The sequence below is a fragment of the Heterocephalus glaber genome, unplaced genomic scaffold, assembly GCF_053883595.1.
Source record: "Heterocephalus glaber isolate CG9 unplaced genomic scaffold, H.glaber_assembly_v1.0 deba00001737, whole genome shotgun sequence".
Taxonomy (NCBI): domain Eukaryota; kingdom Metazoa; phylum Chordata; class Mammalia; order Rodentia; family Bathyergidae; genus Heterocephalus; species Heterocephalus glaber.
Genome location: NW_028258445.1, coordinates 1,339,695 through 1,483,873, shown reverse-complemented (window position 1 = coordinate 1,483,873; position 144,179 = coordinate 1,339,695). Strand labels below are relative to the sequence as shown.

The 144,179-nt window shown below is 38.5% G+C and overlaps 1 protein-coding gene across 5 annotated transcripts; it reads left to right on the top strand.

Moving 5' to 3' along the window:
• The first annotated feature begins 60,427 nt into the window (after nt 1-60,427).
• Glrb (glycine receptor beta) lies at nt 60,428-143,386 on the top strand. Of its 5 annotated transcripts, none has more exons than XM_004868544.4 (10): nt 60,428-60,570; nt 61,540-61,690; nt 97,719-97,825; nt 99,445-99,512; nt 116,837-117,066; nt 117,168-117,250; nt 118,792-118,932; nt 123,994-124,146; nt 129,672-129,964; nt 141,177-143,386. In XM_004868544.4, the coding sequence occupies exons 2-10, from the start codon at nt 61,569-61,571 to the stop codon at nt 141,471-141,473; spliced, it is 1,494 nt and encodes a 497-aa protein (XP_004868601.1). In that variant the 5' UTR covers nt 60,428-60,570; nt 61,540-61,568; the 3' UTR covers nt 141,474-143,386. The 5 variants fall into 5 exon arrangements, with proteins under 5 accessions (XP_004868601.1, XP_021103114.1, XP_004868602.1 ...); XM_021247455.2 differs by having other exon boundaries at nt 60,436-60,570; nt 61,540-61,703; XM_004868545.4 differs by having other exon boundaries at nt 60,463-60,570; nt 61,540-61,828.
• The last annotated feature ends 793 nt before the right edge of the window (nt 143,387-144,179 follow it).

Below are 144,179 nucleotides of genomic sequence, written 5' to 3'. Positions count from 1 at the left end.
AATCAGTCTAAAGTCAGTGGTGGTCTAAAGGACTTTACTCCAGGGCAAAGTATCCTGTGAAATATATAACATAACTGAAATTAAGGCAGGTCTGATGAATATGAAGCAAATGTTGATTATGCCTACTGAAATATTGTCTCGGGTCCCCAGGCCACACTGAAGTGTGGTACTATATTTCAGATTTTCCAGGGAAGACCAGAAATCCCCAGCATTTGTCAAACATTTCACAGGCTATTAGATAACTCACAGTTCAAACATTGTACTTAATTCCTTTCCATGATGCCACATCCCTGGGAATCTGGGTTTTCAGCAGTTTCCCAATTCAAAGCAAATAGCACATGAAAGCAAGTGTGGAATGGAAATGAGATGAGGTTGTCTAAGTTCACACCAAGGCATGAGAAGTTGCAGTTTCAACTGGTACACACATACCATGACTCTGTCATTGTACTTATTAAGGAATAAAATACAAATGTTATGTTTAAAATTGGGTTATTTTTATATGGTTGTGAGTTATTAGGACAGGAGTATTATTAAAGTGGCCTTACAACTTAATAAAAAAACCATTAGAGGGACGCCATACCAAGGTCTCGCAGAACAGGCCAAATCAGCCTGTGCCCCAGCAGCAATCCACTGGACACCCCCACTCCCGCTCTTCTGTCCTCTTCTCTGTACAGCCACCTGGTTCCACACTACAAAGATTCAGAGGACACCAGACCACCAGACCACTGTACTGGGTAAGTTGGAGTCATCTTCACCTCCCATCAGGACCAGGACTATCTTCAGGGGAAGGGCAGCTGGAATCTGCAATACAACTCTGCAGAGTTCAACCCTACAGGAGGACAGGGAGCTCAACTTGGGACTTGCAGCCAGAAATCTGCCTGAATCTCACGGGTCTGTGACTGGCTTGCTGAGACTCATTGACTTATATCTCCACACTGCTACCCACGTTGTCTACTGTGACGGCAGAGACATACCCTGAAAGAGGCCCTTCATATTCATTGTTATTTTTTATTCCCAAAATTAGTATTATTAGTTTATTTTTTTCTCTTTTCTTTTCTTTTGCTCCTCTTATCTTTAATTTTGTTTCCTACTCTTTACAAATATTTGTTTTTCTTTTTTTTCTTTTCTTTTCTTCTTTCTTTTCTCTTTCCTTTCTGTCTTACACTCACTCTCTTGCTCTCCCACATTGTTCATTTTCCCTTTTTGTCCCTGTTTTGGTCCTCATTCGGAGTTCTTCTTTATTTTCCTAGTATTCTCTTTTTCCTTCTCACCTGTGTCCTCTGACCACACTGCTAACCTTCCCCATATCCTTCTTCCCATCTGTCCCTCCCTCCCAAACCCCTTCTAACTCCCCATCCCGAAGGGTAAAGTTGTTATATTGAAGAGTTTATTCACTATATGTTGGGTTGGTCCTCGATCTTGATTTAATTCACACAGCTAAAGGTGACAGATTAATAACTACCACAAAATGACATTTTCAAAGATGTACTTGATGCAATGGTGTTGCTTATTGTATCACTTGGGCTAAGGTGTTTTCATTGATCTAGTCAATGAACCTTCCTAGCATAAGGAAAGTGAGATAGCCTTAGAGTCATTAGAGACTCAAAACTTAAGACCAGCTATATCTGGAAGACACCTCTGAGAAGCAATCATTCCATAAGGGTTCTAACTACAAGCAACAAAGATACCTACAATAAGCAATTTCTAACTATCAACCCAGGAGTTAGACCAAGGATAGTACCAAACACAAAAATGAGAAGACATTTAAGCAAGGCACAAACTCAGACTTCCAACACAACAAATGGTAAATCCTGGGGGAAATGAGATGGAAAAGTCCCATAAACAACCACCTGGATACCCTGAACTGATAGCACAGGAAGTAACAAAACAGATGAATGAGGCTCTAGAAAAATTCAAAGCAGAAATAATCTCCCAGAGATCAACAGAGATGGTGAGCAGAGTGAAAGACATGATTAGAGGATCTAGAACAGAAACAGATAAAAAAATACATTAGCTCAGAAACATGCTGGAAGCCATGAATACCCAGCATAAGAAAGAAATGGCAACCATGACTGCTCAACATAAGAAAGAAATGGAATCCATGAAACAGATTCAAACAGATATTCAGGAGATCAAAAACTCCATTGAAAGTATCCACAGCAGATTAAGGGAATGTGAAGATAGAATATCAGATATAGAAGACAGGATCATGGTTAGAGACCATGAAAATAGAGATTTCTTAAAAATAGTAAGGGACCATGAAAAAACAATACAACAACTGCTAGACAATGCAAAGAAGAATAACATAAGACTGATAGGTGTCCATGAAAAAACAGGAGAAAGCACAATTGACATAAAAAAACTGTTCACAGAATTAATAGTGAAAAACTTTCCAGACAGAGGTAGAGAATTGGACAGACAGATAAGTGAGGCATATAGAACTCCAACTAGCCATGATCAAAAAAAAAATCTACATCTAGAGATATAATAGTCAAGATCCCAGAAACCCACAGTAAAACAAAATCCTACAAGCAATTAGAGAAAAGAAACAAATCACCTACAAAGGAAAGCCCATCAGAATCACAGCAGACTTCTCCACACAAACCCTCAAATCAAGGAGAGCCTGGAGTGTAGTATTTCAAGCCCTAAAAGAAAATAACTTCCAACCTAGACTGTTGTATCTTGCACAATTATCTTTCAAAATTGATGGGGAAATTAGATACTTCTATAACAAAGAACACTTGAGAAATTTCATGAGCACCAAACCAGCACTATAAGCAATTCTAAACAATATCCTAGAAAAAAGCAATGAAGGTCACAACTCCATGAGGCCCAATAGAGGGAAGCCACCAGGCAAGGTAAGACACTAATAGGAAAGGGGGAAAAAATAAGAAATAAAAGAGCCAACAAAAGTAAAACATCATGACAAAGATAAATCAATATCTATCAATTGTAACCGTCAATGTTAATGGCCTCAAGTCACCAATCAAAAGAAATAGACTGATGGAATGGATTAAAAAGGAAAATGCAATAATATGCTGTATAAAAGAAACACACCTAACTCAAAAAGAAACTCATAGACTGAAAGTAAAAGGATGAGAAACAGTTCTCCACGCCACAGGAACCCAGAAGAAAGCAGGGGTAGCAATCTAATTTGTAGACAAAGATTTCAAACCAAAACTAATTAAGAGAGACAAAGATGGTCACTACATCCTTGTGAAGGGAACAATCCAAGAGGAAGAGATGACAATCCTAAATATATATGCACCAAATACGAATGCCCCCAACTATACAAAACAAATATTAATAGACATGGAAAACCAAATAAATACTAACACAATTGTAGTGGGGGACCTCAATACCCCACTATCACAAGTAGACAGATCATCTGGACAAAAAGTTAACAAGGAAATTCTAGAACTGAACCAAGTGATTGAACAAATGGACTTAATAGATGTTTACAGAGTGTTCCACCCCACAAAATCAGAATACACATTTTTTTCAGCTGCACACAGGTCATTCTCCAGAACAGACCACATGCTAGCTCATAGGACATGTGTAAGTAAATGTAAAAGAACTGAAGTTATACCCCGTATATTATCAGACCATAGTGCAACAAAATTGGAGATCAATAACATAAGAAACCACAAAACCCCAACAAACACATGGAAATGAATAACAACCTCTTGAACAACCAATGGGTCACAGAAGTAATTAAAGAAGAAATTAAACAGTTTCTACAAGTAAATGAAAATGCCAGTACAACATAGAGGAATCTATGGGACACAATGAAAGCAGTTCTACCTGGGAAATTCATAGCAGTGAATGCCCATATTAGGAAAACAGAGAAAACTCAGATAAATAACCTAATGCAGAACCTCAAGCTCCTAGAAAAAGAAGAGCTTAACGAATCCAAAGCTCGTACAAGAGAGGAAATTATAAAGATCAGGACAGAAATCAATGCAATGGAGACTACGAGAATAACACAAAAAAATCAATGAATCAAAGAGTTGGTTTTTTGAAAGAATAAATAAAATCGATAAACTTTAGCCAAAAGGAAAGAAAAGGCACAAATACATGCAATTAAGAATGAAAATAGTGAAGTCACAACAGATCCATCAGAAATCCAGAGGATCATCAATACCTACTTCAAGAACCTCTACTCCAATAAAATGGAAAACACAGAAGAAATGGGCAGATTCCTAGATAACATATGAATTCTCAAAGTTAAATGAAGAAGATATAGAAATTCTAAACATCCCAATTACAATGAGTGAAATTGAAAATGTAATAAAATATTTACCAACAAAGAAAAGCCCAGGTCTGGATGGCTTCACTGCTGAATTTTGCAAGATATTTAAAGAAGAACTAACACCATTACTCTTTAAACTCATCAAGGAAATTGAAAGGGAAGCAATACTTCCAAATTCATTGCTGGAAGCAAGTGTTACTTTGATTCCAAAACCAGGAAAGACCCAACCCCAAAAGAGAACTACAGGCCAATCTCCCTAATGAACATAGATACAAAAATCCTCAACGCGATACTGGCAAACAGAATACAGAGGGTCATCAAGAAGATCATACACCCTGACCAAGTCAGATTTATCCCAGGGATGCAAGGATGGTTCAACATTCGTCAATCAATAAATGTAATACACTATATTAACAGAGCCAAGGACAAAAACCATATGATCATCTCAATAGATGCAGAAAAAGCAATTGACAAAATACAGCACCAATTCATGATAAAAACCCCACAGAAAATTGGAATAGAAGGTCTTTATCTCAACCTGATTAAGGCTATCTATGAAAAACCAACAGCCGACATCATACTAAATGGTCAAAAACTGAAAACTTTCATGCTAACATTAGAAACAAGACAAGGGTGACCACTATCACCACTTCTGTTCAATATAGTTCTGGAACCATTAGCCACAGCAATTAGAAAAGAGAAAGAAATAAAAGGAATAACCATAGGAAAAGAAGAAGTTAAACTGTCATTATTTGCTGACAATATGATACTTTACATAGAAGACCCAAAAACTCCACCAGAAGACTTCTGGACTTAATTGACAGATTCAGTAAAGTAGCTAGATACAAGGTCAATACTCAAAAAACAATAGCCTTCTTGTACACAAATAACAGACTCACTGAGAGAGCAATTAGGGAAACAATTCCTTTTACTATAGCATCCAAAAAATGAAATATCTAGGAATCAGTCTAACAAAGGAAGCAAAATATCTCTACACTGAAAACTACAGCTCTATGCAAAAAGAGATCGAAGAGGATACAAGAAAATGGAAAGACATTCCTTGCTCCTGGGTAGGCAGAACCAATATATTGAAAATGGCCATACTTTCAAAACTACTATATAGATTCAATGCAATGCCAATTGAAATTCCAACAATATACAATATACTTCACAGAACTAGAGAAAACAATCCAAAAATTCATTTGGAACCAGAGGAGACCTAGAATAGCTAAAGCAATTCTAGGCAACAGAGACATAGCTGGGGGTATCACAATCTCCAACTTGAAACTATACTACAAAGCTACTGTGATAAAAATCAGCATGATACTGGCAAAGGAACAGACCTGAGGATCAGTAGAATAGATTAGAAGATGCAGAAACAACTCCAGACAAGCTCAGCCACCTCATCTTTGACAAAGGAGCCAACCACCATCATTGGAGGAAAGATAGCTTATTTAATAAATGGTGTTGGAAAAACTGGATTTCAACCTGCCAAAGATTAAAACTAGACCCATACCTATCACCATGCCCTAAACTAAGACTGAAGTGGATTAAAGATCTAAATATTAAGACAGAAACACTAAACTTGCTGGAAGATAAGTTAGGTAGAACTCTTGAAGACATTGGCATAGGAAAAGACTTCATCAACAAACCTCAGCAGCATGGGAACTAGCAGAAAGATCAACAATTGGGATCTCATCTTATTAAAAATCTTCTGCACTGCAAAAGAAACCACCATCAGAGCTAACAGACAACCTACAATATGGGAAAAAATTTTTAGCAGCTGTACCTCAGACAAAGGACTGCTATCGAGACTATATAAAGAATTGAAAAAAATCAGACCCCCCAAATTCAAAATCCCAATTCAAAAATGGGCATCTGAAATGAACAGACATTTCTCAGACAAAGAAGTAAAAGCAGCAAACAAATATATGAAAAATTGTTCAACATCACTCGTTATTTGAGAGAGGCAGATGAAAACAACACTGAGATCCCACCTCACCCCAGAAAGAATGGCTGCTATCAAGAAATCAACCAATAACAAATGCTGGTGGGGGTGTGGGGAGAAAGGAACCCTTCTCCATTGTTGGTGGAAGTGTAGACTGGTGCAACCACTGTGGAAATAGGTATGGAGATACCTCAAAGAGCTAGTACTAGAGGTCCCATTTGACCCAGCTATTCCCCTGCTGGGTATCTTCCCAAAAGAATTAAAAGAATCATACCACAGCGATATATGTGCACCCATGTTCATAGCGGCAAAGTTTGTAAAAGCTAAAGCTTGGAAGCAGCCCAAGTGCCCATCAACTGGAAACTGGATAAATAAAATGTGGTTTTTTAATATAAAATGTAGTACTACTCAGCCATAAAGAGCGAAAAACTAGAATCACTTATAGCTAAATGGATGCATATTGAGGCCACACTCTTAAGTGAAATAAATAGGACACACGTGTAAATACCAAATAGTTTCTCTAGTGTGAGAAGCTGATAGTGTAAACAAGGGTTAAAGCGATTAAAATGAATAATTGATAATTTGAAATAGGAAAAAGGTCTAAAGATGAAGGAGTGAAGAGAGGGGAAGGGGAAAGGAAAAGAGGGAAAGGAAAAACTATGAGAAAAGGAAAAACTATGAGAAAAGAAAAAACAATGGAAATGAAATCAATGTAAATAGGGAAGGACAGAGTGGGTGAAGGGCGCACAGGTAATGGGGAAAAAAGTAAGAACCAAGATACATCATGTGCAGGTAGAAACACCCAATGATAAATGCAAATGAATTGTATACCTAAAGTGTACCAATAAAAGAACTAAAAAAAAAACTATTAGTTTTTTTTCTCCATTGAGCATCATGAAAAAAACCTGTAAAATAGCAAAGGCTGTGTGCTGAGAAAATTTGGAGCCTCTGGTGTGGACAGAACAGAGACTGAAGATGTTCCACGTGTACCTGAATTATCCTAGTGGCAGAAGTAATTCTTGTTGTGAATATGCGACTGCTCTATTCTTTCTAATGTCAATAAATGATGGATTTATGTAAGTAACGTCTTCCAGTTACTACTTCCTCCTCACCAAGCATCTTGCTTTGTCTATGTCACCTTCCTTTGGAACATGTTTGCTCTAGTCTGAAAATATGGCTGCTTGGGACATTTAGCAGCTGTACTATTAGTTATAAATCAATAAACAAGTACTTTTGTTACAGTTATATTTCTCTCAGAACTTTTCATACACAGGAGAATGGGCCTCTCGAAGGATACAAGAGCCTCATAAATTAACACAGCGACATCTGATTATACATCAGCCTCAAGTCCCTCCTGAGAGCCCACAGGTGGTGAGATGACAGGAGTTCTGAGTCTGGAAAGCAGACAGTCAAATTCCGGCCCATAGCATTTTAGTGGTGTACTATGATGCTACTCTGTGAGGCTGGCCTGCTTCAGAGACTACCCTTCTCACTTCTTTCCATTTTAGTAAAATCTTGAGCAAGACTGCACATCAAAGCAGTGCCCCGCCATGGACTTGGTGTCTGACCTTGTACTAACTATTTCTCTTTACTTCAGATTTCTAAATCTAGCAAATGGTGGTCACAACAACTAGAGGGTAGCTGGGAGAATTGAATGAAATAATTCATTTAAGTTCTTAGAACATGTCTGACACATCTAAACCCTAAGATCAAGGACTGAGCTGTGGCCTATCAAATGCAAGAGAGATGGAAAGGGAAATATTTGGAAAATCCCCAATGGGATTCCTGTCTCCTTCTCACCCCTGCAGACCAGGAAAACTAGTGCTCCAGAACATGCAGCTGTCACACAGCAGTGCCAATATCCCCGTGGCTCTCTTTATAACTTGAAGAGGTAAAACCACTCACCGACTTTTCTGGGATATACACCGTGCCCAAGAAATAAACATTGAGTGTTAAGTCCCTACAATTTCTGCATCTCTGTTGATCGTACATTCTAGCTTCTACCAATAGAGTTCGTGTAAACGGCTTCCGTGCACCTACTGCTGGATGACAAGTTAACATTTAGAATGTGAGTTACATTTAGAAGTATATTTATGACTACTAGCTAAAAAAACTTAAAGCAAAGCACATACTCGTTCTGACTAAGACTGTCTAGTCCTGTTGGAGACCAACATTGATCTGGGCTCTGGTCACTTGTGAATTCTGCTGGCCTGACATCTGGTGGCCTCTTCACAAGTCTGTAGTTAACATTGGCAGTCACTTGGGCTTTTAACCTGGATGTCTACACGTGACTCCTCAGGAGTAAGCGTCTAAAAGTAAACAATGTTGAGAGCCAAGAACCAAGCTGTAGCCTCGCCTTGAAAGTCCCACAACATTCTAATGCATTCTGCTGTTCAAAAACAAAAAAAATCACCAATCACCAAGTCAAGATTGAATGGAAATCAGGAGCCTCTTCAATCTCCAGGCCCCTGTCATCAACAGAGTCATCCAAGTATCTGTAGAAGAAGCCAGAGGATTCACAAATTTAATCCTTTTCAATTCAGAAAATGTCTTAAGATGCAAAGCCACATGAAGAATGTATGTGACAACTTTCTTAGACTGAGTTATGTACAACAAAAAGGCTAAATGAAACAAAGATTAAATGGGAACTCGCTCTTCAAAGGGAAGGTTACAAGATGTTTTACATCTGTCACCGGTGGTCTTTATCTCATCACACCCCATAACACACACTTCCTCTCACGTGGCACTCGTGTTAATGTTCTCCAGAGCAGCAGCTCTGCTGTGTTGTACTGCAAGTCTATGCTAGCACTTCCTTCCCAGAGTGAGCCCACTGTGCATGTCCACGATCATGCTTGGATGAATTCATGAATGATGTGCCTACATCTGAATAATTTCCAGTGTCTTCCATGGTGTCAAGATTTTAGATGCTCGATTAATCTATTTTGAATAAAAGTCGGAGGTACTCTCACACATATATAAACATATATATACACACACCTTATATGAGTTTAAACTTTTAGACTAAGCTTTCCAAATTACTTGTAAAATGTAAATATATGGTTTTTTTCCATGTAAGTAAAAAAGATTTTCATTGGAGGCAGAAAATCAGTGGAAATTCCAGAATACCTTTTACTTGTACTTACTGATATAAATAAAAAGAATGATAAATACATTCTTTTGCCCAAAATCTATATGGGCTTGACCTTATGGTGCTGACACAAATGCATCAGGACTGAAGCAACATGCACACCGGCAAAGACGGTCTGCTAAAAGTTGTTTTTCCAGTGCAACCTAAAGAAGAGGAAAAGCAAAGGAGGGCTATAATAAATATTATTGAGAATGTGGGGAATTTTTCCCAGTTTACTTTTTTTGGTAAATAAGTTGGTTTGTTCTTCTGCCTTTGCACCAGTTTAAAACTCACAGGATGTGAAATAGAATTGCTAGGTTTATGTTGCTACCTTAAATGCAAATGAAACGAAGATCCAGACTTGTCATTTATAGCATTAAAATTATTTCCCCTTCCTTGTCTCCTTCCATGACAGAGGCCACTATATAATGAGCAGAAGGAACTTAAGCCTTCTCCAATGAACTTAAGTCTGGGTCTTCTATAAATCACTGAAAAAAAGAAAAGAAAAAGCAACATTCCTTCCCCTTGAATTAATCACATATTTAATTCAATGGTTTGTTGTAAATCTCTCATTCAAAATCCTGAAGACATTAATATCTAAAGCATTCTTTAAAATTCTGTTCAGTAGAGAAAAAATCTGTTTGAAATGAGCATATATAACAAAGCACAGGCAAAAAATGTTTTAAATTTAAAATAATTTAAAAAACAAAAATTGAGTTTGTAAGGTGAGATGTTAAAAGTTGTCTATTCAATACATACTTCAACACTGTTCTACTGCTATTCATGAATTTTATTGTGAAATTCCCTGGCTTCAAGTGTAGTAGTTTAAAGTTTTTCCTGGATCTGTAGGAAAAAATCAGGTATCTATCTTTAGTATTTTACAAATTGTTCTTTACTATCATGTTTTTCCCTCTTGTGTATTTACATGTATAATTCCTTAGAATTTAAGTGTAAATTACAGCTATGAATTTTTCCACTTTTTTTTTTTTGGTTTTTTGAAATAGGACCTCTCATATAGTTTAGACTGGGCTTGAAATTATTATGTAGCTCAGGCTGGCCTTGAACTCACAGCAATCCTCCTGCCGCATCCTTCTGAGTGCTGAGATTGCAGATATGTGTTACCACACCAGGCCAAAAGAAAATTTACTGCTCATTACTCAATATTTAAAATAGTTCAATGTATTAGAATTAAAGGAAGCATACCACTTCTTTTTTTACTATTCAGTAAAAATAGACTTTCAAAAGTTAAGCACAAGGATAATGTAAAGTTTACAGAATGAGGGGAACACAAGTGATTCTAGTACAAAGTAAAACACTTCTGACAGTAGTTTAAACAATGAATTTAAATATTTGACTCTGGAAGGCATTGATTATAAAATTGTATTAACCTAAAATACTAATCTACTTCTAAAACTGTTCTGTGTGAGTCATATTTCAAAGTGTCTTAAACGATCTGATTGCACGCTCCCAGACCAGAGGTAGGGGCTTCTGGGCTACGGTTCCACTACTCCCAGCACAGAGGAAGTGAGCCATGCAGGTGCCAACAACAACCCCCCTCCATCAAAACCGTAAGATTGTAAACACGTCTCAAAACCACACTTCCAGATCACCTACAGCAACCCCAAAGGGAAAGGAGATGGAACACTCTGATACTCAACCACCTGTACTCCCTGAACTGGCAACAAAAGAAGATCTGGAAAAGATGAAATCAGAAATAATTTCTCAGATAAGAGCAGAGATTGTGCCCATAGTATAAGACAGGGTTAATGAATCTACAGAAGACACAGACAAAAGCAAAGCAAAAAGCAAAAACCAAAAGTCACCAAAAGCAAAGTCATCAAGTTGGAGCACAAGGACCTGAGTTCGATCCCTGGTACAAAAAAAAAAAAATTAAAAAAAAAAAATAATGAGAAACTAAAAATAAAAAATTAAAAAATTAAAAAAAAACAGAAAATCTGCGCAGTAGAATGAACCAATGTGAGGATAGAATTTCACATATAGAAGATAAGATTGCAATTAGTGAGGAGGAAAAGAAATATTGCTTTAAAATTGTAAGGGAACATGAGAAATCAATCCAGCAGCTGCTAGATGATGCAAAGAAGAGTAACATAAGACTGATTGGAGTCAATGAAGAAAGAGGAGAGAGTGCAGATGACATAAAAAAACTGTTCACAGAAGTTATGGCAGAAAACTTCCCAAGGAGGGGAAAAGAACTTGACATACAGATAAGTGAGGCATATAGGACTCCAGCTAGCCTTAATAAAAAAAAATATACACATAGGCATATAATAGTTGGGATTGCAGAAATCCAACAGAAGAATAAAATTCTACAAGCAGTGAGAGAAAAGAAACAAATCACATACAATGGAAAGCCCATCAGAATCACAGCAGACTTCTCAATGCAATCCCTCAAGGCAAGAAGAGCTTGGAGTGATGTATTTCAAGCCCTAAAGGAAAACAGCCTCCAACCCAGATTGATGTAACCTGCAAAACTATCTTTCAAAATTGATGGAGAAATAAGATACTTTCATGATAAAGAGCACCTCAGGAACTTCATGAATACCAAACCATCACTCCAAAAAATTTTAGACAATACCCTAGGAAAAGACAATGAGAATCACAACCCCAGGAAACCCAGCAGAATGAATCCATTGGGCGTGACAAATTAAATACAAAGGGGGAGAATCCAACAAAAAGAAAAAGTCATGACAAGGCTTTTAAAACTTTTGACTTCATCTCCCTAATGAGTGTATAATTCAATCTTATTATTGTACTGATTAGTATTTTTCTGATTCTAGAATTGCACACCATTCCTTGTGCCATACTGGCTATTTATCATCTTCTTATGTCTACATTTTCATTGGGTTGTCTATGAATGAGCTCTCAGAATTCTTTATATATTCTGGTCATAGGTTGTATGCATTGTAAATATGGTCTGTTTAAGGACTACTTTTCATTTTAATGCTGTCATTTAAAATTCTAAATTTTGATGGAATCTCATTTATCAGTTTTTTTCTTTTATACATCATGCTTTTTGTATCCTAGGTAGTTCTTGCATACCCTGAATTCATAAATATTTTCCCTTATAATTTCTTCTTAAAGTTTTATACTTTTAGGCTTTCTTATTTAGGTTCATAGATCCCTTCAAGTTATTTTCATGTATGGAAAAAAAGGGTTGAGGTTAATTGTTTATATACGGATACCAGGTGTTCTAGTGCCGTTTGCTGAAGACACTGTCTCTTCCTTGGCTCTTGAATTGAGTTTATATTCTATAAAATGCTAATGTTAAATAATCTTTCAAAACTCAGTGGACCGTATATGTGTGGTTCTATTTCTAGATTCTCTGTTTTATTCCAATGATCTATATGTCTTTCCTTACCCCAACACTGCCTTGATTACTGTAGCTTTAGAAGAAGTCTTAAAATTGGGTGGTAAACGTCTTCCAACACTGTTTTTGTTTTTGTGTTTGGCTTTTCTGGGTCCTTTGTACTCCTACATAACTTTTAAATTTCAATATCCAGTTCTTCATTTATAGCAAGTATACACAGACCTGAATTTTTATATATACCTTGTGCTTTCTAATCCTGCTAAATTCAAGTGCAGGTTCTAGGGGCTCCTAGAGATTTCTTGGTATTTTCTCTGTAGATGATCATTTCATCTACATATAGGGATTTTGGTTCTGCTGTGCCAGTCCTATCCTAGTTGTGTCATTTTATTGCCAGACTATTTTGGTTTAGACCTATGTTTCAAAGTCTGATGGACGGATGAAGAGTGGGCATATATGCCCTTGTTCCCTGCTTTGGGGATAAAGCATTATATTGTCTCCATTCATAGAAGGAGTTTTTGTTGGAAGTATGGAGTACATGTCTTTGATCTGTTGGGAGGGTTCTGTTCTACTTCTAGTCTCCTGATGGCTTTTGCCATGAACGGCTGTAGAATTTGGTCCAGTGCTCTTTCTCCAACTAGTGACAGGATCATATGGCTTTCTCCTTTCCTCTGTTAAAATGATGACTTTTGGGGGTGGATCTTCCAATGCTGAACCAACACTGCCATCTCTATGATAAAGCCACTTTCTACATACTGCCAGATCTGACTTCTAATAGTTTCTTTTGTTAAACAAATTTCTATCTATGTTCATACTTTTTTCTTCTATTTTCTTTGTCCAGTTTTAGGATTAGCACAATGTTGATTTCCTAAAATGGGGGGAGAAGTGTTCCTTCTTTTTTCTGCTTTAGATATTTGATATAATTTGTCAGTTAAAATGTTTATGAGCCTGCTGTTGTCATATGGGTGGGTTTTCAAGCTAGGAATATGCTTTCTTTGATGGGTGCTATTCAAGTTTTATGTTTCCTCCAGAGTTGGTTTTATTAATTTGTCTTCTAAGTTACTTCTTAGAAGTTGTCAAATTTATTTCAGAGAAGATTTTTGTAATGTGCTTTCTATATGCTTTTAAATTCTGTAAAATCTGTAGTAATGTCTCCTAGATCTTAATATTGTAATTTTAAAAATGTATAACTGATGTTGTGTAGCAGGAAGAGGAAGTCTGGAGGAGCAGGGGAATTGGGAGGAGTAGGGGAGGGGAGGGGGAAGGGAGGGAATGTGGGAGGAGGAAGGAAATGGAAGCAGGGTCTTTGCAGGTGGGGAGGGGTGGAGGGGGTGGGGGGAGGGCAAGGGAATGGGAAAAAGAAAAATAAAAAAAAATTTAAAAAAAGAATAATATTCAGTGTTACTACAGTTCTTGTTGCATGCAGCACTAGATTCTGTGCTGTTTAGATTCCTCAAGCTTCTGCTCTCCACAGCACTATTATGTCAAGGTTCTAAGGTGAAATACAGAATAGGAGCAGGTATTTGTCAGAGCAATTCAGGGCATAACCCCAAAGTGTCTCAAAGCTCTATTTAATTTGACTACGACAACTAACCCAGGCATAAAATCTCAAGAGGATATGAATAGCCACCAAGAGCCACATTTTGAAATAACTCAACCACAAGCTGAACCAAAGACACAAGAGTAGAATTTCTTACACTTGCCTTTAGTAGATCATGCATGTAATTGATAAATGTGCAACAGATTTTTTGCTATGTCATATGCCCCGGTTTGTAAGCCTAGTTTGCTGATATTGAATCTTACTTAATTTATTCTAGAATCTTGGAAATTAGCTGAAAATTACCAATGTTTTCAGCTGCATACCTTACCACAGATCGTAATTAATATTGAACTTACAGTAGAAGCATAAATACGAATGTTGATTTAGAAGTATACATTTTTCAACCTTTTTTTCCCTTTTAGCTGGTGCTAATTACAATGTGTACCAAAGCACACATGCATAATCATGTGCTATGCACAATCATAACTATCAATGAATTAAATGGGTATTAGAAAGCTCTGAATATTCAATTTAATGTTTGGGTTTAAAGTGTTACAGATTAGGGAAAATCTTACATTATATTCTGAGGATGTACTCACTGTGACCATGTGCAAATCAGCAAATCAGAAGAGGAGATTGTAGTATCAGTCCTTGTTTATTCAAAAAGTTGATAAATGACATCCTTTAGAATTATCAGGCAAAACACTAACATCGTGGAATGCATTCATTCTTTCGCTTATTTTTCTCAACTACAGCCAGCCTCTGGTGCTGATCATTTTTGTTGGCTCATTAATTGAATTTTCCTTTGTTCAATAAAATCCCCAAATACCAATGCTGAGTTGCCAGGAATAAGAACCCTGATGATAGAAACAGCGCCAGAGAAGCCATTGCTATTCTTGGCCACAGACACTTCCAGTCCGAACAATAGCTGTTTTCTTCATAGCTTTCACCGATGTCATTTTGTGAGCAGGAATTTAGCGAGGTCCACAAATGAATGGAAAGGCCTGCAAAATATGTTGCAGACCTCTCTTGAAGGTAGGCAGGAAATTTGGAATAATTGTCAGAGCAGAGAGTTATAAAGAGATGTCTAGGTCAAAGGACAAAATGAAACTGCTGAAGTGTGCTTTAAAATGCGGTATGATTCACTCAGCAGCTTGGCCAGGGCCCTCCAGCTGACTTCGAATCTGTTTCTACTTGAGGCATCTATCAGTGGTAAGAAATTCTTCTCTCAATTAATGATAACTATTTAAATCAAAAATTTTACAGAGTGAAAGTATCCAGAGGGAAACTCACTTCTAGAGTTTGATGGATTTGATAGAGAAGTGGAGAGGACACAGGTAATCCTCCTTCCTTCCCTTTCCGGCTTCTCCATCAAAACTTGAGAGGGAGGCAACACACCCAAAAGAAAACCTAATCCAGATCTAAACCAAAAAAAGGGGAGTGGATTCAGAGTTACAAGAATTTTGCTGAAAACTGCCCAAGACCTAGGGAAAGTCCCCAAGTGTCCCATTCTGTCTTTCTCTCTGGAGTCCCGAGGGTGAGGACAGCCTCCTGACACATGCTTTCACTCTTCCACATCTAAACCTTTCTCCTGCTTCTCTGCTTCTTCTTTTCACTCCTTAGCATTCCATTTGTTATGTGAACCCAGACAATTCATCTTAGACGTTTTGCTTTGCTTTGCATCACCGTCATTGCTTTTAGCAATCAAATGTACAAATAAAACAGCCATTATTGATGATTGATATTCATGGTGACAGGTGTGGAGGGACCAGAAAGACAGGCTATAGTCTCAATATGTCAACTTTCTAGACTAAAATTTGTTACTTCAGGCTTCTACAATAGATCAAATTAGAATAAGTTTCTTATTTTTCTGTCTGACTAAAATGGCAAAATAATTTATGGTCTTTGTTTTTAATTCACTATGACATGTTTCCTTCTATATGGTAAATTCCTTCTAAATGGATAAATGTGGACTGAAACCAATTTCACACTATGAGGTAAAAATAATAAGCCTAAAAGCCAGGTGTAGGGATGCCTGTTTATAAATCCCAGCATGATAGGAGGCTGGAACAGGAGGATCCCAAGTAGGAACCCAGCTTGGGCTAGTTAGTGACTTAGCCATACCCTGTTTCAAAATGAAAAATATAAAAAAGGGCTGGGGCCATAGTTCAGTGTGAGGGTCTTACATCCAATCCCTAGTACACAAAACATGAAGACTGGTTAAAAAATCGTTTATAAAGTGAAAGTTATCCGAATGAAATGGCTAAGGATACTAATAAGTTATGCACATTACAAATTGTGAAGTATGATAGAAGCTTCGTGTTTTGTTTTGGTTTTTTTCATTCCAGGGATTGAACTCAGATCCTTCCGCTTGCGAGGCAAGCGGCAGAACCACTGAGCTAAATCCCCAGTCCCCCGTGTGTTATTTTGATTTCACATCCTCCTATGTGCAATGCTAGCCAAATCTTTAACTTTACCATAACCTTTACTATTAAAAGAACTGATACTACAAATACAAATTGGAGCCCCTTTTCTATAAAATAATCTTGAGGTCAAAAGAAACAAATATAGAATGTAAATAAGCTAAAGTTTATGATAAACAGATAGAACAGGACAGCACTCTTTCTGGTGGAATAAACAAGCATTAAGAGGATGGGGTGATATTTCTAAAGCCAACCTGAAACTGTTAATTTTTTGTCAGCAAGGCCACTAATTTACACATCTCACAAGTGACCCTTTCCATTACAAAAGGCACACAGATCTTGCAGATGGACAGTCTGTCCTGGATCATTGTCCGGTGTGGTCTAGGAGAGGAGCCTAAGCCCACAGTGTGTGCCCACCACTGCCTGCTCACCACAGTGACTACCAAAGCGTACGAGCTGATTCACAGCCAGAGGCAAACGTTAGCTTATGTAGAATTATAATAAAATTGACTATATTAAAATAAAAGGTAGGAAACTCTCCACTTTTAATCACTTCACCACATTTCATTATGATCCATTTTTGAGGTAATTTCGGTGTGTTGCATTTGCACATTAGAAAGACTAGAATTTGGTAATCCCTGAATACATCTTTCCCCAATTCCAGATTCAAGTCATGGATGTGTGTATGTCATGAATAGGGGGAGTATTTTATGGAAATTGGCACACACACTGAATCACGGATGCTTTTCTCCCAGAGAGCCAGTTACTAAACATTTATGAGCCTGTCTCCAGCTCCAAGTCACGTCTCCATAGCTGCTGCAGAGAACACAACAGCAGTGATCTAGGTGGAATAAATCCCACTCCCCCATTCCCAAAGTCATTGTGTTTTTATGCTCTTTGGTTATAAAGAAACAATATTGAAATATTATGTTCCCTAAGGTCACAGATAGGAAGATGCCCTCTCATGAGAGGCCAGCCCTGAGCGCTGAAAGGGCAGAGACCCTGGCATCTGAAGGACAGCTATGCCCTTGCTCCTCACCTCTGGCTCAGGTTTACCCCACACAGGGGGATGGATGGGTCCACGGCTCAGGCAGGGGAAGTGTGTTTCCTCCCCTCCTGCTGGAAGTCCCAGTCTCAAGCCAGCAGCTGAGCATCTTGATGGGTTGAGGGAGATCTTACTGTTTGCTAAGTACACCGAGTTACCAAAAAAATGCCAGACTTAGCTCTACCATTGACGTATGGTGTGGCTATGTTGGAAGTTCACACTATTTGAACACCTTCTGCCCTCTCCTCTTTTTGTTTCTTCAGAGGCAAAGTGAGGAACCCCTGCTTTTGTAAAGAAATCAAACTGTATGGAGAGAGTTGTCCCCTAAGACGGGTGTATTTATGACACTTTCTGAGAGACTGAGGCTATATATTTTGTTGGTGATTTGAGGATTTGTCAAATCAGCCGACTCAGGGTCAGGTACAGTTTGCCATGACGCTTCACTTCAACCAGTGTTTCAATTTTCTTTTTTACATTATTAGTCCTCCAAAGAGAAAAAAATTAAATACAATCTTCCTGAGAGGGCTAAATATTAACGATTCACATTTTGTCAAGTAAGGTTGAGCTATGGAGAGTCAGAAATCACTGTAATATCTCACCCTTATTTTTGCTCCTCAGGAACCAATTTTCATCTTCTTGGGGGGCAGAGTCTTCTTCCCTTTCGAGAGTGTAGATCTTACACTAGCAGGACTTTGATTTAATCAAAACTTATGTTTCATGCTTCATGCTTACCTCAAGTCTCCCTTTCCTCAGATTAGAAGATAGGTCTATTATTAGAGAAAAGCTCCATCGTGCACAGGCATCACACACATATTGAAGTAGCTCTTTTCAAGTCTCAGACTCTAAATGAGATGTGTAGCAGTATTGTATTTCCTCTTAGTCTTGAGGGGCAGTTTCAATCAGAGTCCCTGGGCACAGATGGCAACTTACATTCCAATTAATTTAACCAAAATAAAAACTGAGTCTCAGCAGTCACAGGTGGAAGCTCAATGGCCAGCTGAGCCTTGCGCCCCGTGATGGCAGGCAGGGCCCCTGAAGACTTCTGCTGCTGTGGAAGGTGCCCCTGCGCACCATTATTCTGGAGCCTCACTGCTCGCGGTGTGGTCCATTTTCCCTCAATGCCAGCATGGCGTGGAGTTCTCTAGAGAAGAAGCTTGACAGGCTCTGCCCTCTCCTCCTGAATCCTAATCCCCGCTGTTCACAGGCACCCAGGGCTTCACGGGAGGATGCCACCTACCAGCACCTCACGCGCAGAGGCTGCCGGGCCACTGAGAGGTAGCTTTTTCACTAAATCCCCTGTCAATGTGTAGCATAAGTATGCGCCTATGCTTTGAGATATAAACTACTAGAGACCAATACCACGTCTGAACTTTTGTTTTTATTCAATGCCAGAAAAATTAAGTCTTTATAAATTTATTTTAATAGTAATGATATATTTGCAATTTTTGAAGTTGTCTTGTATAATTAAACAAGTTAATCATTTTCTATAATTGTTTTAACATAAACATTTTTCAAACTCTGCAAGCTCACTTATCTTGTTGGGACTCTCAACAAAACGAAGATGTGCGTAAAGAAAATCAAGCAAAGTGCTGATCACCATATGGTACTACTTTTTGCATCATGAAAATACTCTCACAAAGGCAGCTTTCTGGATGGATACAACTAGATATCCACATTTGCAACAAAGTATAATTAGGTAACCCAATTTTAAAAGAAAAAAATAATAATCATTATCTACCATCACACATACGAACCCAAAGATATTTAATATTATTTATAAAATCCTAAAAAACAAATTAGCTTCTGTCATAGTTACTTTTCTCATTGCTGAGACAAAATACCCAACATTCACATGTTAAAGGAAGAAAGGTTTACTTTGGCTCACAGTTTGTAGAGGTTTTAGTCTATAGTGAGTTGGCTCCAAGGCAGGGAAGCAAGGCAGAGGAGAAACAGTTCATGGTAGACAGGCAGGAGGCAGTGAAGTAGCAAGCAACAGCAGCAAGCCCACCTTCCCTTTCCAGGTTATAAACTTATTGATGGGTGCCACCTATACCTAGGATGTGTGGTCCATTATCCACACCCAGAACCAGGCTAATTCCAATCAATGGACTAATTCAGTACCACACATCCTTAATCACAGTATTACAACACCCTAGATCCAGCCATCTCTGAAAAGCCCCACCTATGAGTGCATGAGGCTTTGGGGGACATCCAGATACAATCCACAACAGCTTCCAAAGTTACAAAGGTACTCACTGTAGAAACTTTTGAAACTAAGAAAATCTTGCTTCAAATATGTGTGTGTATAGTATATATGCATACATATGATAACTTATGGCATTCCATTAATAGTTAATTGCTTCTAGGGCAATGCAAATCATTAAAAACATGTCAAGTATCAAAGTTATTGTTGTGAGTTCTCTGAGCAAGATCATTTAACTACGGTTATGTTATGCTGTTCTGCATGTCTCTTCTTGGGGGAAGTGCTCATTTCTTCAAAAAAGCCAAGATTCTAGGATGACTATATCTTGTAAAGAAGTAAGGGTTTAGTTCAGGCTTGGAAGATAATTAGAAAGGTCCATAAATGGGCTGGTCCTGAATTCCAACCCTTGAGATAAACCAGGGATCCAAATAAAATAAGATAATCTGGCTCAACTTTTACAAGACTGTGCCAAAATTTCATCTTCAACTGTTTTAAAATAACAATATACTTTGTGGTGGCCAAAGAGAAAATAATCACATTACTTTCTGATGAAGACTATGGTGCATGTCTTTCTCTCAAATGAAATTAATTTTATTTTTCTCCTGGCTCAGCTTCTTCCACTCAAGGATAACAATTTATAAATCTAGTTATTGAAGAAATTTTTCAAAGTGAAATAAAATTTTCAAGCTTTTAAATTTCTGTGCTCTCATAAAGATCTTTCCCCTCACTCACCCCAGCAGAGGCCTTTTTCTTCTTGCTATATTCCATACCGTTTTTCAAATTTCAAAGGTAGGTAGATTGTTAATGAATAAATGTGGAAGAAACACAAACTCCTCAACTGACTCTCAAATATCCGGGTCCACTAACCTTTTACCACTTGAGACTTATTAATTTATTGAAATTCATGCTGTCTCCAAACATCAGTTAAGTTGCAGGGTTCAGAAGTAATTTTCATACACAATCTATATAGGCATTCTCTTATCAGATTGCTTCCCTCCAGCTGAGGCAGGTGGGAGGAATTCTGAGGTCTGTCATGGGAATGAAAGGGATGGGACAGTGTTAAACCTGGAGCACCATCTAAGGACAGCAGGCTTGACGACCCTGAAGTCCCCCAAAATGACCTCATCTTGAGCCTGACAATAGACAGAGAAGGTCAGGGATCAGAATCTAATTTTACCTATGACCCATTTGTCCTGGCTTCTGGCTGTGCTGGAGTTCTCTCTCTCTCTCTCTCTCTCTCTCTCTCTCTCTCTCTCTCTCTCTCTCTCACTCTCTCTTTCCTTTTCTCTTTTTCCCTTTCTGGTACTGGGCATTGAACCCTTGTTCTCACACATAAGTAACTGCTCTACCAATGAGCTATCCCCCCCAGAACTTTCTAAGCTGATCAAGAACCAGTATTAAAGACTGAAGTTTAGAGAATTCAAGAACAAACTTAATTAATTCAAATGCTACACCAAGTGAAGTATAGAAAGCAACAAAGATTTCCCATATACAATCAAAATATTCAAATAGCCACTCAAGTTTTTTCTATTGTGGATATTCATGAGGAAATACTTTTCAGTCTGAATTATGTGCTGGATTTTTTTTTAAGAAGCCATTTGCTGTCACATAGTTCATAGCTGGGGTAATAGTTGGATTACAATTTACATATTTTATATAATTTTAATATACAAGTTTCTTAGTTTTTCTAAAATTACAGAGAGGACAAAGGCATAGAGAATAACATAACTCAACAAACACGGAAAACAGAACTGATTGTGATATAAATTCTAATAGAAAATAAAGTTGCCTATAAAATAAGTTATTCATAAGGGAACATTTGTAGGAATTATAAGAATTCACTTGCATAAAAATTAACAGTCAAAAGATTAACTTAGGAGTATGTAGAAAAATTCCTGCCTATAAAATCTTGCTTTAAAGAAATCACAGCCTTTTCTATACCTTTAAATTATAATGTGTTAATATGATGAGAATACCCTTCCATAAAAGATTAATAACAACACTGTAAAAACAGGAATATTTTGTGTTTTCAGAATCATATATATTATTTGCAACTGAATAGATAATTATGTGCATTTATTCTATAGTCCAATACATTGTAGTTACTAAACCCTCCAGGAATCATTATAAAGTAGATGTGATGTAGGAAGTACTTTAAATCATTTCTAATTAAATGACCACAATACTAATGGCTTATGTCAAGATTTTTAAAGGTCTTATAATTCTAGACAACTAATACTTGGCTAGCCAACATTATATTTCTTGGATTTAAAAACTACATCCTAGGAAATACAATAAAATTTTAATTTCTATATTCTCTCACAACTCTAGATACCTGATTTGGTTGCACAATTTAGTGATACAGTGAATTGCATAAATTCCATTTTACATGTAAACTATGACATTTTAAGGACAAATACTCAAAAACAGGAGGAATAATTTCAATATAATTATTTAAATTATATTTTGAATAAGTATTATTTAAATACACCTCATTGTATACATATTTTGTATAAAAACATTTTTCTTTTAAAATTTTAACTGATACATAAAAACAGAAAAAAACAATTATTTCTTTCTGGTGAAAACATTCAAAATCCTTCCAGCTGTTTTGAAATATGCAGTGAATTATTTTTATCAATAGTTAGTCTATGTGCAATGACACACTAAAACTTCTTATGTCCTTTTAGCTATAACTTAGTACCCATTGAGCTGCATTTCTCTATCTCTTCCTCTCTGTATAAATATTTTTAAATATAGTACTTTATGCAAAGGTACATGCATTATGGTAATGAACCATTTAGAAGTTTTCAAGGATAATTTAATCAGATCTACTTCTGTTTTGCATGCTAATTTCATGTATATTTTGCTAAATGTTTTCCTTTTTTTGTATAATGAGCGCAACTCCTTTCCGCCATCTCTGCTTTCCCTCCTTAACCATTAACTTGGTCACACACTGGCTTCAGAGCCTGCCTCTGGTGAGAGATATGCTATTTCTCATGAGTGGTTATTTTTAGGGAATTTTATTCCACAGAAGGTAGATATTAAGTCTTTTAATTTTCTTTCTTTCTGAAATGGTAGAAAAATTTGAATTTAAGAGCAAATCTTTCGGAACAACGAAGTAGAACCAATGCTAAGTCTCCCTGGAGGTCTGCCCCCAGGCAGAAACCAGGGGAAGGTGATGGGAAAGCAGCCAAATTGCAGAGTTGCTGGTCTTTAAGGAGCACAGAGCTGAAAGAGAGATTTGGAGCTCGGTGAGAAAGGGTAGAAACTGGCATTCTCAGAAAGCAGTGATCGACAGTGTTCACTGAATGTATTATTTGAATGCAACTATCAGTTCATTTAAGTCTCATTGCAAATATTTGTGACAAATTATTCAATACTAATAAAACCTTTCTTTGCTCTAAAGCTACAAATTTTTGATTTTTAAATTCATAGTCTTATAACTCCTCTTTGTTATTTAAAGTTAATTGTTTAATTAAAGTCCTTGAATTGGAACATTCTGAGGTTATTCTGTATAAAAGAAAAAAACCCTTAGATTTTTGCACACAACTAATTTTTAATCTAGTTTTGATCACTGATTAATTTGGGATATATCTATTGATAATTGCCTGAATCTCACTTTATTTATTGTAGGTTTTATTTGATCATTTTAAATTTCATTTTAAGGATCATGAATTGGAGAGTATTTGATTCAGTAAATTAATGACTACAATCATTGTAGGAGAACAGTCATATGAATTTTATTTTCTCAATGGTGTAAAATGCTATAAAAATTACATGGCTTCAAGGTAAAATAATGATGCACTGAAGGATATGAATGAATATTTGATCAACCATTTATTTCCAGATATGTAAGCTGCTTTAGTATAAAAATCTAAAAGAAAACTCTTTAGTAATAGCACAGTGTTGAAAGACATTTTTATAAAACTGGGTTTTTGTTTTGTACAAAATTGTTGCATTATTGCTAAAGCAGAATATATGATTAATTTTTTCCTAGAATCGAAGGACATTGTGAATTATCTCAGTAGTTATTTTCTTCATAAATGTTATGATATGGTTGGGAAAACATGGAGTAGTTATTTTAAATTGAAACTACTGAATAATCCATGTAACATACAATATAAAAAGGGGTTGAGATGTGGAATGATTTGACATTTGGAAATCTTGCCATTGTTGTTGAATGTTAAAATAAGAATCAAAGTGATTTTAGCAAAATTATTGGTGGTTGAATCAAAGAAATACTTATTAGAGGAATAAAAATTTGGAAGGAAAGAAATAAAAGGAATAAGGATAGAAAAAAGAAGTTAAATTATCATTATTTGTGGATGACATGATACTCTACACAGAAGACCCCAAAACTCCACCAAAGATGTCTAGATTTAATAAACAAATTCAGTAGCATAGTTGGATACAAAGTTAACACTCAAAATTCAGTAGCTGTCCTATACCCACATAACAAACTCACTGAGAGAGAAATTAGGGAAACCACACCTTTTACCACAGCATCAAAAAAAATAAAACCTAGAAATTAATCTAATGAAGGAAGTAAGAGACCTTTACATGGAAAACTACCACCTCTGAAGGAGATCGAAGAGGATATCAGAAAATGGGAAAATATCCTATATTCTTGGATAGAAAGAACTAATATAGTGAAAATGGTCATATTTCCAAAATTGTTATGCAGATATAATGCAATCCTAATCAAAACACCAATAGCATATCTCACAGAATTGAGAAAACAATCCTAAAATTCATTTGGAACCAGAAGAGACATATAATAGCAAAAACAATTCTGGAAAACAAAGGCAAGGCAGAAGGCATCATAATCAATCCTCAGCTTGAAATTATACTGCAAAGCTACTGTGATAAAAACAGCATGGTACCAGTTAAAAAAAAAAAAGCCCAGGGATCATTGGAATGATTGGAAGATTCAGAAATGACTCCAAACATACTTAGCCACCTTATCTTTGAAAAAGGAGCCAAACACCTTCACTGGGAGAAAGATAGCCTCTTTAATGAATAGTGGTGGAAAAATTGGGTTTCTATATGCTGAAGATTAAAATTAGACCCATATCTTTCACCATGCACTAAACTAAAATCTAATGGATCAAAGTTCTAAATATTAAAACAGAAACATTAAATCTGCTGGAAGATAGAATAAGTAAAAGTCTTGAAGATATTGGTGTAGGCAGACTTTACGAAAAAAAAAATCCCCTGATCACACAGGAACTACTGTAAAGAATCAACAACTGGGATGTCATCTTATTAAATAGCTTTTGCATAGCAAAAGAAATCACTAACAGAGCAAAGAGACAACTCATAATGTGGGTAAAAAATTTTGCTCGTTGTTCCTCAGGTTTAGGCAAATCCTATCTTAAATATATAAAGAACTCAAAAAAAACAGACCTCCTCAAATTTACCCAATCTAAAAATGGGCATCTGAAATGAACAGACACTTCTCAGATGAAGAAGTAGAAACAGCACTCTGAAAATAAATATAAATAAATAAATATATGGAGAAATGTTCATCATTACTGGTCATTTGAGTGATGCAAATTAAAACAACTCTGAGATTTCATCTAACTCTAGAAAGAATGGCTGTTTTCAAGAAATTAACCAATAACAAACTCTGGAGAGGCTGTAAGAAAAAGGAACCCTTCACTGTTGGTGGGAGTGTAGACTGGTGCAAAGACTTTGGAAATCAGTGTGGAGATTCCTCACAAAACTAAAACTAGAGGTTCCATTTGACCCAGTTATTCCCCTTCTTGGTATCTTCCTGAAAGAACTAAAAGCATCATACCACAGTGATATATGCATTCCCATGTTTCTAGCAGCACAGTTTTTAATAGCTAAATCTTGAAGATGACCCAAATGCCCATCAACCAAAGAATGTATAAAGAAGATGTGGATTTTTTTATACAATAGATTACTACTCTGCCATAAAGAAGGATGAGGTTCAGACAGTTATAGCTAAATGAATGGACCTTGAGACCATACTCTTAAGTGGGATAAATCAGACACATATGTTTAAATGTCACATTATTTCTCTGTTGTAAGAAACCAAAAGTGGAAATAAAGACCAAAATGTGTAATAGATATTGAGAAATGGGAAGAAAATGTTCACATAAGAAAGGGAACTAGGGAGAGAAAGGGGAAAGGAAAGAAGGCACAAGGAAAAAAAGAGAATAGAGGGGAAAAATGGAAACAAAGCTTTTGTAAATAAGGAAAGGGAGAGGGGTTGAAGGGGTGTAATGGGAAAAAAAGCAGCAAGATATATTATATACAGGGACAAATTCCCTATGAGGAATGTGATGTATATATAAAATGTGCCATAAATGTTTTGCTTCAAAAAAAATCAGCTGTACCCAGGGCTGGAGGCTCTCTGGGCCCCACCCCCAGCCCCAGGGGAGCCCAGCAGTGTTCACAGGCCTCCATGCGCCTTAGCAAAACCATCAGAGCCCTTGTGAGGAAATAAAATTGGAAGGAACCACTATACAAACACAGAAATGCAAAAGCTGAAGTCTCGATGCTCACCCCAAGACACTGTGATTCTGGAATTTATTACAAGAAATTATTCATGGAGCATTTGGAAGTAATCTTTCTGCTATATTATGCATTCATGAGCTATTTTGCGGGGATATTGTGGCTACTTTTGGTCACTAGACTTTTAAAAAGATGTAGACAAATGAAAATATCAGGGAAAAGGGAGGAAAGTGAATAAATGTCTATACCCGAGGACAGCTTTAGAGAATGATGCCGTTTACAATATAGAAGAATAGGCTATGAAACTCTGACTGTTGAAACTAAATACATGAAGTGCTTTCCAAAGACCATAACTAACATTTTTTCTGCATGCTAGTGTTACTTAGAATATAAAGAAGTTTAACAAAAGAACATCTTATTGCATATATACCCCCCAAATTAAGCTTGTATTTGTTTTTTCTGTTCTTTGACTTGGTGATAGAAATGCTGGAAGTTACTTAGGTAATCTTAAGGGAGATACATCTTCCTTGAGATCTGGATACAGATTGCTGTGCCTTTCCAGGCAAACCAAGCATCTTCCTGGTCTTGGAAAGGGGCAGGCAAGCATCTTCCATGTTTTGGGTGGCCTTTGACCCAGGATATTGAGTCCAAGCATCTTCTCCAGGTAAGTAGGTGAACTGGAAGAAGAGGTCATACATAGAGTCTTCTGAGTTGTTATAAAAGTTATAAAAGGAAGACAACTAAACCTCTAAGCTTGCAGACACAGCCCTTAGAGCTGTAACGCTATTGCTGGGAATACTCTGAAATAGTGTCGCAGATCCTAAGGGATGGTGAAAATGGCCAAGCAAAACAAGAACATAGCAGAGCTGGGCATTGGGATGCGGGCGGTGCAGAAGCTGCTGCTCCCTACTCCTGATCTCTCGGGGACCAGCACCTCCCGACCGGAAGTCTGGCTGCCAGCAGAGACACCACGTGGTCAGGAGAGGCAAGGGCAGCAGGAGGTGGAAGCTGCCGGAGAACTGGACTTTCCTTCTAATACGGACATTTGGGGCTGAACTGGAGATGTGACTGCAGTCACAACCTAAGTTGGAAAAGGATTTACGCATAGGAGCACATGTATCAAAAGAACATAATTATTTACAAAGTACTCATAGAGCCATTCACAGTATGCCCAGATGAGATCACATTGTCCTGTGCTCAACTCTGAATCACCAGGGACCTCTGCATAGAACACATCAATGTTCAAATTTTGTCTATCAGCGTGCCTCCCCATGGGGAGTATTAATTCCAAAAGTCCAGACAGCACAACACCTCCTGTGAGAGTCATTGTGCGCCAGGCTGCCTTGCTCACAGGGGGACACAACATGCACTTAGTCCATCACTCAATTACCCAGGTCTGAACATCATTCCTTAATAGCTTAAAAGTTAAAGTCATGGACACCACTACCACGCCCCCACCCCCCGCTCCTCTGTACAGCCACCTGGTTCCAAACTACAAAGACGCAGAGGACACCGGACCACCAGACCAATATACTGGGTCCCACTGCTCCCGGCCCAGAGGTAGGGGCTTCTGAGCTGCTGTCCTACTGTTCTGGGTCCAGAGGAAGGGGCTTCCCAGCCACCATCACTCCCTCTGCTCCTAGCCCAGAGCAAAGGGCTTTTGGGCCACCTACTGTCCCATTGCTCCTGGCCCAGAGGAAGGGGCTTCTGGGCCACAATCCCTCCCACCACTTCTGGACCAGAGGTAGGGGCTTCTGAGCCACCATCCCACTGCTCCTGGTCCAGAGGAAGGGGCTTCCCAGCCACCATCCCTCCTACTGCTCCCAGCCAAGAGAAAAGGGCTTTTGGGCCACCATCCCTACCGCTGCTCCTAGCCCCTGTCCCACCTCTCCCATCTCAGAGGAAGTAATCCGCATGGGCACCAACAGCACACCCCTGCCCCCCCAGTTGAAATGAGAAAACATTTAAATAAGTCTCAAAACCAGACTTCCAGATCACTTACAGCAACCCCAAAGGGAAATGAGATGGAACACTGACACTCAACCACCTGGACCCACTGAACAGGCAAAAAAGGGGATCAGGAAAAAATGAAATCAGAAATAATTTCTCATATAACAGGAGGAATTGTGATCCTAGTGCAAGACATGATTAATAAATCTAGAGAGGAGCTGAGGAACATGATGGAATCCCAACATAGGAAACAAATGGAATCCATAAAACAGATGCAAATAGATTTCCAGGAGATGAAAAACTGCATTGAAAGTCTACACAGCAGAATGAGCCAACATGAGGACAGAATTTCAGATATAAAAGATAAGATTGTAATTAATGACAAGGAAAAGAAAAATTGCTTCAAAATTATAAGAGAACATGAGAAATCAATCCAGCAGCTGCTAGATGTTGCAAAGAAGAATAACATAAGACTCATTGGAGTCAATGAAGAAACAGGAGAGAGTACAGATGACATAAAAAAACTGTTCACAGAAGTAATGGCAGAAAACTTCCCAAGCAGGGGAAAAGAGCTTGACATACAGATAAGTGAGGCATATAGGACTCCAAATAACCTTGATCAAAAAAAATCTACACATAGGCATATAATTGTTAAGATTCCAGAAATTCAACAGAAGAACAAAGATCTACAAGCAGTTAGAGAAAAGAAACAAATCACATACAAAGGAAAGCCCATCAGAATCACAAGACTTCTCAATACAAACCATCAAGGCAAGAAGAGCTTGAAGTGACATATTTCAAGCCCTAAAAGAAAACAGCCTCTAGGGCCGGGGGTTTAGCTCAGTGGTTCCGGTGCCTGCCTCACAAGTGCAAGGTCCCAAATTCAATCCCCAGTACCAAAAAAACCCCCCAAAACAAAGAAACAAACAAAAGAAACAAAAGGAAACAGCCTCCAACCCAGATTGATGGACCCTGCAAAACTATCTTTCAAAATGGATGGAGAAATAAGATACTTTCATGACAAAGAGCACCTTAGGACCTTCGTGAATACCAAACCAGCACTCCAAACAATTTTACACAATATCCTAGGAACAGACATTGAGGATCATAACCCCAGGAAGCAAAGCAGAATGAACCCGTCTGGCATGACAAGAAATTAATTGTAAAGGGAGAGAACCCAACAAAAACAAAAAGTCATGGCAATGACAAGTCAATATGTTTCAGTTATAACCATCAAAGTTAATGGTCTCAATTCACCAATCAAAGTAAATAGACTGGCAGAATGGGTCAAGAAGCAAAATCCAACAATACGCTGCATACAAGAAACACACTTAATTCAAAAGGAAACTCATAGACTGAAAGTTAAAGGGTGGAAAACAATAGTCTATGTAACAGGAACCCCCAAAAAACCAGGAATAGCTATCCTCTTTGCAGACCAAGTAGATTTCAAATCAGCACTGATTAAGAGAGACAAAGAAGGACATTACACCCTTGTAAAGGGAACAATCCAAGAGGAAGAGATGACAATCATAAATATCTATGCACCAAATACTAGTGTGCCCAACTATATAAAACAAATACCAATGGACATGAAAAGTCATATATGCACTAATACAATTGTAGTGGGGGACCTCAACACTCCACTGTCACAAATAGATAGATCAACTAGACTAAAAATAAGTAATGAAATACTAGAACTCAATCGAACTCTTGAACAAATGAACTTAACAGAGGTTTTCAGAGTCTTCCACCCCACAAAATCAGAATACATATTCTTCTCAGCTGCACATGGGTCATTCTCCAAAATAGACCACATACTCACACATAGAACATGTTTAAGTAAGTGCAAAGGAATTGAAGTTATCCCCTGTATATTATCAGACCATAGTGGGATGAAATTGGAGATCCATAGCAAAAGAAACTCAAAAAATTTCATAAACATGTGGAAATTGAACAATACACTTCTGAATAACCAAAGGGTCACAGAGGAAATGAAAGAAGAAATCAGACAGTTCCTTCAATTAAAATGACAATGACAATACAACATATTGAAATCTATGGGACACAATGAAAGCAGTCTTATGAGGGAAATTCATAGCAGTGAATACACATATTAGGAAAATAGAATGAGCCCAATTACACAAATTGATGCTGAACCTCAAGCTTGTACAAAAAGAAGAACAGGACAACGCCTGAGCTCATACAAGGGAGGAAATTATAAAGATCAAAGGAGAAATCATTGCAATGGAGACTAAGAGAAAGATACAAAAAATCAATGAAGCCAAGAGTTGGTTCTTCAAAAAAATCAACAAAATTGACAAACCTGTAGCCAACCTTATCAGAAAAAGGAAAGAAAAGGCCCAAATCCATGCACTTAGGAATGAAAAGGGTGAAATTTCAACAGACCCAGCAGAAATCCAGAGGATCATCAATACCTACTTCCAGAACCTATATGCCAATAAGATGGAAAACACAGAAGAAATGGACAGATTCCTAGATACATATGAATTACCAAAGTTGAACAAAGAGGACCTAAAAATTCTAAACAACCCAATATCAACCAATGAAATTGAAAATGTAATTAAAAACTTATCAACTAAGAAAAGCCCAGGCCCTGATGGCTTCACTGCTGAATTCTACAAGACATTTAGAGAGGAACTGCTGCCACTACTGTTTAAACTCTTCAATGAAATTCAAAAGGAAGCAATACTCCCAAATTCATTCCTGGAAGCAAGTATCACCTTGATCCCCAAAGCAGAGAAAGACCCAACTGAAAATGAGAACTATAGGTCAATCTCACTAATGAACATAGACACAAAAATCCTTAATAAGATACTGGCAAACAGAATGCAGAAGATTATCCAGGAGTTCATACACCCTGATCAAGTGGGATTCATCCCAGAGATGCAGGGCTGTTTCAACATATGTAAATCAATCAATGTAATACACTATATCCATAGAGCTAAGGACAAAAATCATATGATTATCTCCATAGATGCAGAAAAAGCATTTGACAAAATCCAACATGCATTTATGATAAAAGCCCTACAAAAAATTGGAATAGATGGTCTCTACCTCAAACTGACAAAAGCCATCTATGAAAAACCAACGGCCAATATCATACTAAATGGTGAAAAACTGAAATCCTTCACATTAAAATCAGGAACAAGACAAGGATGTCCACTATCACCACTCTTGTTTAATATAGTTCTGGAAACATTAGCCACGGCAATAAGACAAGAGAAAGAAATAAAAGAATAAAGATAGGAAATGAAGAAGTCAAATTGTCATTATTTGCAGATGACATGATACTCTATATAGAAGGCCCCAAGAACTCCACCAAAAATCTTCTAGACTTAATAACCAAATTCAGTCAAGTAGCTGATTACAAGGTCAACACAGAAAAATCAGTAGCTTTCCTCTACATGAATGACAGACTCACTGAGAGAGAAATAGGGCAAATAATTCCTTTCACAATAGCATCCAAAAAACTGAAATACATAGGAATCAACCTAACAAAAGAAATCAAAGACCTCTTCTCTGAAAACTATAGCACTCTGAAAAGAGAGATTGAAGATGATATCAGAAAATGGACAGACATCTCCTGCTTCTGGGTAGGAAGGATTAATATAGTGAAAATGGTCATACTTCCAAAACTGCTATATAGATTTAATGCCACTCCAATAGAGATCCCAGCAGCATACTTCATGGACCTTGTGAAAATAATCCAAAAATTCATTTGGAACAAGAAGAGACCCAGAATAGCAAAAACAATTCTTGGTAACAGAGACATGGCAGAGGGTATCACAATCCCGAACTTGAAACTATACTACAAAGCTACTGTTATAAAAACAGCATGGTACTGGCAAAGAAACAGACCTCAGGACCAGTGGAACAGAATAGAAGATGCAGATACAACACCAGACACATTCAGCCATCTCATCTTTGATAAAGGAGCCAAACACCCTCACTGGAGGAAAGATAGCCTCTTTAATAAATGGTGCCATAAAAATTGGGTTTCAATTTGCAAAAGATTAAAACTAGACCTATATCTCTTGCCATGCACTAAACTAAAATCAAAATGGATTAAAGATCTAAATATTAAAATAGAAACGCTGAACCAGTTGGAACAGAGGTTAGGTAGAACTCTTGAAGACATTGGTGTAGGAAAAGATTTTATGAACAAAACCTCAGTTGGCCGTGAGTAGCTCAAACAATCAACAAGTGGGATCTCTTCTTATTAAAAAGCTTCTGCACAACAAGAGAAACCACCAGCAGTGTGAAGAGACAACCCACAATGTGGGAAAATATCTCCACCTGCTTTTCCTCAGACAAAGGTCTACTATCTCGAATCTATAAAGAACTTCAAAAGATCAGACCTCCCAAATTTAAAGACCCAATCCAAAAATGGGCATCTGAAATGAACAGACATTTCTCAGACAAAGAAGTAGAAATAGCAAATAAATACATGAAAAAATGTTCAATGTCACTGGCCATTCGAGAGATGCAAATAAAAACAATGCTTGAGTTTCCACCTCACTCCAGAAAGAATGGCTGCTATCATGAAATCAACCAATAACAAATGCTGGTGGGGCTGTGGGGAAAGAGGAACCCTGCTGCACTGCTGGTGGGAGTGTAGACTGGTGCAACCACTGTGGAAATCAATATGGAGATACCTCAAAGAACTAGGTCTGGAAGTCCCATTTGACCCAGCTATTCCACTGCTGGGGATCTTCCCCAAAGAACTAAAAGAATCATACCACAGTGATATATGTGCACCCATGTTCATAGCAGCAAAGTTTGTGATGGCTAAAACTTGGAACAGCCCAAATGCCCATCAACTGGTGACTGGATAAAGAAAATGTGTTTTTTTTATAAAATGGAGTACTACTGAGCCATAAAAAATGAGAAATTAGACACATTTATAGCTAAGTGGATGCACATTGAGGCAATACTCTTAACTGAAATAAATAGGACACACATGTATAAATACTGAATAGTTTCTCTGGTGTGAGAAACTGAAAGGGTAAATAAGGACTAAAATGTATAATAGGTAATGTGAAATAGGAAGAAAAAGGGCAAAGGGGAAGGAAGTGTGAGGGGTAGGGGAAAGGATAGAAGGGAATGGGATTAATATGAGAAAATGGAAAAATCGAAACAAAATCTTTGTACATAGGGAGGAATGGAGGCATTGAAGGGAGGGCTGGGCAAGGGTGAAAAATAAGAACTAAGAGAGAATATGTAAAGGTGCAAATTTCCAATGATGAATGTCATTATATTGTATACCTAAAATGTACCAATGATTAGAATGAATAATCGATAATGCAAAATAGGAAGAAAAGGTCCAATGGGGTAGGGGTAGTGGGAGGGGCAAGGGAAAGGAAAGAAAGGAAAGGAAAAATGATGAGAAATGGAAAAACTGGGAACAAAGTCTTTGTAAAAAGGGAAGGGTGGAGGGGGTGAAGGGAGGGCTAGGAATGGGGAAAAAATAAGAACCAAGATGCATTATGTGAAGGTACAATTCCCAATGAGAAATGTAATTGTGTTGTATACCTACAATGTACCAATAAAAGAATTTAACATAAAAAAAGAAAAAAATAGTTAAAGTCTTATTGAGGCCATCCTCTTAAGTGAAATAAATAGGACCCCCATGTAAATATTGAAGTTTCTCTAGTGTGAGAAACCGAAAGTGTAAATAAGGATTAAAACAATTAAAATGAATAATTGATAATTTGAAATAGGAAGAAAAGATCCAAAGAGGTAGGGGAAGTGAGAGGAGAAGAGGAAAGGAAAGAAGGGAAAGGAAAAATGCTGAGAAATGGAAAAAATGGAAATAAAGTCTTTGTAAATAGGGAAGGGTGGAGGGGGTGAAGGGAGGGCTAGGAATGGGGAAAAAATAAGAACCAAGATACGTCATGTACAGGTACAAGCTCCCAATGATAAATGTAAATGTATTGTATACTAAAATGTACCAATAAAAGAATTTAAGCCAAAAAAAATATCATAGTCATTTGGAAACCTTCTCACAATGAAAATGATAGGCCCAGATAGCATCACCGAGGTATCTTTCCAAAGATTTAAAGAATAGCTCTAAATAAGAAATTACAACAATCAGACCTGAATTCTTCCAGGAAATATAAAACAATAAGAAAAGTTCTGAGTTGTTTTCATACATAAACATTTGAATATAGACTCCCAACCCTAGATTGAATGTAGATTCCAACCAAAGACATAAAAGAAAGGAAAATTTAAGAACACCCATAGAAATAGATGCAGGCACTCTTAATAAAATATTATAATCTTGGATTCAGTATGTGTTTATATGGACAGGTTCACCAACATCAGCTGAAATTCTGTTATATGCAAAGTTAGTTTAATGTTGAAAAATGAGTGAAAGTAATTGATCACATTAAGGAAAAAAGGAAATGTAAGAGGAAAATGGCACACTTACTCTAATAATTTATAAAAATGATTTGACAAAGTCCAACATTCGCCCATCATAAAAATGCCAAGAATACTAGGGATAGAAGGGAAAGATAGTTATCTATCACTAATGAGATTTTTAGATATCTTTAATACAACAAAAAAGCTAGAAAAAAAATTTATACAATCTTGAAATAATGAAAACGTTCTCTTGAAATTTATAAATAAGCAATGATGCTCACTGTCAGTATTTTATTCAACATTTTACTGAGCATCCAGTCAATAAAATTAGACAAGGAGGGCCGGGGATTTAGCTCAGTGGTGCTGCTGACTGCCTCACAATTTCAGGGTCCCAAGTTCGATCCCTGGTACTACACACACAAAAAAAAAGAAGGAAAAAAGGACTAATAATTCTAAAGAAAAATAAATAATACTTTATTTATGGATCTAATAATTTGAAAATATAGAGAACTTATAGTTAGAATCAATAGACAAATTTATCAGGTTTATTGGATGTATGCTCAATGGACAAACATTGCTTAGCAACAAAACAAAAATAACAAAGGTAAAATGGAGAAAATGATATTATATTAGAATCAACAAGCAACAAATACATAGGACTAAATCTACCAAAAGCTTATATACTAGAAATTAGAATCCTTATTATGACTATTAGAAAGTATAACAATTTTCTACAAAGAATGCATAAATTTATTGCAATCATAGTCCAAATTGTAGAATCTCTAACTTTTTCAATAAAACATTGATAAACCTGGTCTAAAATGCATACAGAAAAGACCAACAATAACAAAGGCACCATTAAAGAAGAAAAACACTGCTTGCCCCTTATGAAATATTATAAATCTACCGTGATTAAACCAATGGAATATTTGTACCAGGACAGCACAGCTGAGCAGTTGAACAGAATAGAAGGCTTAAAATGTCCCCAGAATATCATCATCTGATTATCTCTCACAGAAGAACTATTCTCTCAGCTGCTAGAAATGCTGGTTGAGGATAGTTTTCAACTATCCTCCCTAGCAGTTGTCTTGGCTGAAGAACATTGACTCTTTCCAGATCACACTTACTTTTGGGCTTTGTCTGCTTCCAGCACAGGAGTGACAAGATCCAGGGCCCTCCTCAATGCAGGACAACTCTGAAGTCCAGGCCTCTCCATGGAATCCAAAGAAGCATTGTTGGGGTTGCATTTCAGCTCAGTTTCTTCCTCTGCTGCATCCTGTTTCCTTTCTAGCCCTTCCACAGTTGTGGAACCTGAAGATCACTCTTCAGTCAAAGTCAGCCAGCCAGTCTCCATCTCACCATCAGGTTTATTGGAGAGCTCAGTGGCAGCAGTTAGTGCCAGAAGTGTTCCAGAAGCGGCAGCTAAGGTGTGATTTCAGAGCTGGCTTGTCTGGCTCTCTGGCTGGAGGATGACAGCCGAGAGGACTTCAAGTCAACCATGTAGTAGTCACAGTGGCAGCTGCTGGGCCAGATGAGGGCTTTTGCTAGACTAAAGTAACAGGTGCGTGCATATGACCATTGATTTAATTGATACCTTCTTTCCTGCTTTCAAAAGAGGATCATAAAGAATTTGTATTTACTTGGAATAGGAAGGACATTAATAAACATTTGTGGTTTTGTCCTGCAACTGTTAACTCTATTGCGTTGTGTCATGATACAGTTTGAAGTGACTTGAATGTCTAGATATCCCACAGAACATGACACTTCTTCACCGCCTTGATCTCACTGCCCTCACTGGACTGGATCAGCAAGAATGACAAGTGCACTGGAGACCTTGACAAGACCCAAGTGTTGCAAAGTGTGGGAAAGAAGAGCCACCAAAATCAGGGCATGCATCACATCATCACTAACATTTTAGGGCTCCAGTTGTCCTTTACTCTTCAAACTGAAAGGTTATATTCTATATCTCCTACCACACAGAAAGAGGAAAAATCTGAGGCAGATCAGTTTGTGCTGAGGAGGCACCAAGTGTCATATGTGGAAATACTTCTCTGACTTACATCACATAACACACAGGTGTGTTTTGCCTTTGAGTAGGACCCACAGGAGAAAGGGGCTCTGCAGGGGCCCTGTGGTGTTCAGGCCAACTCTGTTACTTATCCCCATGCGTGCTGATGTATCAGTAGTGGAAGATACTGTGAGGAGTTTCTATGGAATATCTGGAAGGGAGAATCCTAGCACAGAGCCTCAAAGTAAAGGCTCAAGGTTGTGTCAAATTCAGCAGATAATTACTTGTCTTTTGGAAGGGTTTCTGGTCTGTTACTATGGTCTAGGGAATGACTGAATCTAAGAAGTGACTATATGGCCAGAATTGCTCATTATACTGGAGCTCCATTACATCTACTATGTAATGGGTCACAATTTAGCAATAATCCACTGCTGTCATGTAAAGAGGTCAGATGACAGCAATGCTCCCTTGAAAGCATTGGCACACCTTGGTGACCAAGCCTGAGCAACATGAAGGCTCAGGCTGATATCGCTCAGGTCACCTGCTCTCCCCCAGGGAACAGGAGATCCATTGTAATAGACAAGGGGAAAAGACTCCAAGCTCTATTCCAGGTTTGGTCAGTGTGACATGAGAGAAAATCTTCCTGATGAGCAGAAGTTTGGCCAAGTACCTGGTCTTCAACTTTATCTAAAAAGAGAAATGGCTTTGAATTAGAAATACAGCAGAACTTTGGGTGGCAAGTAACATGCTCTGTGAGTGTTCTGCAAGGTGCACAAACATTTCTAATACATTTTAACTTGAAAAACGAGCAATGTCTTGCAATACGAGTGGTACCTGACACTGAATGTCACATGATCACGACTGAGCTAATGGTCCTCCCCCCTGCAGGATTATGGGTGATCATCTCCCAACAAAAGGAGGTTGTGGAGGACATCATGTCTCCAGAGGAGGAGGAGAAAAGCGTGAAGGAATCCTTTACTTCAAATGAGATTAGGGAGATGTGTACAATGTGAGAAACAACACAAAATTTTGTAGAAAAGCATAACCTGAATGAGACTGTAGCAGTGCAATATAATTTAACTGCAATGCAGTGTTATAGTTCCATGAAATCCTCAAAAGGAGACAAAGCAAGTGTCACTGGATAGGTTCCTTGTTAAAGCAGCATGAAAAGAAAAAGATTCCATTGAGCCAATAGACAGCAGTGATTCTGCAGTGAGAGTGCAAGTCATCCCACACAATAACGCTCCTCTCTCGTGTCCTTCTCACCAGCCACAAAGGTTTTCAAAGGCAAGTGTAGATTAATTTACTTTTCTTTATATTTTGTATTTTCTTTATTATTTTGTTTTATATTACAGTATATAATCATTTTTATATGAGTATTTTTTGGTTGTGAAACAAATCATCTGAGTTTCCATTATTTCTTATGGGGAAATTTAATTTGATATACAAGTGCTTTCAATTAGAAGCATGGTTCTGGAATGAATTTTGCTCACAAACCAAAGATTTTGCAATGTTTAGCCATTTTTATAGTTTGTTTTGTTACAAGTAATTGACACCTTCACTTTTGAATTAGCAAAAATAAAGAAATTTATCTATACTTGTGTACTAGAAGAGCTCTATAGTTATTATTTTGTATCTGGTCAAGCTAAAGCAGTCTAATAAATAATGCTCTATTTACTGACAACACAATATTAAATAGCCTGCTAAACTGTGAAAATGAAGAGGCCTCTTTCTTTTTTTTGAAGAGGAACCAGAGAATAAAGAGGATTATTTCTTGAAGTATGTTTCTGTCTACTTGTCAATGTCAATAAAATGAAATATGTTGCTTCAAAAACAATAGAAATGATATTGTTTACTGAGTTTTGTTCTTATGTGAGCAGTCTAGTTTCTTTTGACCTTATTACATTTTGGTTGGCCTGCTTCCCCCTTTTATGCTTTCTTTATTTTCGACATCAATTCTCATTTGGAGTTACACTTTTTTTTTAAAGCAACATTAAGTGTGCAGCATGAAAGCAATGGAATTGCAGTAAATGTCATCCACTGCAAATTTTAAAACATACTCTTTTGCTAGCCTAATAAAGCCATTATTTCTTTTAACTGTTTCATCAGTTACACTGTGGATGGTTTGGCATCTGGTTGAGACATCCTGTCTTGGTTTTCAAATGGAAACAATTAATTCAATCAGTGGCAGATATTTTCTCTAGGAATTATACTAACCAAAATGGAATGGAAATAAATGAAAAATTCTTTCTGGGAGTTCTTGTATTTCTTTTGCTAATTGGCCAAAACAAACATGAAAATTAAAAAGAAACTATAACTTTCTGAGGGGCATGGAGTAAGATTTTTTTGACATGCTTGTTTTCCCAAATATATAGTCTATATATATTTTCCTAAGTATACATTCTATATCTGAAAAGAGATAGTAAATACGTTGTCCTTTTGACATTTAAATATATAATTTACCTGGATATTTCCTAAAATCCATGGTCAGACATTTAGATCAAATAGCTAGTGTCTCTGACTTCGTTGTAGATTTCTTCTCAAATTAGGTAGATGAAATCTAATTTATCTGTTTTATTACTGAGGATTGCATCCAGGTAGCTCTGAGCTGCCTTGTAAGCACAAGGTCCTGAGTTCCATCCCCTGTATTGAAAAATAAATTAAAAAATAAATAAAATAAAATAAAAATTGTAATCCCAGAAGTGTCTCAGTCAGTTGCCCAGGCTGGCTATGAACATGCAACCCTCCTGCCTCAGCCCCCCATCTAGCTGGGATTACAGGCATGCGTCACTGCACCTAAAGGAAATAATCTCTGATTCCTTAATCATTTGGAAAAGATTTCCTACAGATGCTGCAATTTCTTCTCTTGATCCCAATACAGATGTCTGTGTTTAAAAACACCTTCCTTTTGCTCTGCAATCAAGTTTCTGGGGACTCAAAGATTCTCAGTTACACTGCTATGATTTGGATCTGAAGTGTTCCCTGAAGGTCCTATGTTAAGGTCAACATCCCATGACCTTATTGGAAGATGGTGGGGTCTATTTGAAGAAAATAATTGGGGGCCTTTGTTTCCCAGACATGCTGAGGTTCTTGGGCCACATGTTTCTGCCATGATGTCCTGTGCTGACACAACCAAAGTAACAGGCCAGTGACCACCGACTGAACCTCTGAAACTGTGAACCAAAATGAACCTTTTCTCTTTCTATGTTGTTTATCTCAGGTACTTTGTCACAGTAATGGAAAGCTGAATAATACATGCAGTCACATCAGTAGAGGTAGAAGTTTCCTGAAATAATTTCTGTTAGAGCAACTATTCCTGTCATCACCTTATTATTTTGTTATTTATGTTAAGTACAAGCTTATTTAACAAATAACATCAATATAGATTCAGTTGTCAGTTGAGGGGAAACAAATTGTGTGGTACTTAAGTTTTGTATAAGATTTACTGATGGAGATATTTCAGTTTTTAAAGTATTCCATAAAAAATCTCTTAAATCAGCTGTGCAGTTATTTTTTTAAAATAGCAAAAAGGAACTGATACAGTACATTATTGAAATAACCATGGCATGTTATTTAAGAATAACAATGTCATTTTTAGATTTATTCTCAGTGAAAATTAATTATATGATTTGCTTAATCTTCTTTAATGAAATTCTTTAATATTTGGAAATAATTCAAAATTAACATGTCCTTTTGTTAATCATACTTTTTTTTTGGTATTGGGGATTGAACTTGGGTCCTTGCATTTGCTCAGCAGGCAGTGAAACCACTGAGCTAACTCCCTGGCCCTTGTTAATCATACTTTTTAATGGTAAATCTACTTATGCTTCATCTTCTTAAAATTCTTTAAAGACTCTCATAGTCTTCAGAGTACAGGGGTACAGTGAAAATAAACTCATTAGCATGTATTCTTCACTACTTAACTATCTGGGCTTATCTTTTCATACTTTCTGTCCCACAATACATTCAAACGGATGATGTCTGGAATACCTATTTGACTTGTGTTTGATTCAAGTGTTCATGAGCATCATGGTCTATATATTCAGAATGAAAATCTCTGTACCCAGAGGCCTTTGATTGTGCTCATTCCTAATTGTGTTGCAAAGTTTATGCCAGCAATTTCCCCTGAGAAACCTTTCTTGGGTGCTGTATATGGGGCTGAGCAGCCCCACAGCATTTGGACCCCTTGAACTATGCTGCTTTAACAATACCTGATGTTTCCCTCTCCTACTTTGTAACACTTAACTGTACAATCCATTTCTTACTAGTGTTTATATTACCATCACCTATATAATGTTAGAGCCATATTAGATATCCAAAAACCATTTTCATTAAAAGAAATTTAAATTTAAACCAGCTATACGGTATTTCTTTAATCTTAATTAGTAATTTTCTCACATTAAAAATGCTGTTCTTGATGTATTATTTTAACCTTCTATTATTTCTACCTTTATACCTTTTCAATAACTAGACCTTAGGCTTTATCAATTTATTAAAAAAAGGCTGAGAAACTGAGTTGAATTTATTGGAACTAATAAATAAGATAAATGCAATACTCAGCAGGGCCTTTTGGCCTTGATTCTCAATGTAGAGCTGGCTGAAAGCTCCCAACAGTATCCGTGTTACAGCCTGAACATTGATCTGCCCACAAAGTCTCAGAATATGAGCAAAATGAAGGCAAATGTCCTAGCAGAACATAACACACATGGTTCTTAGTTCAACTGACAATGGAGTCCTTGTACCCTACTGAAGTCTCCTGGGCCTCTTGGCTTTCTCTTTCTGAATATCTATCAGGATTCTGGTCTTCTGAGCTCTGGTAAAATTTTTTCAACAAGCTCAGCAAACAGCACTCTTGGGCTTCTCTATCCAGAATTCCCAAACACTTCCTGTGAACCAGTGGTCATGTATAGTCAAGATAATGACCACCTATCTGAGGTGTCAGCAGAGCTTGAGCATTACTTCCCAACTGCAAAGGTCCCTCAGAGTGGGAAGAATTGGATCCAGTACTCATTTTTTAATAAGTCAGGTGAATCAACTTTGCTACCAGAGTATCAACTGTTTGAGATCACAAATAATGGTGGCCTGAAAAGTTTGCATGATTCAATTCCAAATCTTTAGATCTTCTGAATTCAAGTCAAGGTGGAATATCCTGAGATTGCCACAAAAGCACTGAAAAACTGGCTTTTCTTTCCAACACACTCTTTCTTTGAGGCTCATTTTTGTCAGTGACAGCAACCAAAACAAGGTCGTGGAATAGCCTGGACACAGGTGCCACGCTTCAGGTGCTACTGTCTGCAGTGGTCCCTAGGTGGCATTGTCTATTGCGGGAAAACAAGCTCAGGGACCCCATCGGTTCTGCATTGTGGAGAGTTGTGTAATTATCTCACAGATCACACTACTAATACTAATAAAGTGCCTAATGAATGTTATATGTGTGAATCACCACACCCCACCCAGCCCATGCAAAAATTGTTTTCCAGGAAAGCAGCACCAGTGCCACAAATGGTTGAGAAGTGCTGCATTTAGAATGGGTTAAGTTAAAATGGGAGCACTGGGCCGGGGTCCTCATCCAGGGCAACTGGTGTGCAGATAAGAAGAAAGTGAGATTGGGGGGGGGTGCACACAGTGAAAAGCATGTGAAGGGGGAGTAGGAGGACAGCCAACTGCTGGCCAAAGATAGGGCCTCAGGGGGCCCAATCTTGTCAGCATCTTGCTCCTTGACCTCCAGTCTCTAAAACTCTGAGAAAGTGAATTTCTCTTGTGTAAATCATCTGTACTATGAATTTTGTCACAGCAGCTGTAGCACCCTAATAACACAGCGTGGGCCTCGGGTAGGTGCTTTTCAATCCATAGATAGATACCCTAACATTCTTCTTCAGATACCTAAGGAAGCTATCCACGTCAAAAGGGGGAAAGGAAGTCCTAATAAAAAGTGAGCGGCACACATGTAGATGGACCCAGAGCTGCAAGGTCAGAATGTTTATAAACCCTCCTTTATTTTTTAAAATTTAAAATTAATGGCAGGTCACTTATTTTGTCAATTTATCCCTATCATCTTGGCATATCATAGCTCAGTCTAAAAAAATACCCAGGAAGTTTATTTAAAAAGATAGCATTGAGCTGCCATTGTAGGGATAGAGACCGTGGCCAGGGGGAGATGAGAGATCCCCCTACTTGAAGGAGTGTTAGGTGGGTGGCAGAACAGACTTAACCACCCGTGAGGAGCTGACAGCCTGTGGTCACACTTCCTCTTTATGCTGTACCCTGCAAAGCTTGGTTTGCTAAGATCAAGGAAAAAAACCAGAAACTTGACCCTAAGGTGTGAAAGCCCCCATGACCTTCCCTAGTAAGGAGCTATATCAACCAATTAGCCAATCAAGTAGGGGCGCCCTCAGCCCAGAGACAGGGTAGTTCCCCGACCATTATAAAACCAACCCCTTAAGCCCCTCTTCAACAGTGGTTCCGTTTCGGGCAACCCTTGCTGTCTCACTGAGAGCAGACATCTGTACTCTTGCGTGCTTGCTGAATAAAACTACAACTTTGCTTCGACGCTTTCTCTATTTGATTCTTCCACAAACTTCTGCACCCTCTGAGAGTCAGGCCCCGGACTGCAGGGAATCTCCACCCGTCCCCGCCTGCAGCGCCATTGTGTGGCAGGAGCAGTGCTAAATGCAGAGGCTCTAGTGAACTCTAAATTATAACCTCTCTCAGAAACACCACATCTCCGTAGAAAGAGGTAAACAAGTAAACAAGCAAGCAAGACGGCTGCAGATGGTGAGAAGAGACCAAACAGCTCAGTGAAATGGAAAATGACATAGGGTACTGATTTAGACCAGGAAGCAGGAAATGCTCAGAAAATCTTCTAGGTAAAGGCAAAAAGTGAGATTCTAGCTGTCAGAAAAACTGATAAAAGGGCCAGGAATTTAGCTCAGGGGTGCTGCTACCTGCCTCACACGCACAAGGTCCTGAGTTCAATCCCAGGTACCAAAAACAAACAAACAAACAAACAAACAGAAAAATGATAAACAGAGATTCCTCATAAAATTCACAACTGGAAAAATTGACAGGAAAAGGCAGGAAGAAGAGAGCGGGCAATGGGCTGAAACTGGTTGGTGTTACATGATGGGAGACTGGGAAGATAATGGTGCTTTTTATAGAAATAATAAAGTAGAGGGGTTTGGAATAGAGAAGGTTGGAAAGATCTAGAAGGATTATATACTCCTATTTTGGGACCCTTGCAAGATCTGCCAGTAGGCAAGTATAGGCTGGGGCAGAACAAGGTTTTTATTTTTAGATTTTGGAAAGCCTTGTGTTATGGCTATGTCTACAAGTCCTCCACAAAGCCTCATGTGGTCTTAGGTGGGGCGTTTTCAGAGCTGGCTGGACCTAGAGTGTGTGATTGATTCTTGGTGCAGTGCTAGGCCCAGGCAGAAGGGTACTGGATTAAGGGTATGAGTGCTACCTTCCCTGAGTAGTTTGAATGAGATAAAAACAAAGACTTCTCTTGTTGCTTTTGCTTTCTTGGCAGCCATGAGCTGTTGCCCCTCTGCCATGTGCCACCCTGCCTTGGAGCCAGCCGATTATGGACTGAAACCTCTACAAACTGTGAGCTAAATAAGCCTTTCCCCCTTTAACTTCGAGTGTCAGGTATTTTGTCTCAGCAACGAGAGAAATGTAATTAAGATACCTTGTTATATTGAATGATACTCCTTCAAGAGCAAGTGTGAAATGAAGGTACAGGGAGTGAGAGCACTGACGCCTAAATCAGAAAGTGGTAAGATTGAAAATACAGGGCTAGAATTTGATCTTGGACAGGAAAAGAAACAGAGAATAAATATCTTGATTGAGTAGGAATAGACAAGAAGAGTCCATATCAGAAGGTTTATTGAATTGACATCAGAGGATTTATATTCTTATGGCTTCTACTTTCTCATCTGTTGAGACTGAGTAGGAAGAGGGACTTTGGAGATCTGCGGAGATTGTAGAATGTGTATAAATTGACTATGGAAAACACGAGTGAACATGATAAGACTCCTGGACCTATGAAAGGCTCATCTATACAAATGCCATTTGAATTATTATGTAAAGTAATTAATTCATTGACTCCATTTTGGAGAAAAGAGGAATTCGGTTTCACTCAGGGTTGGAGTTTTGCCAAAGCAATATAATAGAAGAATGATGGGTTAGAGAGGATTCTTTGAATTGCCTCAACACAGTTGATATTCTCTTCATGTCATTGAACTGAACTGAAACAAAACAAAACTCACAAGCTAAAGCCAGCTCCCCAGTTGTTTCTCTTTTCAGCTGTCCACACCACAGTGCTTGATCCTGCCATCCCTGTCCTGCGACTTCCCCTCATGCACCCTGGCACGGCTAATCATCACTGTCCTGGGGATGTTGCCCCACACCTCTCTTAGACATTCTTTGCCCTTCCTCTGCACCCCAAGACTCTGCCAACCTCCGGCTGGCATTATTCTCTGAAGACTATTGCAACCTCTTCCACGTTCCTCTCGCTCCTTGTCCTGTGGCTCCAGTCACCATCTCCAAGTGGCTCTTCATGTGACTATCCTACAAAAACAGATCTAGTTATCTCTTTTGAAGATCCTTCACTGCTTTATTATAACCTATGAAATGGATGTCACTGTAAATGAGAACCTTCATGATACAGTCCCTGGCAATTCCATCACCTTCTTTTACTTTATTCACTCTTTCTTTATTCCAATTGCTAATTCTTTATATTCGAGCAAAATACTTTTTAGAGAAATATGGATTTGATTATATTCAAATCTTCACACATGTTTTACTACTTATTAGAGCTTCCTTTTCTCGCTTGGTAAATCTGGCACATTAATTTTATAATACCCAACTCAAAAATTATCTCAATGAGAAATGGCAAATCCTCCTCTCCCTCCCCTAAGCTAATTAATGACACATTCCTTGGGCTCAGGAAGCCGTGAATACTTCATATGTGAGTCTTACATTGTAACTATTATTATTAAAGTTAGTTGTATCTCTTAGTACTACCCTACTAGAGAGTGAAGTATTTAAGAAAGGGGACAGTATTGTGCTTGATTCATCTTAGCATACATAGATGGTCATGACATTTGGTGGTATGGCCCCAAGTACTACCATCTCCTCTAGTTCATTGGTAGTGAAATCACTCTTTTCCGTTATTAAGGGTCAAGTTGTGAAATTTCTCCTCTTTTTCTTGTACCAAGTTCTCCTTTACTCACTGCTAAGAGTGCATGTTGCCAGCAAGTTGGCAAATTGTTTCAGGCATCAGATCTACCACTTGATGGAAGTTAGTTTTGTTTGCTTCTTTCTAGTTGATTATCCACTTATTTTACCATTTGTACTCATTTAAGGCTAAATATGGACCCCATTCATATTATTTGCAATTGTTTTATATCTATCTTTTCATCAGAACCAAAAAGTGACTTAGGTAAAGTATATCGTTTTGTACTTTCTCATAGTATCCATATAACTTATTGCTCATTAAATAGCGGTTTATTTTTTTCTCCAGAATATCTACAGGGTTGGGGCATTTCTATTTCCTTCCATATCCAGCATTTAACCTAGTCCTTCACCTTTACTGTGATATCTGTTAGAAGGATGGCTAGGCTTTCTACCATCAGTCTCTTATTTTACCTCATATTCTACTCAAATATAAGTGAAAAATATTGTTTTCACTACCCCTTTAACATACCAGGAACCTCTTACACTTTTTTCCACAAAGGAGCCTTTTCTAAATTATATTGTTTGGACTCCTAAGTTTATGGATTATTTATATATGCAACCTAAAAATAGTTTCTTGGTCAAACACATTTTCAAAACCCTGGGTATCACAGTCTGCCTGAGCTTCTGTAAAAATACCATATACTGAGTGACTTAAACAATAAACTTTTATTTCTCACAGTTGTGGAGGCTAGAAGCCCCATGATCAAGCTGTCAGCAGATCTGGGGCCCTTGCTAGTTCACAGCTGCAGTTGTGTTGCTGTGTTCTCTTGTGGAGGGCAGAGAACTCTCCAGGGATCCCTTCACACGGGCACGGGCCCCTGTGCATTAGGATCCACTTATCAGGTCTAACTGTTGCCCAAAGCCTCTATTTTCTGCTACCATCTTCCTGGGGATTAGGGTTTCAAAATAGCAAGTTTAGAGACAAAAATATTCAACCCATTGCACTGGGTGAAACAATGTTGAAAAGTTTCTGGTTTATGACATAAAAATCAATAAGCCAAAACATTTTCTAAATCTTACAAAGAAAATATAATAGGCATTTTACTTTTTGTTTTCCCCTCTGAAGCATCCTGACAACTAATAGTGGATGGAACATATTTTAGGAAGTGCTCATTGAATTTAATCTTAATATTTTACTCTAATCCCATTTTTTCTAACCCAAAATAATGTTTTCTTGACTCTTCTTCTGGCACCTTTGCCAAAACCAGCCTGAGAACTGAAGCTTAACTCTGCCCTTGCTCTGTCTGATGACGTTGTTACCTTTTGGCCAGTGTTCTCCTTCTGCACCAGTACAGCATGTAAGTTCTGTCCACAAAGCTTATGAAATCAGGTTAGAGAACAAGGCAAGTGAGCACATGCCTGTGATTCCAGCTACTCGGAAGGCTGAAGCAGGAAGATCATAGGTTTGAAACCAGCCTGGGCAATTTAGAAAGACCCTCTCTCAAAATGAAATTTAACAGGAAGAAGTCAGAAAGATCACAAGGTCAAGCCCAGCCTGGGAAATTTAGCAAGACCTTGTCTCAGTATAAAAAATGGGCTAGGGATGTTGCTCAGTGTGAAGATCTAGGGCTCAATCCCCAGTATTGAAAAAAAGAAACAAATAAATAATTTTAGTGAAATATAATCATCTTAAAAATCCCCAGCAAGCTTAAGTAGTTGCTCATGAGGATATTACAAGAGCACGCTTGGTAAGCCTAATCTTAAAGTCTTATTTTAAAACACTTACACTTTCTTAAATATCATGAATACCTTCAGCTGACTTTTAACATATTGGTAGGATTGTTGTGCATTCACTTGCTTATTTCTAAAAAAATCACTATTGTGCTAGTTCTTACTGATTCCTTCTCATGCCACATATATAAATTACACATGCCAGTTTGCTGATGGACTAATAGGGAGCAACTGCAACAATGGCAGATTTGGTTAGAGCTTTCAGTTGATCTTTCTTGATGTTAGGAAACCTTGAGGAATAAATTATAATATGATAATATTTCTTTAATATTAATTGTGTATTTGGGTCTTGAAAGCAGGAGGTAGTAACAATAAAATCAAGATTGACATCGGTGGCACATTTTAAAAGTTAGATTTCAGGAGTGCTTATCCCACTGAAGTCGCATGACCACTGTGGAGCACAGAACAAGAAGCTGTGCTCTCAGGAACATCTGAGATCCTGGCTGGTGGGAGACACCATGACCCCTTCCTGTGCTGAAGGGATCTCTCAGCTTGCTGGAAGAGGTAACTATCACTTTGCTCCATGTGCTAAGAGGTGCTTTTAGAAGAGATTCTGTCTGACTTGAGTTACCAGCCATCTGCTCCTGCCACAATAACCTTCAGCATTGCTTCAAAAATGCACTTCATAAGCTGTCATTACTCACTAGAAAAGAACACACACATCACTCCCTGAAACTGATCTGAAGAGGAGGTGAACCTTCTGGGTTGACATATTGTAACCTCCAGCTATGAAGAGGTGAGCTGCAAGGGCACCAGCAGCACACATTCCCTCCCACACCCCCAGTGAAATGAGAAGACACATAAACAAGTCTCAAAACCAGACGTCCAGATCACCTAAAGAAACCTCAAAGGAAAACGAGATGGAACAATACAATATTCAAACATGTAGATTCCCTGAACTGGCAACAAAAGAGGATCTGGAAAAAATGAAATCAGAACTATTTTCTCAGGTACCAGCAGAGATTGTGCCAGACATGATTAATAAAGCTAGAGAGGACACAGATGAAAAATAGACAGGCTGAGGAACATGATGGAATCCCAACATAGGAAACAAATGGAATACATAAAAGAGATGCAAACAGATTTCCAGGAGATTAAAAACTCCATTGAAAGTCTGCACAGCACAATGAGCCAGAGTGAGGACAGAATTTCAGATATAGAAGACAAGATTGGAATTAGTGACCAGGAAAATAAAAATTGCTTTAAAATTGTAAGGGAACATGAGAAATCAATCCAGCAGCTGCGAGACGATGCAAAGAAGAATGACATAAGACTGATCGGAGTCAATGAAGAAACAAGAGAGAGTGCAGATGACATAAAAAAACTGTTCAGAGAAGGAATGGCAGAAAACTTCCCAAGCAGGGGAAAAGAACTTGGCATACAGATAAGGGAGGCATATAGGACTCCAACTAGGCTTGATAAAAAAAAATCTACACATAGGCATATAATAGTTAAGATTCCAGAAAACCTCAAAATTCTACAAGCACTTAGAGAAAAGAAACAAATCACATACAAAGGAAAGCCCATCAGAATCACAGCAGACTTTCCAATGCAAACCCTCAAGGCAAGAAGAGCTTGGAGTGATGAATTCCAAGCCCTAAAGGAAAAGAGCCTCCAACCCAGATTGATGTACCCTGCAAAACTATCTTTCAAAATTGATGGAGAAATAAGATACTTTTATGACAAAGAGCACTGCAGGAGTTTCATGAATACCAAACCAGCAATCCAAAAATTTTAGACAATATCCTAGGAAAACACAATGAGAGTTACAATCTCAGGAAGCCCAGCAAAATGAATCCATTGGGCACAACAACAAATTAAATGCAAAGGGAGAGAATCGAACAAAAAGAAAAAGTCATGACAATGATAAGTCAACATGTATCAGTTGTAACCATCAATGTTAATGGTCTCAATTCACCAATCAAAAGAAATAGACTGGCAGAATGGATCAAGAAGCAAGATCCAACAATATGCTGCATACAAAAAACACACTTGATTCTGAAAGAAACTCATAGACTGAAAGTTGAAGGGTGAGAAACAATACTCCCATGAGACAGGAACCCCCCAAAAAGCAGGAGTAGCTATCCTCTTTGCAGATCAAGTGGATTTCAAACCAACACTGATTAAGAGAGAAAAAGAAGAACACCACATACTCTTAAAGGGAACAATCCAAGAGAAAGTGATAACAATCATAAATATATATGTAGCAAACACTAGTTCACCCAACTATAGAAAACAAATACTAACGGACATGAAACTTCAAATAAGCACTAATATAATAGTAGTGAGGGACCTCAATACCCCACTGACACAAATAGATCAACTAGACAAAAAATAAGCAATGAAGTACTAGAACTCAATCAAACTCTCAAACAAATGAACTTAACAGATGTTTATAGAGTGTTCCACCCTGCAAAATCAGAATACACATTCTTTTCAGCTGCACATGGGTCATTCTCCAAAATAGACCACATACTCACTCAGAGAACATATTTAAGTAAGTGGAAAGGAATTGAAGTTATCCCTTGTACATTATCAGACCATAGTGCAATGAAATTGGAGATCAATAGCAAAAGAAACTGCAAAAATTTCATAAAAACATGGGAATTCTACAACACACTTCTGAATAACCAATGGGTCACAGAGGAAATTAAAGAAGAAATCAGACACTTCCTACAATTAAATGACAAGGACAATACAATATATTGGAATCTATGGGACACAATGAAAGCTGACTTATAAGGGAAATTCAGAGCAGTGAATACTCATATTAGGAATGCAGAGCAAGCCCAATTAAACAACCTGATGCTGAACCTCAAGCTTCTAGAAAAAGAAGAGCAGGACAAATCCAAAGCTCATACAAGGGAGGAAATTATAAAGATTAGAGCAGAAATCAATGGAATAGAGACTAAAAGAATGATACAATCAATGAAGACAAGAGTTGCTTCTTCTAAGGAATAAACAAAATTGACAAACCTGTAGCCAACCTTATCAGAAAAAGGAGAGAAAAGGCTCAAATCCATGCAATTAGGAATGAAAAGGATGAAATCAAAACAGACCCAGCAGAAATCCAGAGGATCATCAATACTTACTTCTAGAACCTATATGCCAATGAGATGGAAAACACAGAAGATATGGACAGATTCCTAGATATGTATGAATTACCAAAGTTGAACGAAGAAGACCTAAAGATACTAAACAACCCAATATCAATCAATGAAATTGAAAATGTAATTAAAAACTTATCAACTAAGAAAAGCCCAGGCCCTGATGGCTTCACTGCTGAATTATACAAGACATTTAGAGAGGAGCTACTGCCACTACTGCTTAAACTCTTCAATGAAATTGAAAGGGAAGCAATACTCCCAAATTCATTCCTGGATGCAAGCATCACCTTGATCCCCAAAGCAGAGAAGGACCCAATCAAAAAAGAAACTTATAGGCCAATCTCAAAAATGAACATAGATGCAAAAATCCTTAACAAGATATTGGCAAATAGAATGCAGAAGATCATCAGGGAGATCATACACCCTGACCAATTGGGATTCATCCCAGGAATGCAGGGATGGCTCAACATACGCAAATTAATCAATGTAATACACTATATCAATAGAGCCAAGGACAAAAACCATATGATTATCTCAATAGATGCAGAAAAAGCATTTGACAAAATGCAACATGCATTTGTGATAGAAACCTTACAAAAATTGGCATAGACGGTCTCTACTTCAATCTGACAAAAGCCATCTATGAAAAACCAACAGCCAAAATGATACTAAATAGTCAAAAACTGAAATCCTTCACACTAAAATCAGGAACAAGACAAGGATTTCCAGGGTCATCATTCCTGTTCAACATAGTTTTGGAAACATTAGCCACAGCAATTAGATAAGAAAAAGAAATAAAAGGAATAAAAATAGGAAATGAAGAAGTCAAATTGTCATTATTTGCAGGTGACATGATACTCTACATAGAAGATCCCAAGAACTCCACCAAAAGTCTTCTAGATTTAATAACCATATAGAGTAAAGAAGCTGGATACAAGTTCAGCACACAAAAATCAATAGCTTTCCTGTACACAAATGACAGACTCACTGAGATAGAAATAGGGCAAATAATTCCTTTCACAATAGCATCCAAGAAACTGAAATACCTAGGAATCAACCTAACAAAAGAAATCAAAGACCCCTTTTCTGAAACCTATAGCACTCTGAAAAGAGAGATTGAAGATGTTATCAGAAAATGGAAAGACATCCCGTGGTCCTGGGTAGGAAGGATCAAAATAGTGAAAATGGCCGTTCTTCCAAAACTGGTATATAGAGTCAATGCAATCCCAATTGAAATCCCAGCAGCATACTTCATGGACCTTCAGAAAACAATCCAAAAATTCATTTGGAATAAGAAGAGACCCAGAATAACAAGACCAATTCTAGGTAAGAGAGTCATGGTAGGGGATGTTACAACTCTCAACTTGAAACTATACTACAAAGCTACTGTGATAAAAACAGCAAGGTACTGGCAAAGAAACAGACCTGATGACCAGTGGAACAGATTAGAAGATGCCGAAACAACTCCAGACAAATTCAGCCACCTCATCTTTGACAAAGGAGCCAAACACCCTGGAGGAAAGATAGCCTCTTTAATAAATGGTGCTGGAAAAATTGGGTTTCAACTTGTCAAAGATTAAAACTAGGCCTATATCTCTCACCATGCACTAATCTAAAATCAAAATGGATTAAAGATCTAAATATTAAAACAAATGCTGAACCAGCTGGAACAGAGGTTACATGAGACTCTTGAAGATATTGGTGTAGGAAAAGATTGTATGAACAAAACCTCAGTTGGCCGTGAACTAGCACAAACAATCAACAAGTGGGATCTCTTCTTATTAAAAAGCTTCTGCACAGCAAGAGAAACCACCAGCAGTGTGAAGAGACAACCCACAATGTGGGAAAAAATCTTCACCTGCTCTTCCTCAGACAAAGGTCTACTATCTTGGATCTATAAAGAACTTAAAAACATCAGACCTCCCAAATTTAAAGACTCAATCCAAAAATGGGCATCTGAAATGAACAGACATTTCTCAGATGAAGAAGTAGAAATAACAAATAAATATATGAAGAAATGTTCAAAATAACTCATCATTTGAGAGATGCAAATGAAAACAAAGCTGAGATTCCACCTCACCCCAGAAAGAATGGCTGCTATCATGAAATCAACCAATAACAAATGCTGGCGGGGCTGTGGGGAAGGAGGAACCCTGCTCCACTGCTGGTGGGAGTGTAGACTGGTGCAACCACTGTAGAAATCAGTATGGAGATACCTCAAAGAACTAGGACTGGAAGTCCCATTTGACCCAGCGATTCCCCTGCTGTGGATCTTCCCCAAAGAATTAAAAGAATCATACCACAGTGATATATGTGCACCAATGTTCATAGCAGCACAGTTTGTAATAGCTAAAGCTTGGAAACAGCCCAAATGCCCATCAACTGGAGACTGGACAAAGAAAATGTGTTTTTTTCTAAAATGGAGTACTACTCAGCCATAAAAAATGAGAAATTAGAGACATTTATAGCTAAATGGATGCACATTGAGGTGATACTCTTAAGTGTAATAAATTGAACACACATGTGTAAATACCGAATAGATTCTCTAGTGTGAGAAACTGAAAGTGTAAATAAGGACTAAGAGGTATGATAGATAATGTGAAATAGGAAGAAAAGGTGCAAAGGGGGAGGGGAAGTGGGAGGGGTAGGGGAAAGGAAAGAAGGGAATGGAATCAGTATGAGAAAATGAAAAAATAGTAACAAATTCTTTGTAAATAGGGAGGGATGGAGGTGTTGAAGGGAGGGCAGGGAAAGGGGAAAAAACAAGAACCAAGACAGATTATGTAAAGGTGCAAATCTGCAAGGATGAATGGCATTATATTGTACACTTAATATGTACCAATAAAATTAATTTTTTAAAAAAGCAACTTATCTGAGAATGATAATCACTTAGTGATATCTATCTGGATGCAAAAAGTTTTGGCTATAATCTAGGATTTTGATATAATTATCATTGTATTAACCTTCACAACCCTGAATAATTTATATGTTTATTTGTTTCTAAGGGACATTCTTGAAACAGTATAATGTGTTTTCACAGGTGTGTTTTCCTCTCTTTTTTCTAAGGACTTCCGACATGTATCTAATTTTCTAAATGCTGTATCATATCATGTGGGCACTACTGCAGTGAAAATTTGACAAAGTGTTGCAATTTTTGTTTGTAATTGGGGTGAAACCCAGGGCCTTACTCATGCTAGACAAGAGTGTACCCTCAAGGTGCACCCAGCCCTGAGCCCTGGAATGTACCCGAAGTCCATAACATCTGGCCACAGATGAGTTCCACGCGGATGGGCAGATGTTAAGGCGAGGGCTCAACAGCTCTGAACTGTGCCCTCAATTCAGCGAGACAGAGTGCAGTGTGCACATTCACACGTAAGATCTCAGTCACATTTCATATTCCTTGATTTTACCAGACCATCACAATGAATACAGTGTTCAGGTCCAATATTTGTGTCACTCTCATGTCTTAGTTACTTTTCTCTTGTTGCTAAGATAAAATACCCGGCACCCAAAGTTAAAGGAGCAAAGGTTTGTTTGGCTCATAGTTCGTAGAGTTTTCAGACCATAATTGACTAGCTCCAAGGCAGGGTGGCTTCACAGAAGAGAAACAGTTTATGGCAGCCTGAAGGCAGCAAAGCAACAAGGGACCTTAACAATATCTTTCTGTCCCTTTTTCTTATACAGACTTCTTAGGATGAGGAGGATTCATGCCATTAATCCCAGTGCCCTTGGGTCTGGCACTGCACCATGAATCAGTCACATGCTCTAGATCCAGCCACCTCTGAAAAAGTATGTGGCTTTGGGGGGAGATCTAAACACAAGTCCTAACACCTAGATTTCATAAGATGTTACTGCACATACTTTTTGCAGTCACAAACAAATTTTTATTTTTTTATTGTTATTTCTTTGGTACTGGGGATCAAATTTGGGTCCTTGAGCTTATGAGGCAGGTGGCAGAACCACTGAGCTAAATCCTCAGCCCCACAAACAAAATATTTTGATGACCCAGTTTCCAGAATAAGGCATTCTTGGATACAGATATCTCTGACTAATAAGCTAGTAAAGTGACTTTGGAAAGTTATATTGTAACAAGAGTAGAATTGACCCCACAAATTTGTCAAGGAAATAATAACTTCAAAGTATCTTGCATAGTATTGAAAATGATGCACTATATACACCCTCAATTAATAATGATAATCATTCGTAGTTTTGTTTTTTAATTATTCTTTTTTCGAACAGAAAAACATTTAAGTAAAAAAATTCACCTCTTAGCTAATCTTTAAGGCCAACCTGGAGTTGGAAGACTCTGGTCTAGAACAAAAACAGCCCATTTGGATCGCTTTTCTCATCACAGCCAGAATTCCCTATAAGCATGTCAATGTCTAACAAAATCTACTTCCTCTCTCCTATGTGCAACTGGAACCGGAGGTTTTTGTTTGTTTGAGGTGTCAGGATTCAATTTCAGGCCTCACACATTCTAAGCACTGAGTAACATCCCAGCCCCAGGAGCCCAGGGCCTTAATATTGTGACAGGACATCAAACGTGAAGGAATCCTATGCCCCTTCTCTTTCAATTCTATTACCCAGGATAAGTTAATTTCCCTTTCTGAAACACAGTTATATATGTGAATAATTTGCAAATAAATCTTGAAGTTCTAAAAGCATAGCATGAAATATGTTTCTTGTAATTTGTCAGGAATTAATAAAATGTGCGGTTTTTTTAAAAAGTTAAAAAAATAATGACTTTATTAGAGAACACTTCTGAGCCAAGAAAACATATGAAAGTGATCATGAGTTAGCGAATTCTTTTTATTATTTTAATAAGAGTGCGTGTTAGATTTCTGTCACTATGAAAGTGTCCCTAAGGTAATGAACTTGTAAAGAGGAGAGATTTATTTTAGGCAATGGTTTGAAAGGTCTCAGCCCATGGCTGCTTGCCCCGGCCTCTAAGTGGACCATGGCAAGGAGCAGCTGGCAGAGGAGGTCTCAGGAGACGAAGAGACCCTTCCTTCTCTCTGCTGAGACAAAATGCCCCACCCCCAAAAGTTAAAGGGGAAAGGTTTATTTAGCTCACAGTTTGTAGAGGTTTCTGTCCGTAATCAGCTAAGGCAGGGTGGCATAGCAGAGGGGCGCTGCAGAGGAGAAACAGTTCATAGTGGGCAGAAGGAAGTGTTGTAGTCAGGGTTTTGGCAAGGGAATACATTAAATAAAGGACACAAAATTTATAGGAGTATTTTATGATAATTACCCAAAAAGTCAAGTGCAAAGGAGTGCAAGAGATTAACCACACACTAGAGGCCCAAAGGATCCAGGTGAGGGCCTGGATCCCAGCAATGTCCCACACAAGTCCAGCTGAAGCCCCAGAGCCCACGGCAATGTCTCATGCTTGTTTGTATGGAGAGTCTGCACCCGGAAGGCCTGAAGGCCAGTGGTGGGAGCCAGAAAATCTACGCCAGTGGGGTGAAGGATTTGTACCACTGAGCTGAGGGATCCACACTGGAGCCAGGAAGTGATGCGCACGGTGAAGATCAGAGCTCCCCTGATGAGAACAGCAGCCATTCCCAGGGACAATGAGGCCTGAGCTCCTCCTCCGACAAGAACAGCCTAGTCTGCATCAGGAAAACCATGCGCAGCATGATTCTCTTAGAGAATCAACAGCCCATGCTCTTCCCTGCCAGTTATGTTTTTATAGCTATTGGCAACAATGCTCAGGTGGATCCTCCATGTCCAGACCGTGCTGATTCAGTTCAGCTGGGTGTTACAAGTTGACCATTATTTAATCCACTACAGGCAGCAAAAGCAACAAGGGACCTTAATAGTATCCTTCTGTCTCTTATTTTATCCAGACTACTTAAGGCAGGTAGTACTCACTCCCGGTAATCCTAGTGCCCTTGATCCTAGCACTGAACCATGAATTGATCTCAGCACCACACACCCTAGATCCAGCCACCTCTGAAAAAGCCACCTATGACCACACGAGGCTTTGGGGGCTCATCTAGACATAAGTCATGACCAAGAGAGACAGAGGGACTAGTCCACATCTCAATTTCCTTCAACGGCACAGTCCTACAACCAAACTTTAGTATGTCTCACCTCCTTGGGGTTCCTCCACCTCCCTGTGGTCCCAGGCTGGGGACTGAGCTTTCTCCCATGAGGACATTCTAGATCCAGAGTCTAGCAAGTTCTGACTCATCAACATCTTTAATGTCAATTCTTGCTGTTTTTTAAATTTATGAATAGTGCTCAGAAGATGCTGAATAACCAACCCATTTTTTCATCATCTTTGTGTAATCCTCTCTTTATCTATATTTATACTTTCATTATCTATTTTGAAAAAAGTTAAAGGTGATGAATTGGAGAAACCATCAGAAACAGGTGGATATGTGTTATGGCTTGCGTCTAGATGTCCCCCAAAGCCTCATACAGTCATAGGTGGGGCTTTTCAGAGGTGGCTGGATCTAGAGTGTGTGGTGCTGGGATCAAGACTGTGATTACTAAATCAGTCCACGGATTGGTTTGGCATACTTCTGAGTAAGATTAAGGGTGTCCCACCCTGGGTGTGAGGGATGCAGCCTGGATAAAATATAAGGCAAAGAAAGAGGGTTACTGGGGTCACTTGTTGCTTGCCACTTGCTGATTGCTGCTTTTGCTGCCTTCTGCTTGCCATGAACTGTTTCCCCTCTGCCATGTGCCATCTTGCCATGGACTCAGCCGATTATGTGCTGAAACCTCTACAAACTGTGAGCCAAGTAAACCTTTCCTCTTTTATCTTTGGGTGTCAGGTAGTTTGTCTCAGCAATGTGAAATGTAACTAAGAAAACATGTCTTCATTGCAAATATCTGCTTATACTGGCAAATGGACTGAAGTTTTCATAAAAATCTCATGAATATTACAATTCAGGCTATCATTAGAGATAAATAAGATTCATATAAAAGAAAGATAACACTATTCTTTAAGGCTATTTGGGCAGTGACGAGGGCAGAAAGTAGTTACATCATATAAAAAATGATTTATAGGAAAACATCTCTCTTCTTCCAGTGTTTGACTTCCTGAACCAACACACAATATTTAGATCTGCTTTTAGGATTTATGGCCAAGTGAAATAAAATTAATGTATAACGGGCTATGTCTGGGTACTTGGAAAGTAGGATTCCTATTCAGTGTTTTGAGATGGGGCTACAAAACTTTTCAAACATAAATGTAAAGAAAAGAACCAAAGGTAGAAATAGATAATAGGGCACTCTTACTAGTCGGCTTTTTATTTCTATAACTAAACACCTGTGCAAGCTAGTTAAACAGGAAAGAGGTTTATTCAGCTCACAGTTTTGTGGGGTAGAGATCCGAAGGGAACAGCACAAGTTCACGCTAAACCGCTAACCCTCCCACCCATCGTACCATGGCAGGGGGATCCAACCCCATCCTTCTGTCTGTGTGATGCTTGTGCTGCTCCTTATAAAGCCATTAAGAATCAGTCCAGGGCTAGACACTCATGACCTAATCCAATCACTTCCCGAGACCTCTGCATAAACTTCTGCAGAAAACGTCCATCATCAAAAGTCTGTCATTCCATTAAGCAAAGTGAAACAGAAGCAGAAGTTTCTTTGCAGCCTCTCTTCTCTGCACCAGATGCCAATTACTAACCTGCTCCATTCCTGGAACAATCCTTCAAATCATGCATTGTTATTTTCATTGTGCTGATAAGGAAACATGGGATTTAAAGGTCTTCAGTAACTAGGCCAAGATTTATTTTTTATTCATTCAACACCACCTTTGGGAAACTTGGGAAACATCAATGGACACTGAGCTAAAATTTTAGCTAGGAAAGCATTGCAATGTCATATTATAAGTATACTGTATGATACAAAGCAGTAAGTACTATGGAAAGGAAGAAGAAAAGCAGGTTAAAAGGGGTCAGAAATCCTTGGATGGGGAGAGTTTGTACTTCTCAGTGTCCCTCCACGACAAGGTGTTGGCTGAGCAAATTGAAGATGTTAGGGTGGAGATCAGTGTCTATCTGCGGTCCGGGGAGGAGCTTTTGGGGCAGAGGGAACAGCTGGAGCCAATATGGGAAGTCCGTATCTCAGAGTGCCTGGGGCGGAGCAGGCAAGGGCGGAGGGGAGAAGTCAGCATTGCTTCGGGAGGTAAGGACACCTGGGTGAAAGGCCACGGCACACAGGTTGGTTTCTCATCTCACTGGGGGATTCCCCTCTGGGTTTTGAGGTGAGGAATGACCTAACACGACAGGACACATTTGGAGGGGACCACTCTGCCAGCGTTGCTGGGAAGACTGGGAGATGAGGGAGGGCATGGATAAGCAGGAGGGCATTTAGACATGATGGCGGCTCCGTCCAGGTAGGCTGAACCAAAAATAAATGTAAATGGATTCTGGTATAATTTCAGAGCAAACCGGACTTCTCCAAGGACTGGGAGAGAAAATTTGGACAGCTTTGTAGGTTTGGGCCCGAGCAATGCGAGCTTCCGTGAAGCTGTTGACCGAGAAGGAGGGAGAGGGTGGAGCAAGCGCGGGAGAAGCACTGTTCAGTTCCAGACTTGCTGGCGTTGGCACTGTATTGAATGTGAAAGGCGAAATGTTGAGAAGCCCTCTGGAGAGAGACTGCAGAGCTTTGCAGAGGCCCATCTGGGGAAGAATTTGAGAGTCGTCCGCACGGTGCCTAAAACCATGCTGGTGGATGAAGTCACAAACAGAGTGGATGTAGATAAATGAAGTGGGCCAACACTTGAGAGAATGGGGGGAAATAGATGGTCTCATGCTACCATTTTAGAACCGCCCTCTCTCATATTATAATGTAAAACGGCTGCATAAATTCAGATAAGCAGATTATTTCATAGAAAAAAATTGCACTATAGACACGATTCCTCCGCAGGCCTGGAAGAGACTCTCTTAGGTCCTCGACTGTCTTTCCTCATCTTTGGGCAAAGCAACCCACAGGTCCATTCCAACAATCAGAGGTGCTTTTCTTACAAATAGCCTCTTTCTCCATCCGACTATGGGCAGGGGCCAAAGCCAGAGACCCTAGCAGGAAGCACAGGAATCTAAACATCCCATCCTTCCTAACTTATTCATTCTTCTATTACTTGGAAGTTAGGTATAAGGTGGTCTTCAGTTTCTGAACTGGTGTGGTTACACGGAAACCAATGATCTTGTCCCACCTTACGTGGCATATTCTGCAAAAATTAATTCGTAAATGTGTGTTATGGGTACCCTTGTGGTGTATAAATCTTTGCACTCCAAAGCCGTGATCTGACCCCACCGGGAAGCATTCGAGGAGAGCCACTGTTCAGGTAAAGTAAGGGCCACTTGGCGAGGGAAACAGCGATGGCTCCCTAATGCCCTCCAATCTGGGCACAGTGCTCAGCGGGGGAGGCTATCAGTGGGTGCATCTCAGATTCCCAGTGCAGCGTCCAAGGCTGTTTGCTTAAGAGAAATCAGGAGCACACATGCTAGGAGTCCTCAGGCGCCCTTGGAGACGCGCGTCTCGACGGCCAAGAAGGAGCCCCGCACGAGGGAGGCCGAGGCGGACTGCGCCCCAGCGCTCAGCACCCGCAGCCTGGAGCGCAGCCGGCACTGCAGGCCGCCGGCGGGAGGAGCCGCGCGCTCCGCCGACCAATCTGGGTCCGGCGCCGTCACCGGGCTAGGGTGAGACGTCAGGCTGGGAGGGGCGGGGGATCGCGAGCGTCCGCCCGCCTCGGCGCGGCGCGGGATCACCTGTCGTCCTCTCGGTCCGCGCCGCGGTCACCGCTCCCGGCGGGCGGCGAGGGGAGCGGGGCCGGGCCGGGCTGCGGTAAGGGCGGGAGGGGGCCGGGAGGGGGCCGGGAGGGGCCGGGAGGGGGCCGGGGGCGGGAGCAGAAGCGGGGAGCGGGGCCCCCAGCGCGCCGGGCCCGGCCTCTGCAGAGGCGGCGGAGCGAGCGGGCCGCCTGCGTCCGCGGACCGAGGGCTGCGAGGCCCAGGCTGCCGGGCAGGCTCAGGCGCTGGCTAGTTCATTAGACACGATTCTCAGCTGAGCGTGAATAACGCGGTTAGAGTGCAGCTCAGAGAACACTGCAGCGCCTTCTGTCCCGACCTCGAATGTCCGCAGCAGCGGTGTTCGCGGAAAGGCTGGGGTCTGCTGCGCCGTAGGGCCGGACTGCGGTGCTGCGCATGGACCGGGTGAAGGGCAGGCGCCTCTGGGGTGAAGAGCAGCTCGCAGATGTGGTCCGTGCCACCAACTCAGAGGGCGAGGCTCTTTGATACCAATTGTTCTTTACCTCTGCCAGTCATTTCATAATAAAATAGCTTCATTGCTTTTGAAAAAAGATACATACCAAATTAAAATAGTATAGACATTTTAAAAGAAGACAAAAATAATTTCAATATTTCATTGGCGATAACCATTTTAATACTGTGTTAACCATCTCTCCTGGAATCTTTCTCAGCGAGTTTGGACATCGTGTCCAATTTGGTATCAATTTATAATTTTTATAACCCTAGAGTCAAATTTTATAACAGTAACCTAGTATACCTCATTGGAATCTTGTTTCCTATGTGCCATTATTTAAACTGACTTTTACTACTATATAAAAAGAGACTCTACTGCTACTATATAAAAGGGAATCTAATATATAGTGATGCGTAGCCACACAGAACTGAGCGAAGAGGATAGGAAATACAGACGTGCTTGTCCTTTGCCTGATAGTCATTAGGTGCTGTAGAAGGACAGTCGTGTGTATCATTTGCTTCGTAAATGTAAACACTTTCTTGTTCTCTCTTGTAGATCGAGCTCCTGAAATTTAATTTGTCAAGATGAAGATTTTACTGGCAATCGCCTTTTTTATTTTAATTGCTTTGTGGGTTGAAGAAGCCTATTCTAAAGAAAAGTCTTCCAAGAAAGGGAAGGGGAAAAAGAAGCAGTATCTGTGCCCATCGTACGTCCTCCAGGTCTTACCTTCTTATACGGAGAAGCGGTTTGGTTGCAAAGCCACGGTGGTTGTGAGAACCCAAACCCACACAGCTGCTCCTGTCAGATTCCCTACTCATTTGTTTCGCGGGTAGAAAATGACAGGGTAAAGGGGTTTTAGAATGCTGCACTTCCTTGTGTTTATGATGTAGTTTTATAAAATTTCACTTTTGTTGCGGGTTTATATAATTTTCACTCATCATTTGCAAAATGAGAAAAAAAGGTAGTATCGCTTTCTTGTGCGAAATCTGCTACTTTAATTGGATACTGAAATTGCATGTTTGGAGCAAATATTAGCTCAGAAAGTTGATTTAAAAAAATAATACAAAATGGATATTCTTTAAAATTTGATAGCTAAACTATGACCTCACAGTCCATCTAGTTTACATTGACATATGACAGCAGGAAATTCACATGGTAGATAAGATCTCTATCTCAGTGTTTGTAAGAGATTTACATTAGGAGATTAGGGTATCAAAAGAAATATCTCTAAATGTGAAGTTCCTTGTAAAAACAAAATATTAATTTAAATATACCTGCCCAAGATAAAGTTTTACAGCTTGGATTTTTTTTTTTATAGGCAGGGCTAATGTTACTGGTGAATAAAAGCAGATAATAGCTAATAGAGCAGTTGAACAGAATACACATAACTCTCAGAAAATTTAATGTGTTTTATGTAATAGCACAACATATTCAGTGATCTGTAATAAAAATTAATTTGCTATTACAGGTCATTTTTCAACTAAAAGTGCCTACATGTCACATTGCTCATAGCCCACACTGTATGTCAGCATCATCATAAAATTCCGTTACTAAAGGTCTGTAGGAAACATTTTGGGAGATGTTGTATAGGGAAGGACATTGAGCTGCCATTCGCATGAGTGTGTAAGGCTAGAGGTTTGGACACAGCGTCATGGAGATAAAAAGCCTAACGTGATATAAAGTTCCATATTAAGGAATAGCACCCGAGTTTACCTTTGTTAGTCCTATTTACTCAGCACTCTGGGGTCAGGCCAGATTTCTGGGTGTCAAACACAGTGGCCTTGAATGCTGTGTGTGTCCCTCCTCGGTCATGCTCCCAGGTGGGCATCAGCCGGCGGTAGTGTTCAGGGTTGTAAGAGCCCCAGTGGGCAAAGGTCACCGGCCTCACGGTCGGAGCTATAACTTAGCAGTGTTACTTAGCTGGGCATTGCGTGTCTCACTTTTCCCAAGGGAGGGGATGTGATTACAAGTTTCAGAGAGCTTGTGTGTTAGTTCTCAGGCATGGTGACCCTGTGTGGAGCAGTGGGCTTGGTGATGAGGCTCCCTTCAGCGGGGAGTGGGGGCCTTCTGTCTCCCCACACACCCTTATCAGAGTCTCCTGCCAGTTGTCAGGAAGATCTGGGCAGCAAGTTTTTGAAAACTTTTTTAAAAATTTTTTTGTTTTTGTACCAGGGATCGAACTCCAGACCTTGTGCTTGCCAGGCAGGCGCGGTGCCAGTGAGCTACCTCCTCAACCCTGGTCAGCAGGTCTTAAACTACCATGCATTCTCCAAGAGTGGTGTGGAGCACATTCTTTCTCTTCTCACAAATCCACTATTAAATTACCTTACAAATAAAACCAGACTATTTGCATTTGTGCTGTGGATAGTTATTAGGACAGACTTTTAAAGCCCAATTCAGAAGACAAAGAGTGAAGTGATAAACTTTCTCTTTGGTACACATGGGAATCTTTAATCTTCAAGTGCAAGGAACCATGTATTCCTGATAAGCCCGCATCATAGTGTTTTAGACGTGTTTTACAATTAATTGAAATGTTGTCTTTGAAATTTCTACCATAATTTTAAATTGAGTTTATTTTTTGCAATTGTGAGACTAGATAATGCTTTATCAATAGTTGGAATGGTGACAGTGCCAAAAATCTGGATTTTTAAAAAGCAGATGAATCTTGGAGAATTAAGAGTTGTGTATTTTTGAGGATCTTATTAAGAACCTGACTTACTTACCACTGACTTATGAACTTCAGAACATTAGGGTGATCTTTGGTTGTAATTGGTTCTTCAGACACCAAATTAAGCATCTCAGCTACAACAGTGGGCTGTGAATGAATATGTAAATGGCTTAGGGTTATAAAATGATCTAGTCCGTTCAACTTCTGTAAATTGATTATATATAAATCATCTTGACTAAGAGGAGTGTTTGAGATTACAAAGTCCACAAGTTAGGGGTAGACTAGAGTAATACTTCTCAATATAGTTAAATATACTACACAGCTTTTTTGAGTGGTTTTGGTGAAGCAGTGGCACTATACAGATATAGTAGTTAATTTATGAAAAACAAGACTGAAGTCTTCCAGTTTTTTGGTTATAGCAGAAGTTTCTCCCAAAGGCTATAAATAGAGGAGATATGTTTTAAAATACATAAGAAATAGAAATAAAGGACTTGGGTTCCTTATTATTCTACAGTATTATTTTTTAAATGTTACAGTATTTGTGCATATTAGTAATACAGAACAATAGGGCTTGTTTTGGTGTATTGGTACATGCTGATGACATGACTTGGTGATTTTCATCCCTCTCTCTTTCTGCCCTCTCTCCCCTGCCCCCTTCCCCGTCTCTAAGAGTCTGCTTTCTGGTTTAATTTTGATGTTAAGTTCAAATTAGATCAGAAATTTTCCTAGCCTCTTCATTTCATTTCTTTAAACCTGCATTGTTTCGAAATGCTAGAAAATCATAAAGTGATGATGTTAGTCCTTATTTTTTTGATGTGTGAGTGAAGTAGCATTATAAGGCTAATGAAATACCTAATGAGGTGGCTTCCAAAATTTGTAGAAAATTAGTATGGATTAACAAATAAATACATCTTAAATTACTAGAAGTATTTTAGGCAAGTCCTTGCACACAGTTACTTTTTACAAAATGTGTAGGTTGCAATTGTCTTTAACCTGAATATGTTGGTCTTCCCTTTGGCTTTCTGTTCTGACTCTGATTTTGTCCAGATCCATGGCTGGAATCATCACCAGCACTAACAGCTCCTAGGTCTCTGTGTCCAGCTCAGTCCTCTCTGAGGAGTGCCACCTCCATCCATCCTGCTGTCCTACCATGAGCTCATGCTCATCCAAACATGATAAAACCTGAATCCAGAAGCCCTCCCCACCACTCATAACACAGTGTGGAATAGCATCCCCAGCTCCTTCGCCATGCATACTAAAAGCCTGGGGACCAGCTTCGCCGGTGGTAGCGAGCCTATGGTGTGCACGTCACCTCAGGCACACGGAACCTCTGTGTCAGCACCAGAGCCAGGTGCCCCCGCAGCTGAGCGTCAGATAACAGCTGTGTTTTCTAAAGTAAAACCTCAGTGTTCAGGTTCAATTGCAGTGTTGGCGCTTTGTGATTAATAGGTGGGCTTGGGTTGTAGCTTGGGCACGCGGTCTCTAACAGGTTCGCTGTCGCTGGGCTAGACCTTGTCTTTCTACTTGAGCTTCTCAAATTCTATAGTTACCTAGACTTGTCAGTTTAGCCTTTACCACCTCTGGAATCTCTCTTTGGCTTTTATTCCTCGAGGACCTTGCTTTATTGCTCTTCTCATCTCTTTGTTGATGTCCCTGCTTCTTGTCTTCCTCCATGGGCCCCTATTCCCCACTGAGCCAACAGCGTCCTTTCCAGCTCTCAGATCCAATCAGGTCAGTCCAGCACTGAGCCCTTCGAGGGGCTCCTTAGCCTTCCATGAAAGGCTCAGATTCCTGGATCCACACATGTGAGTCTCAGCACCTCCCATGTCTGCTCCATCCATGCCCCTGCCGCTTCATCGTGCACACCTGGCCCCATCTCCACACGCACCTTGGCAGGTGTTCTTCCCTCACCTAAAAGGTCAGCGTCCGCTGCCTGTCTGCTTAGCTCCTGTCTCAGTGGTCCTGAAACAATCGTGTCAACAGCCATGAAATCATCACATTCACAGCTGATTTCTAAGCCTGGGTGTCCATCCCAGACCTCTCTGAGGACTACCAGGCCCACACTCTCAGCACTTTAACCTGACTCACGACGTTCAGGCTCAGACTCAATTCCAGCCTACATCCTAATAGCTCCTTTGGGAAACCTTTCCTAATTTTTTGGAGGGTCTGTGGTTGGAACCCAGGGCCTTGTGCATTCGAGGCAAGTGCACTGTGACTGACGCACACTGCCAGGCAATTATGTGGATCTGATTAGATGATCACACTCTGTCCGTTCACAGTTCCATAACTGCCTCTCATGTTTCTAATAGGTGACGGCAGTCATCAGCTCCAGGGTGTTTTTCACCCTATATGGTAAACTCCTTGACCACAGGTTTTCCTTTCATCCAATCTCCAGAGAACATCAGTGCTGACCGTAACATATACATCTAATGAAAATTGGCCTAAAGAGTGAATCAAAACCTACAGGCTTTATCAAGTCATTATATCAGGATTTGATTAATTGACTCAAGAATAACTTATATATTCCCTATGGATGATATTTAGAAATACGGGCACAATAGAAGGGAAAGTAGAGGAGTTAGCAAGTAGGGAATTAGGGAACATCTCTATCCTGGAGTAAGGTTCCTGGTAGAATTTTGGCCTTGCTCTGTTCTGTATTATTAAAGACTAACACTGTACAGAGAAAACACATCTGAACTGAGGATATGTAATATTAGGGTATGCAGCAAATATGTCAGACGAAATTTAGAACATTGTGTGCTCACGTAGGGTAGAGTGATAAACTAGGTATAATAAGAGTGAAGTATAAATTGCATTTTGACCCAGATATTACCTGTATAAGTACAGTATAGGGTGGATAAAAACAGAGCATGGCAGTGTTGATTTGGAGAAATATTAGACATTGTAACATAAAAATGAATATATGTGGGAGTATGTATAGAATTTAAGAAAGAAATGTTTTGTTTTAATAATTCCATGTCAATTGTATTGCTTTACTTAATATCAGCAAAGAATATAGAGATCTGTACACTGTATGAGTCAATATTTTTAAGGCAGAAATAATAACAGCGGAAATAATGAAAATCGCATTAGAAAAAGCTGAAGAACCTGAAGATTGAAAGTTGTTTTTAAATTGTTAGAAAACTGTGATAGAGATCAGAGGTGGATTTTTGACTTGGCCCCAATGGTTAAGACCCAGGAGTAATTAATTGAAACTATAGGAAGCAATGGTTTTGCCTTCAAATTCAGAAGAACTTTCTAATAGGGACTTGCCAAGACATAATTGACCAGAGAGAGAGGTAATAAAGTTTCTTATTGCCAGAGGCACTTAGGCAGGTGAGGTAATTACTCAGTAGTGATATTTATAGAAGATTTGAGCATTGGAGAGGAGATAGATCAGATGTTGATATTGAAGTTCATTTCAATTCGTGAGACTTTTAAGATTCTGTAATTCTAATCGTTTGATTTTGGTGTTATGATTATTCTGTAGCAAAACGACATGGAAAGAATCATCATTTTACAAATTTTACCTTAACCCATTTATTTAAATTGATTTGCCTTTATTTTTATGCATTGACCTGGAAGGTTCTATATATAGAATAAACCATATCTTGGTCTTTAAAAACCTTCAGTGATGGAATTCTTCCTTGAATTTTTATGAATAATCAGATTTTCAAAACTATTGCTTTCAAATCCAGAAATATCTTTTCATTTCTTACCCAGTCCACTAAAAATAAATATGTCAGGCTCCTATACTTCTGAAGAAAAAATAATTTCAGGATGATGAATGCAAGTGATCTAATCAATGCCTATCATAATTAAGAAAAAGGCATAAGTATACAGACTTATACTTGTATGTATGTTATATATGAAACTAGAACATACTACAATATATTTGCAAAATTTTTGATTGAATAATAGTAATAAAAAAATCAGAACTATCTCAGCAAGCCACAACCTCAAGAAAGCCAAAACAAAAGTTTTCTATTTGTATTTTTGCTCATAACAGAGGTAATCACACGTGTAACATTGAACTTCCCAGGCAGTACAGTGTATCAGCACACACTGCCATGTTGGCCCTCTCCATGCTGGGGGAACTTTTGCCTTTTGTGGGAGACTAAACTTCAGACATCCGGTAGCTTACAATACGTGGATCTAATATACTTCCAAGTTGCATTTGAAATCTCTCCTCATTGCTCCTACTTTTGGCTCATTACTGTATTTTAGATTGAAGAGGTTGTGAACAAGCTCTTAAGGGATGAATTTTGCTGTTACTTAGTGTATGGCTATATATATGGATATAATATATATATATTATATATGTGTATATATATATATATCTCCTATCTTCTATACTAGTTTTCATCCATACTCTTGACATTATAGCTTTAAAATCATTACATGAATAACTTTTCATTTCTATTCTGGTTCTTTGTGATATTAGGAAAAATGTGACTTGTTTCTGGGTAATCACAAGCTAAAAAATTTTAGATGTAAATGTGTTTGATATCTTCTATGCAATTTTCTTTATCTACTTCACAGAGACATTGAACCATTTAATAAGAGCATTTGTGTAATTCAGTTCTGTATATGGTAAGAAAGATGAAACTGTGAATAATCCAAGCCATAATATAGTGTTGAAATATTAGCCATCTTCTTATTCTGATTCTTTCTTTCATGTAGTATTCATTAGTTTTAGTTTCAGTTTTGTTCCAGTTTCCTACTTCCCTGTGGAAATGTTCAAGAAAAATGCATTGGACAGAAGATGAAAGGCTGATTGGAAAAAGATATGGATAATCTATAAAATGCATACCCTTCAGGATTGCCTATAGTATTATTAATATATGTCTAGATCAAATATTTTGCAAATATTTGCTCATGTATTTTCTTACTACCTATTAAAGAATTCCACCATAATGGCATGCTATTATTTTGCGATCAATCAAATTAATGATCTTCCATCTCCAAATATCTTTCCAGTTTTTGAAGTTGGCATCCTTATTATTCCAGTTACTCAGGCATAAAACTTAAAGTGAAATCTGCCTTTCTTCCTCTTAAAATGATCTCCAGTGTCATCATATTGATGTTTCTTACCGTCTTTATCAATGTCTCTGTTACACATTTTTCTAGTTATCCACCTTGCTGTTTTCCTTGCTCCTTATTATCCATTTTAACATTGTTTTCATTCTCTCAGTCTTCTGAGAAGCAACCCACAAAATCTCCATGCTGTTGATAATCTAGTATATGAGTGCTACCCTGATTTTCTGGGGCCTCCCTACTTCATTTTCCAAACTTATCTGAAACTACTCTCTAATTTTAGAAAGGCTGATCTGCCTGGTACCTAACCTTCTCTTGCTATTATTTATTTATGCTGGAAATGACAACTCCTTCCTTACTTTTTCCAATTTTACTAGTTCTTTGGGGATTAGCTCAGCTGTTACTTAGCTAAGCAGACTTTAAATAATTAGAAGTTTTAATTGGATATATGAGTGATATGAATTAGTGGCATGCCATGGCAGTTTAAACTTTTGATGCCTGGGACATGAATAGAAATACAACATTTAAATGGGGAAAAAGTGTTTATCTTGTGTTGGGTATTTCACCTGGAGTATTATTGCTAAATTCTAGTTGTCATCATTTATGACAGTGACAATTATGTAGAAGTTTATTTGGAGAGTCACCATCAGTGTTGAATTAACCGTGAACGTCGTCAGCTGTTGTTTGATTAATTGTACTGCAGGTTTTTTTCTTTGAAGAAAGAAGAGTAATCAGCTTTGATTTAAGGTGTCATAGAGAGTGAAGAGACTTCTTTGGTATAACCCCAAGTTATAAAACCAGGATCAGAGAAAGGCAGATGAGTTCAAACTAAAGGACACTAGAGAACTGTCCAAAGAGAAAATGGATTTCTCTGGGAAGGTCTCTGTCACCAGAGTGCTTGAACCTAGCTTGGGTAGGAGCACAGTCAAATTCAAGCCTTACTGGGAAATTAGGAATATTTAAAAGTCTTTTTCTTTCCCAAGGTCTCACGAGCCTACGATTAATGTTGAATGCCTTGATCTCCCAGGACCCAAGTCTATACTGTGCAGTTGAAACTTGATTAGATTTAATTCTTTACATCATGCTGTCTTTTATTTCCTAGTCAAACCATACATAGAGTTAACTAATATGTAAGTACTTCACATGAGGGATATATATATATATATATATATATATATATATATATATATATCTCCTGCCTTCCTCAGAATTCTTTCTATAATTGTTCCTTTTAGGTTTGCTAAGTCACATGGAATCACGTGGGTAAATGATCACACAGAAAAATCATAAATTGATCATTGATATGCTAGTGGCTTGGAAGTAATGCCTTTAAATGTGTTCTTTATAACTTTCCTTCTCAATCATGATGGAGAAGACTGTCTACATTCTCAGCCTACAACACTTTCAAAAATTACTGAATTTGAGAAACAGAAATGTACCCATTTCTGGAGGTGAGTAATTTCTGAAATGTAGCAGAGTAGACCTATTTACGAAAGCCTCACATGTCCTCCTTGTGATGATCCTGCCATTGGCTGTTACTGCTGGATTACCGAGATCTGAGGACCCTTTATAGTAAATGAATCTCTTACCTTAGGCTTTTTGTGGAAATATATTTAGAATGCATGAAGAAAATTACTTAAATTTATGTACATTCAAATAGCTCCTCTGAAAAGTGATGTAGATGTGAGATATTCCTAGAGCTCTGATTGGAATAAAAATAAAACACTTACTAAATCACTAATAGAATATGTTGGATAACTTAACCATGACCTTTATTAGTCCTCATGAAAGGAAACAACACTAGGATTCATGATTATTCAGGGAGTTGACTCTTCTGGTTCCTGAGAACAACCCAATGGATAACAAGTGGATGTGTGGAATTCTTTGCGCTAATATTTATCTCAGTGGCACCCTGGGCAAGGGTAACATGATCATCTGAAGGTCTTAGGTAGCACTCTTCAATAGCATCTGAAATTTTTGTTCTCATTAGCTTGAATATATATAATATTCATGATTCAGTTCTTCAAATGGAGATGTTCTCAGTAAGAATTTTTGCTTTGTGTATCGATCTTGTCTTGGCTGAGTCTACATTGTGGTTCACAAGCTTCTTCCTTTCACCTTGACAACTCTCTTTCCATATGGTTTTGGAATTTTATTCTACTCACTTTAGCCTGGGCATAAAATTTTAACCTTTACTTTAACGAAAGTAATAAAGTTCATTGAGCAAGAGCTTTCCCCATGCCTTTCTTTTTGCATTCTAGTGACCTGTTACAGTGTTCTTGCTTCTCTCCTCTGCTCTGGTTTTGGAAGAACAGGGATAGCTTTTATTTGAACCCCAGACTCTGTTGCCTCCACTGCCTTCTGAAACATTTTTCTTACCTGCTTACTGATCCTCGCTCATGCTTTAAATTTTCTTCTTTGCTTTGCGTCTTTTTGCCAACTGCTTACAAACTGAGGGGTATCTCACTTGAGAAACATGTTTAGATTTTATATTCCCCTTTTATTAACTTTGCTTCTTCCTTCTGTGAGTGCTATTTCTTATGCTACACCTTATGCTTCCTGAACTGTGTTTGGCTATTTCATTCCTTTACTTGAATTTCCTTTAATTACAAAAGTGAAGTATTATTGTTGTTACAACTGAAATAATCACTTTATTATTCCCTTATTAATACCTTTAGATTCCTGTCATTACTGCACTTTTTGGTAAAGATATTTATTTTATTCTCTTTAAATCTAGTGACTGCCTCTTTTGGGGGGGTACTGGGATTGAACTTAGGACCTTGCGCTTGTGAGGCAGGCAGTGGAATCACTGAGCTAAATCCGTGGCCCTAATACTGTTTTTTAAGTTCTTGTTTTTGCTTGATAAAGGCTGGTCACTATCTTCTACATCCTGAAGCAGTTCTGTTTCATTATCCCACCTTTGGCTGCCAGAACTGTACTGACTTCTGGGTCTCTTTTTCAACCTCTCTGATTATACCTAATGAGCCACTTCTGGGGCTGTTCCTTTCTTCTCTCCTGATATATTCAATTTTACTAGATATCATTCTTAGGGCTGGGGATTTAGCTCAGTGGTTCCACTGCTTGCCTTACTAGGTAGTTATTCTTCGTTCTTGTAGTCTTTGACTCATCAATTTTCCTCTTAGTATTTTCCGCTGGTGTCGATGTTATGTGTATATCTTCACCTCTTACTCTTATGATTTCCAGGCAATTATTTTAACTTCCCATTGAACTCTAAAGTTAAGATACAAAGCACACTGCGCTTGCTGTACCGTCTGTATTCCACAACTCCGCATCCAGCCCTTCACAGGAAATGTGTGAAGCATCTTCACTTCTTTGTCTTGCTCATCCTGCTTACGTATCTTGGTGATCCTTGCTCACAGTGCGTTTTGCATTTGGCTGCTTCTCCCATCGCTGCTGCTGTGGCTTTGCCAGGCATTCACCACTTCACCTCACATCTGTCACTGTCGTTACTTACCTGGAAACTGGAGTTCTATCCCGCACTCTCCACTTTGGTGAAGATCCAATTGTTGATCTCAGGACCCATTTATAATCAGAACCATTTTGGAGGATGCAAAGAGCTTTACTTTAGGTGGGTTATATCTATTGATATTACCTTATTGTGAACTGAAACAAATTTTAAGTGCATTTATTTATTAAAACATTTAAGAGCTAAGGGTGTAGCTCAGTGATAGATAACTTGTCTAGCATGAGGCAGACCTTGGATTTGATCCCAAACACCACAAAGCCAAGACAGAAATGCTTAAAATAACTGTGGCTTTTAAATATTGACATAAATTCCTTTTATTATTAAAATCAATTGTATTTTCAACAATCAAATTAATTAGATGAGGGTTGTTTCACATTACTGCATATCAGTTTAGTGGCTTGCTCCAAGGGAGATAGCAGGATTCTTCTATCTGCTTCAGCATTTGTGTCATTGTGATACATTGTTTTGATTGAAGTATGAGAAGAAAATATGATCTCATGTAGACATAATCAGAGAAAGGAAGGGTATTTTAATAGCTTTTTCACAACTGTGACTGTTCTCCTTTAATGTCATGCCAAAGTTAATAAGTACTAGTTCCTTAAAAGATAGCTGCAATGTGAAATCTGAAGTCAGATCAGTGAACATTTTGTTCTGTTTCATTAAAGTTCACTGTTCTGTCTCACACATCGAAGGGCCTCTTATGTTATAGCATCATGCATTGGACATTTGGAAAATATTGGTTTGTTGGGTTTTGCAAGTCTCCCAAGCATTGACACATTTCATTATATAACATCAAAAAATCCACCTCTAATTTCATTTCCTAGCTCTTTGGAGAAAGTGTGCCAATATTGAGAATCTGTCAAACTCATGGCAGCCAATATTTTTTCTAAGATTCTGGTTTTTGTTTGAAAGTTACATTTTTATCATTGGCCACAAATACTTGGAGGAGTTTTTCGCAAAACTACAGACTGGTTTCCTTCACTTTTGTAAACAATAACAACAGCAAAAATAAAAATCCGAAGCAGTTACATCTGAGTTGCTATAGTTTTCTGTGGTTGGTGTGAAAAGTGTCGACCTGTTCAGCCGGCCAGTTCATCACCCAGCACATTTTTCCAAAACAGTCATCACAGTTTGGTGTGCACCATGGCTGCCATATGGGTCTGTCCCATCTTGTCACAAAAATACTAAAGAGATACTGATATACATTTCAAAATTCAATAAAATTAACATTGTCTTACCTCTTCTTTAGGGGTTTTCCTGCCAGTATATGGTGGTGAAGGATATCTTGGCACTTAGTATGGATGATATTATTTTCTTGATTTGTCCTAATGCACCAGCAGTTTTACCCACCATTGCTTTTGCACCGTTAGCACACATTTAACATAAAAAGTAAATTAGAGTCACTATTATGAATGTTTTTGGCTCTGTGGCCTGCCTGGAAGGGTCTTGGGCACCTCTGGGGTCAGTGAACCACGCTTTGAGAACTGTTACCCTTCAGTTTCAGCATATATGTGATACTTATTATACATCCGATTGTTCACACCTCTGCTTGTGGCCAGCCTCGTGTCTTTCCGGTCTGCTCTGCGTGTCCTGTCTCTCTCCCCGGAGGGTTGCTCTCTTGTTCCTGGACAGCCAATCTCCCTGTGAGTCTGTTCTGTTGTGTGTAAGAAAACCTGACCAAACGGAGGTATACATACGCGTATTTTTGAAGGTTGCAGTGTTCGTCGTCACAGATACTTTATGCTCCCTTTTTGCTCACGTGTAGGCATCAGAATTGGTCCCGACTGTTTGGAAGTTAGAAAACTGGAGATCGGGAAGGGCAGGGTGTCTTGCTTTTCTATGACATTGCCCAGCTGGTGGCAGATCTCGCATTCAAACTCCCCCTGCACGTTCTTCATTAATGTTCTTGCTACTGTTCCTGTTTGTTTGGTATTACCTTCACCAATACACACATTTTTTCATCATCGCTGTCATTTAGTGGTTTTATTTTTATCATTTTGGAACAACATTTGGGGCTTGCTTGTAGTTTTACTAAAATTTAAAGTTCACTGACATTCTTTTAAAATAACAGAATGTCGGAGATCACAATCTCCCAGCCTTCCTGGCCATAGATGTGTGTTCCATCACATCAAAGCACCTCGTTAGATTAGTTAGTGGTGTTCAATCTGTACATTACCTGCCAATGGAAGTCTGGTCAATAAGAGCTCATTCTAAGCTCCCAGCACTAGGAAAGAGTATATGATTTATTCCCTCTTTGTACTGCAGCCACTTAAACTGTTCCTACACTGCCTGAAAGGGAAGTGGATTTGAACAGTGCTACAGTGAGGACACGAGGCAAAGCCAGGAGTTCAGCTCTCACATGTTGAGTTTGAAGCGTCCGTTAGACATCAAAGAGGAAATGTTAATTGTCAAAGGGAGAGTCAGAAATTCTGGGAAATAATCTTGGCTGCAGGTATAAATCTGAGAGTGGTAAATTATGATGATGGGTGAGGTCACTGAGAAATGATTGGGAATAAGTTGGAAGAAATGAAGAACGGACAAAAGAGAACCAGGAAGAACAGCCAGGGCTAAAGTGTGATTAATGTCTTCTACTTGGATCTCACTGAGGTTCAGAAAATCTTTTAAGAAGACTGTAGGGATCAGCGAGGTCGGCAAGGTCAGAGGCTGTCAGAGCTGGGAATTGGCCTTTGAGTTTGATGACGTGGTTTCCTTGGCCAAGATTTGTTTCTTACAAAAGTCTTAATCTATTGGATTCAAAGGTTATTGCAAAGAGAAGAAATGAGAAAGACAAATATTAAAATTCGTTTGAAGAATCTTGATGGAAAAGGAAGCAGAAAAGTTGGCCACAGTTAAAGAAGTTGTAAGGTCATCAGAACAGTTTCTAACAGTTCATAAAGCACGTTTCTGAGATGATGAAGAGGTTCTAGGAGAGCAAGAACATTCATCATGCAGGAGAGAAGGGCAGTTGCTGGAGTGATTCCACCGTGGCAGCAACTCTTGGACTAGAAGAAGGTGCAACCTCAAGTAGCATTTTATCTCTTTCTTGAGTGTATCTATGAGGTTCACAATGCTGGAAAAAAATTAGCTTAGCAGTTAATTTTCCAAAAGCTATATTAAGTTGGGAAATATAATGAAGAGTTTATTATGGTATCCTAACCTTGATCTTTCCACAGATTCAGAACCAAATATATTACTCAGATAGTTGAAGAGTCAAAATCCTCTGACAAATAGAACATCAAGTAAGTCATCGAAGAAGTCTTAATTTGTAAACACAAAGTATCTGCAAAGCCTTAATTGTGGCTCATTGTTCTCCAAGTTCTAGGAGAGTAGTGAATAGAATGCCAGATTTTCTTTCCTTACACTTGTCTGCCTTTGTCAGTGATTTCTAAGCAGTATTACACAAATTATCTTTTATTCATGATCGAAATTTCAGGAGAGAAATCTTACTTGAAAAGGTTTATCAATCATCTTAAGATTTCCTATGAATAGCAGATAAAATTCTTATAACGACATTTCAGGGAAAGAAATAGAATTCCTAGGATATGAACTATCATCTTTTACATGATACTATTGACGCGTCATATCAAAGTAGTCTTTAAAAATAATCTTCCAAGTTTTATGGGATACCATCTGATAATTTGACAGTGACAAAATCTGGGTAGTTAAATTTCCATTTCCTAAAACAGTTTTTTAAAAAATTGAATAATACATTAATGGACAGAGTGTTAGGTCTTGTATGTTGGCTGTAAGTATTCATGGGGAGGACGGTGACACTTCAGTGTGTCTATACAAGGTGTGAGGATCATGTAGGTGCTAATGTTTCCATCTCTTTATCACTATGAAGCCTCCATGATCCTTTCTTGTAGTTATTCCTAAACTATATAATAGGTTATTGTGTACTATAGGGCTCCTCCCTCTGTCCTGTCGAACACCAAAACTTACTACTTATTTTTTGGACATCCACATGTCAGAGAGAACATGCAGAATTGGTCTTTTTTCAGTTAACATCATTCCTTCCAGCTCCATCTGTTATAGGATATCATTTTTAGTGGCTCAATAATATTCCATTATGTATGCATACCACATTTTCTTCATCAGTTTATCTGTTATGGGCATTTAGGTTGATACCATATCTTAGCTATTGTGAATAGGTTTTGACATAAAGGTTTTCTACAACTCTCTGAAGAAATGACCAAATGGTGATAGAGCTGTGAATTAGGACAAAGAACTTTAATTTACAAACAAGTTCTGAAAATAGTAATTGATAATGCACATGACTCTTAAATATCAGCTTATGTGAAGAATCTTAAATTCCTCCTTTAAAACATCTTCCTAGCTTTATATCATAACCTGCATTTGAAAGTGTTTTGCCCTCACTTTAGAATCTTTAAGGGACAAGTGCTAGTCATGCAGAGTGAGGTAGCTCTTGTGACATCAAGGTAATGAAGGGAGGCTGCTCCCAGGCTTGGCTGCTGCCCTGTGTGGCTCACTCCTTTTCTGCCCTGTTATATAGCCTCAGGGCCTCCATGCTGGTGCTCTGCCCTCAGACTGCCATAGCTGCAAGCTATGTGAACCTCTTTGTTTTATAAAGCCTCAAGTATTTTGTTACACCAACACAAAATGGACTAATACAATTGCTTAATTTTAAGTGAATATTAATATTTATATATTATTTTTATGTAGTCAGTATATGCACTTAATGTATAAGCTACATACATTTAATATATATGCAATACTGACAGTTTTATAAGAAATTAACACTCAGAGCAGTTAAAGGTCAGCGTAATGTATCAGAAAGGAACTCTTTCTTTCTCCCAGTTACTGCTGAGTTTCCAAGGCTGAGAACAAAACAATAGATACAAGAATCCTCAAGCATCAGTCGGGAGTCAGGCTTCTCACACAAGTCATGCAGCGCAGAAGGCTGAAAACTGGCTTTGTGACCTTTGGCTCCACACAGACCACAGTGGAGCTGTGGTTCAGAGGAAGCTCTGCGGACACTGTGGTGTTTCCCACACCAATGGCCGCGGACGTGGGAGGGAAGTGCTTCCCCTTTCCTCAGGCCCGGGGAGAATCGCATCTGCTCCCCGTATTTTGGGGGCGCATAGCAGATTGGTGCCTGATTCACTCTGGGGAGGTCAAGCCAGGCTGGGACTGCAGTCCAGAAGCAGTGGACCCGAGAGAGAGGTGGTATGGGAGAACGCTCACATCAGGGAAGCCAGCTCTTGAGTATGTACTGCGGCTGCTCAGGTGTGGACTGCAGAGGAGAGGACTAGATCTGGAGAGAGGAGGACAAGGGGCAGGAAGGAGTGTCAGCTTGGAGAATAACAAAGGAGCTTTGTCTTTAAGGGTCTAGCAGTGATGGTGAACTTTTCGGAGCTCTCAGTGGTACAAACAGCACTCTGTGGCACACATGCCTAGGTTCACCGCCACCCCTGAAGAGGTGGCTGCAGTTGGAGTGGAGAGTTGACAGCTGGAGAACAGCCATGATCCTTCCCAGGTGATCAAAAGTGGAGATTTGGAGAATGCCCGGAGACATTGTGAACTAGAAGGCAGGGAGCAGAGCAGGGTGCAGTTGTGTCCCAGACCCGCAGCCGCTTCCCTGACTTGGGAAGGCTAGGGAGAAAGGGATTTCATTTGTGAATCAAACTGAGCTTTGATCCCTGCCAGGACCACATATCCTACCTATGGAGGAACAATTCATGGTGGTGCTGAGGGGTCCGGAGGGACATTGTTATCTAAAGGTAATGGAGAGCATGAGATTTACTGGGGATCTCACCCAAATGCCCTGGGAGGAGCTTCCTCACAGAGCAGCTTCCGGGCTGTGTGTGAGAAGGGAGAACTCATGACCAAGTACCACGAGTCCAGCTCACTCAATCAAGAGTGACATTTGCTTCTAAACAGCGGTTGACATGGACAAAAAAGGGCTTGTTTTTCTCCATATTGCAAAGGAGCAGGGGGTTCACCACTCACAGGAACTCTCCCATTTGCTGCCTCTGTGTCTTGCAGCGAGGTTCAAGTTCAGCCTTCATGTCATTGTTCGAACCTGTGGGCTGAAGATATGCAAATGAAAGTATTCTCAAAGTGGGTAGTTTTCTTATCTCTCCACTGCAAATAATGTCACACCAAGAATTTGTGTAAAGTGAGGCTGCAAAATGTGAGGAACCTGGTGAGAATTAGAGGTGGCCTTTAGGGGTTCAGTTGGCTCATTGGTTTCCTTTTCTCCCGAAGGCTCTGTGGTGTCTGTTGGAGAGATTTCCTAAGGGTTGTGGAGCTGAAGTTCCTCATTTCACTCCTCAACTTCTGCTCTGGCTCTTGCTTAGTTCCCTCTTTTAAGGTTTTGGTTTGTAGTTGCAAGGAAAATACATCCTTTAGAATTCATTGCGTCCATTTCTAGAGAGCAGTAGAAGTAGAGTAGGGATGTGGGAAATAGGATACAAGAATTCATGCATCTTATTCAGGTGTTTAGGTCAGAAATTAGGATAGTCTGTATATTTGCTTAACTAAACCACATACTGATAACTTTCAACTAGTTGAGACTCAGCTGTTTTTCTGACTTTTGGAACATAAATTTCTCTTCCTCTTCATATGACACAAAATAGGCCTCTATGAATTATTTTTCACACAAAGGTTAGGTATTATTCCAAGCTCTTCACTTATATTACCTTATTGACTTCTGCAAGCAGGCTTTTGTGAAGGGCTGATATTCTAGGATTAGTGTCCCTGTTTACAAATGAGCTGAAGCACAGTTTGTGTCTGAATCTACCCTGCCAGTGAGTGGTAAATTAGGATTGAAATTCAGTTAGTCTCTCCTCCAGAATTGGGGAGTTTAATGCCCAAGTAAAAGGAGCTACACGTTTGTTTGTTTCTTTTACTAGATGAAAAGGAAATCTTGTCTTTGGTGTACGGTTTAGGAAGTCTCAAAAAGATATGCTGATAATTTAAAATTATTATAAACCCATACAGAAAAAGATATATGACAGTGATGTTTAGTGCAGAGAATGATAATAAGGTAAAGACCTATGTACTTGTTACCTAGCCTGAGAATCAGAATGTTGCTATTGTGATTTTAACTGTGAACACACCATGTGTGCATCATAACACATGTCACCTTGTAAATTATGCAGTTGGTGTCTGTTGCTTTTTTGTTAGTATACTTTGGCAAGGAAGATGGTGCCAATTTGTGTCTACCTGGTGTTTCACGCTACACCTGAGGTGTAATATCTACCAAGGTGCAATGCAGAGATCTTAGTGGTGTAAGGCAACGGCTACTCAGAGACATAGGCAAGTTTCAGCAGTCTAGAAATATCCCACATTCCATATCCCAGTATCCCTTTCGAAAGGTTCATCACTTCTCATTTTTATTATGTTAGATAGATAGTCTTGCCTGTTCTTGACCTTCATACGGAATGATAGCAACAGATGGACTTTTCCACATTTTTGTGAGTCCCTGTTTGTAGCATATAATGATTACATTCCTCGTGTAGAGCTGGTACATGCACACAACACACCTCAAATACTTTTTCATCTCCTTCCTTCCTCTCTTCCCCTCTCCCTCTATCTCTTGACCCCCTTTCCCATTTGCAAAAGATCTGTTTCCTATCATCTATCTGTTATTTTGCCCTTTATTTATAGTTTGAGTTTCTCATATATGAAAAACCATGTGATATTGCAGCTTGTATGTCTGATTTATTTCCATTAACATTTTGGTCTGAAGATGCATCCATTTTCCTACAAATGACTGGAGTTCATCCTTTTTTATATCTTTATACTCAGAATATATGAATATACTCCATTGTGTATAAATACATATTTTCTTTATCCACTCATCCGTTCATGGACATATAGACTGCTTTCAAGATTTAGCAACTATGAATTGTACTGCTTATAAACATGGATATGCGTGTGTCACTGTAATATGATATCTTTAATTCCTGTGGGAAAATGCCTATAAGGGGAAGAGCTGAGTCAAATAGAATGTCTAGTTTTATTTTTCTGAGGAATCTCCATACTGATCTCCATAGTGTTGTACTACTCTAGGGAAGGGCGGTCCATGCAGAGACTGCAGTAGGATAAATGCTCCAGCTGTGAGGTTAGAACACCTGAGGCTGGAAGGAACTGAGGGTTGGGGAGTGGATGAAAATGTGGTGTGCTGGATGGATTTTCTTTGCTCTCAGGTGCGGATTCTCCATGAGTGAGAATTTACTCCACTTCTAGTGATTGTTTACCCTTGGGAGTAAGAGGAAATGCAAGGGCAGTGGTCAGGGTCATTGGTAACCATGTAGTTCAGTGGGGCCCAGTTCAGCCACTCATTTATGGTTGAAGGAGCATTGGACTCTGTACCTCGGATTGTTATTGGTAAATGGGGCATCGAAGGGTCTTCCCAGGGCATTTAGTGATGCTTGGTTCTTTGTTAGTAAAGTCCTCCATGTGACACAAAAGAAAGGTGGGTGTTTCTTAACCCTAGGGGAGGTTCGCTTTCACCGTAGGACTACTGCTAAATATTCATAATGTCTCCAGTTTCGGCTTTTGTGATTAGAGGTATTATAAACACTTTATACGTATACTTTGGTGGACATAAGCATTTATATCTGTTGGACACATACTCCAGAGTAAAACTTGTATCATAAGGTATATAACTTCAGAAGTTACGGATGCTTTTCCAGTTGTGCTGCCCTCAGTAGTGAGTGTCTGTCACTGCACAACCTCGCCAAAATGTGATAGTTTCGCGCACATGTTAATTTCAGCCAGCCCGTGTGAGTGTCATGAGGTCACATCGTGGTTGTAATTTTAATATCCTCAGTGATTTCTGTTGCTGACGTCTTGCTATGTGTACATCAGACTTTTAGCTGTCCCCTTTTGCAAAGTGATCTTTCAAGCATTTGTACACTTTAAAAAATTGTTGTTTTCTTATTGACAGGAGTTCTTTGTACAGCATGTGCTAGATCCGACCTTCTGTCCCATGTATACACAGCCACGCTTGGTTAATGATGAGGATGTGTTCTCAGCTAATCGTGTCATTGTGTGAAAATCGTAGAGTGCACTCAACACAAACGTGGGTGGGTCGCCTACCACACACCCTGCTGTGCACCGCTGGTCCTAGACTCCAAACCTGCACAGCTCGCTGCATTAGAAAGTGGCAGACAGTTGTAGCAGAGGGTTGATTACTCGTGTGTCTGAACCTAACAGTGGAAGAGGTACAGAAGGGTAAGGAGCAGAAGATTTAAGACACCGAGGAGCTGCCCGGCCCCTTCATGTGGAGCCTGCAGGACAGGGTTGTGCTGAGGCTGAGGCAGTGCGTTTCCGGGTGCCCTGTGGGGCCCATGGCTTTATAAATGCCGTGTTCTCAGGCGGCGCTACACCTACAGAGAAGATGCCTTCTTTCATCAGTAACACATTAGCTTAAGTTTACTGTAGCATTTTTGCCTTACACATTTTTACATTTTTTAACTTTCTGACTGTTTTTGTGATTGGACTTCACTTAAAAACATCCCACAGCTTTAGAAACTGATTTTCTTTATTCTATAAGCTTTTAAAAATATTTTTAAGATCTATGTTTACCTTATTTCTTTATTAAGAACTAAGACAAGCACACAGAGTAGCCCTGGCCTAGCGGGGCCGGGGTCCCCAGCATCAGCATGGTTCACCTCCCATCTGGCCCTGCAGGAGGTCTGCTGACCAGCCTAGCTATCACCACCTGTGCCTGTGCCCACAGGGCCATCCTCCTGAGGGCTCGCCTTGGGCTAATTTTATAGTTAGTTCTTTCTAGTAAATAGGAGGAGTGTGCTTTAAAATAACAATAACAAGCATAAGGTAGTGAATATGTAAACCAGCAGCATAGCTTTTCCTTATGGTAACGGAGTGTTTGTGCTACTTTGTTTAGCCTGGCACAGGCACATTATAGACACTGAGTAAAGTGTTACCCACACCTCACAACGTGACAGTGTTTTAGGTGACAGAAATGTTCAGCCGCCCGATAATCTTCAGGGCCACCTTTGTACATGGTCTGTCATCGGCTGATAGGCCAAGAGGTGGCGCGTGACTGTACTACAAATCTCCATTCTCTGACACACATTTTTACCTACTTAACAATGTTTGGATGGGCTTGGCCCTGCAGATTCATGGATTCCACCTACAAGGACTCAACCAACCACAAATTGAAACATTTGGAGAAAATTGTGTCTGTTCTGAACATGTACAGATTTTTCATTAGCCACTACACAATACAACATAACAGCTATTTGCATAGCGTATTGTGTGATGTATTAAAGCTAATCTGGAGCCTAAATATTCAGGAGGATTATTAGTTCATGTGCGAATACTACCTGATTTTTTAAAGGTAGATTACATGTTTTTTCGTGACATCTAACCTTGTAAATTGTTTTAAAATATAATGGAGTATACTTCATTTTTATATTTTAGGTTTTCCTGAAATAATTCAGTTTTGACTAAGTTGCTGTCAGTTGTTATCTGGAAACCTGTGAGAAGGGGAGCAGGTCTACTTGACAGTCTTCCTGGGACAGGCACTCCGCCTGGCTTCCTGCTCCTGCTTCTCCTCCGCCCACCCGAGACTGACCCTAACGGACTTGGACATCGTGTGGGAGAACCTGAAATTGGGTTTAACTTTTTCAAGTTTTCCCTCCCACTGGATCTTTTGTAAGACACTCTGATTTTCTATTATGGATGAGTGAAAGAAAAATGACAACACATTTCTCAACACAGCACCTGTCTCTCGTGGTTCCTTTACTTTTATGCTTTTTTTTGTTTTCTGGAGCCCAAAGAATTAAACTTTTCTTTCCACTTCATGGGAGAAGGGGTGGATGAAGAAGTAGACCCATTTTAATTTTCTAATTTCAAAAAGTTGAAATTCTTGTGATCTTGGTGGAGTTTACTGTTTATTTCTCCATGTGCCAAATTCTCCCTAGAAGAATGCCAAGAATTTAAATTTTGTTTCTCAAGACCTCTCCTCTTAACACACCTTACTGTGTGTGGTTTGGTAATTGTCCACTACAGCTAGCTATGTAGGATTACTCATCTTGCATAGATGAAATTTCATGCCTCTCAACCATTCCTCATTTCCCTCTCCAGGCTTCTGTGAGGCTGAGTACTTAGTTACTTCACGGAATTGGAGTCATACTGTGCTTGTCTTTCTCTGGCTGGCTGAGTTCACTGAGCATAATGACCTCAAGAGTCACCCATCTCGTCTCAGCTGGCAAGATTTTCTTCGTTTTCAAGGTTGAATAATATTCTGTCGTATGCATGTATCGCATTTTCTTTCCTCACTCACCAGTCGATGGACAGGCAGGTGTGTTCCTCTCTTCCTTCTGTGGGTAGCTCTGCGATGAATCTGAGAGTGTTAATATCACTTCAGGATAGTTTTAGTTCACCGGCATAAGCCCTGAGGTGGGATTGTTGATAATATATATGATAGCTCTATTTTAAAATTTGTGAGGAAAAAAGTTCACCAACAGTGAACCAGGGTTCTGATGTTTTCATGTTTCTTGCAGACATGTGTCTTGAAAAGGTTTGTGATAAGAACAGCCATCCAGGAGCTGTGAGGTGGCCTCACTGTGGTCTGTGGGTTTGACTGGCATCCCTTGGTTAGGACATCTGTGTCCTTTCATGGGTGTGTTGGTCATTTGCATGTCTTTAGAGAAGTGTCTAAGTCTTTAGCCTGTTTTTTATAAACAGGTTATCAGGTTTTTAATTTTTCCTATTATAGGAGTTCCTTATGTGTCTTGGAAATTCACATCCTAGCAGATGCGTGGTTTGCAGATATTGTCTTAGGTTCCTCAGGCTGCCTTCTCATTGCATCGATTGTTTTCTTTGTGCCAAAGCTGTTTAGTTTAACAGGGTCCTACCTGTCCATTTTAACTTCTGTTGCCTGTGCCTTTAATGTTTCTCTGTGAAATCATTGCCAAGATAAAAGCTACGCAGCCTTTCTTCTGTGTTTGCTTTTATAACTTTTACAGTTTCAGGTCTTATGTTTAAGCCTTTGGTTGCATTTTGAGTTGAATTTTGTGAGTGGTATAAGACAAAGGCCCTGCCTTTTTCGTTCCTTTCCTTGTCAATTTGGAGCTTGCTTTTGCAGCCCCATTTACTGCAGAGACTGTTCTTTCCCAGTGGTGACTCTTGGCCCACGTGGGGAAGGTCAGCTGACCTAGACTTTCAGTGGGCTCTCTTCTGCTCCACTGGTCTCCATGTTTCTAGGTCAGTACTGCACTCTTGTCATTATTGGAGCTTTGTATATTTTGAAATCAGAAAATGTGATGTCACCAGTTTTGATCTTTCTTAAAATTATTTTGGCATTCTTTATGTTTCCATATAAATTCTAGAATTTTTAAAATTTCTGTATCTGCATTGGGATTTTGTTAGGGATTGAGTCTGTAGATAGCCTTGAGGAGTATAGATATTTTAATGATATTAAGTCTTTCAAACCATGGACATGGTATACTTTTCTATTTGTTTGTTTCTTTGGTTTCTTTCAACAATTTTTAATAGTTTTTACAGTATGAATTTTATTAAAGAAACATTCCTAATATGAACATGTAGCCAGTCCCCAAGATGACTGTAAACTACATGAACTGCAAACATGTACAAATGAAATTAAAAAATAATTAAAAATAAACAGGCAAATTGTTTTCATAAAAATAACAAATGCGTAGCACATTATGTTTATGTTACTCCAAGATCATCAAGAAATAACTGTGTTCATTCTTATATCTTAAAAAATGTGCTTTTATTACCTTAAAGTTACTCTTAAATATTTTATTCTTTTTAATGCTGTTGTAAATGGGTTGTTTTTCCAACTTACATTTCAGAATTTCAGAGAGTTCATTGATAATGGATAGAAAAGCGACTGATTTTTGTATTAGTTTTGTATTCAGCAACTGATAAATTCTGTTCTAACTCATGTGTGCGTGTGTGTGTGTGTGTGTGTATGTGTGTGTGTGTGTCTTTTCTGAATACTCTGGCTAGGACTTCTAGTACTATACTGAATAGAAATGCTGAGAGCCAGCCCCTTCCTTGCTCTTGAATTCAGTAGAGAAGCTGTCACTTTTTCATTACTGAGTATGATGTTAGCTATGGGCTTTTCATTTATGGATTTTATTATGTGGAGTAAAATTTCCCTCTATTTCTAGTTTGTTGAATATTTTTATCATAAAAGAATGTTAAAGTTTATCAAATGCTTTTTATGTGACTACTGATGTTTTTATCCATTTTTCTATTGATGTGTGTGGTGTGTAACATTAGCTGATTTTCATTTATTAAACTATCTTTGCATCCCAAAGACAAATACCATGTGGTCATGGTGTACGATCCTCTTCATGTGCCGTTGAATTTGATTTGCCAGCGTTTTGTTAAGGAATTTTCTTCTATGTCCATCAGGAATATTGGCCTGTAGTTTTCTTTTGTTGTAGTGCCTTTGTCTGGCCTTGCAGTTAGGGTCATGCTGCCCTCATAAAGACTTTGGAAGTGTTCCCTCTTTTTCAGTGTTTTGGAAGATCTTGAGAAGGTTTTGTTTTAATTGATTTTACACAATGTTTCATAGAATCTGCCAGTGAAATGATCTCTTTTTGGACTTTTCCTTGTTGGAAGGTTTTGATTACTGATTCAGTCTCCTTGCTATTTGCAGATCTGTTTAGATATTCTGTTTCTTCACGATTCAGTCTTGGTATGTTGTGTGTGTCTAGAATTTACTTCTTTGTTCTAGGTGACCTGGTTTGTTGGTATACAATGGGTCATGGTAGTCTCATAATTCTTTGTATGTCTTTGTCGTTAGTTGTTATGTCTCTTCTTTCATTTGTGATATTATTTTTTAAATCTCACTTTTTTCTTTTTGATTCTAGTCAGTGTTTGTCAATTTTATTTATATTTTTCAAAACTGTTAATATTTTTTACTTTTTGGTCTCTAGTTCTTTTCTTCTGCTGAAGTTGTTATTTTTCTACTTTCTGCTAACTTTAAGTTTTTAAAATTCCTTTTCTAGTTATTTCAGGTATAAAATGGAGCTGTATATCTGAGATCTTTCTTACTTTTTTAATATATGCATTTGCCTCTCTAAAGTTTTTTATTGGTTTTTATCATTGTAGACTTGCTGTGTTGTGATTTCTGTTTGCCTCAAGATATTTTCTAATTTTCATTTTAAGTTTTCTTTGATGTACTGTTCAAAAAATGTTCAATTTGCATGTATTTGTGAATTTTGCAGTTTTCCTTTAGCTATTGATTTCAAGTTTCATTCCATTGTGGTTGGAACAGACATGTGGTATGATGCCACCTTTGCTAGGGTTCCCTCCCTCCCTCCTTTGCCCCCTTTTCCCTCCTTCTGTCCTGGTTTTGAAGCTGACATGATCTGTCTTGTAGGATGTTCCACTTATGCTTGAGAAGAATATATATTCTGCTACTATTTAGTAACTCCTCTGTATCTGTTGCATACATGTAGTATAGTTCAAGTCCACTCTTCTTTTGTTGATGTTTTGTGTTTTTTTTAACCATTTTTGAAAGTGGAGTATTGAATTCTCTACTATTTTTGTATTGCTGTTACTTCCTTCAGTTTTGTCAGTGGTTCTTTATATATTTACATACTTCTACATGGGGCGTGTACATATTTATTACCGTCACATCTTTCTGGTGGACCAAGCCTTTCATCATTCTGTAGTGTCTTTCCTTTGTTTCTTGTGAGTTAATGGTGTTTTGTCTGATATAACATAAATACTTGTGATCTATTTTGCTTACCATTTGTATTGAGTAACTTTTTTTCTCATCACTTTCAGCCTAGCTGTGTCCTTAGAACTAATACTGGTCTCTTACAGAAAGCACATATTTTTATTTTTAAAGAATGTTATTTCATTCTGCCACTCTTTATCTTTGATTGAGGAATGTAATTGATGGCATAAATGTAAAGGAATCATCAAAGGAAAAGATTTACCATTGCCAATTTTAAAAATTGTATCATCTTAGTTTTTTTGTCCCTTTTATCCTTACTTGTAATCTTCTTAAATGTGTGCATGTGTGTGATTTTTATATGCTTTGATTCCTTTTATTCTCTTATGTGACTTCTGTAGCTATTTTCTGTCATTATCAATGAGCTAAGAAAAATATTGCATAATTATCAGAGTCTGTCTTAAACTGTGGTCTTAACATAAATCACATAAAACGTTCTGCAATTTACTTCTTACCCTCTCACTTTGTAATTGATACCATTAACATCTTTTAGTTTTAGTTATTTTGATACATTTCTCTTAAGTATTACATTAAAATGATTTACCATCACTGCTACAGTATCACAGTATTGTGTACTGGTGCACGCAGTGTAAATGACAGCTCAGGGTCTTCAAGTTTCAGAGAAAGCTGTTGTGGGACTTCTTAGCTGCCATAAATGTGTGAGCCAATGTTCCGGGCAAATCCCCTCATATATAGATGTAGATACAGCCGTAGGTGTAGGTGAGGATGTGGGAACATAGACATAGATGATACAGATACACAGATATAATAATACATACCCTACTGATTCTGTCTCTACAGAATCTTGACTAGCACGACATGTCTCAGTATAGAATTCCTTGTGGTCGTCTTCTATGTGTGTGATTATTTGGGCTTCCTGCATTTGGATATCCAATTCCTCCCCCCATTATTTTAGCCAGTATTTCTTAGCGTAAGCTTTCTAGTCCTTTCTTCTCCTACTGATAGTCATGCAGTGCATACGTGTGTCTACTTAATGGTGTCAGTGAGAAAGATAGAAAAATAAGTGTTTTACCTACTATCTACTCTCCATTCAGTACCATACTTCTGGCATCGTGTGTGTGTGTGTGTGTGTGTGTGTGTGTGTGTGTGTCCTCAGACACCGACTGTCTACTTACTTGCCACGGAGACACAATGCCTGACACCCACAACTTAAAGGAAGACAGGTTTGTTCAGCTCACAGTTTGTAGTGGATTCAGTCTGTGGCTGGCTGGCTCCAAAGTGGAGCCACAGGGCAGAGCGGCAGAGCAGAGCAGCAGCTTCTGGCAGGGAGTGGGCAGCAGAGAGAGATGAAAGGAAGAGGAAGGAAGGGACCGACCCCAGACACACGCCCAGTGACCTCCTCTTCCCACCAGACCCCACCTCCTAGCTGGAGTCAGCGGTAAGCACTCATAATCCAATCACCTTCCAAGAGCTCCAGCTAAAGCACTTGAGGCTTGGCGGGGAGGTTATCTAGCTATAAACCACAACACCAACTAATTAGTTCTCCAGCAGATACCAATCAACTATGCTATATTTTAATTCTGACCCTCTCTTTCTGGAGAGAGTGTCAAATCCTACAGCTTGAAGGCTGATCCTCCTCCCCCAGCTTCAGATACTTTTGCTAGTCCTGGGTTGTGCCCTGTATTACCGACTGACCTCCTCTAACTTATGGTTCCCATCATTTCCTTCTTGGGTTTGATTAATTTCCTGAAGCAGGTCAGAGAACTCAGGGAAGCACTGTAATTACATTTACCCATTCGACATATGGGAATATTACAGATGATACAGAGCAGTAGCCCAAAGAAAGTGATGCAAAGAATAAGACCTGGGGAAGAAGCAGGAAACTTCCACTCCCTTCCGTGTGTTCAGCTCACTGGTGCCTGGGGTTTCATGGAGGGTTCACTGTGTAGGTATGATTGTGTCATTGGTGACTGGGGATCCAGTCAACCTTGAGCCTTTCTCCCCTCCCCAGAATCCAGGGTGGGTTGCAGCTGCAGGTCACAATATCAAAATGTCCCCTGAAGTTCCTTTAGCATTCTTCACTGCTTCTTTTTTTAATTTTATTTTTAGACCACTGATTGAACTGAAAAATTTTAAGAGATGTGTCTTTGGGTCAGTTCGTTCTTTCTTCTGGATACTCTAATGTGCTATGAAGTCTCTCTGTTAGATTTTCAGTTCAATTATTGAATTATTCAGCTCCAAGATTTCTGCTTGTTTCATTTAAAAATTTCCCAACCCTGTTGAAATTCGCACTTTGTGCCTTGTTTTTCTGAGCTCACTGGGCCTCTGTGGGATGTTCACTTTAAATCCTTTGTCAGATCATTCATATATTTCCATTTTATTAAGATTGGTTTTTGAGTTTTGTTCCTTTTTATGGATTGTGCTTGCCTGTTTCTTCATTTTCCAAGAATCTGTTTGTATCTGTGTGTAGAAAATACTTCTACCTCTCCCTGTACTTAGGGACTGAACTCATGTAAGAGAAGACTTTTACCAAACAGCAGACATTTGTGGGCTTCCCAAACCTTCATCCTAGTGGAAAACACTCATTCTTTTCTTAGTATGTCAGGTCCTGTCTGCTCTCTGAGACAGGTGCCTCAGAAGCTAGTATCTCAGTTCTTGGAGAAGTTGCAACATGGGATCAACTCATTTCCTCTTCACAAGGAATTGCAGAGTGGATGTTTTAACTTACTGTGCTGAGAGAGGATTCTCCATGCTTTCTCACAGCGTTTCTGATTCTCTGTGACCTGTAGGGTTTGACCCATGCCGGACCCTGCCTCTGCTCTGGGATGGATGAAATAAAATCCAGCTCCTTGGGTAACACTATAAAACGTCGGATGAAGATTTGTGTGAAGAAAGGGATCGCCTTGGGGAACAATGAATTGGACGGGGCAGCAAAGCAGTTTTGAATACAGGAACTTGCTCTTGTAGCAGTCATCCGTCACCCATGCCACTGGTCGCGCTGAAGCTAAGCTGCCCCTTCAGAGTTGTTCCGGCCGGTAGAAAGGGACCTGGTACCTTTACATCTCCATTTCAGAAGGGTTGAGTGTGAGTGGCCTCTAGAGCTAGCCACTTGCTTCAGCTGTGGGCCCTTCCTGAGGAGACTTAGCTCCAAACGTAAGCACTCAGTTTCCTGGCCCACAGTCACTTCTAAGGGGCCATCTGAGAGGGCGAGCACTGCGCCTGACACTCCACCTCGAGTCAGGTCCTCGGCTGTGTGCGAGGTTAGAAAGACCCGAGTTGGGCCTTCGACTGAAAGGGGAGGATGCTGAGGCTCACAGGGAGTGCCACATCCGTGGGCAGCTTGCAGTCCATCTGCAGCTTGACAGCCGGTTTCTTGGCTTTTAAAGTAATCTTAAGTCCATTTGTCCTTAACGTCAGCATGTGTGTGTGTGGTTTAGCTTATACACATTTTTTCTGGGCAAGAGGAAACTATTTTCTATGCATGTCAAGTGTGGATATCAGGGGGATAAACACCTTTGTAGTTGGCAGCAGATTCAGAAGTGTTGCTCTGGAGCCTTTTTGTTGTGTGAGGATATCATCTCCTTCTGCCTGGTATGGAAAGTAATTGCACAGTAGCATTCTGTTCGGATTGAGTTTTAAATGTGATTTCTTATGGCATGAGGTTGGCATCATGAAGTACTGAGAATGTATATTAACACTATTTGAGAAACATTAGAAGTATGGTGAATATGTGATACTTTAGTGAGGAGTGACAATTGGAAGTAGTGAGAATGTGCCTTTCACACCATTTGAGAAGTGGGGCACATGCACAGTTGCTCTTGTCTCCTGGCACTCCTAGGACAGGTGATCTAGGAGTCATGAAGTCAGAAATGACCAAGGATGGACTTCAGTGAGATCTGAAAATCGCCTGTATTCGAAGTCTAGCATCTCTCCAAATAGATATTTTTACTTTATGAAAAATGCTTTTCTTCAGGCCATGGGTGAGGTCGTGGCATAATTGGAGATGTAAAAGATTTGAAAATGTTTCCACAGACTGCAGTCCTTTCAGCCCAGTGAGGGGGTAAATAAGTTGAATGTTGTGGAACAGGGCTCTTAATTAGGGTTCTTGGCCCACGAGAAGCCAGCAGATCTGCCACACAGGCACAAACCCACACACACATTCTCTTCACGTAAACTTAGACTGAACTCAACCAGTCATAGAAAAGGTATCTCTCACTGTCTGTGTTCATAAGCCTTCTGTTCACAACGTAGTCTGTGAAAACAGAATGTAAAATAAATACAGAAACTGTCAAATGACACATCATAGAGAGAAAAATACAAAATTAAAATATAACCTCACAATTGCCTGTACTCATAAATATTGCTGATTTAATTAGTCATCTGAATATACTAATATAAAGCATTTGTCTATATTTGAATCTCTGTCTCATTACCTACCTACCTATCTGAAAGCTGTTCTACTTAGATAGAAATGCTGTGCTGAACGTTTAATAAGATGACAGGTACAGACTTGTGACTGTTTGTTTTTTGTAAGCCTCAGCCTTGGTGTATGATCAAGATGTCACTTTTCTGTGATCACTGGCTTCTTGTTAAGGCTGTGGATTTTGGAAAACAAGAGTGTGCTTGGCTCTCCTGAGTCTCTCAGCTTCTTTCTTGCCCACTTTTTTCCAATAAACACTTTATTTAAAACTAGTTTTTTATGTATAGAAAGATTTCCAAATAGTCCAAAGAGTTCCCATGTACCTTGTACCTAGTTTCCTCATTCTTATTTTTCACTAGTATGGTCCATTATTTTTGCAATAGGAAAAGAGCAAGTACCAGTGCATTGTTTCTAAGTCAAGTCATGGTTCATTCAAATACGCTTCATTCTCACTGCTATCCTGTGTGTCCCATTCAGTCATCACAGTGGCTGAGGCTCCTTTTGACTCCTCCTCAGATGCTGCTTTTGAAGGGCCGTGGTTGATCCTCCTGAGGTTTTCCTTGTGACTAGAGACTGGTGAGCATTTCTGGAAGGAAGACTAGGGTCATCGCACTGCACCAAGTGCGCGTTTGGTGCCCTCGACCTGCTGCTCTCAAGGCAGGTTGTGGCCATTGCTGAGGTGGTAGCTGCCAGGTGTCTCCTCTGAAGTTACACTTTGCCTCCTTTCCCATCCTGAACTCTTTGGATGGAAGTCAGCATGCAGAGCTGCACACACAGACTGGGAGTTGTGTTCTGTCAGGCTGGGAGCAGAGGATTTACACTGCCTATTGGAATTTTTACATAGGTGATTTATTTGTTTCCTTCATGAATTTGTTCACTCATTTACAACAGTATGGACTCATGGGTGTTCACTTTATGTTTGATTATAAGCCAGTACTACTTTATTTTATTGCTCAAACCATTTCAGCTTTGGCCATGGGACCTCTCTCCGTTGCTCCTGTGTCTTTCAGTTGAGATTCTCCCAACCTCATGGGTTTTTTCTTTTCTTTTTCTTGAATGCTTCTTTATTTTGTCACTGTAAGATAATTGCTTCCTTAAAAAGAATCTTCTCTTCTCCTCTCATTTCATAGGAGAATGCTAGCTTCTTAAAAATAATGACGAAGAAGCTGGGTGTCTTGGCACATGCCTATAATCCCAGCACTCTGGGAGGCTGAAGCAGGAGGATCAAAAGTTCATGTGATGCAATTTAGTGACTTAGTGAAACTGTCTCAAAAAATAAAAGGGGCTAGGCATGTAGCTTAATGCCTAGGCCTTAGATTTAATGCCCAGTGACACACACACACACACACACACACACACAGACAGACACACACCACACACGACTAGTAAATCACTGATGCCACTATTCATGATTATATTGTTTTCTCTGATGTAATTCCTCCCTGAGTCCTGTTGGTGTGGGGTTCAGGAAGAAAAGCTCTGTCATCTGATCCTCCTGCCACAAGGATCCTGTGTGCCTCTTTGTATTTTCTCAAGTAGGAGAAGGATAATCAGCATTAAATCAAAGCATCCTACTGAGGCAGTGTCCCCTATGATGGGAAGATGGAAGATTATCTTTGTTTCTCTGAAAGGGGGTTTCTTAACCTCTGCTCAGACATCCAGAACCCTCCAGAAATGCAAACTCCATGTAGTATTTCCCTGAAGTACATTGCCCTCATCAGATTCTTGGAGGTGTCTGTCACCTAACGAAGAGGCAAAGCATGCCTTAAAGTAACATGTGCCTCTGCCCTCCAGTTTGCGGCTTTGCACTTGAGGCCAGTCACTTCCGGTACTCATGGTGACATATGCCACCCAATGTTCAGCTCCGAGAAGTCCTTGGGCATTGTTGCCTTTGTAACTGTGGAAAAACAACACAATTTCTTTGGTCTCAGAATTTTTGTTTGAGGGGGAAGATGAAGACAATACGGCATGCACACCTGTTTTTAAATGATCACAAAAGGGTTCTGTAAAATAAGAGTACTCTACAGTTAGTAGAAAATTGAGATTCCTCCTTTAGAAAAAAATTCTGGATTTTTCCTTCGGTGGTGCTGGAAAACATTACATCACACAGCCCTTCCGCAGATACATTCCTTGGATGTCTTTCTCTATCAGTAATGATATTGGTTCAAGGTTAGGCAGTTGAACAAAGAGGGATGAGTGTAAAAAGGCTTTTGATATAAAGCATTATTTTCTCTAGTTATTTGATCACTCTGCCTGAGCAGAATAAGTTATTATTTTAAATTAATATCATATTTCCAGGAAATAAATCCTGCTCTGTAATATATTGGGATTGTTGATAGAGTTCTTGAAATTAAACAAAACAGTGGAGTTAAATGGATAAAACATTGGCCTGAGATTCAGGCTACAGACACATTAATAATAAAGCACATGATCTAATTAAAGCCATTTAACTTCTTTCATGCCTATTTAGCATTAATAATACTTTTCAGATGACAAGGTTTAACATATTTCATGATATATAGATAGATATACGAAAATATACTACATACAAATTATTTTAGATCTTTGGGAGAAAGTGCTATCTTCATCTAACCTCTCAAACATATTGTCATCAGTAGAGATGATTTTGAATGAGATTTTAGTATTGGTGATCTGGAAAGAACCCTGGATTCATGCATAGGCAAAAAAACTTCATGGAATTCAGTTTCAAATTTAAAATGTCTCTGAACTTCTAATATAAAAGAAAGGCAAACTATTGATTAAACATTCATGTCAGGTCCCTACAGCAGAGTCATGTACACATATCTTGACAGAATTAACAGGAGAAAAAGGACCATACAATGTTTAATGTGTTTCCTGTTTGATTTTGAATGAATTTTGTCAACTGACATTGAGTTTTTGGTGTTTACAAACAACAACTTGTTTTTAATTTTGGAGAGAAATAGAAACATTTGGAGATGGCTAGATACAGCCCTGATCTATTGTAGAGAAGGGCCAATTCTTATTGTTAATACTAATGATTTTTTAAAATGACTTGAAAAGCTCATAGAATCCAAGATATCATACATATCCCTGAAAGCAATATATGTGTACATTGGTATTAAATAAATATGAGAAGAAGCCATGGTTTTGGTCCAAGCTCCTTCATTGGGCCCCACCAGACAAGGGTAAAAATAAAAACATAGAGTCATTCACACTAGAATTCCACATTACTACACTGAAACTAAGATGTTTACCTTCTAAGAAATCAGGCTTAGAGCAATAACTGCCAATTTCCCTAGTAGATCAGCTTCAGTTGACATAAGGAAAGCCCTCTGCTTTAATCCTCACAGAAAAAAAAGTTGCCCTTAAGTAATTTATTTTTGTATTGTCCTGTGGCCCTGTCACCGATTTATAAGGAAAGTAACTTCGAAATGAGCAATTTGCTTTTTTTGTTTTTTGATCTAGCTGTCTTCAGCCCTTTCTGTCTCTAAAACCAAACTTCTCCTGGGGCTGGGGATTTAGCTCAGTGGTCTTGCCTCCTGCTTCGCAAGCACAAGGACCCAAGTTCGATCCCCGGTACCAAAAAAAATAATAATAATAAAAAAAAATAAAAATAAAACCAAACTTCTCTGCTGGATTCATTGGAACATTTATTGTGTTTTGTGGAATGCAGTGTGGCCTGATTCTATAATTGAAATTAAAGGCAACTGTTGCAAATTTGTCCTCAGACAATAGTAAGAAATGAAACACAGTGTTTCATTTCCACATTGGCTGGCTCACGGTGGAAGGAGAATGTAACTAGAAGTCAGGGTTCTAGGCTCCACTGTGTTTGTGATGTGAGGATCTCACCCTTAGCAGACAAGCTTCCGTCACTCCCTCCATCCCCAGTCCTGGTTTCATTCCTGATTCTAGCATCCGAGAAGAATCCACTAACCTTGGGCCGGGGATTTAGCTCAGTGGTTCCACTGCCTGTCCAGCAAGCGCAAGGACCTGAGTTTGATCCCCGGTACCAAAAAAAAAAAGAATCCACTAACCTTTCTGGATTTTTCCTCATGTCCCATTTTTTCTATTGCTTCATTTACTTACCTCCTGCTCACTCTATCAGTCAGTTTTTTCTCATCATCTCCACTGAAAAACAGCTTCCTGTGCGGTTAATCTCTCTTCTGTTAGCCAAGTGAATAAGGTAACCAAATGAAAGTAGATAATGGATGTGATGGTGGATTCCCCAGTATCTACTCCAATCTAGACTATTGACTGGAGCTGGTTCTGATTTTTCCTTTCTCTATGCCAATGCTTGACTTGGCAATGCCCAATGGTTGGGAACTTCTGAGGAGGGAACATGCCACTCCTGAAAAGACCTTTATGAAGAAAGAACCTCCTTCCCCTGGAAAATGATGACCTGGGCCCTACAACACAACACAACACAAACAACCACTGCACTGAAGTGCGCTGACAAGAGTTGGAGGATAGAAACTGTTCCGACAAATGTGTGCTGAATACCATGCAAGTGGGATAAGGAACTACAGAAATATAGAAGCTGCGAGCCCCTCAGTGGTGGTCCTGCCTGCATTTTGTCTCGACCGTACTCTGTAGAGATGAAGAAATCTGCAAAACTTTTGGCAAATGGTGTATTTAATAGTTTGTGTTCATTGGAATAAGGAGATGTGATTGAAGCAAAATTTTAGAAAAGTTGTGTTTTAAAGCAGTCTTGAAGGACAGACTGACTTTCGATTGGTTGAGTGAGAAAGGAGAAGTACAATACAATATTCACAGAAGGGGGACTGATTCTGCAGTAGTGAATAGAGAAAGGACACTTCGCTACTGAGTTAGGGCTGGATTTTGGGTTTGATACAACTCACAGGTAGAAAATTGGGCCATAAAGTTCCAAACGATAAAAATTAGTGTTAATTAATGTCTTTACATTGCCTGGAAGAAATGGACTTGAAAAGAATTTAACATCAAGAGACACAATAATCACAGTCCTTAATTGGTCCAGTGCAAGTTTATTCCATAATCAATTCTGCTTTCCTCCCTTGCACAAGAAAACTTGTAGATAGCTTTGAACACTAATTTGCATCCTAATACGCAATGCTCTCACATACCCTCATTCTCCTAGAGTTTCCCATCTGTCCATAGGGATGGCAATTGGCTCTAAGGAGGTTACAATTTCACTTGCAGCAACATGGAAAATCTCATTACCAATCTCATCCCGAGGCTGAGATACTGGAGCTGATAAAGCCCTTGGAAGCATTTTTTAAAAATCCATATCATCTCCTCTGCCCTTGGGAAGTTTGGCTAATTGACTTTCATTTTTTTAATGTTTCACACTCTGAATGATACCTGTTGGAAAGGGCTGTCTTCATCAATTCATGGTCCTCTCTGATTTTTCGTGAAGTTCGTTCTGTCTGTCACATTTCACTGTAGCAGTTGCCTCTTATCAGAAGCAAGCTGCCTAACAGGAAGGAGTCTCTGTATCACTACAAAGCCAAGCCCATTGCATCTAAGTTTGTTCCACATACATTAATTTATTAAATTAAAAGTTTTTACCATAGCAGTACAGACTATCATTGCTAGATACTCCAAGTGTAGTTTTCATCTACCTTGTGTTCTTCAGGGACTTGGTTTTGCTATGGGGAAAGCAAACCAAAGCAGCAAACTGAAACAACAAAGCATTTCCCTTGGACTTCCAAGGAGTTATCTTTTTTAAAAAGTGCTTTTAACTACCAATTTAATATGACTTATTTTTCAAAGTTAATTAAAGTAGCAATGTATGGCAGATTTTCTTCTGAGTAAAGAGCTGATGGCAAATACTTGCACCCTATTTATAGAGGAAATAAATAATCATCTTACAGCACTGGAGTATTTTACCTGTTTCATTGATCTGATAACAGAGAGCCCTCTTTTGTCAATTTTCCCGCTTAGCTACCATATTTAATTCAGCGAGGAGAACAGACACTGTTTCTTGGGGAATATCACTGTATGAGTGTCAGTATGACTGTTTGGTGGTTTCTTTGGTTCTCCTTGCCTTACGGAATTCACAGCTGCCTGTGTCAGGCCGAAAGTTAATCGCCCCGTGGCTCAGAGGCTTTCTCTGCTGTTTTCCCTCACTGAATGCTCTCTCTGTGCCCGCCTGAATTTTAATTGCAGGTTGCTTCAGGGCAAGTGAAATCTCTGCTTAACTTTGTGTAACACCAGGGGACGGGGACTGAGGTGACTGTGCCAGTGCTTTATGCACTTAGTAAACATGGATGCTGAAATACTTTTCCTGGACTTTTTGTACAAGTATCTTTGGGTCTGAAAATAGTTGGTATTCTGCAGTCACATCTGGAAAAGCCGGGTCAGGGTGGTGAATGTGTCTCAGTACAGCAGTCCTTTTCCCAGGGGAGATCCCCACTGCTCCCGCTTGCTGCTTCTCAGTACTGATCACCAGTGTTCTTGTTCCGTGTTCTTGGGCATGCAGTCAGCAGTCGCCAGAGGACCTGGATCGGGTGCCGCGCAATTCCACCAGCGATATCCTGAACAGGATGTTGGTCAGTTACGATCCCAGGATAAGACCAAACTTCAAAGGTTTGTGGCTTCCTTCCCCTCCCATCCAAACATCTTCATTCATATAGTTCAAAACTGAATTTCAGGTGTAGAAACTCATTCTTTGCGATGTACACAACAATCAGACTTCAGGTTGACATGTAACTATCTTATAATGTGCTTAGGCTTGGAGCAATTTTAATGCCTAAAATATTCAATGATAAGCAAAATATTCTAATAGCTTCACATATAGGTTACTAGTTTAAAACAAAACAAGGAAAAGGGTACACTGAATTAACAGGCTAACGTCTGTAATGGGTTTTCTAAACCTTAGTGATTTAAAACTAAGGCTGTGGATAATTTCTTTTTTTCAAAAGCAGGGTATTTTCATTCACAGACACAAATGTTATAATTTTATAGAACAGCCATTTACTGATGTAGGGAAAATGAACCATTCTGATATATATTTAAGTCCTTTTCTTCTTAAATTCTTTTATTGGTACATTTTAGGTATACAATACATTTATATTTATCTTTTGCTTTTGTTTATATTTTACACAATAAAAAAAAATTTCCCCATCTTGTACTCACAAAAAGATCATTTGGTTTTAAAATGTTAACTTTAAGAACAACAGGGACTACCCAGAGATTATATTTATTCCAATAAAATATTGTCCTTTATTATAGCTTTCAAGAACAAACACTATATGTAAATAAAAGTCATGAGTAGACTGCATATTTATATCGATTTTTAAAATTTTTTTTGATGAATTGCGAAAAGCTCTGTGGAAAAAATCTGTGGAAAACAGTAATTCTTATTGCTGGTTAAGGACAGGTATTAATGTAGATCAGATTAACATTATAAGGCTTTTTTTCTTCGCCAAGGAAAGGTCTGCAGCTGCTTCTACTCAGCTGAAGTTACACAGCTCTGTTGTAAAAGCAGGGTTTCGGTTCATTACCAGAGCCTATTCAGTGGCTTTTCACAGCAGCCTCGGTGGGGCTGCCACACATCTGCCCCTGCCCCGTATCCACTGGCCACCTGGCTTTCATCAGGCTGCGGTTAGTGGCTAAAAGACCAAGTTCACATTCCCCGCTTGATAGCCCAAACAGCGGCGCAATGAGCTGAGAAAAAAAGAAACAAATTTGCAACATGATGCCTCAGCTCGCACTCCGTGAACTTTCAAGTTATTTTGGAACAGGTAAGGTAGAAATCTATATAATGGCTTCTGTTACACATCTGATGAACTCTGCATTTTCATGAATTAAACATTAAAATATAGTTATTACAACTAAAATTTAAACGCCGCTATACTAATTCATTTCAGAATTCAAAAAGATGTGAAAGATGTAAAAACATCAAATTATTTTTCAAAGACTTTTAAAAGGAATGATTTACAGTTTTGTAAAATAAAAGCCGTAGAAAAAGCAAACTGTTTTAAAAGTAAATGTATTTTCCAGAATGAATGACAAACATTATAATACACAGCTCAGGTTGAGTTTGTATTATGATTCCTATTTATAAAAATAAGTTAATGACAATTATGATCTTGTTTCATCCCAGAATGAATTAAAAAACATAAATAAAGCATACAAACTATATTATGAAGATTGTGATCGAGCTTTGTACAGCTACTAAATATATCCTTGATTTTTATTCATAGGCGTTCCTGTTGATGTAGTCGTCAATATTTTTATTAACAGTTTTGGGTCCATTCAAGAAACAACAATGGTAAGATAACAATTAACATAATATTTTTAATGATCAAAATTTTAGCTAGTGTAAGCAGCATTTGTTTCCATTTTTTCATTTTCTCATATTAATTCCATTCCCTTCTTTCCTTTCCCCTACCCCTCCGACTTCCCCTTTGCCCCTTTTCTTCCTATTTCACATGATCTATTATACCTTTTAGTCGTTATTTACACTTTCAGTTTCTCACACTAGAGAAACTATTTGGTATTTACACATGTGTGTCCTGTTTATTTCACTGAAGAGTATCACCTCAATGTGCATCCATTTAATAATATTTGTCTCTAATTTCTCATTTTTCTGGCTAAGTAGTACTCCATTTTAGAAAAAAAACACATTTTCTTTATCTAGTCTCCAGTTGATGGGCATTTGGGCTGTTTCCAAGCTTTAGCTATTACAAACTGTGCTGCTCTGAACATGGGTGCACATATATCACTGTGATACGATTCTTTTAATTCTTTGGGGAAGATCTACAGGAGGGGAATAGCTGGGTCAAATGGGACATCCAGTCCTAGTTCTTTGAGGTATCTCCATACTGATTTCCACAGTGGTTGCACCAGTCTACACTCCCACCAGCAGTGGGGCAGAGATTCTCTTTCCCCGCAGCCCCGCCAGCATTTGTTACTGGTTGATTTCTTGATAGCAGCCATTCTTTCTGGGGTGAGGTGGAATCTCAGTGTTGAACATTTTTTCATATGTTTATTTGGTATTTCTTCTTCTTTGGCTGAGAAATGTCTGTTCATTTCAGATGCCCATTTTTGGATTGGGTCTTTAAATTTGGGAGGTCTGATTTTTTTAAGTTCTTTATAGATTCGAGATAGTAGACCTTTGTCTAAGGAAGAGCAGGTGAAGATTTTTTCCCACATTGTGGGTTGTCTCTTCACACTGCTGGTGGTTTCTCTTGCTGTGCAGAAGCTTTTTAATAAGAAGAGATTCCACTTGTTGATTGTTTGTGCTAGTTCACGGGCAACTGAGGTTTTGTTCATAAGATCTTTTCCTACACCAGTGTCTTCAAGAGTTCTACCTAACCTCTGTTCCAGCCGGTTCAGCATTTCTATTTTAATATTTAGATCTTTAATCCATTTCAATTTTAGTTTAGTGCATGGTGAGAGATATGGGTCTAGTTTTAATCTTTAGCAAGTTGAAACCCAATTTTTCCAGCACCATTTATTAAAGAGGCTATCTTTCTTCCATTGAGGGCATTTGGCATCTTTGTTGAAGATGAGTTGGATGAGTATGTCTGGAGTTGTTTCTGTATCTTCTAATCTGTTCCACTGGTCCTCAGGTCTGTCTCTTTGCCAGTACCATGCTGTTTTTATCACAGTAGCTTTCTAATATAGTTTCAAGTTGGGGGTTGTAACACCCCCTGCCATGTCTCTGTTACCTAGAACTGCTTTTGCTATTCTGGGTCTCTTCTTATTCCAAATGAATTTTTGGATTGTTTTCTCAAGGTCCATGAAGTATGCTGCAGGGATTTCAATTAGTATTGCATTGAACCTATATAGCAGTTTTGGAAGTATGGCCATTTTCACTGTGTTAGTTCTTCCTACCCAGGACTACAGGATGTCTTCCCATTTTCTGATAACATCTTCAATCTCTCTTTTCAGAGTGCTATAGCTTTCAGAAAGGGGGTCTTTGATTTCTTTTGTTAGGTTGATTCGTAGGCATTTCAGTTTTTTGGATGCTATTGTGAAAGGAATTGTTTGCCCTATTTCTCTCTCAGTGAGTCTGTCATTCATGTAGAGGAAAGCTATTTATTTTTGTGTGTTGACCTTGTAACCAGCTACTTGACTGAATTTGGTTATTAAGTCTAGAAGACTTTTGATGGAGTTCTTGGGGTCATCTATGTAGAGTATCATGTCATCCGCAAATAATGACAATTTGACTTCTTCATTTCGTATCTTTATTCCTTGTATTTCTTTCTCCTGTCAAATTATCATGGCTAATGTTTCCAAAATTATATTGAACTGGAGTGCTGATAGTGGACATCCTTGTCTTGTTCCTGATTTTAGTGTGAAGGATTTCAGTTTTTGACCATGTAGTATGATATTGGCTGTTGGTTTTTCATAGATGGCTTTTATCAGTTTGAGGTAGAGACCATCTATTCCAATTTTTTGTAGGAGTTTTATCATAAATGTGTGTTGGATTTTGTCAAATCCTTTTTCTGCAACTATTGAGATGATCATATGGTTTTTGTCCTTTACTCTATTGATATAGTGTATTACATTGATTGATTTGCATATGTTGAACCAGCCCTGCATCCCTGGGATGAATCCCACTTGGTCAGAGTGCATGATCTTCTTGATGATCTGCATTCTATGTACTAGGATCTTATTAAGGATTTTTGTATCTAAGTTCATTTTTGAGATTGGCCTATAGTTCTCTTTTTCGGTTGGGTTTTTCACTGCTTTGTGGATCAAGGTGATGGTTGCTTCCAGGAATGAATTTGAGAGTATTTCTTCCCTTTCAATTTCATTGAAGAGTTTAAATAGTAATAGCAGTAGTTCCTCTCTAAATGTCTTGTAGAATTCAGCAGTGAAGCCATCAGTACCCAAGCTTTTCTTAGTTGGTAAGTTTTTAATTATGTTTTCAATTTCATTGATTGATATTGGGTTGTTTAGTATCTTTAGGTCTTCTTCGTTCAACTTTGGTAATTCATACATGTCTAGGAATCTGTCCATTTCTTCTGCATTTTCTTTCTCATCGGCATATAGGTTCTGGAAGTAGATATTGATGATCCTCTAGATTTCTGCTGGGTCTGTTGTAATTTCATCCTTTTCATTCCTAATTGCATGGATTTGGGCCTTTCCTTTTCCTGATAAGGTTGACTAGGGTTTGTCAATTTTGTTTATTCTATAGAAGAACCAACTCTTGGCTTCATTGATTTTTTTTGTATCATTCTCTTAGTCTCCATTGCACTGATTTCTGTTCTGATCTTTATAATTTACTCCCTTATATGAGCTTTGGATTTGTCCTGCTCTTCTTTTTCTAGAAGCTAGAGCTTCAACATCAGGTTGTTTAGTTGGGCTCGCTCTGTTTTTCTAGTATAAGTGTTCACTGCTATAAATTTCCCTCATAAGTTTGCTTTCATTGTGTCCCACAGATTCTGGTGTGTTGTATTCTCATTGTCACTTAATTGAAGGAACTGTCTGATTTCTTCTTAACTTTCTCTGTGGCCCACTGGTTATTCAGAAGTGTGTTGTTCAATTTCCACGTGTTTATGAAATTTTTGTAGTTTCTTTTGCTATTGATCTTTTATCCATTGCACTATGGTCTGATAATGTATAGGGGATAACTTCAATTCCTTTGCACTTATGTAGATATGTTCTGTGAACAAGTATGTGGTTTATTTTTGAGAACAACCCATGTGCAGCTGAAAAGAATTTGTAGTCTGATTTTGTGGGGTGGAACACTCTATAAACATCTGTTAAGTTCATTTGTTTGAGACTTTGATTGAGTTCTAGTATTTCGTTGCTTATTTTTTTTGTCTAGTTGATCTATTTGTGACAGTGGGGTATTGAGGTCCCCCACTACTATTATATTATTGCTTTTATGATTTTTCATGTTCATTAGTATGTGTTTTATATAGTTGTGAGCACTAGTGTTTGGTGCATAGATATTTATGATTGTCATCTCTTCCTCTTGGATTGTTCCGTTTACAAGGATGTAGTGTCCTTCTTTGTCTCTCTTAATCAGTGTGGGTTTGAAATCCACATGATCTGCAAAGAGGATAGCTAATCCTGCTTTTTTTTTTGGGTTCCCGTCGCATGGAGTATTGTTTTCCACCCTTTAACTTTCAGTCTATGAGTTTCTTTTTGAATGAAGTGTGTTTCTTGTATGCAGCATATTGTTGGATTTTGCTTCTTGACCCATTCTGCCAGTCTATTTCTTTTGATTGGTGAATTGAGACCATTAACATTGATGGATATAAGTGATATGTATTGACTTATCATTGTCATGACTTTTTCTTTTTGTTAGATTCTCCCCTTTTGTGTTTAATTTCTTGTTGTGCCCAATGGATTCATTCTGCTGGGCTTCCTGGGGTTGTGATCCTCATTGTCTTTTCCTAGGATACTGTCTAAAATTTTTTGGAGTGCGTGTTTGGTATTCATGAAGTTCCTAAGATGGTCTTTGTCACAAAAGTTTCTTATTTCTCCATCAATTTTGAAAGATAGTTTTGCAGGGTACATCAACGTGGGTTGAGGCTGTTTTCCTTTAGGACTTGGAATTCATCATTCCAATTTCTTCTTGCCTTAAGGGTTTGCATTGAGAAGTCTGCTGTGATTCTGATGGGCTTTCCTTTGTATGTGATTTGTTTCTTTTCTCTAACTGCTTGTAGAATTTTGCTCTTCGGTTGGGTTTCTGGAGTCTTAACAATTATATGCCTGTGTGTAGATTTATTTTGATCAAGGCTAGTTGGAGTCCTATATGCCTCACTCATCTGTATGTCAAGTTCTTTACCCCTTCTTGGGCAGTTTTCTGCCATCCCTTCTCTGAACAGTTTTTTTTTTAATGTCATCTGCATGCTCTCCTGTTCATTGGCTCTGATCAGTCTTATGTTATTCTTCTTTGCATCATTTAGCAGCTGCTGGATTGATGTCTTGTGGTCCCTTACAATTTTAAAGCAATTTTTCTTTTCCTGATCACTAATTGCAATCTTATCTTCTATGTCTGAAATTCTGTCCTCATATTGGCTTATTCTGCTGGGTAGACTTTCAATGGAGTTTTAATCTCCTGGAAATCTGTTTGCATCTGTTTTATGGATTCCATTTATTTCCTATGTTGGGATTCCATCATGTTCCTCAGCTCCTGTATTTTTTTAATCTGTGTCCTCTATACATTTATTAATGATATCTTGCACTATGGGCACAGTCTCTGCTGATACCTGAAAAATTATTTGTGATTTCATTTTTTCCAGTTTCTCTTTTGTTGCCAGTTCAGGGAGTCCAGGTCATTAGTGTTCCATCTCGTTTCCCTTTGGGGTTGCCTTAGGTGATCTGGAAGTCTGTTTTTGAGGCTTGTTTATGTGTCTTCTCATTTCTATGGCAGTATGGTGGTGAAGTGCTGCCGGCACCCATGTGGCTCATCTCCTCTGTGCTGGGAGCTGTGGTAAGGTGGCCCAGAAGACTTGTTCTCTTCTAATTTTCCAACTCCATGCTTTTGTTAAGCTAGTGTTTCTGATACCTATATAATTTTCCATTTGAAATTTAGCCCTAATGTATTGACACTTACAAGCTTGGGAAAATTCATATACTCTTCCAAGGGACCATGACTGAATACCACCTTAGAAAAGGATTTATATAACAAAAACTCCTGGGCAGCAGTTTTCCTAATATGCTTATGTGTCTGAGCCTTCAAAAATATTTTAAGTATTTGTAATTTTTTTTTTCACAATCCCCCGGGATTTTCTCTGCTGTGCTATTTGTGACATGTGGAACAGAGAATTTTAAGAAGCAAACAGAAAATTGATTATCCTACAGTAGGGAAACTGAACTCTGGAAAAATAGTGTCACTAGTGGGCAGGGCAAGAGACTGGCAGGATGACCATTAGCTTCCTATCTTAAAGGAAATGTGGAAGAAAGTTTTTGGGGAGTAACTGCTACCAGATATGATTTAGATTTTAAGGAGAAAGAGCTCTCTAAAATGGCACTAGTTGAGTTTCTGAATGGTGTGCAATATAATCCCCTTTAGTTGCTTAAAAGACCTGTAAGAGGGTATGCATTTACCACTCATGATATCACAATATTAGATTTTCCCCTTTTTGACAAACCACAGCTTGAACTAATACTTCAAGTGGGAAAAAGAAGACCCAATTTTCTTTTGATATTTACTTTTTTTTAACTAAGTACAAAATTTAATACAAAATTTGGTTATAATAATTCTGTATTCCTAGTAGTAGCATAGAGTTTTATAAAAGCAAATGTTGGTTGTATTTAATTTTACAACACTTATCTATGTCTAGTTGTGATAATAACTTTTTTTGTTCTTTGTAGAAGCACATATTGAAGCTTCTGAGTAACTGATATCTTCAGTATGTAGACTTATTAGGAGAATTATTTAAAAGAAGATGTTTCTCTTGTTGCTGAGACAAAATACTCAACACCCAGGTTAAAGGGGGAAAGATTTATTTAGCTCATAGTTCAAAGACCTTTCAGTCCATAATCAGCTGGCTCCAGGGTAGGATGGCAGAGGGGCAACAGTTCATGGCAGCAGAATGTAACAAGAGACCTTAACAGTGCCTCCTGTCTCCTTTTATCTTATTCAGACTGCTTAGGGTGGGTAGCACTTGGGCCCTTACTTAATCCTAGTCCCCTCAGACACAGCCCCACCACGAATCAATCACTGGCTCTAGATCTAGCCACCTCTGAAAAAGTATGAGGCTTTGATGGGATATCTAGGCAGAAGCCATAACAACTCCACAATAGAAGTTCATCCTAAAGAAAGTGCTAAAGAAAATGGACCACAGCAGCAACTTCAGTGAACATGTGTGATTTTATCAGTAGCCTTCTAGAAATCTCCCCTACAAGGATCTGCTAAAATAAAGGAGGTCCTGACATTTTGGAAGTGTCAGTATTGCCCACAATTTGTCTCTCCCGTTCAGACCTTCTGGCCGCAGTGAGCATTTGTGTATTCAAGAAAGCACAATGAGAGACTCAGAGCCTGGGTGGACAGAACATCAATGGCTATGACTCAAGGGACAGAAAGATGGGAGGCAACTTGTGGAGGGAGAGGGGTACTTCATTTATCCAATGTATAAAATGATTATTGAAAAAAAAATTGATCAGAGTAATCAGCATTAACATGGTTGTCAAGAAATCTTTACCAGTTATATCTGGGAAAATTCTTTCTTGCTTATTTTTGTTTTTTATTTTGGATGATAAATACTGCTTGCTAAACTAAAATTAATCTCACATTGTTCACAAATTGTAGTTGTGTGCTAGAGGAAAAATTACAGCTGTATGAATATTTCCTTACACTCTCTGACTTCTCTATGGTTGTTTGTTCCCTTTGCCTGTTTTATGGTCTTATTTTTACCTTTGGAGTTCCTGTTTCTTAAATTTCTGTGTTTGTTTGCATTCCATTACCTTACTTTCTTTTTCTTTTCTTTTTTTTTTTGTGGTACCAGAGATTGAACGCAGGACCTTGCACTTGCAAGGAAGGCCTTACATTCTTGTAAGGTATAATTACCAATACCATAGGTGATATTTACAGACATTCATGACAGCATCATCTAGATCATCCAATAAATGTCACTATTGCAAGCTGAAGTCCCTGAGCAGTCACGCCTAACTTCCTCAGCCCTTATGGCACTGTTTGTGGCAAAGGAGATAAGAGCCTTGCAAACAGTGAGACTGATTCATTAGCATCTCGGTGACATCTCCTTTGCAATTATATTTATGACATTTGTTGATTGTTTTCAATTCAGTCCCTACTTTGGGTTGGTCCAGTGAGCTGTTTATTAATGAACATTTTGAACTATTGCTGTCACGGGGGGAAAATGGACTTCTTATAATAATCTATACACAGGCACTTTATCTCATTAGAAATATATAAGGGCTCTTTCATGGAAATAAAAGGCTGTTTATACAATCGGTTTTCTTTGGTTTAGGCATGCTTTGTAATTATATTGAATTATTATTGCACTACAAGTCATGATTCTGTCAGACTTTCTGCCGCATGACTTTTTGTTTGTTTTAATAATAGACTTCAAGTAATGTTGCGAAACACAGCTGTGCTTGTCAAGAAAAACTATATTTGAAATTGGATTCAAGAGCTTATTTCTAGTTCTTTGCAATTGCTCATCTTTGTTTTGAATCAACTTTATTTTCTATGTTTCTATATATATAAAATTTCCACAAATATGCTCCATATGCTATATATATTTATGTATACATAATCCTAACTTTAAATTCATATTACTTTACTGTTCATTTTATTTTTTGCTGTTAATTTTCTTGCATTATTTTATTATAAAACTATACCAGACATGTTTGCCCCAATGTTTTTCTTTCATGTTTCATCTTAGTAAATTTTATGTTTCATCTTAGATGTATAATCATAAACCATAAAATGATTTCACATTCAATTTTTCATATCCACGTTGTAGAGTTTTCAAGGGGCTTTGCCAGTGGGATGAAATGAAAGAACCTTAAACTGGGACAGTTTACTGTGATTCATTCAAGTGGGCCAAGCTGTAATGAAAGAGTCAGGAGATCAGAGACAACCGTTGTGGCTGTGACTAAGGAAGCATGCTTTGGAACTGCGCAAGGAAGGGACCATGGTGAAGGCAGAAATGCTGGAAAAGCAGCAAGGGGACAGCTGTAGGAAATGGTACTTATGTTGGTGAACATTTGTTGGCCTCTTCTTCCTCCAATCCTTTTGGGGAGGTGTCAGATTATGGATAGTTTTCTCTCTAGTCTAATTACATTTCACTTTTTCCATATACGGAAATGCCAAATTAATCAGTTGGTTTTCATTGAATAATTCCTAAAACCTCTCTTTAAAAGTTAATCCTGGGCTGGGACGTAGCTCAGCAGCAGAGCACCTGCCTGGTAAGCAGGAGGCCCTGAGTTTGATTCCTGGTACCAAAAAAAAAAAAAAAAGTTAATCCTACTAAGACACTGACAGGGAATCTGTGTTTTTAGTAGTCAAAAAAATACTGTATTCCCATCTCTGTCTGATATTTTTTAAATATAGCTGAAATTTTAAGATAATCTATTTTTATATTTTCTTCTTTACCTTTTTTCTTCTAAGCTATAATATTCAGAAGTATTAGTGATTAAACTTCACAAGTCACAGGATTGCATTTGCCACGAGGTATGATGAGAAATGTTCAAGATTTGTGTTCTCTTTCTAGTAACTTGGTTATTATCATCAATGGAAATTGGAAAAATCAAATTGATCATGTGAAGAATGCTAAACTTCCTAACCTGTCACAATGTCACAGAAGTCGTGTCTTCATCTCTGCATTTAATGGAAGTGTGTCAGGAACTTTCTATATACTCAGTCTAGCCAGCTGCTCCTTACTGTGGTCTGACTCAGTTTCCCCTCAGATCTCACTTGTTGAGATGTAATCAGCATTGTGATAACATTAAGGATGGGCTCTTAGGAAGTGGTAAGGACTGAAGGTGAAGCCCTCATGAATGAACTAAAGCCATTAAAAAGGAGACTAGAAGGGTCTTACTTCCCTCTTGTGTTTGCCACTTCTCCATGACTGGGACAAAATACTTGACATAAATAAGTGAAAGGAGAAAAGATTTATTTTGGCTAAAGTTTCGGAGATCCCAGCCCACAGATGGCTGCTCCAAGGTAGAAACATCATGGCGGAGCAACATGGCTGAGTGAAGCTGTTCTCCTCCCGGAAACCAGGAAGCAGAGCCTTAGGGAAAAGCCAGAGAAAGGTCAGGGTCCAAGGTCACTTCATGTGACCACCTTCTCCAACCGGACCACCCCTCACTATTGAACCCCATCCCCAGCTGATGGACCACATTAACTGTCACTCTGCTTTCCACTGTTTGAGGATGCTCATAGCAAACACAAGTTGGAGGAATAGCCCCCCCCCCCCAGACACTGATGGGGAGTGACCCCCAGCCTCTACGCCGGTGAGGGGCAGATCCCTTGTGCTTGTCAATTGCCCCGTCTGAAGAGTTTGTTCTAAATGTTGGGCTAAGACTGTGTGTCATGGGAGTGTGTTCTGGCGTGCTACAGTGGCACTATGGACCAGGCTCTCCTAAAATGTGGGCTCCTGGGAGATGTGTGCAAAGTATTCATAATATGGCATATTATGAATATTAAGTATTCATATGACTATTAAGTATTCATAATATGACATTAAATATTATTTTAAAACCTTCAAAAATGAAATTTTGAGAGAAATCATTATAACTTAAGAACTTTTACTGGGATTCTTTAAGCTTACAGTTCTCATGTGATACTTCTTCCTAAAATCTAAATTTTAAAGCCTTTCAAATCAGGCTTATTACAACTGTGTTGACATAACTGTAATTATAATGCTGCCATAGGCTATGAGAACTGATCACTTTTATTCCCATGAATGCTATTTTTTTATCATGTCGCAGGCAAATGACGGTGACTGTGGTGCTTATGTGAGAGTGAGGTAAAAGCGACTTCCAGGACAGCTCGTGGATCAGTGTCACAGAATGTAGATCAGCAGCTCTTACTAGTGAGGTATCATTAGTGAAACCGAGCTGGTTGCAATGTCTTCTTGGGAAATGTTTTATTGCCTTGAAGAAGCAGTTTAATTTGGGTGTTAATTGATACTGAAAAATTTGGAGGATATCCATTTCCCAGATCATGACTAATAATGTGATGTTGGGAAGAAACAATGAAGTGTTTGTCATCAAGTGCTTTAAAAACAATTAACTAATTTCCCACTGACAAAAGTAATATGTTTCTGATGGGACTTTGTTCATGGCAAAATAAATGATAGAGCTATAATCATTGTGATTGAATAATTGAAAATGAAAATAAATAGATTTCAAAGACAATTATCTTAATCTAGAGAATTTGAAATGCCAATAAGTAGCAAGTATTTTGGAATTCTTCTTAAACATTAATCAAAGCATACTAAGTAATGAGTTTTTACTTTTGAATCAATCATGAACTCAATTACTTTATATTGTAAAATTTTAAAACATTTCAAAAAGATATTTAAGCTTGCCCAACTTGTGTTGAAACATAACAGTATGTTATCTTCATAACTTACAAAAACCATCTTTGACATGCTTTCAAAATGAAATAACAAAATCTAAGAACTAAGAATGATGCATTAAGGGAGCTAATGGAGTAGATTAACTGGATTCCTAGTTAGGGTGATGTCCATTGGACTATGACCTGGATGGAGAGCTATTAAAAATCAAGATAGAGGGCTGGGGATTTAGCTCAGTGGTTCCGCCGCCTGCCTCAAAAGCTCAAGGTCTCGAGTTCGATCCCCAGTACAAAAAAAAAAAAAAAAAAATCAATGTAGAAAGAATTACAAAAGCGATCTGAACTGGTCGTGGTGGTGCATGCCTGTGATCCTAGATACTTGGGAGGCAGAGGCAGGAGGATAGTAACCTTGAGGCCAGGCGGGCCAAATTAGGGTCTATCTCAAAATGAAAAAAAGGCTAGGGATTTAGCTCATGTGTAGAGTAGTGAGAGAGAGAAAGAGATAGATAGATAGAGATAGAGAGAGAGAGACAAAGAGAGATCTGATTTATTTTTATAGTGTATTACACTTTCAATATTGTGCCTTAAAGCAAGAGGCATTCAAGAGATGCGGAAATGTATGTTAGTGTTGTGTTGACTTTCATCACTGACAGGTAGATTACTACTCAGAATGAGTTTCCTCCATTGTAACAAATGAACCACTGTGTTGTGGGGTAGGCTGTATGCAACTGGGGACAAAGTATTCTGGGAAATCTTTGAATTTTCTGTTCAATTGTGCTATCAACCTAGAGCTGCTCTAAAATATAAAGTCTAATATTAAGAAGTGAATGTAAAAGGAGAAATACATAAACACAGTTAGAGTAGTTTATGTCTGGCACGAGAGAGACACATTTGTCATGAATGATGAACTACTCACATCCTTGTCACCGTACACTAAAGTATAGTGACATGTCCACCAGTGACATGTGTCCACCATGGTAGTGCCATACACAAGGGTTTTGCTGATCCAAAGACTGTCCGTCTTTCCTTAGTTCATCCCCTCTTTCCCTCTGAATCCTGGGACTCACTGATCTTTTATGGTGTCCATGTCACCTTTGTCAGAGTGTCACATAGTAGGAGTCATACAGTACGTGGCCTTTTCCAATTGGCTTCTCTCACTAAATAATATTTATTTAAGTTTTCTCCATATCTTTACATGATTTTATGGTTCATGTTTTTAGCACTGAATAATATTCCATTCGTCCCAAGGTACCATGATTTATTTATCCGCTCACTGACTAGAGGACGTAGTGGCTGCTTCCAACTTTTGGCAATTATGAATACGGTGGCTATGAACTTTAGTGGACAGGATTTTGTAGTTGTTGTTTGTGTTTTTATCTCCTTCAGGAAGATGCCAAGGAGCTTGACTGCTGAGGCATATGGTAAGAGTGTGTTTAGTTTTGCGAGAAAGGACTTCTAGCTCATTGAGAGTGGCCATACCATTCTATTTATCAGTGGGATAAATAGATAAATGGGAGTGGCTGTTGGCGCAGCCACTTGGCGGGATTATGTGGCGTCTGTGTGCTCGATTTGGGCCACTCTCCTGGGTGTCCGTGGCACCTCACAGCTGCTGTGATTGTATCTCCCTGATGGCGTGTGCTGAACATCATTTCATATGTTTATTGTTTTGTTTCTTAATTTTGTGTTTTAAGGGTTCTTTGTGTATTTCTTGTCTTGATTTTAAATTCTGACTGTCCACTGATTACACCCAAACCTCTGACTTTTGTTCGGCCTCTTTCTTCATGATCTTGACTGTGTCATTTTTAATACTTAGTCATTCCCTTGTATTGCTGATGAAATTGCTTCGGAACCAAGGACCTTTTCCTCCCTCTTCCATCCCTCACTTCACAAAATTCTGCTTCCTCTTCAGTAACTGCTAGGCTCCCAGTTTTTCCTGACCCTGATGTTTGAAGTGATCATTTATTCTGTCCCTAAGTGCCATCTTGTTTGGACTAGCTTGGATCTCCAGGCAAAGAACTTGAGCACACGGTCCTCCACTGGGTTCCTCTCAGGTTGGGTCTTAGACCTTTGACCCTGGGTTGCTGTTAAATGCACACACAGATTGTTTAACACAGAGTAGCTAAACTAGTCCTCAGAACTTCCTTAATGGGTGGAATCATTCCCAACATAGTAACAGCCAGGTGGTTTATTCTCAGTCCACAGTAGAAGTTCGCGTTGTTAATGTAGCTTATCAGTGAAATCTAAATAGTCTAGACATCTCAGATTTGTTTTCTAGTACTCTATGGTACTGATCTCTATGTGGCAAGTACCTAACACAATGTTTCATGTCTAGTAATGTTGGCTGGGGCGGTATTCCATAGCCAGTGAGAACACCCAGGAAGCAGTAGAAATGAAATGCCTTTAATAGTAATGTCAACATTTTTGAAATGGTAACAATAATATTAATAATAAATATGCTAAGGTTAACTTTTTAAGTGCTCACCTTGTGCCTTGTTTTAGGGAAAGCACCTCATTTAATTCTTATGAATACTGGGGACTCACTTGACCAACAAGATTTTGAGGCTCAGAGAAACTAAGTACCTTGCCTTAGGTAACATAGCAAATTATGTGGCACATACTTCAGGCCCAGATTTTTTTGTTGTTGTTAGGTATTTTTTAATTTTAATTTTTTTTATTCTTTTATTGGTACATTTTAGGTATACAATATATTTCCATTTATCATTGGGTGCTTGTACCTGTACATGATGTATCTTGGTTCTTATTTTTTTCCCCATTAAGGCCCAGATATTTTTAACATCTAAGATCTTTCAGGACTGAGCATAGATGCCATCTTTTTGGTTAGTTTTAACTGATTCCTAGAGTGGATTGGATGTTTCTTTGCAAACTGGTTTTCTTTGCATAGCCCTTTTTTGTTTTATATTTGACTGACTTCCAATATCTCTTGTAGCCATTTCTGTAAAGGCGGGAACTGCTCATACTGAATCCTTAGTACCCAGAGCATGAAAAGGAATCCATGACTAATAAATAATAGTTTCTGAATGAGTGACAGAATCAACCAGTCACCTTGGGATTGGAAGTAATCTAAATACATATTTTTCTAACTATATTTGATGTGATCTGTAGCCACATCCCCAAAGATATAAAAGGAGAAGGAAATTAATGTGTATAGTAGGTTCTACGTTAACTTTACACTATTTGATTTAATCTTCACGTTAATATATCAGTATTATTTTTTAAAATGTTTTCCTGGAGCAAAATACCTGGGGCCCACAATTTAAAGGAGAGGTTTATTTAGCTCAGCGTTTCAAAGGTTGCAGTCCAGGGTTGCTGGCTCTGGAGGTAGAACAGCTGGGCAGAGGGTGTGGCGGGACTCCGGAGCCGGCGATCCGGAGCCCGGGGAGAAGCCAGAGGGGCCAAATCAGGCCCCCAGGACCCACTGACAGCCAGGGTTGTGTCTTCCTCCGCCCCCGGGGGGCTTTCTGTCACCACTGTGTGTGCTAAGAAACTGAGCTCAGAGGGGCTGGGCTCCAAGTCAAAGCCTCTGAAGCCCAGAGTGGAGATTGAAATCAGGTCCCTTAAAGTTCCAGCCTACGCTGGCTTCGTATCACTCGGCTTTCTAAATTAGGTTAATGTAATTTTCGAAAAATCATTTATGATGGTATCTGGAGTAAAGGGGGCCCTGACCATGAATGAAAATGCTCCATCCTTGTAAGCTTTGCACAAATGGGAGTGACTTTGGTTGGGTGCCTGGGGCTGAGCCGGCTTCTCTCTGTGCCAGCCTTCTGGTGACCACAAGGCTTTGGGTTCAGGGTTCTGATCAAAGCCGTTGAAATATTCTTGCACTATGTGGAAACATGGATTAAACTTCAAGAGAGATTTAGGGAAATAAATCACATGGAGAAACACTATTAAAATTGCGGTAGTGATTCTTTAAAAAGAAAACTAATTCTGCCATATAATTTTGGATGAATTAACCGTACAATTTTAGAAATAGGTTGAACATAGAATTGTGGCCCCAAAAGTATGTGTGCATATGTGGAAATTTTAAGGAGAATGTGGTACAGGGCAAAATTAGTTTCTGAACCTCGACCTAAGATGTTATAGATGGCTTATTTTGTAATTATGCAAAATATGCTGAAGCCAAAGGTTAGCATTGCCCTAATCCCTGCCAGATACCTTGAATATTATTATAAAATGTTGGTGTCCTTGACAATTAATTACTAATAAGCAAACCCAGTATATATTCTGAAAGGTAATCTTTTTTTCTACAAAATACCAATGCAGCCTTAATATTCTGTTTACATATATGTGACATTCTATTAAAATAAGAACATTTAATATCAGGATACAATAAAGCCTCCTTCTTCTAGGCTGTAGTGGCCAAGTTTTTGGGGAGCTATATCCAAATAAAGCTGACAGACAGGTCCCTGTCCAGTACAGATGATCTCTAAGCTGTTACTCTGTTCATTTTTCATTCATCGCTATTTCTCAAAGAATTTGAAGTTATGTAATAATTTTAAAATACAAGAAAAGTGTTGAAAGTGACTTTGGCACTTTGAAACTATCTGCATAAGATTTTTAAGAATCAATCCATATTATATGTGGCCTTCTAAATTGTATACTTTTAATTAAGCTACACCAACTGTACATCCTAGGGGCAACGTGTGACACTTCAGCACATGCACACAGTGTGTGGGCATCAGATCAGTTAAATTGCCATATCTACTACCTCACTATGTTGGGGTTTTCATAAACACCAAGTTTGAGTTACCATGTGGTGTAGGCAGATCGAATCTTACTTCACTGCCTGTGGTTCCGTAAACGTGTATCTGCCAGCACCATACAGAATCTGGATATGAAAACAAAGTTATACCAATGGGAGTGTGAGCTCATGAAGCCTTTGTAGAGTCAGTGCTCATTGCTTATGGTTTGTTTCATAATTTATATATACAGTGCATGTGTTTAGTTCTTATAGAAATCTATTCAATCTTATTATTTAATAAAATATGACCTGCTGTTTCCTCCTATTTATTTTAATGTTGATTTAATGTTTATGATCCAACTCATTTTGGTCATATCAAAAGGCTTTAGAATGGTAGTATTATATAAATGTTAGATTATTGAAACTAAGGAAGGCACTGAAGCCCAGTGTAATTTGTGTCTTGAACACCTTTGTGCATATTCTGAGTTGGCAGGTGAAGTTAGAATCACAAGACCTGAGCAGGAGCCTGCAGTGCTGACTGACACTGTGTACCTGGCAGCGCCACGCTTAGTGGCACGTGTGCTAGGGTATTACGGTTGCACAAATGTGTGAAGGTTCATGTGTTTTTACAATCACTATGTCTTGACAAAATTTAGCCTTAAAATTCAAATTATTACAGCTCAACAACTGATTGGATAACCAACTATTTAGTAAATTCTAAATGTTTTTCGACTGTAGTTGAATGCTCGCACCATAACAGGAATTTCGCAGCTGCTCTGCTCTGTTCTGATCTGTCTTGCACCATCCAGATCTCTTCTTCACCACTTCCTCCAAACGCTCTACACTCATTCACAGGTCAGCAGTCACGGCTTCCCTCTGACCTTCTCAAGAACACAGTCACTCTGCATCTGCAGGTTCCGTAGCTATGAATTCAGCCACCTGCAGCTGGGAGATATTTGAAAAACCCTGCATCTGTACTCAATGTGTATAGATATTTTTCTTGTCACCATTCCCTAAACAATACATTATAACAGCTGCTTACATGACATTTACATAGTACTAGTAATAGTTACCTAGTTCTGTTATCTAGAGATGATTTAAAGTATTCAAGAGGAGCTAGCCTTGGTGATGCGCACCTGTAATCCCAGCATTTAGGGGGCTGAGGGAAGAGGATAGCCAGGAGTTCAAGGCCAGCCTGGGTTACGTAGTGAGTTCAGGGCCAACCTGAACGCCAGAGGGAGACCCTGCCTCCAAACACAAACACAAAAAAATGTATACAGGAGGGTTATGCAGTTTTTATGTAAATACTATGTTATTTTTTGTAAGGGAATTGAGGGTCTGCAGATTTCAATGTCCACAGGGAATCCTGGAAGCAATTCCTGGTAGATGTCAAGAGATTACTGTGTGACTGAATGTTGTAAGCATTCTGCAATATTATTATATATTATTATTAACGTATATTATTATTATACATGCAATATTATTTTTTAGTTTGCTGCTTAGCGAAAGACAACTGGAAATATTTTCCCCGTTTCTTCCCTACTCTTAAGTCAGTTTTGTCTTGCTCTTTTTTCTGCTTCTGTGAAGATACCACCTAACCAACTGGAATTATTGGTATTTGCAAACAAGGAAACCAGTTATTAGTAAAGATGTATTCTGACATTTGAGCTAGCAAGTGCTATGGGATTTCAGCAGTAACTAGATAGACACAAGGTTATCTTTGTCCTACAAGTTGAGCTCTCAGTAGCTGATCTGCTATGGCCCCGGTTGATGTTGGAAAACCAAAAGTATTGGTGCTACACTGATCATTATAATTCTTATCGTGGTGCTGAACAGGTTGCTACAAACAGCAACAAGTATACACCCACACATTTATTACTGTAATAGCTGAATATGGCAATAACTGCACACGTTCCTTTATTCGTTCATTCTCCAGGACTATCGCGTTAACATCTTCCTGAGACAAAAATGGAACGACCCGCGGCTGAAGCTCCCCAGCGACTTCCGGGGTTCGGATGCTCTCACAGTGGACCCCACAATGTACAAATGCCTGTGGAAACCAGATTTGTTTTTTGCGAATGAAAAAAGTGCCAATTTCCATGATGTAACCCAGGAAAACATACTTCTCTTTATTTTTCGGGATGGAGATGTCCTTGTCAGCATGAGGTGCTCGTTCATATTTGTGCACATTTATATCTTTCTTTTCAAACTAGGGGACTGCACAGATGTAGACTACAGCAGTTCTTTTTCCCTGTCTCTGCTTGCAGGTTGTCCATTACTCTTTCCTGCCCCTTGGACTTGACTCTGTTCCCCATGGATACGCAGCGTTGCAAGATGCAGCTGGAGAGCTGTATGTAAATGAGACCCTAAGGACGATGGGAGTAAAAGGCTATGTCTTGACAAGACATGCTAGTAATGCTTTTGATCATAGTCATTAGGGTAATTTTAGGAATTATAGTTAATTTTTACTGTATTAATTTTTATTAAGATGGACAAATCTTTTTGGTTCTAGTCTGGTTTTAGTTTGGTTGATGTAAGTAGACATGCTTTTAACTTGTGCTGATTGCCATCTTAATTTCAATGAGTACTACAGCAAAGGTGAAGAAATAGAGTCCTAATTAAAATAACTTCCTTGATGCTAAAACCACATTTTCATAGCAAAAACTTTGGAAAACATTGGTAAATACTCTGCAAATACAAACAAGTATTCATTTTCTATGGATACTTAGATAAAAGATAAAATATAGATTTGTTTAATGAAACCTGATTTTAATAGTTCTAAGGTTATAAAATATGTACTAAGTGTATTTATGGAAATTTTCTATAAAAATATTAATTTACTGTGATGATTGTCCTTTGGAAATAAAAGACATAAACCTTGAAACATTCATACTAATGTCATAAGGAATCTCTAGCCTGAATAAATATATACCGTGATCCATTTCTGCAGAATAAAAAAGACTAATAACCTTTTAAAATGCATTGCATATGCTTGTTAGAGTATACGCTCAAAGTTATTTTATGGTTCTTGTTTTTTAAAAATATCTGTGAAAAGAGATCCTAAATGTCAACAGTATTTTTTGCCTTCTAACTATAAAATGAGATTTTGCATGGCTAAGTATAAGTGTGACAGGTTTTTAAAGTTTGTGTTATATATGTGTATGTATGTCTGTGTGTGTGTATATATGTTTGTTGATACTTGTTTTTATCAAAAATTCCAACTGTCTTTGCAATCTAATTCCGTGTACTGGATGCATTAAAATACTGTTCTTAGATGTAGAGGTGCTTTAGGGTTTAGTCGTGGACTACTGCATGCTGCGCTCCATGACTTGGAGCCACGTTGTCTCAGAGCGGACCTGCGCTTCAGGTGGCTACCATGCTGCCATGACAATGTCCATTGAAGAGATGGTTATGCTGCTGACTTTGCCAGGATGTAACTCCTTTAGGAAAGTTTGAAGTAATTTCTTCAAACAATTAAGTGCCTAAATGCTTACATTTCTTTAAAAGAAACTTCAGGTAACATGTTGCACGATGGTAAATGTACACATTCAGAAATCTTCATTTTATTACCTTTTTATTGATGAGGGTTAAGAATTCAGATACAGGTGAATTTTTGCACACCATGTCCTGGGATTTTAACTATTACCACTTTGCTATTCTTTAAACTTCTTCATTCTTCAAGATGATTGTTCCTTGCGCTACATTTTATAGGTGGCCATCAGCTTGCTTGCATTTTTAATTAGTTTCATGTAGGAATAGCCTATTGTCTTAGCTTCTCTATGTATGATATTTGGATTTTTAAACATTAAGAAAAGTATTAAATATAAAGTAAGCATTCACAATTAAATATATTTCAACCTGACACATTCATTTATTTATTTTTGCTTCTAGTTGGTTACACAACCGATGACTTGAGATTTATTTGGCAGTCAGGGGATCCTGTTCAGTTAGAAAAAATCGCCCTGCCTCAATTTGACATTAAAAAGGAAGACATTGAGTATGGGAACTGTACCAAATATTACAAAGGCACTGGTAAGTGATAGTTTTTTATTATTTTAAATGTTTACAGCAATATTTTTATTAGTGCATGTTTGCAGTACATAATACTTACATTTATCATGGGGAGTTAGTTGATGTGTGCACAAAACACATCTTCATTCTTCTTTTTCATTCCCTCTTCCTCCCTCCCTGCTCTCTGCTTATTTCAAAGATTAATTTTATTATGAATGGGTGCTAAAGGAAGAGTAGAAGGAGACTAATGAAAAATAAGTTTAGTACAGATATTTATCTTCATATTCATATGTTAAATCTTTCACAGAATTTCATTCACTGCAGATTTTTTTGTTATTTAACTACAAGATAGACATGGTTTTCTTCATGCAATGCTGATGGTAAGAGGTTTTCAGTTTTTAATTTTACTTTATTATTTTTCTAGGCTTTTTTGTGGTGCTGGGGATTAAACCCGGGCCTTTGCACTGAGAAACTGTTTTAATCACTTTTCTCCTGGCTGATGCACAATGCCTGACACCTGCAGCTCAGGGCTGGAGAGGTTTATTTTGGCTCTCAGTTTGTAGAGGTTCCAGTCTCCGTCTGCTGGCTCCGAGGCAGGGCAGTGCTGCACAGGGCGCATAGAGGTGAGCTGCTCCTGGCATTGTTTCCAGGAAGCAGAGAGCATCGGGGAGAAAGAGAGAGAGGAACCCTTTACTAGCTGCACCCCAGGGACCCAACTCCTCCCACCAGACCCTGCACCCAGCACCAAGCAGACCATGCCACCCATAGTCCAGCCACCTACAATCCCACCTCCGATCGCTCAAGGCCGCAGGAGAACGTCTAGGCACAAACCATAACAAATCCACCGCCAGCCCTTTTTATGTCTGATTTTGATAGCAGCGCTGGCTAAATCACTGTTATTGAGTGAGGTAGGCTGGAACTTGCAATCCTCCTGCCTCAGCCTCTGGGAGTGCTCTGATTACATGAGTGAGTCACTGCCCTGGCACTTTCTTATTTTATTAATGCAAACTCTCCCAGGTGGTGGTTTTCTGAGATGTTGCCAAGAAATTTTATGTCTGGTAAGGGTCATTTTGGGGCTAAAACTTGTGGAAATGAACAATGTAATCCATATGTCTGCATCCACTGGGTTTGGGCAGTGTTTAGATGGTAGACAGCATTGGTCTTCATGCCATGTAGGAACCAGGAGAGGTGTGAGGTAAATGGACTACAGTCTTTTTGGCCTACGTCAACAACCAGCCAATTATGAAAGGCACAAGAGAGTAACCTCATTCACTCAATGATGTGGAACTTCTGCAGGAAATACAGTACTCAGCTCCTTGATATTGTCATGAAATAAGTAATGTTCAGCCTTGGAATCCACTTGGGTAGCTCCAAGTCACTGAAGGCTCTGGAGAGGAATATGTGTTATATCACTTAAAAATACAAATAAAGGTATTGTGGAATTTTGATCATTACGTTGATAGTAATAATCAGTTCAACTTGTAAATTGTCACACAATTCTAATTCTCTATCAATAAATAAATCATGACAAAAGACACCCAGGAACAAATAAATGTAAAGTTTAACTTTATTGTGACATGTATGCTGACTTGTAATCATAGGAAAGTATATATTTTAATCATGTAGAATTTTAGAGAGATCAGTTCTTTTGGGTAGAAAGCTACCATCATGACATTATCAAACAGAAAATATGATTGTAAATATTTCTCTTGATATTTAAATAAGAGATACAATGTATATTTGAATTTTTATAGTATTAAAATAAATGGAATACTAGGGATATTGGAGAGAGTTAGTTTAAGACTGTTGTTGACATTCACCTCACTGACAGATTATATAACATTTATATGTAAGCAATTCTTCCTCTTATTGAGCTTATCATATATGAGGACAAGAGACATAATAACCAAATATATTGACATCAGGTTTTTAAAAATTAAAAACTGAGTTCTTAGAAATTTGATCATCAAACTACTCAGTGAAAAAGACATAGATACACAGATTGTTAGATATGAATGTTATCTTATTGATATTCTGATCTGGCTGATATTTTATCGACATATAGAGTAGCGGCAGTCCTGGATGACCAAATGATTTGTAGACTGTCACCAGGCATATTAACGTCAGGCCTGCCATTAGACATAGTCACCCTTTATCCTGGGGAACCCCTTTCAATTGAGAGTGTAGTTACTTATGACACTTGAAGCTCATCTAGTAACTAAAAAAAAATCTTGAAAACCAAGAAAAGTGTTTTGGGGATTGTTGTAACACAGATATAGTAGATAGGTTTTTTTAATTTCTTAGTATATTTAGGTATTAAATGCCTTGTATGACTTAAATAATCATCTTCTGAGTTAAGAATTTTATCATCCTCTGTTTGACTGGCCTGATCAAGTAAAGACACTCAGCTAAGGTTTGCCCTGACTATGTGGAACACCAGACTATTGATTTTGATATTGTTCCACTACATGTGGAGTCAAGTCCCATTATAACTTGAAAAAAGTCACTCGCATTCAGTTCACATACTTAACGTTTTAAAATGTTTAACATTTAAAACATTAAACACATTTAAAATGCCCAACGTTCTTTGAAAAATTTGAAAAAAGTTTCTGTTGAAGTTTTAAATTGCATTTAGGTATAAAATTAAACTAGCAATTTCTTTGTAATTTTGTGTTGTAGCACAAAATTATTTTTACAACTTTGTGAATCCTAGGGGTGTTCATTGTTTACTTTAATAACTTATTGTTAAAAATCTCTATTTGGAAGACACAACAATGAATTAAAGACAAATCCTGACTCTTTAGGAGGTATACTTCAGTGCTGTCAATAAGTAAAATAAATGTTAGTTATATGGAAGAAAGTAAAAAAGGTGTGGTGTGGTAGAAAGAATTTAGACGATGACTCAAGAATTACAAGAGAGTAGAGTTTTTTTGTCATCTTTTTGAATCATCATAAGTAAGTTGCTGAAATCAGGCACTTTATCAGTATTTACATGAATCATCATATGGATAGAAGTAAAACGTTTTACACTTGATCTTATGTCTGGGTAATATTTATAAAGATAGGATATTTGGAATATGTGGGCTTCTGAGCAATGTAGTACTGTAGAGTGATGTATGGAACATGATTGCCCATATATTCTTTAATTTTACACAAATGATGGCTCAACTCTAAACATTATTACAGTTGTGTTTTTCTATGATTAGAGAAATAATAAAGGTGAAGAAATATATGGGAAAAACAAGCACATGAAAATATATAAATTGGAAACCTGAGTGGATAATGAAAGAAAACCTCACAGGAAATAGAAAGTAAATTGAATTTTCCAATGAACATTTATAGCAATTAGCTGCCCACCTGCCCCTCATAAAGGTAACAGTGCGAGGAGAAGATCAAAAAAGACCCAGAAATGTTTCTCATAAAAGTTTATGGAGCAAATCACAGTAATATCAAACATGGATTTTACTGGTAAGTGTATCCAGGTCCTGTGAATCTCCTGTCGCAGAGTCTTTTAAAAGGTACACGATGGAAATTTGCCTTCAAACACAGGACTTCGGTTATTTAGGTTCTCATTGAAATGGAGGGGGGTGAATTACAAGACTATTTTAAAGTGTGCTACTTTGTAATAAATTGCTATAATCCGTGTGACAATGGAGGCTATCTAAAAGTATATAATTTGTTAAGAGGCACATAAGCATCATTCTTCATTTCCTGTGCACTAGATGAGTATAAAAGTAACCTGAAAAAGTAATACTATTACCAAAACCAAGCTACCTTGGAGCTGCTTTTTGGAAATACTGTGATCCTTCTTAGTTTCAGCAGTTGTACTTATGGAAGATTGTATTTTTAAGCATTGCATATGACTGTTAATTTCAAACATATGTTCCCCTTTGTCTGGAAGAAAAGTTAAAATGAGTGATGGAGAACAGAAAGGGGGCGTCCGTTGTTTGCTTTTTCTATATTAAAAGCCTGTGGACAACTTAATATATTGCCTAGTTTTATTGAAATTAAAAAGAGAAAAAGAAGCTCTGCATTTTTTGATGTAATATGGAAGCACTTGACATAATTTCATTTCAGTTCAGTTCTAAGCAACTAATAATTTCTGTTCTATGTTCTGCTACCTTTCTAACTTCTCAGAGGCAGCAGTAGTTACAATCTACTCTGGAAAAAGATAAGATTTCTCATCCAAATTACTTGTAAAGAAGATGTAGGTAACTCTTTTAGTCAGTTTTTATGAAGATTGTATTGTGCGCAGATACTGCAGCAGGTACTTGATGAATAATTATGAAGATTATTCTAGGGTCCAAGCATGTATATTTGTCCCAATTAAGAAGATTGTGTAAATATTATTTTTCTTGATAAGGTAGCTCAAATTAACATTGTCTTTACCTTCATAATTGTTTCGGTTTTGCACTGTTCATTTATTTATTTGTTTCAGCATTTAAAAATAATTGTGCACAGTTTAAACTGAAAAATTTAGACATATTTTAACTTTTTGCTATTATGCATAACCGTACTTCTGTTAAATACTGAATGAAATTCTTATCTAAATTAGGCATTGCAGGCATTACCTATTATATTGAAACTGCTAACTTAAAGGACCAAAATATTTTTAAAATTTTCTAAAATATCTGCAAATAGCATGTGTAGTTGAGAAGTGCTGTTAGGTATTTGTCACTTGTTCTCTTTCTGAAGTTGGCAAAGGCTACCATCTTCTTATTAATTCAGGGTCTAGTTGGTGTCATGGAAGTTCTAGAATTATGCTATAATTTCTGCATCTGCCCCGGCGTGTGAAAATGAACGTATGTCCCAACTAGATGACGTTTGAGGGCGGGAGTGGGGGAGGGAAGAAGATGGAGAGGGAGCAGATGTCAGCCCTTGTGTCTTCTGCATATGTAATGGAAAAGCTCGGTGTCTTCCCCTCAATAATGCGTACTTCCGGTACTGTTCCCAACTGTTTAAGTGGAAGCCTAACAGCAACGTGACGGAGCAGCAGGTGGGCTGAACCGTCAGAGGGCAGCGAGTGGCCCTGGGGCCCGTTAGTGACCTTGCAGCTCACCTGGGCTGTGTCTGTCTCCGAAGGCTACTACACGTGTGTGGAGGTCATCTTCACGCTGAGGAGGCAGGTCGGCTTCTACATGATGGGGGTCTACGCCCCGACTCTGCTCATCGTGGTCCTCTCCTGGCTGTCCTTCTGGATCAACCCCGATGCCAGTGCCGCCAGGGTGCCGCTGGGTAAGGGCTTCGCGCTGCACGCGGGGACTGTGAGAGGCAGCCTGATCCTGCCCAGCCTCAAACTCACAATGCTCTGGAAGCCAAATGTTCTGAGTTTTCATGTAGAGTAAGTCACTCCATGCCTGGGGTCCTGGGTTGGGGCACAGTCAAAACAGAGTGCTGAAAATATTGCACAAAATTTCCTTAAAGTACACATGAAACATCAGTGAGTTTTGTTTTTAGACTTAGGTCCCATAAAATATCTCATTATGTTCATGGAAATAGTCCAAAGTCCCCAAAGTTCTGAACCCTGAGACACTTTGGGCCCCACGAGTCTCAGGTAAGGGTAACGACTCTCATCAAGTCATGGTGCTCTAACCAGCCACAGTGGCTTTTGGAATCAGTGGCAACCTGCTTTCTTGGACAGGCAGCTTCCTTCAAAATCTGCTGTTGAACTGATTTCATCAGTGTCCGCCCACTCCCTGATCAGGCTGAGTTTCTCTTTTCATGCTCTTGGGGTATTTTAATGACTTAATCTAGTCTGCTTTTTCTGTCATTAAGTAGTTATTGAGAAGTGATTTTAATTGATCACTAAAGTTGAAACTCTTCGAGTGCCAGCATGAAAAATCACATTACTATTTTGATGCAATAGCACGTGTGTCCTGCATTCATTCAGGGGACGCAGTCGTGCACCTCATAACCCTTGGGTCGGTGATGGACCCCATATTCCACATATCCAAGGCATTTTGCGAGTTTGTGCCATAAAGCCAAGGTCTATAGCGGGTGTAGACAAGGTACAGAGCAGATATATACCATATAGCTGAGGAATGTAGCGAGTATGTGGCATGTAGAAATGTGTAAGCACATTCTGATGTTCACACAGTGACAGTGTCACCTAGTGATGCATTTCTCAGGACAGTACCCCATCATTCAGGGATGTATGATGATAGTAATACAGTTTTTAAAACTTACTTAACATATTTAAGGGTTGACTGTCTCTCCCTTGAATCCACATGCTCTCCAGTGCATTGCTGCTAAGGCTCAGTGACATATAAACAGCATGGAGCAGTCTTCAGAACATTATGTCTGTATAAGGAATGAAAGTATTTGCTTGAGGAAACAAGCAAAGTAAAGCAAATAAATTTCAAAACATGGACATTGTCACATTGCTTTCTGATTGTCTTAGAGTGTTTTCAATTTCCCATTCCTGTGTTTCCTAAATATCACCTGGAGCTCATGTAGATGAGCTAGATGTATTTGACTCTCAGTGAGTGAATGCTAGGTTTAATTTTTCTTCCATCACAAAGGCCTTGTGCATGTCCCAGTCCTAACTTGTGGAGCAATTTAATGAGATGCAGGTTTTAAAGAGTAGGAAACGGAGAAGGAAGCAACGTGAGTGACATGTTTATCTGAAAAAGAACTTTGGTAGTTTACATTTAGTAGCAACCACAAAGACCAAATCCATATCTTAGCAACCAAAAACAAGGGAGATTTTAGCCTAAATGCTATGTGTCTGTAATGACGACAATGAAAATGGATAGGTTAATTAAATCATTTAGGGGATAAAAATGAACTGTAATATATTTCATTGGAAACAACTCCTGGATTTAAATGCTTAGACTTGTCAAAAATGCCACACATTTCCCCCAAGTAATCAATCCTTGTTTATTAGAATTATCTTGTGGTCCTGTAGTGACATAAATTTAAATATCATACTTCCAAGGGCTCTTTGGAGACCTCCCAATCTCTGATATTTTCTTAAAAGATTTTTCTCTGTAGGTTCTCATTCATCACAGGACTTCTAATATGAGTCCCTGAGCTGTCAGTTTTTTACAAAAATGGTTTATGTGGTGCTCAGGATTAAGCCCAGGGCCCTGTGTGTGCAAAGCATAGTCTTTTTCACTGAGCTATATCCATGGCTGGTGGGGCAAAAATGTTTGATGGTTCTAAGTCAGTCTCTGGAGTCCTAAGTGGATTTGAATTCCCTCTGTGTGCTTACTAATCAAGACAGCTGAGGCAGTAGGTCCAGCCTCTTTACACATACCTTGCCTGAAATGTCCATTCAGGAATGATAAAAAGTATTCATAGATGTGTTGTATATGGGATTAAGAAAGAATCAAGGCTGACTTTAGAGTTCTTTTTATGGCTAAAAAACTAGAGAAATAATAGCTAAGGTGGGAAAATCTGCAGGTGCTACTGCTAAGAGTAAGACTATGAGTATAAAGCCGATATTATAAACTGAGGAGTTAATATTATGCTGCACATATATATACCTTTACAAGTTGCAACACATTTATGTGTTTTAACTCATTCAGAAAATACTTACTTTGTGCCATCGGCTGGGTACTATCAAGAAGATGTGAGATGTAGTTAAAATGAATTGCTGATAGTTAAGCAAATAGATTTTTAAAAGCCTTACTCTTAATAGGTTAAGATTGTCTCTTGAGAAGAAACAGACACCAAATAAATACATGTAGGACGGTGATACAGGGGCAGCAGTCTGCTTGGTGGAGAAGGCCTCTAGGAGAGAGAGCAGGGGTGATGTTCCAAAAATGGAGGAAGGAGGTGAGGAAATGAACGAGGCTTACCGGACATCCAGCAAGCAGTGGAGCGTGGGCTCGCGATGACCCGGCTGCATCCGGAGGCTCCTGTGTGGGGTCCCGAGGACCAGTGAGCTGCAGGCAGAGCAGTGGCTCCCAGTAGAAAGGCAGCGGTCGCGAGCCTTGGACCCGTATGGCCCCTCACACTTCCGCTCAGTTGGCTTGGATTTGCCTAACGTGAAACGTGAGGCATCCGAAGAATCCAGAGCGCGATCAGGCTGCAGTTCTAACCAATTTTCAATTTGACGGTTGCTTACCTGGTCAGGAAAAGACGAAGAGGGAGCAAGGAAGAGCAAGGAGGCAATTGGGAGGCCCACGCAGTCGGTGTATAGTCTGGGTGGCCAGAGCGTGCGGTCAGAAACTTTAGCGGGGACCAAAGTGAAGGGAGGAGGGAAGGTAAGTGTAGGGGCGTTGTGTGCAGGACCTAAGAAGGGAGGCTGACATCGAAGTTATTTTTCTTTTTCTGAGAAACTAGAAAATTGACATTAACTGAGTTGAGGAAGGACCAAGAACAAGTGGATTTGAGAGGGGTGGATGAGGTGTTTCCTTAGAGGAAAGAGTTCGAGATGTCCCTAAGGTGGAGGTCACATAGGCAGTTGAATATTCATGTCTCAGGCTTCTCGGAGCCTTCAGAGCTGGAGGGAGAATTTCAGATTGTCAGGATGTAGACGGTCTTCACAGGGATGGGTCCAGCAGGGTCACAGGGGAATGGGTGTAGGTGGAGAAGTCTGCCTCTGAGAGGGACCAGGAAAATGAGAACAGCGGGTGTGGTGTGGTGCCGTTTCCCGGAAGCCACCGGACACTGTGTCGGAAGCCACTGGACACTGTGTCGCTGCGGCTCACAGGGCTCCGGGCTCAGGCAGACATTAGGGCGTGTTTGCGGTGCGTAGCAGCCAGATTCCTTGTGGCAAGTTGGTTCATATACATAGCACATTTTAATTCATTTTTTCATCCCTTTCCCTCCCCTCCCTACTGCCTGCCTCCCCCTCTTTTTTTTTTTTGTTTTTTTGTTGTTTCTTTGGTACCGGGGATCGAACTCAGGACCTTGCGCTTGCAAGGCAGGTGGCGGAATCACTGAGCTAAATCCCCGGCCCCTCTGCCTCCCCCTCTTAATCCTCTTTCCATTTGAACAAAATTATCTCCCTGCTCTCTATCATCTATCTTTATTTTGCTTTTTATTTATAGTTTGGGTTTCTCATAAAAGATAAACCATGAATCATATAAGATTGTGTTTCTGATTCACTTAACATTAAGGTCTCCAGGTACATCCATTTTCTTATAAATGACTCAAGATTATCCTTTAATTCAGAGTAGTACTCCATTGTGTGTAAGTATTTTCTTTATCCACTAGTTTTTAAAATATGGTTCTATTCATTAGTCTTAGTTTTTTTCTCAGGAACAGCACTAATTACAGGAATAAAAATCACATGCTTGTCAAATGATTAAATGTCTAATGTCATTTTCATCTTCAGAAGTCTTTCCAGTAGACAGTATCTGAAGTGCTTGAACAGTCATTTTCAAATGGACTGGACACCTTTCAGAAGCTATTGGAATTACACAACTGACAGGCTATATATTCTAAGTTTTAACTGATTATTAATAATGATGCAATTCTTACCATGTCAAGGGAAGGAGAAAGAGTTAAGCACATAGGTAAATATCACAATGATCTATTCACTATTCTATCTTAGAGGTGGTGAAATCTAAGAGGAGGAAGGTAGAGTCAGCCCAGGAAGTGAGCTGGACTCACAGAGCCAGGGTGAACCTGCGGCCCCCCTTGACGTAAATTCAGGCCCCTGTTACCCTGTGGTACCCACCCTGTGCCAACAGGGCCCCTTCCTCAATCTCCTGCTCTGAAATATGACAGGAGGGAGAAAAAGAGGAAAAATGGGAAGGAGAGCAGCAAGTGGGGAGAGGAGACAGAGCTGCAATTCTTTGAAGTTTCATAATTAACTTAAATTGTACATTATTTCAAAACATAGAAGAAAAGTGAGAGTAGAAGGAAAAGTGGAAACAAAGCTTTTGTGCATAGGGAGGGGAGGGGGCTTGAGGGGAAGGGAGAATGAGATGAAATAAAATTTATTTTAAAAATAAAACTTTCCATTAAAAAATAGAAGTGAAACTTTGACTAGATTTCTGGACTTCCAACTAGCTGTCATAGGAACCTCCTTTCTCTCTGAGATCTATAATAAAGTGTTTCTATTACTCACCAAAATTTATTTATTATTGTGTATTATATTGTATAAATTATATATAATTATGCATTCACTTTAATTACTTTTCTTGAATGGATATATGTTAGTTTCCATATGCAGTTAATATTGCTTAGAGCAGAATTTTATGCCTTTCCTGGAAAAGCTGGGATCATTTCCTTTTTTTTTCTGACATAGGAACATTCTCTATTTTGACTTTTCTATTAGATTATTTATTGTGAAAATAATTCTTATCCAAGAGTTGCTTTATGTGTTCTATTTCCTCTTCAGATATCATTGTTCGTGGGTGTAAATTCCCTCTATAACTGAAATCTCTCTAAAACAAAGTTGAAAAATGAAATAATCCTCCCTTGTCAGAGGGCTTTATGGCTTCCTCAGAGATACTATAGACATCTTTACTATCTAAGCCAGATTAAAATTCCGTTTTTATATCTTGGGTTAACTTTCTATTTACTTTTTCGGTGAGTATTTAGCACCATTCCAATCATAGTCAATCCTCCTTACACAAAAGCCTCTAGGGCTCAGGGTAGCACTTACCCAATGGGTCTGAGGTCCTGGGTTAGCCAACAAAAGCAAGGAGCACATGCCTGTTGTGTCTTCTCATCCTGAGGCCTACGGGAACCTGATGACTCCCCTGTAGTACTCTGACAGTTGCCACTCAGGAATTTTGTGACAGAGCAGCAATTGCAGAGCCTTTCCTGGGGACACCGTGAATTTCCCTCTCTGTCTGCAGGCATCTTCTCAGTGCTCAGCTTGGCCTCGGAGTGCACCACGCTAGCCGCCGAGCTCCCCAAGGTGTCCTACGTGAAGGCACTGGATGTCTGGCTCATCGCTTGCCTTCTCTTTGGATTCGCCTCTCTGGTGGAGTACGCGGTCGTCCAGGTGATGCTGAACAACCCCAAGAGAGTGGAAGCAGAAAAGGCCAGAATTGCTAAGGCTGAGCAAGCAGGTGGCAAAAGTGGAAATGCAGCTAAAAAGAATACTGTGAATGGCATGGGCACTCCAGTTCACATCAGCACTCTGCAGGTAAGATGAGCACACCCGGTGACTGGACCCCACTTCTCGCTGCAGGGTCAGGGGAGGTGCAGGTCTGGGAGACTTGGCACTTTGCCTCCTTTGCTTTCTGATCATACTAATGAAAAGGAACTGAGCAAAATGCACTTTTCAGAAAATGCATTTTTTAGAAAACATTCAAAACACATAGATCAAATACTATTTAGGAAGAAAATCAATATCAATATCAATATCAATATTTCCTGAGGACTTCCCACTGAGATCTAGGAGTTTAAGGCTACAGCATTGATTTGATGGCCATCACTGAGTGGGGATTTTGCCAAAACACTGCTAAGTGGCTCAGGCTTGGCTTGAACTTGTAATTCTTCTGCCTTCACTTCCCCAACTGCTCGGATTATAGACACACAACACCACACCCAGCTTCTATATCAATTTTAAGTGTATCATTTTGTGTAACTTTAGTGTTTGTTCAGATACTGTATTATATATGACTTATCACAGTCTACTGGTCATGACACTGATTTGTGTGATATTCAGAGTCATTACATCTCTTTTCACCCTTTATCTGCTTCTATTATAGTTAAATATTTCTCCTACATATGTTGACAGCCATAGTCTACAGTTTTGATTTTTGTTTCCTTACCAAATAAAAATTTTAAACTTCAGGAGCAGAACGAAAGCTTATTTATATTTTTGTTTGCTGTGTTCTTTATTTCACCATGATAGTCCAAGGTCATGTTTTATTGTTTTATGTTCAGAGAAATACTTTATCCATTATTTGGGGAGATTTACCAGTATAATCTCTGGTTTCCTTCATCTGCAAATGTCTTGATTTCTGCTTCCTTTCTGAAAGACAGTTGTTCTAGGTACAGGATTGTGGGAATCACAGTTCAGTTCTGTCTGTGTGCTGTTACACGTAACAAATACTGTGCATTTTCTTATGACTTCCATTCCTTCTCCTGAGAATGAAACATTCTAATTGTATTTTCCCTGTGGATAAACCATTGTCTCTGGATTTTTTAAAAAATGTTTTTGTGTTTAATGATTAGAAGTGTAGTTATAATGTGTCTTTTTGTGGATTAATCTTTTATTTTAATTTTCACAGCTTATTGAAAATATAGGTTGATGACACTTGCAAAATTTAGTTTTCAGTTGCTATTTCTTTGAGTACTTTTGCAAACTTGCTCTATTCTTGATTATTTAAAGGACTCCAATAACAAAAATGCTAGAGCCACTGTTACACGTCTATATCTTGGGCCTTTACTTTTCCTGATCTCTTTTCTCTGCTTGATTATCTTCTATTATAATAACTCTCATTTCATTGATTCTTACCTCCAGTTTGATCCATGAGCTTATGGTTTCGTTATTATATATTTTCAGTTCTAAAATTCCTATTTGATATGTATATACTTAAGTACATATATATGTCTGCATGCATGTATCTGTCTTACTTTTCTCATTGCTGTGACAAAATACCTGATACTCAAAGTTAAAGGAGTTTGTAGAGGTTTCAGTTCATAGTTAGTACAGGAGAAATAGTTCATGGCTGGGAGAAGTCAGAAGCCAGCAAGGCAGCAAGCAGTGAAGTAGCAAAGAAGCAAGAGACAGCAGCAGCCCACTTTCTGTCCCTTCTTTCCCGGCCATGCACCCTTAGGGCAGGTAGCACTCACACCCAGGGTAGCCCTTCCCATTTTCCACACCCAGAACTATACCAAACTAATCACTTGGACATTTAGTAATCACAAACCCTTAATTCCAGCATCACAGATGCAGCCACCTCAGAAAAGTTCCACATATGAGTTCATGAGGCTTTGGAGGGACAGCTAGACACAAGCCAAAAGAGCATGTATTTATGTATTCAGATTTTGATGACAACTGACATTTTTCTTTTTTCTGAGAAATTCCATTTTTTTCATTTGTTTCAACATATCTCATAGTTCACTGAAGCATTTTTATCATGGACCCTTTAATATCAAACATTTCTCAGTTTGACATCTTAGATTGGACATGTACTGATTTTTAAATTCAATTTGAGATCTTATTTCAGGATGAATGATTTTCTCTTGAATCTTACACTTTTTCATATTATATTATATTAGGAGAATTTAAACCCTCTATTTTTGCTGACTTTCTCTGACTCTGTTCCAGGGGAGGAAGGATGTGGACTCATAATTGCCAGGTGAAGAAGTAGTCCAGGTTCTCTGCTCAGTGAGGGTGGGTTCCTTGCAATACCTGAAAGTGGTGGGGGAGGTCCCAGTAGTCCAAGAAATCCTCCTGAATCAGCAGGGGCACTGCCTTGGTGAAGATTGAGATCCTGACTCTCCACCTCCTCCTACAGTGTCCTCCAAAGCAGAAGAGGAAGAGTAGCTTGCAACTTTCAGGTGGGGGACAGAAGTCCATGCTCCCAAGGAGATCTCCACGGACACTGAACAGGAAGTGAGGCCTGGTTATTGGTCTCAGAGATGGGAGTCATAGTTCCCCACTTGGCCTTCTCCGACACCAATGACACCACTTCAGTGGGGTTGAGGTGCCTTAGGAGGGCCTCATAAGATGGAGGCTCCACTTATTCCACCACCTTTGTGGTGCATGTGAATGGGGCCAGAATTTTTTTCCCTATGATATTTGAGTGAATTAGAGACACTATTAGCCAAATTTTTCTATAATATTGAGCAGTCCCTTTTTTGCCCTCTTGCTAGACAAAGCAGACTATCCTCAGGGATTTTATGCAGCATCCATTTCATTTTCCAGGTACCACTCTCTTTTCAACTCCAAATTATGCAAAAAAAAAAAAATCACCACTCAGTCCTTAAGTTCTGAGGTTCCCAAGGAGTCTGCCTCTTAGTCTCCAATTCCCCTTCTTCCTCTCCTTCCTTTTAAACAGAATGTCCGTGATTTCCACTGAACTGGACAAGAGCAATAAGAAATATGGTTTATTTCATTTTCCAGGAAACAAAATGCTCCTGGGCTCTTCAAGGGCTCCACATCCTCACTGTACCTGCACCTCATTTACCAAATTCTAGGAATTACATAGCTCTATCAGTGAGCTACTCTTAACGCTTTTATTGATGTCACAACTGCAGTATCCTGGGCCATTTCAGACTTATTTTAATCCTGCACCAGGAAAACATTTTTTCAAAAAAAGTAGAGTTTCTTTTGCCAGTATTTTACTTTAGGCTCTGTAACAACTGAAGTCTAAAAAGACTTTGTTACCAAGAAGAACTAAAGGACCATAAGGACATGCATCAGCACATCAAAGAACTGGAAGCATGCTCCTTAGGAGACACTGCTTGTCTTTCTGAAAGATACACTTACTTCAAAATTATGGCTTCTGTCTCAATGTCCACCTAAAGCCTCATGCGGCCACAGGTGGGGCTTTTCAGAGGTGGCTGGATCTAGAGTGTGTGATGCTGGAATCGATTCATGGTGCAATGCTAGGCTCAAGGGCACTAGGATTAAGGGAGTGAGTGCTGCCCACCTAAGTAGCCTGGATAAGATAAAAAGGGCAGAAAAATGCTGCTAAGGTCCCTTGTTGCTTTTGCTACCTTCCGCCTGTCATGGACTGTTTTCTTCTCTGTGATGCCTGTTTGCATTCCACTCACAGTGGAACCAGCCGATTATGGACTGAAACCTCTACAAACTGTGACCCAAATAAACCTTTCCCCATGTAACTTTGGGTGTCAGGTATTTTGTCTGAGCAAGGAGATAAAAGACATTATCCATGCTAGAAATGGAAGGAGGAATACTCTAGACATTTCAAATGTTTCAAGTGTGGGCATGAAGGATAAGTGGATCCTTGAATATTTTTTTGTTTTTGGTACCAGGGATCAAACTTAGGTCCCTGCACTTGCAGGCAGTGAAACCACTGAGCTAAATCCCCAGCCCTTGATCCTTGAATATTTGACTTATGTTATTTTCAATTTATCTTTAAATAATTAAAATAGTGAAAATTCCAACACATTTAAGAACTTCTATATTTTAATTCTTTATGTTTCAGCAGCTAATAAAAGCATACTTGTCTGGATTCTGAAACTGTGATATCTTGCTACAAGAATCATAGAGAGCTATTTAGGCAATTTAAGAATTGACTAGAAATTTTTATCTCTAGGAAGAAAAGAAAATTATTCTTATTACTTGCCAGATAAAATGCAATTTCTAAAAAATTATGTACCCATGTCATATTTATATCTTGATTCAGGCTTCAAACTACTGAATACCAAAACAAGTTATCCCTTAATATAACACCAAACTTACATCAAATCTATAACTTAATATATTTATAAGATTGTTATATATTGACATGTGAAAGAAGATATAAAAATAAACTTTAAATTGTTGCCTTTTTAATCAATGGTTTTACTCTAAAAATAGAATTATGATTTTAAATTCAAAATATATGTTTTACAATGTATTTTGCATTTTAAAACACTAACTTTTGCCAAGTAATCAATCAGGTGATATGTCACTTATTTTTAGACAGAATGACAATAATAATTAATGGAAGTATAATGAGATTTGGGTTATAGAAAACTTTTAAAACTAATTTTGAAAATAATATTGTGCTTACTAAGGAAAGGAATGATAAAATGCATAAAATAATAAACAATAGTTCAATCCAATTTTTAGTATGAGGTTCTTAGAGTTTGCCACCCACATCTAAAAATACTCGATATATATAATAAATATAATATAATATAAATTCAGTAAAATATATACAGCTTATTTCCGCTGAACATATTTTAATCATCTGTAGAAAACAGCTTAATAAAACCATGGTTAAGTCTGTAAGTCAAGAAATATTGTTCAAAATTATTTGCTTTGAAATGTATATGGATTCAAACTTGAAGAAACCACGAAATATATGGGAGGCAAACATTTGAATCATTAAAAAGCTTTTTTCTGCACCATTTTTTATTCTTCACAGTTTCATTATCATATTACTCTTGTTTGTTACCAGTAATTTGCAAAATTGACGAAAATTTATATGATAAAAATAAGCAACATATACCTTCATGGTGAGGAACAATTGAAAAATTGTAAGTTGTAGGTGAGTATGACCAAATTTACTTTTTTTTTTTTTGGTACCAGGGATCAAACTCAGGAACTTGTGCTTGTGAGGCACAGGGCAGCACCACTGAGCTAAATTCCTGGCCCCCCAAAATTACTTTCAAGATTGTGTTAAGTAGAGTTATTTCCTTGTTTTAAGCAGTTTATTTCATCACTTTTCATGTCATATTATAACAATTCAAATGATACTTATAAACCCTTTTATAGTTTTGTGTTTATATTTGATATGATTATAAGGCCTAAAAAGTATTAATGAAGAAAGAAAGTTTATTTGACTAAAAGTCTCTGATAAATGGCACAAGAAGTACCAGCCAAATAATTGATTAATCCAGATCTACTTAAGAAATCTGGAGGACTCTTCTCAGTAGAGAATGGAATTTCACTCATTTTGTCTTCTCATATCCTTAAAAATTACTTCTCTTCCTCAGTGTGTACATGCCTACACACACACACACACATACACACACACACGCCACTCATTTTGAATACAACGGTCTTCTAATATATTGTTGAAAGAGGGTTTAAAGAATTAAGTCACTAGAACCCGGAAGGAAGATCCCTGCCTCCATCCCAGGCTCCTAGGGCAGAGAAGGTGAGCTGTGTGGGCCCCAGAAGCACCCCCACGCTGTGGAAATGAGAAAACACATAAACAAGCCTCAGAAACAGACTTCCAGATCTCCTACAGCAACCCTAGAGGGAAACGAGATGGAACAATCTGATACTCAACCCCCCTGGACTCTCTGAACTGGCAACAAAAGAGGATCTGGGAAAAATGAAATCAGAAATAATTACTCAGATAACAGCAAAGATTTTGCTCATGGTGCAAGACATGATTAATCTAGAGAGGACATAGATTAAAAAAATAGAGGATCTGAGGAACATGATGGAATCCCAACATAGAAAACAAATGGAATTCATAAAACAGATACAAACAGATTTCCAAGAGATTAAAAACCATCGAACATCTGCACAGCAGAATGAACCAATGTGAGGATAGAATTTCACATATAGAAGATAAGATTGCAATTACTGAGGAGGAAAAGAAAAATTGCTTTAAAATTGTAAGGGAACACAAGAAATCAATCCAGCAGCTGCTAGATGATGGAAAGAAGAATAACATAAGACTGATTCGAGTCAATGAAGAAAGAGGAGAAAGTACAGATGACATAAAAAAAAACTGTTCACAGAAGTGATGGCAGAAAACTCCCCAAGGAGGGGAAAAGAACTTGACATACAGATAAGTGAGGCATATAGGACTCCAGCTAGCCTTAATAAAAAAAAAATCTACACATAGGCATAGAATAGTTAGGATTCCAAGGGCTGAGGATTTAGCTCAGGGGTTTCGCTGCCTGCTGTGCAAGCACAAGGACTTGAGTTCAATCACCGGTACCAAAAAAACAAAAACAAAAACAAAGAGCAAATGGGCCAGGGATTTAGCTCAGTGGTTCTGGCACCTGTCTTGCAAGAGCAAGGTCCCAAGTTTGATCCCCAGTACCAAAAAAAAAAAAAATAGTTAGGATTCCAGAAATCCAACAGAAGAACAAAATTCTATAAGCAGTGTGAGAAAAGAAACAAATCTCATACAAAGGAAAGCCCATCAGAATCACAGCAGACTTCTCAATGCAAACCCTCAAGGCAAGAAGAGCTTCGAGTGATGTATTTCAAGCCCTAAAGCAAAACAGCCTCCAACCCAGATTGATGTACCCTGCAAAACTATCTTTCAAAATTGATGGAGAAATAAAATACTTTCATGATAAAGAGCACCTCAGGAACTTCATGAATACCAAACCAGCACTCCAAAAAATTTTAGACAATACCCTAGGAAAAGACAATGAGGATCACAACCTCAGGAAGCCCAGCAGAATGAATCCATTGGGCGTGACAAATTAAATGCAAAAGGGGAGAATCCAACAAAAAGAAAAAGTCATGACAAGGCTTTTAAAACTTTTGACTTCATCTTCCTAATGAGTGTATAATTCAATCTTATTATTGTACTGATTAGTATTTTTCTGATTCTAGAGTTGCACACCAATCGTTGTGCTGTACTGGCTATTTATCATCTTCTTACATCTACATTTTAATTAGGTTGTCTATTAATGAGCTTTAAGAATTCTTCATATATTCTGGTCATAGATTATATGCATTGTAAATATGGTCTGTTTAAGGACTACTTTTCATTTTAATGATGTCATTTAAAGTTCTAAATTTTGATGGAATCTCATTTATCAGTTTTTTTCTTTTATACATCATGGTTTTTGTATCCTAGGTAGTTCTTGCCTACCCTGAATTCATAAATATTTTCCCTTATAGTTTCTTCTTAAAGTTTTATATTTTTAGACTTTCTTATTTAGGTTCATAGATCCCTTCAAGTTATTTTCATGTATGGAAAAAAAGGGTTGAGGTTAATTTTTTATATACGGATACCAAATGTTCTAGTGCCATTTGCTGAAAACACTATCTCTTCCTCGGCTCTTGAATTGAGTTTATATTCTATAAAATGCTAATGTTTAAAAAATCTTTCAAAACTCAGTGGACTGTATATGTGTTGTTCTATTTCTAGATTCTCTGTTTTATTCCAATGATCTATATGTCTTTCCTTACCCCAACATTGCCTTGATTACTGTAGCTTTAGAAGAAGTCTTAAAATTAGGTACTAAATGTCTTCCAACCCTGTTTTTGTTTTTAATTTTTCTAGGTCCTTTGTACTCCTGCATCTTTTAAATTTCAATATCCAGTTCTTCATTTATAGCAAGTATACACAGACCTGAATTTTTATATATACCTTGTGTTTTCTAATCCTGCTAAATTCAAGTACAAGTTCTAGGGGCTCCTAGAGATTTCTTAGTATTTTCTCTGTAGATGATTATTTAATCTACATATAAAGATTTTGCTTCTGCCATGCCAATCCTATCCTAGTTGTGTCATTTTATTGCCAGACTAGTTTGGTGGGGACTAGGTTTCAAAGTATAATGGACAGATAAAGGGTAAGCATATGTGCCCTTGTTCCCCACCTTAAGGAGAAAGCATTGTATCTTCTCCATTCATATAAGGCGTTCTCACTGGAAGTATGGAGTACATGTCTTTAATCTGTTGAGAAGCTTCTGTTCTACTTCTAGTCTCCTGATAGCTTTTACCATGGACAGCTGTAGAATTTAGTCCAATACTTTTTCTCCAACTAGTGACAGGATCATATGGCTTTTTCCTTTCCTCTGTTAAAATGATGACTTTTGGGGATGGATCTTCCAATGCTGAACCAACACTGCCATCCCTATAACAAAACCACTTTCTACATCCTGCCATATCTGACTTCCAATAGTTTGTTTTGTTAAACAAATTTCTATCTATCTTCATACTTTTTTCTTCTATTATCTTTATCCAGTTTTAGGATTAGCACAATGTTGAGTTCCTAAAATGAGGGGAGAAGTGTTCCTTCTTTTTTCTGCTTTAATTGTTTCATATAATTTATCAGTTAAAATGTTTATGAGCCAGCTGTTGTCATATAGGTAGGTTTTCAAGGTAGGAGTATACTTTCTTTAATGGGTGCTATTCAAATTTTATATTTCCTCCAGAGTTAGTTTCATTAATTTGTCTTCCAAGGTACTTCTTAGAAGTTGTCAAATTTATTTCAATGAAGATTTTTGTAATATGCTTTCTATATCCTTTTAAATTCTGTAAAATCTGTGGTAATGTCTCCTAGATCTTAATATTGTAATTTAAAAAATGTATAACTGATATTGTGTAGCAGGAAGAAAAGGTCTAAAAGAGCAGGGGAATTGGGAGGGGTAGGGGAAGGGAAAAAAGGGAAAGGAAAACATATGAGAAGAGGAAAAAAATGGAGACAAGGTCTTTGCAAATAGGAAAGGGTGGAAGGGGTGAAGGGAGGGCAAGGGAAGGGGAAAAAAAATAAGAACCAAGATACTCATGTAAAGGTACAAGAACCCAATGATGAATGTAGCTGTATTTTATACTAAAAATGTACCAATAACCTTAATGGGGAAAAAAATAATAATTAAGTCACTAATATAATTAACCGGAAGCTTCTTGGAGTACTTTTTAATGTTTTAACATTGAAAAAGTTATTCATTTATTGATAGATTTATAATAAATAATCTCTGAATGAATACAACATCATATTTGCATACTTTTAGTAAACTCTATAGTAAAATTCCTGAAATTATTAAAACTACTACAATTGAAGATTGTGGTAATACAAGTAAAATAAGTTAGAATATTTTAGCTATTCATACATGACTTAGGTTATATGGTTGTAAAACCATGTAAATTTGGCAACATGTTTACATATTTACAGAGACCAGAACCACACTCTAAGCTATATAAAAATATGATTTATGGTAAGTGCATTTCTGCAGAAAACACATTTGGTCTTGTTTGTAAAAAAGTAAAAATAAGAAGACACGCTGTCTAGGTCTGTTGCAGAGGCAAAGTCCGCCTCTGTTTTGCTGCAGCTAAAATCTTTGGATTTGGGGGTTCTAAAGGGAGAAAGAAAGACTGGGGCATCCAGAGGGTCGCTGACTTTACAGACCGCGGAGGTCTGAAGATCCTGCCGAGATTCCCAATGGAGAGTCCGTCCTGGGCTTCTGAAGTGCAGCGACTCATGGTTTCACCGCTCAGGGCTCCGCAAAGACCGGCTGGGAAGCATGCAAGCTCCTGTGCTCCTGTCGCTGCCCTACTGGCGGATCCGGAAGGTGCGAGTGTACAGTGAGCGAGTCCCCGTGTGCCTGTGCGTGCACATGTGGTGGAGCTTGGTGGCTGACTCACTGCTGAAAGTGGTGTTAAAAATTTAGTTTGGGCAACTTAAGTGGGCCAGGCGGTAGAGGCCCGGAAGTCAGAATATCTACGTGGGCACACACGTCTTCATGTGTACGTGCATTTCTTACAGCCAGATTTACAGCACTCAGATTTTAGTTGCTAGCGCTGTCCTCTCTCAGTGGGCTGTCCAGTCCCCACATTCACATGGTATTTGATAAGAGGACTGAGCTCTGGTGAACCTGATTCTTCACTCAAAATATTTTTGTTATCTACCTCTAAACACTGCCCAGGAAATATATATCGGTTTTTGTTCAAATAAAGTATAGTTTCCTGGTACCTAACATACTTCTGGGAAATAAAATTTCTTACGTTTATTACATTAGGAGTATTATTTTACCCAGCCACAATCTAATACACATAAATAGAATTTATAGAATCAGCCAATGTTATGCCAAGAAAGCAAATTGCCTGAGGAACTGTACTATACAAACAGTATGCGATGAAATGGTTTCCTTTTTCACCAGAAACTTACTAAATGTTGGTAGTGAAGATTTCAAAGATGAATCAATAAAGTTAGTGGTAACAGTGAAAATGTTAAGCAATGGAGCAAATATGACAGTGCAATTCTGTGACATGAGGACTTTGCCTCTGCCTAGTCTAAGCATTTCTCATTGCTAGAATTCAGTGGGAACTAGTTGTTTTGTATAAGAAATTTATTCCAATTTAATAATTCAGAAATTAGAAACTGCGTGATCTCTGTACCATGTGGTCTGGCTGAAGTATACACAGTCTTTGTATTTCCCTGGTGTGGTTGTTTAATACAACTTTAGCCAACACGCTGCTAATGCCTGCCACTTGTTCGTGGTAATGGTGACCATGTTTTCCTCTTATTGTGAATGTGGGTTAGAGACACAGTTTCTCAATGGAGGGGAACTTTCTCAGTCATTTATAAACAGCCTTGTTCGGAAACAGAATCAATAGGGAAATAAAAAATTAAAAGAAGACGATTCCTCTAATCCATGTATTGTAGTAACATTGTCTCGGTTGTAGTAATGTACTAGACCTGGGAGGGATTTTGTTTCTTGGCCTTTAAGTTGAGAAAACTCTCACAAGCCTAAAATACGTGTTGCTTTGTGCTTTGATCCCTTGCACAGAATGACCAATCAAAAGTCGATTCCATGATGTAAGCCTTGTTATTTAGGCAGCGTTTCTGCCTACGTGTTCAAGCCATGTGATGGTTCAGTCAGCTGACTGCTATCTCTGTTAGCTCCTTGTGGGATAAACAAACACCTTCTGTGGAAACTAGCGATTGATAAAATAGCCTTTTGAAGAGATGTGTTTTGTACACAGAAAGCCCTAAATACCTTTTGTCTTTAATTTTTATCCTCAGGTTGGTGAGACCAGATGTAAAAAGGTTTGTACTTCTAAGTCAGATCTGAGGTCCAATGACTTCAGCATCGTTGGAAGCTTACCGAGAGATTTTGAGTTGTCCAATTACGACTGCTATGGCAAACCCATTGAAGTCAACAATGGCCTGGGAAAATCTCAGGCAAAGAGCAGCAAGAAACCTCCTCCAGCCAAACCTGTTATTCCCACAGCAGCAAAACGAATCGATCTGTATGCGAGAGCATTATTTCCTTTCTGCTTCTTGTTCTTCAATGTTATATATTGGTCTATATATTTGTGATAAATCTTTTCCATTTATATAAAGTAAAGTCCCATTTCATTGTGACCAACCTCATTCATATTTGCCAATCTGTGAAAACTGTTGCATTTCCATAGCAATATATTACATTTTGGATGCCATTTGATTGTAATAAAATGTGGCACCTTACTTATGAATGGCAGCATGATCCTGCAAGTCTGTGGTCTAATAATGATGTATATACGTATAGCAAGCATATTGCTTTAAGAATAAATGAATGATGAGCATACTACACATTATACATCTAAACAGTTCTCTTCAGTTTGTATAAACTGCAAATACTTCAGATAATTCTGGTAATGAAATGTTGTGCACGCTGAATCTTGTTATGGTCACCCTTCTAATGTATGCAGTATTTCAGAGTTCCTTCCTTGTAACATTCAGAGAAAGACGTCTTATTCTTATATTATTTTAGATGGTATTATCAAAAATTAAGCAAAGTTTTATTGATACTGTTTAAACTTTGTAAGTAGAAATATATCAATTATAAATTATGGAGGCTTTGTGGAGAAATAAAGTTCAGAAAATTATTAATTTGTAAAATAAGCTCATGTTATCTCAGTTGTCAAAATGCCAGCTAATGAAATACAATATGCATTTTTGAGGCAAAGGGAAATCTGAACTTGAATCAATCCATACTAAGTTCTGACTTATGATAAAATATATATAAATAAAAGATAGATGCATCATTTCAATATTTAGGACAAAAAGCTTATTTAATCCACATTAAAACCTAAAAATGTATTTGTATTTGTTGATGTAGACTATACAAAAGCATTGTGCCTTAAAAACAGTTACGCAAATTTTAAATTGGAATGCACTAGTAAATAAATTATTTCATATCATTTTAGGAAACCAAGAGGAAATAAGTATCATACTACTAGAAGTAACTTGAATTGTAAAAAAAAAAAATCCATGATCATTGAAATTTTAACTTCTTATTGGATTAAAATGCCTACATATTTTAAGTAAAATTAAAAATTTTCCGAATTTATTTCTTATTTATTTGAATATTTTGGGATATATTACAGAACAGTTAAAGATTAAGTAAATGATATCTTTGTTTATATTAGACTTCACTTCTACTTGTATTTTCTTTCTTGCTGAAAGTCTAGGCAACTGAGATTTACTTCTTTGATCTCATTCCAACCAGAAAGTAAGCACTAAGTCTCATTTTATGAGAACCCCCATTCCTAAAAATATCATATTCAATGTACTTTTTTTCTACCACTGCTGAAATTAAAACTAACAGTATTATAAACATAAGATCCAATGAATATATTTGGAAAGTTCCAACTGAGACTCTGTATGGCCAATTTGATTATATAATGTATTAAATAATGTATTAAAATGTTATGCAAGCTATGATATGTAAGACAATGCTATTTATTTAGTTCACTGATGGCTAATTTTAGAGACTCATTGCAAAAAAATTAATGGGATATAATGTAGTCCTCTGTAGTGCTCCAGCACCCCCTAGTTGCAAAAAATGTAACCATTTGAATAATTTTAAGGTGCCACAACTAAGATTATTGATGAACTTCAATACCCTACTAAGACTGAAGGCAATAGTACTTTAATAGAACTCTGTGTGTGTGTGTGTGTGTGTGTGTGTGTGTGTGTGTGTGTGTGTAATGTCTTGAACAGGATTTAAAGCATTTAAAATTTTATTTGTAATAATTATACTTACAATATGTTTTCTTTATTTTTGAAAATTGTATTCATTTTGTGGAGTTTGATCTAGGATTTTATGTGGAAGATGTACCATACTAGAGTGAGGCCCTCATTATATAGAAATGTATTTGCCAGAAATAATGTGAACGGATATCTTTTCTGTAATATAATATTGTAGCCTCTTCAATAAATCTTAGTACCCAAGTATATATAAGCAACCATCCCAGGATCAGCATCACCCATAACTTCAAATGGAATGTTAGATAATGATCATACAATGAAGTCGTGCTGACAGTTGTTTTTAATACTGCTCTCAGAGGTTTAGTCATAACTCCAGGGCAGTTCTCCCATGGACTTTCAGTATTATGCATTTCAGGGTTTGTGAGAGCTCCTGATGCATCAAAATCTGTGTCATTAAAATAAATGTCAACCTCCCCTCCTCACAAATCACTAGGGTTTCTTATTTTCTATTTCTGTTGAGGGCATTCCTGATTCAGCCACCCGTGGTCAGTCAGTTTCCCTTCCTGTGTTATGCTGGATATTCCTTCAGGGCCCGAGTGCTATGGTTCAAATGTCCTTCGGATCCTATGTGCTTGGTGCTTGATCATGGCCCCATGGTGTGGTGGTGGGTGGTAGAGTTTAATGAGGTGGGGCTAGTGGAAGAGGTTAGCTTGGTGGCAGAGGGCGGGTCGGGGCCCTGGCCCTTCCTCTCTCTGTTTCTGCTTTCTAGCCACCTTGGGGGAACCACTTTGCTCCACCACGTGTTCTGCCATGATGCTCTGCCTGGCCGCAATGCGAACAACCAACCATGGACTGGAGCTGCTGAAACCATGAGCCAAAACAAACTCTTACTCGTTTGAAGTTGATTTTTCCCCAGTATTTGTCCAGCAGTGGGAAGCTGATGAGCATATTCTTTCTCTTTCACCTCCTCTCCATTCCTGCCAGTAGCATCCGAATTCAGTTTCTCATCCTCTTTAATTAGGCTATACTATACTCCACTATAGTACAGTGTTA

Bases quoted from the DNA above. Each gene is read 5' to 3' on its own strand.
- Glrb (XM_004868544.4), top strand. From the start codon at position 61,569: ATGAAGATTTTACTGGCAATCGCCTTTTTTATTTTAATTGCTTTGTGG. The intron at 61,691-97,718 runs GTACGTCCTCCA...TTGGGCATGCAG, and splicing joins AAGCAGTATCTGTGCCCATC to TCAGCAGTCGCCAGAGGACC. The intron at 124,147-129,671 runs GTAAGGGCTTCG...CTCTGTCTGCAG, and splicing joins TGCCGCCAGGGTGCCGCTGG to GCATCTTCTCAGTGCTCAGC.